The 107,610-nt window shown below is 40.4% G+C and overlaps 3 protein-coding genes across 10 annotated transcripts; 2 read left to right on the top strand and 1 right to left on the bottom strand.

Moving 5' to 3' along the window:
• Positions 1-7,870: 7,870 nt before the first annotated feature.
• syngap1a (synaptic Ras GTPase activating protein 1a) lies at positions 7,871-67,143 on the top strand. Of its 5 annotated transcripts, XM_026155790.2 has the most exons (20): positions 7,871-9,211; positions 14,602-14,708; positions 27,249-27,337; positions 27,510-27,631; positions 32,314-32,467; positions 34,063-34,161; positions 34,281-34,541; positions 34,638-34,973; positions 38,323-38,467; positions 39,277-39,421; positions 39,808-40,044; positions 43,311-43,512; positions 44,342-44,532; positions 46,597-46,801; positions 47,201-47,779; positions 51,147-51,665; positions 51,760-51,921; positions 54,416-54,627; positions 59,259-59,331; positions 61,998-67,143. In XM_026155790.2, the coding sequence occupies exons 2-20, from the start codon at positions 14,606-14,608 to the stop codon at positions 62,022-62,024; spliced, it is 3,861 nt and encodes a 1,286-aa protein (XP_026011575.1). In that variant the 5' UTR covers positions 7,871-9,211; positions 14,602-14,605; the 3' UTR covers positions 62,025-67,143. The 5 variants fall into 5 exon arrangements, with proteins under 5 accessions (XP_026011575.1, XP_026011578.1, XP_026011576.2 ...); XM_026155793.2 differs by lacking the exon at positions 14,602-14,708 and having other exon boundaries at positions 7,872-9,211; XM_026155791.2 differs by lacking the exon at positions 7,871-9,211 and having other exon boundaries at positions 14,224-14,708; positions 34,302-34,541.
• A 4,360-nt stretch (positions 67,144-71,503) lies between these two features.
• On the bottom strand, positions 71,504-75,775 carry LOC113014897 (relaxin-3 receptor 1-like). The gene is made up of 2 exons (XM_026156705.2): positions 75,685-75,775; positions 71,504-73,640 (listed from the first exon to the last, which is right to left on the bottom strand). The coding sequence occupies exon 2, from the start codon at positions 73,511-73,513 to the stop codon at positions 72,308-72,310; it is 1,206 nt and encodes a 401-aa protein (XP_026012490.1). The 5' UTR covers positions 73,514-73,640; positions 75,685-75,775; the 3' UTR covers positions 71,504-72,307.
• Positions 75,776-82,033: 6,258 nt separating this feature from the next.
• LOC113014806 (zinc finger protein 516-like) lies at positions 82,034-107,105 on the top strand. 4 transcript variants are annotated; one of them, XM_026156548.2, is made up of 6 exons: positions 82,034-83,167; positions 90,718-90,758; positions 98,674-100,186; positions 101,078-102,367; positions 102,748-102,812; positions 103,976-107,105. In XM_026156548.2, the coding sequence occupies exons 3-6, from the start codon at positions 98,878-98,880 to the stop codon at positions 104,024-104,026; spliced, it is 2,715 nt and encodes a 904-aa protein (XP_026012333.2). In that variant the 5' UTR covers positions 82,034-83,167; positions 90,718-90,758; positions 98,674-98,877; the 3' UTR covers positions 104,027-107,105. The 4 variants fall into 4 exon arrangements, with proteins under 4 accessions (XP_026012333.2, XP_026012331.2, XP_026012332.2 ...); XM_026156546.2 differs by lacking the exon at positions 90,718-90,758; XM_026156547.2 differs by lacking the exon at positions 90,718-90,758 and having other exon boundaries at positions 82,034-83,507.
• Positions 107,106-107,610: the final 505 nt, after the last annotated feature.

Here is a 107,610-nt window from a genome sequence, read left to right as displayed (position 1 = left end):
AAATTAGCTTTTCTATATTTATTCTCTGTGTGTAATCACAGAGAGACAGAGTAAGCCCTTAACACAGCTGAGTGCTTGACTAGTGTGAAACCTTTGACCCCTTCTACACCGAACTACTCCCCTGCACAATGTCCCATAGTCCCAGCACTCCTAAACCCCCCAAATACAATTAATTAAGTTTCAAGGCCTCAGATAATCAAAGGTTTCACATTTATTTTATTAGAAACAGCAATTTGTTTTGTTTTTTAGCTGTATCACAGGAGATTTACATTCAGCCTTCACCTGGGAGCAGAATCGATGACTGGTGAAGCCGTCTCTGATCTCGTTTGGAGTTTCAGGTTCAGGCAGATGCTTTGCCTTTGCAGGAAAACTTGTTTGTTTCAAGCAGATTCTTACCTGTGTTTCCAGTAAATGCCCTGATGATGTTGAGCACAGCATCTCTGAACAGTCTGTGTTCTGGTGCATAAGTAACCAGGCTTCTTTGTTTTCAGCTCATCTCAACTCTGCACAGCAGATATTACTGCATATTTGATTTGGCGTAGATTTTACACCAAATGCCCTTCACAAAGCTACACATCCATTTATCTGGGCTTGAAGCTGGCACTAGGAATACACTAGCGTCCTACCCCTTAGACTTGGTTTGTCTACTCCCAGTCTCAAGCTGTGGGTCATTTGTGTGTAAGTTTGAAAACCACTGACAACAAAACTCATTCATTTGCTTCTGTACTGACGCATTAGAGTAACCTGTGAACCTATGAGGTACTGATAGTTCAGAATGTGTAAATCTTTAATCGCCTGATGACATTCATTATAAAAATGTTTCAAAATTTTAATAATCTAAAAGCAGAACCTTAGTTATCTAGATAACGTGACAGAGCCAAATTCTACCACTGTAAGTATTAAATGCTGTGTTCTAATATTAGACACTCTAACAACACTTTATTTGGTACACATTGCCAGTGCTGGTTTGACCCCCACCACCATCCTGCCCCCCCTTTGCTTTAATTCTTTTTGGCATAGATTCAACAAGATGCTGGAAACATTCCTCAGAGATTTTGGTCCATGTTGACATGACAAAATCACACAGTTACTGCAGATTTGTTGGCTGCACATCTATGATGTGAATCTCCTGTTCCACTAAATCCCAAATGTTCTCTGTTGGACCGAGATCGGGTGACTTGTTAGAATTTGCTAAGCTGTGTGAATTCTAGCCTTAGTTTCCTGTTCTTTAGCTGAAAGAAATGGCAGCTAGTGTGGTCCTCTGCTGCCTCAGCGTGCATTCAGAGATGCTCTTCTGCATTCCTTGGATGTCACGAGTGGTTGTGAGTTACTGCTGCCTTCCTATTGATTCAAAAACAGTGTGACCATTCTGCTTTGACCTCTGGCGTCAACACGTGGATATTTTGTCCTTTTTGGACCACTCTCTAGAAATCCTAGACATGTCTGTCTACATGTCTAAATGCACTGGTTGGCTTATACTTGTAAACGAGCAGTTGAATAGATCTACATAATGAAGCTCAGCCTCCAAAAGAAGCTGCTTAGAGCTGGAAAAATGAAACACATTGAGGGAACAATAAATAAATAATTGGTTTATAAAGTGAACAAGAAGAAAAAGAGTGCCTATAAAAGTACATTGTGCATACTCATAAGTATGTATTGGAAATGAGAACAAGGATGTCACCTTTCCAAATATCCCCTCCCCCCCCTTGGATGTGTTAACTGATCGGAAACACTTGTGTAAACTGAGACCTTTTTAAAATTACCGTCACCTGATGAAAGATGGTGCATTTATTAAGGCAGTGATCTACTGAAGTGAATAATTCATTACTTAAATGTCATTTACATACACATGAATGCTGATTTAAAGTTGCCATTAAGACCAAAATGTCACATTTACAAAGAGAGGAGCGAAGAGAGTCAAGTCACCGTAGAAACGAGTCAAAAAAGATAAAAGCTCCTCCATTGTTCAGATGCTCTCAGTCGAGATGCAAACAATGTCGCATGCAAAGTGAGGAAGCAGAAGCAGATCAGCCATCTGTAAGTTCTCCCAGCAGGCCATCCGACAGCCAGGCTTACTCGCCCTGTGTTTGTCATATGCTGAGCTGACAGACTTACTGTACCTTGCATTAATCATGAGAGTAAACCAAAAAAAAAAGATCCCTCTAAACTGATGTGAGGAAACAACAAATTGATTCATGTTTTTCAGCTGTACTGCTTTGGGAGGTAACCAGCCAGTTTTGAGAAAACAAAATGAGTCCACAAGAGGGATATTCAGCAAGGCAGAGCGAGGATTCGGTGTATGAAGTAATGTCCCTAGTTATTTTCTGCTTAAACCCAAATCATAACCAAGCACACCATGTGTGTGCACGCTTTGTGCATTGTCATATTCGCATTGTTGCCACAAAGTTTTGCAGTAACACCCCGAGCCGAACTGCATTCAGCACTTTCTGAGGATGCAAATTTCAACGATGACGTTGCACGAAAAATGTCACTTCACATTAACACCAACAGCAGGAACCAACACAGTCGGGGAGACAGGAAAAAAAAATAAAGTCATTTTATTGTGCTTTTTCCAATTCTATCAACCTCAATGCTTGCTCTTTGAAAGCGGCGTCTGCCCACACACTGCCACTTACATTGGTGAAGAAAAGAAAAAAAACAACAACCTAACACATTTATTCAAGAATAACAAGTTATCCCTTAAAGCGACCATGATGATGAATTCAGTGTCGGGCTAAGCCAGCGTCTCTGGTGGATAGACCGATGTAATCTATGCAGTTAAGATTTTTAGCCTTTAGTGTTGTTGTTTCATATTTTATTTTACAGCGTCGCAGTTTAACACTTCTAACCGTTCCTCGTATTATCTGCAACAGCGCACGAGCGAAAGCTTTGTCTCCCACATACTGCACAGGGCATATGGTACCAATTGAACAGTTTTCAGAATAGGAAGAGAGGGAACTGCATTATCACTCGTTCTAGTGTGGTAGTTGCCATGGAGACGAGTGTAGGTGGTGTACTGTGCTGTACTCTGCTGTACTGCTTCTCTTGTCCTCTCCCCTCTTCTAATGCCCACCGCCTCTGTTCTGCTATCCGCAACATCCGAGTAACTTTCATTTGTTCGTGTTTACTCAGAAGGCTTCTGCTGTTTGTCGTGTATCGATGCTTTATGCCTCCCCCCCCCCCCATCTAAATCAAACACACAGTCTGAAATGGACAAGCTACTTAAATTATGTAATTATTATACATTACAGCTGGCCTAATTTTGTGTTTCCTTCCCATTTAATGAACCCTCTCTGCTTAGATCCTATAAAAGTTTCCCTTTTCCCCCCCCCCTACCTATAAATGTTTTTCACGCTGACCGCCCCAGTTCTAGTATATGTTATGCTTTGTCAGTCTTTTTGCACACCACCTATTCTTTTAACAGTTTCCATGGAGATGTGTTTGTGCATGTGAGTGATTGAGGAAGGGTTGAGAGTGAAAGAGTAAGGATGTGTCACTTCCACTTCGAAGGGCTTTTTTCCCCCCGGTTGTTGTTTTAGTGTAATTTGGAAGACGGTGTGTCCCGTCCGGTGTCCCGAGATAGACGTTCAGCAGCGTCAATGATTTTTGTTTCCTGCTTCTTGTACTTGTCTTGTGTTTGCTACAGATGCATTACACTTTAAATCCCAATAAAAATGTAGAGATATTTCACATAGTGCTGCTGTGCGAGTCTATGTTAACGCAAAGGTTTCATCATCTTTGTTGTCGTATTTGGAGCCGATCAAACTTTTGCTGATTCATTCAAACGTTAATTATGATTAGGAAAAATAATTGTTTTGTATTCCCAGTTTACCACCAGCCTCGTTCTTGTGGTGTAGAGAGGGGGGAAAAAAACCTAACTGGGTTAAAATTCTTTTTCAGGATTTATGTAACACAGTATTTATATATGCCCACGAAATGATCTATGACACATTCAGGATTTAACAATTAGCAATACATATTTATGTAACATGTTTACATCGCAGATTCAAAAGGAAAAAAATCCTAACAATTGTTGCCTCCACATGTCTGGACCTATATGGAGAGGTTTGATGGATTGGCTTTTTTCCCCTTTCCCAGTGATCAGAATAACACATTACAGGCTATTAAAATCCAAATGAGTCACATGCAGACATTGATTTTACTGTTGTTTGGACTACTGGTTACTGTGAAGGCAAACAAAACATCACGGTGGTCTTTACAGGGCAGTTTCACTTTTTTCTAAAATAAATGTCTGTCTTAAACATACAGGGAGTGCAGAATTATTAGGCAAATGAGTATTTTGTCCACATCATCCTCTTCATGCATGTTGTCTTACTCCAAGCTGTATAGGCTCGAAAGCCTACTACCAATTAAGCATATTAGGTGATGTGCATCTCTGTAATGAGAAGGGGTGTGGTCTAATGACATCAACACCCTATATCAGGTGTGCATAATTATTAGGCAACGTCCTTTCCTTTGGCAAAATGGGTCAAAAGAAGGACTTGACAGGCTCAGAAAAGTCAAAAATAGTGAGATATCTTGCAGAGGGATGCAGCAGTCTCAAAATTGCAAAGCTTCTGAAGCGTGATCATTGAACAATCAAGCGTTTCATTCAAAATAGTCAACAGGGTCGCAAGAAGCGTGTGGAAAAACCAAGGCGCAAAATAACTGCCCATGAACTGAGAAAAGTCAAGCGTGCAGCTGCCAAGATGCCACTTGCCACCAGTTTGGCCATATTTCAGAGCTGCAACATCACTGGAGTGCCCAAAAGCACAAGGTGTGCAATACTCAGAGACATGGCCAAGGTAAGAAAGGCTGAAAGACGACCACCACTGAACAAGACACACAAGCTGAAACGTCAAGACTGGGCCAAGAAATATCTCAAGACTGGTTTTTCTAAGGTTTTATGGACTGATGAAATGAGAGTGAGTCTTGATGGGCCAGATGGATGGGCCCGTGGCTGGATTGGTAAAGGGCAGAGAGCTCCAGTCCGACTCAGACGCCAGCAAGGTGGAGGTGGAGTACTGGTTTGGGCTGGTATCATCAAAGATGAGCTTGTAGGGCCTTTTCGGGTTGAGGATGGAGTCAAGCTCAACTCCCAGTCCTACTGCCAGTTTCTGGAAGACACCTTCAAGCAGTGGTACAGGAAGAAGTCTGCATCCTTCAAGAAAAACATGATTTCATGCAGGACAATGCTCCATCACACGCGTCCAAGTACTCCACAGCGTGGCTGGCAAGAAAGGGTGAAAAACTAATGACATGGCCTCCTTGTTCACCTGATCTGAACCCCATTGAGAACCTGTGGTCCATCATCAAATGTGAGATTTACAAGGAGGGAAAACAGTACACCTCTCTGAACAGTGTCTGGGAGGCTGTGGTTGCTGCTGCACGCAATGTTGATGGTGAACAGATCAAAACACTGACAGAATCCATGGATGGCAGGCTTTTGAGTGTCCTTACAAAGAAAGGTGGCTATATTGGTCGCTGATTTGTTTTTGTTTTGTTTTTGAATGTCAGCAATGTATATTTGTGAATGTGGAGATCTTATATTGGTTTCACTGGTAAAAATAAATAATTGAAATGGGTATATATTTGTTTTTTGTTAAGTTGCCTAATAATTATGCACAGTAATAGTCACCTGCACACACAGATATCCCCCTAAAATAGCTAAAACTAAAAAACTAAAAACTACTTCCAAAAACATTCAGCTTTGATATTAATGAGTTTTTTGGGTTCATTGAGAACATGGTTGTTGTTCAATAATAACATTATTCCTCAAAAATACAACTTGCCTAATAATTCTGCACTCCCTGTATACTGGTTACTTTATTTGTTACATCTTGCTAGTACTTTCCATGACACAGATCCAACAAGGTCCTGGAAACATTCCCCAGAGATTGTTCTCCATATCGATGTGACAGCATCACAAAGTTGCTGCGGAGTTGTTCATGATGTGAATTTTCTGTTCCATCGAGTCTGAAGGCTGCACTACTGAATATGGAGGCCATCTGAGTACAGTGAACTCATTGTCATGTTCAAGAAACCAGTTTGGGATAATCTGAGTTTTGAGACACGATGCGTTATCCTGCAGAACGTACCCATTGTGCTCATAAATTCGGATTCTACCATCTTAATGTAGCAACACAAATCAAGACTCATCAAACAATGAAGTGGTTTTCTAATCTTTGATTGTCCCGTTTTGAAGAGTTTGTGTGAACTGTAGCCTCAGTTTCATTTACCTAACTGGCACAAGTGGCTCCTGGTGCGAGCCGGGGTCTTCTGCTGCTGTAGCTCTCTTTAGAGACACTCTTCTGCTTAACTTGATAGTAACTGTTGCCTTACTATCATTTTGAAGCTGTCTGGCCATTCTCACGTGACCTATGGGTTCGACAAGGTATTTTCACCATGAAAACTGCCGCTCACCGGGTTTCTGATTTTCTCTGTGAGATGGCCTCCCTGTCTTGCACCAACAACTATGCCACATTCACAGTCATATAAATCACCTTTCTTCTTCATTCTGATGCTCAGTTTGAACTTCATCCTGACTATGTCTGTGTGCCTAATTGATTTGAATTGCTGCCATGTCATTGGCTTATTAGATGTTTGCTTTGACAAGCAGTTGAGTAGATGTAACTAATGAGTCTATATTGTAAGTTTCTGGATGTGAAACAAGTCAATACAAATTTAAGAAGCTGGGGACAAAATCAACAAACCTCACCCAGTCCCCATCTTTCTGCTGTCCAGTGGTTAGCAGTTAAACAGCCCAAATTTACACTCTCTGTACACGAAGAAGAAAAAAAAAGACTGAATTGAGTTGCTAAAACTCCTCTCCATTTCAGTGATGAACCATTGTCTGGACACTGAGCTACTAAAAAAAAAATCAAACACTGGAAAATACCACCTTTATTTGGCTAACTGAATCCTAAAATTTGGCATAAACAGGCACTGAGCTGCTCAGCTTATCTGTCCTGTGGAGTGCTACTCAGCCTGTGGAGGCTATTGCATAATTTGTTGAGACTATTTGTGAAGCTTTCCAATTTTGGGAAAATAATGCTGTAATCAGGATTCTCTACATTTTAGATTTTAGCCTGATGTCTTAACATCTTAACTCTGCATGTCCTCCTTCACTACATGAACATCCTTTGAGGTCTTCCTCTTTTCCTCCTGCCTGGCAGCTCCAGAGTGAACATCCTTTGACTAATATATCCACCATCCCTCCTCTGTATATGATCAAGTCATCTCAGCCTCGCCTCTCTAACTTTGTCCCTGAGCTGGCATGTGAGCATTGTTAAAGGCTTCTTAAAATTCAAACCTCTCCTTTTAATATGTTGCTTCTTTGAGCAGACACCTCCGTGCTATGTGAATCATCAGTAGCCAGATTAACACTGGGTTACAGGTTAATTTGGGAATGTGTTGTGTTTAATTGCTGTTCAATTACATCTTTTTGGGGGGTTTCTGTAAAGATTGGACACTAATGCACCAAATCATCTAGTCAGTTGTTGTAGTGCTTACGCCAGATGCCACAGGTGAAATTAAGTTACCACAAACCAATTTCCACAGTCCCTGAGGGCTCTCTCAGTCTTTTTGCCTTCTGAGCTGCACCGATTCAGTAAAATGTTTTTTTTACAGGACTCGTCACAGCAGCTATTAAAGCAAAAAATAAATAAATAAAATAAGTTCATTGAAATATTTTCAGATGCAAAAACTTGAAGTGCAGCATCCCTACTCTCGTGTGAGCCCCACTGCAAACACTAACTCTGCATATTCAAGAAGTAACTCCGCTGAACTTTCCAACTCGTACCGTTTTCGTCGATAACAGGCGGAACAGTGGGCTGCCGACCGTCATCGTTTCGTTGCGTTTTGTGGCGATTGCAAACTCCAGAGATAGTGCAGCGCAGGGCGGACTCTGCTGCCTCTGGAGGCGGTGGTTTCGCTGTATGCCTATCTTACGCTCTATCTCCGCCCTCTGGGGAGAGACTCCTCCGTTTACCGAGCACCTTTTTACGCGCACTGGCGTTAAATTACAATTAGGGGCTGACGGACTGCAGGAGCGCAAAGGACACCGCGTCAATTTGGTACCGGATTCCCCCTCATTTTTTCCTCCTCCTCCTCGTAATCAATTTCTGGATTATGGGGACGTCGCGGAGCCACGCAGGGTTATCTACAGACGCTTTCCAAGATTAGCTAGAAACATGGAGCACGCCAGAAACAATGTGCATGAATCAGACTTTGTTCCAGTGCTGCTACACATTTCAGTGATCTCGCCTGTAAATACGCCAGGATATTTATTTTAATGCTTCTGTGCGTTTCTTTTTCTTTTAGTGCGCGCAATGTGCAGCACCGTGGTTGTTGCTGCTGCTTAGAGTTGGCATAGCCCCACAGACATCAACCTTAATAATCATTCTTTTAAATGTAAGTGATGCGCAGACCTCCGTGGCTTTAACCGTAACCAATCCGCCGTTTTTAACGTAAATACAAGCGACAAATGATGAAATAATTGGCTGTGTTGATCGGTAGACACAAATGCGTTAACAGGAGTTCACGTTATCCACAGATTTGAAAAATAAAAAAAATAAAAAATTAAATAAAAGAAAAAACCGCGACGCAGGGGCTGTTTGGAGTCACATGCGCCCGGGACAAACAATTAAGATGACAAAAACGCTCCCCAGTAGAGATTGTCTTTATTGCCGAGGAAGCCGCATTCTTATCACATCACAGTTTCTGGATCGTAATAGAGTTGGAGGACAGGGAGCAGCAGAGGGAGAAGAGAGGGAGGAGAAGCAGATGAGAGCTGCCGAGCCGCACACCGGAGCCGCTGCTGAGGGGCAGGATTTGGCTTCAGTGGTGGACTGAGCTGAAGTTGAAGGGATCCCTATGACAGTCGGCTTCACGTTTCCCCCCGAAGCCTTCGCTCTGGACAGAAGCACGTATGGACACATTGCAGCACAGGTGAGGGACAAGAGGAGCTCTGCCAGTTGGCCTCATGATTAAAACACAACTCTCTCTCAAAGAGGACAGCATCGGGCTTTCATTTGGAAACCGTCTCTCAGGTCTGCACAAACTGATTCTACCTTCATCCCAAAAAGAAAGTAAACCTGCAACCTCAGCCTCCCGCTCCCCCACTCCCAAGTGCCCTGCAAAGCCCACCGGATACAGTCTGCATCCACAGATGTAACTAAGATTTCTTCTTAAGGAAGTCCTATAATTTTGGGTAAGTGTTATTCTCAAGTGTGGACAGATGGAAAATGTCATGTTGTGGAACTTAGGGATCTGTGTGAATGCACAGTATTTCATTGATCTCCCTGTGAAGTATTCACCTAGTGTTAGTGACAGCTGGTATGGTGATGCTAGCCCACCTCACAGCCTGCATATCTTCAGCAAAGACAGGAGGGTCTGCACCAGCTGTTCATACAGAAGTGAAACTCAGCAGACCTGCACACAGCAGGCAGGTGTCCTGGTTCAGCCTGTCTCACTGAACTCGTTTTTAAGGTCATGCTTTACAGGATGCGTGACCTGTGAAGGGTTCAGCCAAGGTGTGACATCACGCCTGATGTAAAACAGTTTTACACAAAACCTGGCGCTGTATATGTGTGTATTTTTGCTTTTTCAGTTTATTGTTAGAAATTCTTCTCAAAATATTAAAGCTGTTCAGGTGATTTTAAGTAAATGACTGTAAACTCCCCCCCCCCCCCCCCCCCCCCAAAAAAAAAAAAAAAAAAAAACGTGCCACCCTCACCCTCTGGTTTGGATTAGAGAAAATTTGCAGAAAATTTTCCTATTTGTGGATTTTTTTTCATAGAGCATATCTAAAATATTCGCCAATTATTTTCATTAAGACGATAGCTTAAGGTATGTTTGGTGTTTTTAAGTGTTTTTGAGGGGGGTCTCAAGTATTTGCGTATTTCAGGTATTCAATGGCAGTTGTGGTCCCTAACCGCTGGTATTCACAGCAGTTAGGGACTACTCAAAGTATAAGCTAAGGCTAAAGCGCTACATGTAGTACACCACCTTCTAAATTAGCAACATGCTGTCAGTATCCCTAGTACCCACTTATTGTGCCACCACAGACTGTATATAAAAGCTCAGTGTTGCCTCCTGGTTGTTAGTGATCTGTCGCGATGCCTGAGCATTTTTGCCATCACTACCCTGGTGGTATGAACACGAGGAGTGAGCGGTGGATCTGGCTGAGAAATTGGAGAAACGCTCCATGCTAATTTGGTAGCAACTTGTCATTCACAAGCCCTAAGGCATGCGCTGCTTTATCCTCCATTCTAATAGAGGCATTGTTTGGAGCAGAAGAACATCATGTTTATTCATTAATAGGTAAAAGTCTTAACTGAGCCAGTGTGCTCATTGGAAAAATATTTACTGTAGTCAAAGATCAAGAGAGACAAAAGGTTCTATTCCCATTGACTTCTATATAACCAGATGTTCTTGCTGAGTCTCCCCCTGCTGGCTTCACTTTACAGACCCAGAGACTGTGTCCATCTTTTGTATACAGTCTATGGTTTGCATGTACAAACTTATCAGTGTCTGCTATGTTGTTTTTAGGGAACAAGACTAAATATGACAGTAGTTTTGCCCAGGAAGCCTCCTGATTGGTAGAAAGAAAATCATTCATAACATGTAATGTAGAAAAAAAAAACTATTCATAAGTGTTTAAATGTCATAGCTCATGTTTTTAGAGATTTTCCCCAGAGGCACTTTTTTTTTTTCTTTTTGCAGTACTAATGCATCTCAGCTGCATTCAACACTTTGTGCCCCACGCTAAGAAAAACAAGATTCATTAATTTACTTTATTTTAAGGGGAACTTCCATCTTAATCAATGCACAAACCTGCTGCTCTCTCTTGGCAGTCAGCTACTTCAGAGTCAGCGAGACTTTGCTTGCACTAATTTCACTGACACCTGTAGTTTCTTAATGAGCTATCTGTGGGTGTTGCACATTGAACACCTGCATGGACTGTGGAGAGAATGCAGGTTATCCATAATGATAGTTTAAAGAGCTCAGTCTTTATTTTTTTAAAAGATAGAAAAAAACAAAATCATTTAACTGGGTTATTTTAGCCCTGTCAGGTAGTCAGTTTACTATGACAACAAGAACTTTGGCAAGGTTTCGTTTCGTTACATAACAGCACTGGTGTTAGTGAATATCTATTATTAGGCCAAAATGGCTTTTGCCAGCAAGTGTCCCAGTTTCACTGGACTTTGTACTGGGTTCAGTATGTGTAGTTGGGAGCAATAGATGATTTGCCAAACTACGCATGAGTGATTTCATTTATTGCTGGTATTCCTCCATCTCTACTGGCAACGGATTGATGTTGGGACAGTGAATGACCACCATCTTCATGGTCCATTATGTCACACCGTCTCTGCACTCAGTAGGCTCTTTTTAAACCGTTCCCCATCCTAACCAAAAAGCATACTGTAGTGGAGACAGCAGTGCTTCAGTTAATGAAATGTCTAAGGCTGCACACTTGATGGAACAAGATAAGTTTGGCTCAGTCTGACTCATTGTCCCTCGCAGGATTTCCTCATCCTCCTCCATATGAAATGGGTATCTTCATAAGAAACGCCTATCTCCTACATCTCCTCCAGAAATTATTTTGTTAGTTTAGCTGAAATAGAAAGGCGTGACTCACGGACGTCTATTAATCTTTCTCAATTTCTCATGAACTGTTGAGAATCTGGACTCCTTGCCACTCTGTCACAGTTGTCAGCTGGGAGCCCGGCAGCCGGCAAAGAGCTGATTCTGCTCCAGTACCAAGTTTCCGTCGTAATTCTGCAGTTCTTCAGCCATCTTCAATACAATGCACAGAGGGGGCTTCTTCTTGCTGCCAAGGACAGCAAGGCTTTGACAGTCTAGCTGAATGTTCTCTGAAAAAAAAAAAAAAAAGTTGGGAGTCTTGTCAATGAGATCCTGTCCTGCAATTTTCTCAAATTGTTTTCTTTTGCCTCAGGCCATGGATTTATTTCTCATCCTCTTCTTTTTTTCAGCCAGCTAACAGAAAAAAGTGGAGATATTTTTGTAGTTCTGGTAATTCTTTCCTATCCTGAGCCTCTCCTCCAACTTAACACAGTCTGACAACGTAATACCTTATAATACTCATCAGTTTGCTCTCGCAGAGCTGCCCCTCAACTCTGTCCCCACATTTTTCTCCTCTTAATCTCTTCTCTTACAGCCACTGGAGGCATGCTATAGTCACACTAGGGGAAACAGTAGTTGGAAACTGCGACACGACAACTTATTGCAACCGTGTGCAATCGCCTGCAATATTGTTGCCTTTGCAATGGTTGCTCTGAAGACGTTGACCAGTCTGCGACCAGTCTTCAAAGTGACTTTGTTACATCAAGGGTGGGAAGGAAATAGCAATGAGATGGACTCAGTCTGCTTTCAATTTGCAGTTGAATGAGGTCAAGTTGGCAATTAAATGCAATCTGTTTGTGATAATGGGGTAATTAACTTGGTGAAGATTTGAAACAGACATGTAGAAATTCATGTAGAAACACATAAAGTAGCTGTGAACTGACACAGGTGCTCAGCAACATTGTGTTCTGGATATATTCCTATATAAAAACAATCAGCTGGCAACCAGTTTTGTCCCCTATTGCACAGATGCTCATCGGCTCACACTGACTCACATTGATTGCAACACATTGCCAATCTATTCAAGTCATTTTTATTTATATAGCGCCAAATCACAACAGCAGTTGCCTTAAAGTGTTTTATATTGTGTGGTAGACCCTATAAATAGTACAGAGAAAACATAGAGAACCCCAACAATCATATGATCCCCTATAAACAAGCGCTTTGGCGACAGTGGGAAGGAAAAACTCCTTTTTAACAAGAAGAAAGCTCCAGCAGAACCAGGTTCAGGGAGCGGCGGCCATCTGCTGCGACCGGTTGGCGGTGAGGACATGCTGTGGAAGAGAGCCAGAGATCAATAATAACTGATAATTAAATGCAGAGAGGTGTATAAACACAGTGAGTGAGAAAGGTCTGTGCTTATAGATTAAACGGTGATTATCTGCAAACGTTTGACAATCTGAGAGTGATTGCAGTCAGATCAAAATTATTCAGAAACAGGTTGCCTCACCTTGCAATCCAACGTGGTCACCCAGGGATCGAGGTTGTTGCACGGTGGTCCGTTAGTAACTGCAACTGCATGCAACTGGGTGCCGAATGTAGAAAAAATGCAACGCAATCACTAAAGAACCAGAGATTTATTTTTGGTTGCCATTCTGTTTTTGCTCTAGTGTGACTAAAGCCATAACCCACCTCAGATTTCTGTGGGTAGTCTCCCTTGTTAGCATCTCATACAGCTGTATTTTACGAATCAGTCAGATGCCCTGATTAGGACTCTCCTGATGTCATAGAATATTTATTTAAAGCTTTCAAAATGACTGCAAAAATCTCACCTGTAATGTGAGTTTTATTTTAAGAACCAGGAATTTAAAAAAAAAATTAAAAAAAAGTGTGCTAACCCCATCCACTCACTTTTTTTTTTTTTAATCTCTTGGATGACAAACTGTCACTGTACAGAAAAGTGTAGCTTCAGGGCTTTTTTTCTTTCACATCCATCTGCTTAAGGTGGGTTCGGCTAAAATTGTGTGTTTAAGCTTCTTTCTCTGTGTAATTTGGAGGTCAACCCTGCTCCGGTAAGCATCTTAAATTGAGTATAATGCGAAAATCTGAAGCCTTCATTTGTTAAATACTGAAAATATGATGTGTAATATCAAGTATTTTTTAACCTTTTAAACAAAACAAAAAAGCACATTAGCATATTCATTGATACTTGATTTTTTTTTAAGAGGCAGCTACCGTAAATGTCCTTTTAGGGAATTTAAAAGCAGGAAATTGAACTTTTTGTTGGAGAAATCATATCACAAACAAATCATCATTCAAAGCAGGATATTTTTTATACTTCTTCCACCACACCTGGAGGGGATCCATGTCTGTAGGAACGCTTATCAATTAATCATGGAAGCTGCTTGTGGCTCTGCAGCATCGTGACATTTAGCTAGCAGATCTAAAAAAAAAGGGCAGATCTGATGGGGTGGATGAAGAAGAAGCTCATGCCGTGCTTTGCAGCCCAAAAACTGCTATCTTTTTAATGACATGGACAAGTTTGTGTGTTCGCATGCTCCACAGCAGCCCCAGATGGTACCTCTCATATTACTGCATTTGAGTCATACAGCTAAACATCTGTTTCTTTTCTTTTTTTCCTGAAAGATAATTTCCCGCTGCTGTTTGTCTACAGCAACATTTTATCAACAGAAACCTCAAAGACATTCATACCATGCAGATGAAGAACGATTCCACCTACTGCACAGTAAAAAGTCATTTCAACTCCACGTTCAGCGCTGTTTACTACTATCTATAAAATTACATTTCTCTTTCATTTGATTTGTACAGTTTGACACATTCTCTCTATTAATGTTGCTTTACCGTTATTTTCAGGCACAATAACAGGTTCACGTTTTTTCCTCTGGTTGTTTTTAAAACTTTTTGTCATTGTTGTGTTTTTGGGGGTTGGGGGATTGTTAGTTCACTGATGTCAAAAACTAAAGGGAAAACTCTACTTGTGTCTGTGCCATATAGCTGCATGGACACATCTTCAAAGACGTGGCTGCCCCATCAGAGTCAGTTTGGGTTGGTTGGTCAAGCGGAGGCTTGCTGTGGTGGTGGACCTGGAGTTTTAACCCCAAGTGAGTCAGTTTAGCCGAGACCCAGTCAAAGTCTCCTTTTTTTCTCCGTCGTCAGCTTTGCGTATTGTCATTTCTTAGCCTCTTCTCCAGTCTGTCATGGTCCAGTAAGGTTTTTATCTGTTATATATGTTTTTCTATGTCCCCCCTCCTCCCCCTTAGTCTTCTGTTCTTTCTGAAATGCATCAACACTGCTGTTGCTAGTGGTTAATGAAGGGTTTAACATGCACTAGCCTCAGATATGCCGCCCTGCTTTTTTTTTTTTCCTTTTCCCTCCTCTGCCATGGTTTCCCAATCCTTTTCAGCATTATAAAGATTTACAAAAGTACCTCAGCACATTGATGATTTCATTTTTTATTTTTTTAAACCACTCGATCCTCCACTGGAGCGTCACTCACCGTCAGAGCCGCGCTCCGAGTTTTATTTTGACATCCTCTAGGTTTGATAGCGCCATTTGCCTTTTTACTCGGCTTTGATTCATTCCTCCTTCCTCCTCACTGTGCTCCCTTTACCTCCCCAGATGAAAGCAGTCATTTCTTTTCCCTTCAGGGACGGGGAGAGAAATCATTTTATTAGTCGGCGCAGTGTGTAAAGCTGTTGTCTTTGCTTTCGACATTAAGGCCTACAAAAAAACATGTTAGAAACAAAACAAACAAGGGGCGGTCAGAGGCGACTGTAGGGGGGATGGTTTTTGAGAATCGCCTCATTTTTGATGTGTGCTTTCACGAAATAATATAATATCTTAGCGGGGTCGATATCAAGAGCGGTATCCACATTGCTTCTTGATCTTCGTTCTCAGCTCTTTAATTTGGATCTGCTCATCTACAAGCATAGCATTAGAGCTTCTAAATACATTAGCAAAAACGGAGGTAGTTGGATAGAGAGCAGTGCACAAGCTGCGAACATGTTCCTATGGTAACTAGGCCACACTTCCCCTGGCTAGTACGTGTACACACACACACACACACACACACACACACACACACACACACACACACACACACACACACACACACACACACACACACACACAGAGGGAGGAACAAGGCAGGAGAGAGACAGAAAACACACACGTGATGGAGAGCAACTTTAGATTGTTTATTCGGGTTACTGTTCTTGTGTCTTCCTCCGCTCAGAGGCCATTTTTATACAGTACTGTCTTGGCCTTCAGAAGTAGCGGTTACACTGCAGAATACTCAGTGTTTCTCCAGAAATATCTGCCAGTTTTCAAGCCGATCGCAGGTTCTTCCCCGTGGCTCCCTCGCTCCCATACTGCCCCTGCTTCCTCAACCCCTCCACCCACCTCTCCTCTCTCATCCTGCAGCTCTTCTGTGCGTTTTACTTCTCCTTGATTACAGTGCTGCTTCTAAACTTAGAAGCAGAGTGGCTCCGAAGAGTCAGAGGTGTCGCTTTTCTACTTAGAATAAAGCCAGCTGTCCACATTTTTGTGAGGCGTGTTGAATTTAAAGCATCTCGGTCTTTTGGGTGTATGTGCTGGGCTCATGAAACCGAGCTAGTAAGACCGTCATCTTTGGGTCCTCGCTCGAAAGGGTTTTTAAGTCTCCTAAACAGCCCTAATGTTTTCTCACTTCAAATTTAAATGCAGCGGGCACTTCAGGACTTTATACTTTATCTGATTCTCTAAATGCCAGCAGTTTATACCTCTCTGCGCTCGCCATCTCCCGTGTCATTCTGTGTTTGGTAAATCACTGCTCACACTTAAACCGTGTCAAACCTCCTGGGGCAAGGCTGCCGGGCTGTCAAAGAGCCACGGAGTTGATGCTGCGAGGTTTTGCTTCTGTCAGTCATGCAGGATGATTGTTTGGACAGCTTGCTGTAAATGAATGGCCTTAACTTTCTACACTCATTACACCGTCTGCGTTTGCTTTTCAGCACCTGTGACGCTGCTCGAATTCACAATGGTGGATGAACCATGGGTCGTACTTGGCGTTTAGATGTTAAACTCTGGCTCTGAAGAGTCAGTTCATACAAATGAACACAAAATAAATTAAAATACATTAAAATACATTTCTCACTTGCTTCTTGTGTTAATGAGCCGTGCAAGCAGTTTTCTTATATTTCTCTATTTCTTCTTATAGATTATAGTGAATGCCTTTATGCCCATGGCCTATTCAGTTGCCTATTTTTTCTGGAAAAAGCCATAAATACTACTGGATTAAACACTATAGTCTGACACTTGAAACAAGAGTGTAATGAAGTGATTAAAAAAAACAAAGTGAAGTTTTTCTGCCATCATGAACAAAGTTGCGTTTACTTTCATCATACGGGCGCAGAGAGAATCTCAGATACATCAACACTTTGACTCGTTCTTAAATTACACACTTTAATGAGGCTGCATGTTTCAAATGTGATTTTAATCCTTTTTAGTTTATATTTGACCAGTTTACTAGTTTAAACAAAAAAAATCGACATAATTGTATTAGAATGTTGTTTTCTCACTAGAATCACAAACCCTTGCCCTAAACTGTGATGTAGAGGGAGATGCATTTCACCAGTTGAACATTTGAATACACTTTTTAAAAAGTTTATTTTTAAAAACATCTCTAAAATCTTTCGTAACAAATTTCTAAGCGTTGTGGTATAAAGAACTTTTGTTCTGTTCTTAATCAAGATGGTCCCACACTGCTTCAATAATCCTGAGGTTCAGGCTCTGGGGAGATTTTGATCTGCATGTTGGATCAAAATCTGACAGCACTTTTTTGGGTGCCATCAATTTTAATAAGATCCCCAACACCGCTGGCTTAAATGCAGTCCCAAACCATGACAGAGCCTCCACCTTTTTACACAGGACTGTAGACACTCATTGTTGCGCCTTTTCTGAGCTCTTCTGTTTGTATTGATGTAGATTTGAACCACTCCATCAGACCTGTTCTCGTGGATTTTCAGTCCAGTTGCTGTCAAATTTGGCACACCTCAGCCTTTTTTCCTGGTTTCCCTTCTTTAAGAATGGATTCTTCACAGCCATCGTTTCACTGAGACCATGTCTGATGAGGCTTCGGTGAACAGTACATGGCTCAATTGGAAGGTCCAGATCTATGTCTCAGATCTGCTAAAGATTAGGGTTTTTTTTTTTTTTTTTTTTTTTAGGCCTGACAGTTCTTCTTTTGTCCTCTTTGTCCAGTTATCTGAATTGATTTATGGACACACTGCACACCATTCTGACACACACCAAGTTTTCAGATAATGGCTCTCTGAGAATCACCTTGTTGGTGAAAATTGATGCTTGTCAAACTTGACATTTTTCTTATATTCGCCTAAGACGTGTTTAAAAAGAAAAAAAAAGGCTAATTGTAACAAAGTGCGTAAAGATACAATTTAAAATAGGTTCTTTTAAGTTTGTTTCAACACAACACTGGTTCATTTCTTGAGTCAGATGCCTTCTAAACGCCAACAAAAAAATAATTAATCTGAAAATGGTCAGGTGTCAAAAGAGAAACTTTAAAAAAACTACGAGAAAGTTAAAATGTAAAGAAATGAGGGATGGCTCAAGACTTATGCACTGTACTGAATATGCTTGTATATGTGCAAATCTCACTGTAACCTGGATTAAAGGTTATCACTGATGTAGCTGGAAAATCCAATATGCATATAAATGTACGGGACATGCAACGACATCCAGACTGTTTCTTCCTTGGAGCCTGTCCCAGCTGTCATAGAGCCAGGATACTTCATGAAGGGCTAACTCAGAATGACAGGCAAGCGCACGCTCTCACATCCCCACCTACGGCCAGTACAGATTCACAAGTTCACCTGTCATGCACGTCTTAGGGAGGAGGCACCCACACAGGCGCAGGGAGAACATAGAAATGCCACACAGAAAGACCTCAGCCAATCAGCATGCTCACCCTGTAATAAAATACCAGCCAGCTGTTTCACTGAATTATGAAGTTGTGTATCATATTATAGACAATCTAAACCATTTCAGAGCTTATGATAGTGAAAGTCATGACCTGTCTAAAGGGTTAACTGTCAGACATTGTAAAACATATATTTGGTTATTATAAGTTATTAAATGTACAAAACTTCTATTCACTTGAACTTAATATCCAGTAGGGCTGCACGATTTTGCATAAAATGAGAATCACGATTTTTTTTGGCTTAGAATTGAGATCACGATTCTCTCACGATTTTCTTTTCCAGTATAAATATTTGTTGCACTTATTAACTGCACATCAACTTCGTAACAGTTGAGACTGAACATAAAAACAATAAATAAACATAAAAACAACAAATGTCTCACGTTTTGTGGTTGCCGCAAAATGTTGTACTGCTTGAAATTCCGTGTCCACCGTTGCTTGACGCTGCGTGTATAGAGCAGGTAGTGCAACAATAGAAAAATAGTTGTGGGACGGCACTGTGTAGCGTTTGTCTAGGGTATTGATCATTTTCCTAAATCCCTCTTTTTGCACAGTGTTGATGGGAGCCATATCTTTGGTCAGGTGATAAGTAATAGCCTCCGTAATTTCTTTGTGCCTGCGGGAGTTCGACGTGTATAGGGAAGCGCTGTATAAGGTTCCCGTTATTGATGTTTGGGTGGTTGACCGGGATGGATTTTCTCCTGTCACTTTCTCGTCATCCCTGACGTGCTCTCCGTTGTTTTTTCCTGCCAATTTTAGCATCACACGGCACAGCTTCTGTATCACGTGGTATAAGGCTCCGCCCTTGTCATTTGTCAAGCAGGAAGAGTGAGCGCTTGTTTTCATGCAGATTACGTCCCGGATCAAAATGCGGTGCAATCGTTGTCGTCGTCTTTTTTTTAAATCGTTGTCATTTGGAAATGAGATCGCACATAAGTATGAATCGAGATCGCGATTTTCTAACGATTAATCGTGCAGCCCGAATAGACAGTGATGAAATCTTAATCCATAGTTTGCTGAGCCTATTGTTACATTACCATTAGGGTAGGATTAACTGCCGCTACCTTGACAGTTTGTCTTACTTTATGGGTACTCGGAGCTGTCATAAAAAGAGCAACTTCCCATGGCATAATCACGGGTTGGTTGTTGACATGGCAGTATTTACTCGTTGGAATATGGCAATTACGGAGACTTCCATATGACATGAAAACAACATCTGCCCCAGCAGGCCTGGTCTGTGAGTCACCGGAGCCTCCTTGTTGTCATATGCTTCAGACCACACATAACGAGATTTGGTGCGTGTGAACTGGAAACACTGTCACTCCGGGACAAACCGGACGCCGACATCGTGGAAAGACGTAGGCCTCAAAGGCCGTCTAACATAGCAGCATGAATGTGGATTTTTATCCTGCTTGAAAATAGAGATGCAGTAACAAGAGAGAGAGAGCAACTCTCCCTGAAGGCCAAGAGCTATACTATTTTATGTTTTTATTACAGCATGCTCACCGTGGCCTGTTATGCTGATATTGTGACGATGTAGGGCGTCATATTGAAAAAATAAAAAGTGTGTTGCACAGCTCTCTCCAAGCCCTTCCATATGACATATTACTTGATATGGTTTCAAGAAATGCTTTTTTTCAAGGTGACCTTCATTGGGTGCTAACAATGAAGGTCAAGCTTAGCCAACCTAGGTACTTGTGTCCCCTAAGACCTGGTATATTGTTGTGAAGTTAAAAAATTGCGGGGACTGCTAACAAACAAACAAACAGAAGCGATTATGTACTGTACTATGTCAGAGGGAGAAACTATGGAAAGGTGTTAAAAGTAAAAGCACTTTAATTGTCTTAAACTGATTTTTAAAAACTTTTATAACAAAGAGGACGCCGTTTTATAAACCTATTGACTTTATTTAACCTACATAAATCGAGCACAATATGTTTTCTGCATTGTGTTTACATTCGACTAAATAACCCTGAAACCTACATTTTCCTCTGCTATGGTCTGTGGGAATTTGAGCCATACTTTTACTTGTTTATTTATTTCTTTTTGAGTCATAGTTGTGCGCTTCAGAGACACAAACTCTAAAATAACATTATGAGCGAATAAAACTGCGAGGGGCTATTAACAGCTTTTATAATATGTGTGAAAACCTGCTCACGTTGAGTCTTAGGACTGTCTTTTTTTTTCTTTTTTTGTTTGATTACAGCCAAAATCCAAGAACTAATTATGGTATTATTTTAGGTAAAGACTCAGTTTTTTGCTTGATACTGATTGAATACCTCATCTCAGGGTACCTGCAGATCTGATACCAGCCTTCAGCTAACATGCTAGCACTATGCCTCTCATTACACTGATTGCTGTGAAGATTTGAGCTCCACAGACTGTAATTCATGCAGCTGCCTTTGGTGATCCTCTGAATTTTCTTTTTTCTTCATCTAAGGGAAGTGACTACTAAACTCTGACAGTCCCCTAACTTTTCATGCAGGTATCATCATCAGAAATAGAAAGGTTTATGATCAAATACCTTTAAAACTAATGAGCTTCACTGTATATTGGAGTTAGCTCTAATTAGCAGCGAGTAAGTTGTGTGTGTGTCTGTGTGTATCCCATCCTCTATTTAGGCTAAAAGCAAGAAAACAGATTAAGTGAGGGGAAAACAGTTGTCTAGTGTCTAATTAGAGTTCTCATTATAGCTAATATTATCATCCTAGGATGCAAACATCTGACAAGATAGCATTGTCATTATGAGTGAAAGCGTGCTAATGTTAGTGTTTACCTCAAATCACCTTCTGTGGAGAATTAGAGGCTCTGGCATGGCTGCAGCCCCTCAGTCTTGTTGAGCACCAGTAATGCTACGGTCCAGTGTTTTTTGAAGTGTCCTATTATGTAAGGTGGCATGAGACGCAGGATTAGTGAGGTTGCCTGTTGTGACGGCATCATTGGTTCAGCTAATGCTTATTTGGTAGATTTGGTGAACTGGTGGGTTATTAGTGTTTTTTGTAGATTTCACAAGTGTGTTTTCTGGAATCAACAGAGTTTTGATCTTTTTTTTTTTTTTTTGTAGACATCTGCAGAAAAATCATAATTGTTAAATTGCTGTCGTGATCAGTCAGTTTCAAGGATAACTCATTATTATATACATCAGCTTTCGCACCTGATTGAGGATGGGGGGGGATTATTACCTGAAAATGATTTTATTCAAATGATTCTATAAAAGCAAAGTTTCCAGATATGTATTAATAGAGATATACATGCTAAAGGTTGAGTATGTTTCTCCAACACCCACTCACAGTCTTCCTCTTTCTGTTTTCTCTCTCTGTATCACAGTTAGCTAGAGGCTGTTGCCACCCACGCACTCAGTCCTGACAGCAATTTACATTCAGAATAGCCGATGCGAACGTATCCATGTGTTCTGATATGTCACGTTTCCTTAGATCACTGCATGCTGCAAGTGACTTTCTCAGTGGCAGGTGAAAATACAACCTAAATATTTGTCTGCTTGGTCATTTGATCCATTTGCTCTCGCGCTGAGACACGAGGCAGAGTTGGGATTCAGCCCCACAACGATCGAGGAAGATTTCCGCTCCCGCCCATCCCTCGTGGTCGGGCCGACAGGTCTGAGCATTTTTCTCACGCGTCTGTCGGGAGAAACAGATGCGTTGTGCTGCGTGTTGGTGTGTTTCATCATCTTTACTGTGCAGTTGTGTGCCCGTATCTTCTGCAGTTCAAGTAGGAGCCCTTGGAGTTGTTTCCATGGATACCAAACAATTAGCTGGGATTCAGAATAGAACCTGGAGAGTCGCCTATTTAGAGGCTTTGGGAGTGAGGAAATCATAGGATGACAGTGTCTTGATTCTGCATTGCAAAGGGAAGAAAAAAGGGCTCCCGTGGGTAATGGGTAACTTCTAAAGGAAAAATAAATAAATAAATAAAATGCTCCAGCAGATCAATCAGAGACAAAAATAGAACAGCAGAGCGACTGTGAACATGAAACACGATCACGTTTCCTTATGTGCTGTGAAACATATGGACGCTCTGAAGCTAGCTTAAAAGAATGCATGCATATAAAAGGGAATATGACCGTATTGCACAACCTGGGCTCACTTGCGGGCCGTATTGTAGCTTTTGACATGGCACATTCCCACTTGTGAAAGGCTGAACAGTGTGTAGCTGAAAATGTGATTGCTTTTTAAAAAATAAAACTTTTTTTAAGAAAAACCTTCATTCTTGGGGACATGAGGAAAGGCTAAATATAGATTGTGCTCCCATAGGTTTGCACATAAAGGTACACAAGCAGCCTATTATCTGAAGACTATATATATATAAAGTGATATCATATGTATAGGGTTGCCAACTCCCTGAAAAATAAATAAGGGACACCTCGTGGCCAGGGCCGGGCAACCCAGTTGTCTTCACCCTTCCCAGTGTGGTAGCTCTTTTTTTGTGTGTGTGAAATTATTTTTTAACCATTTGACTTGAATTTGATTTAAGCAGATGCATATTCTTTGTGATATGACCATATGGGAAACAAATGATCATTTAGCCATTTATTTTTAGCTCAAAATGACAACATTAACACAGTAAAACAGGTCTCTTTCTTAAACAGAAGCCTGTCATGCTTAACTTTTGAGAATATAAGTAAATCTTTCTTTAAAAGAACTCTGTCCTGCTTAACTTAAAATTATATAAATTAATAGAAAGCAATAGAACGAAAAATATTCTTGTAACATTGCACATATAGTGCATTTAGTACAATTGGCTTCAGTTGAGGTATTATTTCAGCTTTTCTAATGCTAATCAGCTGCTCCTGTTTGTAAACCCGCTTGTTCCCATGATTACGCACCTTAACTCATCATCATTATTCATCTATGTATTACTTTTATGTATTATTCATCTATTTGTTGTAATCATCCATCCTTGCAGTTGTTTATTACACAAAATAAATGATATTATCACACTTCTGGCCACATAGCGCTGATATTCACCGCACATGCCCATATTAACCTTAACCAGAGGGTTTAAACAACAAACCAGTGTTTACATACCATATCTGCTTCTGCCGTGGCCTGGTGGACAAAAAATTGGTTAAGGGTTCCCCGAGCTTTCACGCCCCTCATGTTCTTCTTGTGCCCACCACTAGAAGCATGCCTATGGAAAAAGTGCGCCGGCACACAGTGCAGTGCGCTTTATAGGTGTTATCGTGCACTTTCCCAGCCAGGTGTTTTCCTTTTCCCAGTCCTCCCTGTACTTTTGCAGCCTTTTTTCTTTTCTTTCTCTGAGGGGAACAAACATTGCTGCTCTAACGCTGGGCTTACACTGTGCGATTTTTGGCCCATTTTGAGCCGATTTTTGAGTCGTGCGACCGATTTGGTGATCGGCCCGATTTTGGCCTTCATCGTGCATCGTGTAGTATACGTGGGGTAACGAGAAGCGATTAACACCTCACGACCAGCTCCCGATCATCAATCGCTCGTGAGGGTGTCACCACAGCCGCTCACACTGCTCATGCGCAAACACGTAAACATCGGCGAAAAAGACGGCGCAGCACGGCTGTGCAGCGTGTGATCTGGACACAAGTGATGGAGGCACTTGTAGAACTTTGGAAAGCTCATCCGAGCCTTTTCGATGTGGCATCACAAAATTATCACGACCACAACAACCGTGAAAATAGTTGGATTTACACTGCTGCTCAATCACAGCTGCCTGATCATGTTTTTCATTAGCAATTTAGCAAAGTTGATGGTGGTGGTGTGTCTGTGTGAGGGAAAGACAGAGAGAGCGAGCGACAGATTTTCTGTTATAACCTTCATGTTATGTTGGCACAGTGTGAGCACTCAGGTCGCATCAGAGCATCGGGCCGTATAGTGTGAGACCTGCATCGTGACCTGCAAACTTCTAACCCTGCGAGTCAATCGTGCAGTTTGAGCAGGAGCTGAATAACGTGACTGAAAAAAATCGCAGTGTCTGCCCAGCTTTAGGTGTACTGTCATCCGAGACTTGCACCGCAGTGTCGGCGTTTGTTTCCCTGTTGGCCATGCTTGTTGTTGTGGTCATCTGTTGTCTTCCGGTATTTTCTCCGCAAGCGACCTTTCCTCGACCAATGAGATAATCTGAATTGTCATACTCGAATTGTCATAAGTGTGCTGTCAGCTCATTGGTCACAAAGCAGGAGAGGGGCTGGGAATTATGTTTTCAAACAAAGCGTTAATTCCATTAACATTTATAGACTACTTTTGATTCTCACTGTATTACGGGACAAAGTGCGTCCCTTATTAGCTCAATACGGGACGTGTACTTTTGTTTCTAAATACGGGACGATTCCGTTTTTTAAGGGACGGTTGGCAACCCTACATATGTATGATGTGATTGTTGCAATAGCCAGGTGGTGATTAGCATCTGCTTGACTCAGAGAGAGGGAAACATGCTAGCTTTATTCTGCCTTAAAATAGCTTTGAAGATGTTAGCGAAGTTGGCGAAGGTACATTTGGGATCAGATTAACAAAATATAGATTAAGTAATTTGTTTACATTTTAAAAACTGAATGTTGTGGTTTCTATTGATGTTTATGTTCCAGAGTATTTGCTAGCTATGGCCTGTAACCTTAGACTAGAGCGACCTTGTTTTATTTCTTTTAGCTAAAGCTAAACAGTTATAGGCCATTGCCTGATATTTACTTACAGATAGGGCAGTCAAGACATTAGATTTTCTATGTATGATTACAGTGGCCAATGGAATTAAAGATGGTGACATTATCATGTTAACTATAGAAAATGTGTTACAGGAACAGCTAGGTACTAGCTAGGTTAGCTAGATGTAATTTGATTGAGATTCTGCAGTCAGTAAAAGAAAGAGCAAATAGAGGAAATATTGGAAAGTCTGGTTGTTCTTCATTGCCTCATTGCTTGGCTGTTTTTGTGCACAGCTGGGATTCTCGATCTGTGTCCTTGACTGGCTTTTTTTTTTTTTTTTTAATGCTGCATCACATTTTATGGTGGGTGGTAAGGTGTTATATCATTAATTATAATCTCTGGAGAGAGTGCATTTATTTGTGGTGCTAAAACCAATATCATATAGCTCCATATAGTCCTAATGGTAAACTGGTATTAGTTGGACATAAGTAAAGGAAAAAGTTGACGCATCTTAATTTAACCAGTTTAATCTGACCGTGTCAGCAAACACAGAAACATTTTGGCCTTGCGGTCTGATGAAATCCAACAAACTGGTTATTGATTCTGTGTTATGTGAGTGTTATCGTGAGATCAGTGTTCCAGTTTTTCCCACAGTTACTATTTTAACTTGGTGTTTGAGGAACTTGAACAGTTAATGAATACCTCTCTTAGATTTCTGTCGTTCATATTCAAAGATGGGGATAATGTGGGATGGATATATTCGTACTCTGTGACCCTCACGCTCCTCTGCGCTGGAATTGCCTTCCAGGTCACCACATAGACACACACACACACACACACACTCGTGCAGAGAAAGTCTCAAAGATAGATCCATCACCATGTTTACTCAGTTGCTACTAGCCTAAAGTCAAACCAAGACCATGGGTTTCAAGATGACTCATCAGAGTGTGGGTCTTCCTCCGAATATAGTTCTCACATCAGGGTTTCTTTTTCTTTTTTTGCGTCATTTTCCACTGGCATTAGATATAAAAAGTTTTCCCTTCTGATGACGAATATCTGTTTGGGCATGCAGTTTTTTTCAGACACTGTGTTGTTTTTTGTGTTTTTCTCGGGGGGCTGTAGATGTATGTTCTTGTTGCTGGTGTTCTTCAGCTTGAACTTCTCTGTGCTGGTATCTGGCCTGCTAATAATGTGTGTTCTGTCAGTGTTTTCTGATGATGTTTTCCTTTCTTGATGGGACTGAAGTGGCAGCTGCAAGGTAATGACGCAAGCTATGAGTAGGAAGTTTGTTGTGAAAGCAGTAAAACATTTCTAACTAATGGAAAACTAACTGTATTGTGACCTCAGAGAGAATGAAACAAAATGTAACAATAAAAGAATAAAAATTAGTTTTAAGAAAGGACAAAAAAAATCATTAAAATCATAACTGCTTGATTGATTCAAGCATTATGCAGGATTTTACTGATGTTTTGTTGCGTTTTGTTTCTTTCTCATTATTACAGGATCAAAGTCATCATTCCTTTAGTTGCTTTCACGGCATCATGCTGATGCAGAATTTCACTATCGTGCTTGAGTACAGTAGTTTGCCAACACAGTTAATTTCCACTGAGATCTCTTAACACTTAGCAAATTTCCTCTATTTTGGCAGAGTTGATACATAAAATATTTAAGCCTGGAAAAAAGTAAAAATGTGATAATCCAACTCTTTATATCAGAGCTGGCTGCCAGATTGTACTAGCTGGAGTTGCCTTAACATTGGTTGACATAAATATTGAACTGAATGTGTATGTAAATACAACCCAATTTAAAGACACAATAAGTGATAAATTTAAATGGCTTGAACTAAGTAGATGTAAGTTTAAAATTACAAAATTCTTACTGGTTTCAATCCCTGATATCCCCACAAAGTCTCAGCGTTTAATAATTATTGTGTTCGAGTTATGCTCCTGCATTTTTGAAGGTTTCAGTCTTTTCCATTTCTTATTTGTTTAACTCTGTTATTCTTGCTGCTTTTGTTTGGCACTTTTTCTTCATAGACCAATCTCGCAGGGCAAGTTTTGCCTCTGCAAGACAGTCAAGCATGGAAACTCCTCCCAATACGACCCCACAGCCTTTCAGACAGCCGGTAAGTACAATAAAACCATACAATGCACGCTCAAGTATGTGATGTAAGCTTTATGCTTGTGTAGAAAACCCCATAGGGTAGCTAGCTCCTCTGTAAACTTCCCACTGTAAAACCATAACTTATTTTCCTCCTGTTTTTTTTTTTTTTTTTTTTTTTTTTTTTTAATTTTTAGAGCTTTCTCAATCGAAGGTTGAAGGGTTCCATCAAGAGGGCAAAAAGTCAGCCCAAACTTGACCGGACCAGCAGCTTCAGACAGATGATTTTGCCCCGGTTTCGTAGTGCTGACCAAGAAAGGTAAGTAATCATAATATATATTTCCAGTTTGTGATCTGTCCATTGCTCTCCATTCCAGATTTTAAATATTATTACCTCAGAGCGACGATGTGCTCACAGTTCATCCAATATTCATAATGAAAAGTCAGAGGAGGCCATGGCTGCAGTTTGAAAGAGAATTTTTGATATGGTAATGGTCTGTAATCCAGAGACAAAAGGCAACCTGGAAAGTTACTGCTTTGCCATTTCACTGATTTTATGACAAAAACAAAAGATAAAAAAAAAAGATTAGAGCATGAATTTGAATGCTGAAGGAAGTTAAAGTATGCAGAAGATACACAGACAAACCGCAACTGAATATAAAGAACCAGAGGCTGTAAACATTAACATTGTTTTCTGCTAGCTGATGTAAGCTGGAAAAATTAGACTGCAGATATCGCCAGCAGGTGTGGAATTAGTAACGTCCTGGTTATAACGAGCTCAATTGTATCATAGCCATCACTAAGATAGTGGATACAGTCCATTTATGCACCGAGCTTGGGAGCTAAACCATCAGCAATCAGAATCTGTTCTTTCTTGGGTGTCTGACAATCCTGTTTTTGTGCACTGTGTGTTATTTCAGTGGCTACTTCACATCACAATGGCAAAACCTCTTAACTTTTTTCCTGAAAGCCGTGAGGTTTTTTTCCCCTTCTTTTCGTTGAGTTGCTAATGTCAGTAGAGTAGAGAGGCAATCAGTTAAGATTGCCTGTTACAAGCCGACTGACAAGCTGATTCATTTCAGTAAACTCAGGGATTTTGTTGTTACAGCCCTACTTACTCTGGTATGAATGACCAGTTGCCAAAATGTTAGCAAGCTCTAACCAACAGAAAATACATTTTATTGTCAGGCGCCTGGTCCGAACACTCATCCAGAACCATTCGTCTGTAAATGATTAATCTATACGGACCTTTTTTGCAGCAAACATCTGACTTATCACAGCTGGAGAAGTCGGTGTTATTTCCAGTAAGATTAACTTTGACTCTTTTCTATTCAAGTGTGCCACTTATTAATTTTCATTTTTTTGTATTTGCACTTTTCCAGCTGTGATGTCTGCTGTGAAAAAGGCCTATGGAGGACAACAGATCAATAAAAGAAAAAAGTAACGGGTCTGCACGCTGGCTTTAAAGCTTCCAAATATAGCTTAGGCAACATGGGTAAAAAAGGGACTGTTTTAACTTTAATGGTGACAAAAAGTGTATAAACACTGAACTGGCTACATCAATGCTGACATCATTATTTGGCTATTCTATGATAGGTCTCTATGCATGATAATATTAAATCCATTATCACTGATTGAAATGCTCTTTTCTTCTCTTAGGGCGTTTCTTTAAACGGTGTCTTTAAATCAACCGTACCTGCGCTTCGGATTATTACTCACATGTCATGCTCACATGCAATCATTAAGATTTGTGTTACCGTGATTAGAGATATGCATTAATCCTTTCATCACAAATCTATTTTGTGCTTTTAAAGGGACACGTTTGTCCTCAAGTGGCTCAAGCAGAATGTGTATGAATCTCCGAGGAGCTCATGACAGCCTTCGCTCCCACTGTAGCTCCTTATCAGCCACAAAAGCAGAGCCCCGTTGAAAGAAGGACGCTGCCTTTAGCGATACCTTCACAGATGGTTTCAGCCAGTGACGAAAGATCTTCATTTGAGTGATATTAATAGAAGAGCAGTCTATCCAATCATTGCAACGATGCTCTCTGAGCTGCGATTTATTACAGATGAACAGAAAATAAATAGGGGGTGAAGGCTTGTATTATCACAACACGGAAAAGGTTTGTTACTTCAGTTTGTTTTATGTCTGCACAAAAAGATTAAACAATAGCAGCTTAATTAGATGCACATTTATTTAAATATGTACTCATACTCATGTATTTTTTATTGAGATGTCTGTATGAGAAGCCTGCTCATATATACAATTAGAATCACTGGTTTTCATCAGCACAAAGTCAGGAAAATAGAGCTGAAATGAGTGTAGTGTTGAAATCCGTTGGGCATTGCAGTGGAGACACTAGTGTGATTTTTCTTGTCGGGATGCAATAGCTTGCAGCTCTAGAGGCTTTCACCGCAGCTTTTTCTTGTTTTGCATTCTGAACTGAGGTCACATCCCGATGGATTCTCGCTTGCATTGTGATCAAAATTTTATGCAGTCCTCACACAATCCAGTCACGATGCACATATGGGAAGTACAAAGATGTAGAGAGGGAGAAGGTAAAAATCTAATGCTGACACTACACTTTGCCCTCACTACAGGAGATGCTGTAACAGACGCATTTAGGGCAGGTGTGGCTGACCGATCCTGGAAGTAATCAGTGTGTCATTTTTGCAAAGCGCGTAGAAATCCTCTGTTGTAAAATTCAGATTGCCGGTTCAGATGTTAAAGCAAGTTTTGCATTAACCCGAGGGTTTCTGTGGGGGCAGCAGTGAAGGAGGAGGAGGTGGTGGCGGGAGCTAAACGGCGATGGGGTTAAAGTCTGCCTTGGTCGATCTGCCTTTCCCCTCTAACCACAGCCGTTCACCGCTGCCTCAGACAGCTGCCTTCACAGCCTGCTCCGCGTTCTGCCCACACACGCTTAATTCACTCAGTAGTGTTAAGTTGACTTTGCAATAAACCCACAGCATTCAACTTCACACTCTAGCTTTCCAACGCAGCTGCTCGGCCTTTGCTGCCAAGTCGGTTTACCATGTCCTGCGTTCTGCGATGGCACCGTCAGCTCCCTTAACATGATGATTCACTCGTCTTCTGATCAGTATTAAAATGCAGCCTTAAATTTCTCTTCTCCTTTTACTGCATCATTATCCATTCAGTCAGGACCAGGATAGTCAGAAGATTGTTACTTCCTGTTGCAGTAATTTATATTTATAGCAGTGTGATTCTGCTCTGGGATCATCATAAGGGTATATAATGTGCATGGACCAGTTACTGCTACTCCAGGCATCAGTTACTACAGATATGACATTGATTAGGCCAGATACAACATGAAAGAAAAGCTGGGATGTAGGTGGGTTGTAAAGTGGCTTGCAGATGATGTGTAGTAACTGCAATAACAGCTATCAAATGAAATGTGTGTGACCTGCGTAACTGATGCTGCGCTAAGTATGTGCATTCAAAGCACCACTACATGCTGAGTCATACTTTTGGTGCAATTAGACCCCATATTCTTTTGCTAATCGTACTTTAAAGTTAATTTTGAAAAGCTTCCATTGTGAGAAATTTGCTTGATCACTTTCTGACCAAGGTTTGTTCACAAATACATTATTTTTCCCCATTCTTTTTTAAAAGATCCCTGTCTACATCAAAATGCAAATGCCACAACAACATACTTGATGTGGCGATATAACCTTAACCGTAAAGAAATGTTTATCAGTCAAAAGCCTACAAACAGTGACACAATACTACGATATCTAAGAGGAAAAAAAGGTGATAAAGGAACACACCTTTAAAAATCGCAAGACTAAATCTCAGTTTTCACTAGCTGGTTAACGTTGCTTTGGCTTGCAGGAACATCTAAAGCTCAAAAACATTCAAAATCACTGTATTTTTCTTATTTCTTGCATGGAGTATATAAAGGGTTAATGACCGAGCCTTCGAGGATTTTGTTTGTTAGGAGAACAGCTAGGTGTTTGCTTAATAAGATTTTATAAACACTGTATGTTCCTTTTTTTTCTTTCATTAAAGCCAGTTTTGGAAAACATTATAGGAATAGACTGACATTTTGGGTAATCTATTTCCATATCTTTGGAATCAGCCGTTAATTCCAGTTCTCGTCTAACTAGAAAGCGAGGAGTGTTATTTTTAATTACAGAATTTAAAAATAAAATTTTTAACCATTCAGTCTAAACTGAGCCTCCAGTCGTGACTATAGAGCAGCCCATAGCCCTCTACATCTCTAATGTCTGTCTGCCAGCAAATCAATTTAATGGTTCTCATTCAGTCTCTGTTTGCTGCAGCCTGAAAAGCTACAGTTAAACCAAAAGGACAGGCGCCCACTCACTAGTTGAGATGGTAACACACACAGCAAGTTAAACAATAGTTTATATTTAGGTTTCCTCCTTTTCCCATTACTGTGAGCAACAAAATCCCTTTCCTTGCTCCATTTTTTCCCAGTTCTGTTGCCTGTTAAAGACAGCTTCTTTCACATTTCTGCGTTCAGTTCCACCACTTTTTCTGTTCTTTGACAGAGCTGCCCTCTTCAAAGGTTATTCCATGATCAAGCCATAATCCTCCCTGCGTTTTTATACCTGCACTAGAGTGCACACTGCTGAGCTGCTTCTCAGCACTTGAATTTACATTACTAGACGGTAATATCGACCTTTAAATTCAGTTTTTGTTACTGTAGTTTAGTTAAAGGTATATTTGCATTTTCAGACGACACCACGAGCTGGGCTGGTATAGGCCGTTTCCTAATACACATTATGAGTCACATGAGCAAAGTCAATACACCAAACTGAAAACGCAAGAACTGAAAATCTGGTGTGGTTTACTTTTTCCATAAACTCATTATAAAAGGATCACATCTAAAATAATTGTGTTGAAATTGCAGGAGTGACACATGAGGATGTTTGAGCTACAGTGACTCATATTGTGTGAAAACACCACCATAATCACATCTGAATTCTGAAAGTAAGTCAATATCTTCCTCTTCTTCTCTAGGACTCGCTTGATGCAGAGCTTCAAAGAATCCCACTCCCATGAGTCCCTCCTTTCTCCTAGCAGTGCCGCAGAGGCTTTGGACCTAGTTTTGGATGAAGACGCCATAATCAAACCCGTCCATTCTAGCATTTTAGGACAAGAGTACTGCTTTGAGGTGCGTTGCGGTTGTTTAACCTTTTCCCTCTCCGTGGTTTCACCTCCCTGCTGCTGGATTTGTTTTATCTCACTGTATTTATGTTGCAATTCAGGTGCCACTACAAAGCCACTTCACACCTCACTTGAAAAATAAATGAGGTGACCCAGTGGTTTATGGAATTAGTGCTTTAATAATTGAGTTAATTATATAAAATTGGAAACTGAGAATTGATAGAGTTTGGTCTGTTCGGAGTTACCAAAAAGCACAAAAAAAAGAAGTAATTTGAAGACACAGGACCAGATTTACTAACTGGACTAAGTACCTCGAGGCTGCAAAAATGTGCCAATGGAGTGTAAGGTTCTGCAAGTGATCTATAAGCATGGGCAGCAAATACTTTTCACAAGTGACCCGATGCGATATATGATGTAAGAGCAGCACAAATTAGTGAGTCAGAAATGATCAGATCTGCGCAAGTTTTTCTCTCCATCAACAGCATGCCAGTTCAGCTGCAGGAGAATCGATATGTTTTGATACGAGGGCTAACTTTACTATTAGAAAGTGATGGAGACTGTGTAAGATGTAGCATCTGTTTATGGATAAATCAGACAGCCTAGATGTTAGACCTCAGCTTAGATAGCAGAACGTACTCAGAGAAAAGACTGCTTCATTATAGACGTATAAACCTGAAATCAGCATATAGCAGCTGACCTTCGTGTAGAACCTGAACACATATTATTTACCTTATGGTCTTGGCCACTCTAGATGTTTATAAAGCTGCTAATAATGTGCAAGTAAGACCATGTGGGGGTGCAGCTATGTATTAAAAAGCCAAATATAGGCAGTTTTTGCAAAATCCCAAATTAGAATTAGTGAAACCTGATTGACATAGTTGTCTTTATTTCAGTTTGTTATGTAATAAAACTGTTACTAGAGAGAAGTAAAAAAAAAAATAATATAAGAAAATGACACAAAAGTCCATTTGTGATGTTGCAGAGCTCAGTGTGTGCGCATGCAGAGACTTTTATGTACTTTGGGCTAATCTTAGTGTAGAAATGTGGCTAAAAACCTGAAACACTGAGAGGTAACTAGGCAGAACAACACAGCTGGCGTACTCAGGTGTCCCCTGTAGAGGTGGGATGCAGAGGAACTCTGGCCATGAGGTGAGCCACTTTTCTGAAGAGCATGAGGGGGATCAAGGACAGGCCTTCCAACAAGTTATCAAGTCACTCAGAGGCGACTGAGCAAAGCAGCAAAAGGCTTTGGAAGAAGAGGAAGGACTAACTGGGCTAAGAAATGTCTGCCATGGGGGGTAAAAGCAGAACGGGCATATACCTGGGGTGCCAGGTATTGCAGTTGAGCTTTCTGGTGGTGTCATGGCGCTGTCAGTGGAACACCAGTGAAAGAGGGTGCCCAACTGGTGGCCTTGACAATGTTTTTTGCCCCTTTCTCGATGACAAATACTGTTACAGATTCCAACAAAAAGTCCTATGAGCTGAACTAAGTTAATTGAAAAACACTAAAGATGATCAAAAATAAAAATCATTGTTAACTATAGTTTTCTAAGGAATCTTTCTTGATCATGAACGCAAAAAAGTGATATGTTTTATCCACAGGTAACGACTAGTTCAGGGACAAAATGTTTTGCCTGCCGTTCAGCTTCAGAAAGAGACAAATGGATCGAAAACCTGCAACGAGCTATCAAGCCCAACAAGGTAGATTCAGTAGAACAGATTATATTTCATCCTAGTATTACACTCTCACTGAAAAGGATCGACTACATTGCAACATTATGAGACAGTTTTAAGTAAGGACTGTTATAATGCAGTAACAGAACTCCTCGTTTCACTTCCAGGATAACAGCAGACGGGTGGATAATGTCCTCAAGTTGTGGATCATCGAAGCGCGAGACCTTCCAGCTAAGAAACGCTATTATTGTGAGCTGTGTCTGGATGACATGCTGTATGCACGCACCACCAGCAAGCCCCGCACCGACACCGTCTTCTGGGGCGAGCATTTTGAATTTAACAATTTGCCTACCATTCGTAGCCTTCGTTTGCACCTCTACAAGGAAACGGACAAAAAAAGACGCAAGGTAACGGAAGTGTCTCGTGAAGTCATTTTTAATGCTTTTCGCCTAAACATTTGCAATAAATACGTGAAATAAACATGTTTTTTCTTAAAAATCTAGGAAAAAAGCACATACATTGGCCTTGTTAGCATCCCCATATCCAGCATCACCGGCAGGCAGTTCGTCGAGCAGTGGTACCCGGTGATTCAGTCCAGTGTTCTGGCCAAAAGTGGCGGTGTTGGAAGTACCAAAGTTATCAACGCCTCACTACGCATCAAGTCTCGCTACCAGACAATGAACATCCTCCCGATGGAGCTGTACAAGGAGTTTGCGGAGTACATTACCAACAACTACCGAACACTGTGTGGGGTTCTGGAGCCTCTGTTGAGTGTGAAGAGCAAAGAGGAGGTGGCATTTGCACTGGTGCACATCCTTCAAAGCACGGGGAAGACAAAGGTAAAGAGAGGTCAAATTATGGCTTGTTGGTGTATCTTAAATAATTTATTTTCTTGTCTCCCTCTTTTCTGTTTGATTTGTGTTTTTTAATTTGCAAGAATTTTACAGAAGTACGGTTAGGTCCAAAGGTTTCTGGACAGTGGCACATTTTATTGTGTTTTTTCCTCTTTACAACAGCTCAGTGGATTTTAAATCAAGCAACAATCAAGACTGCAGACTTTGAGCTTTAATTCAAGGGATTTTATAAAAAAAAAAGATTTAAATGAACAATTTAGGAATTACAGATATTACAGTGTGTTTGTGTGTACAGTGTCTATTTATGTCTGTCTCCACGTTGGGTGAGTGCTGAGTAATTGCATATGAGAGCATGAGGGTGGGAATGGATGTTTGTATCTGTGTGTGCCTGTTGGTTTGTGTCTATGTGTTAGGTTGGGTATCAGACGCCACCTCTCTGGGGACATCTCAGGCCCTCCAAGGTATGGAGGCCTATCTCCCCCCACCACTTCCCCTGCCAGTTGCAGATGCCCTCAGACATCGGTGCATTGGTGGTTCTTTGTGTCCGGGGATGGGCGTCCAGGTACCCACCGGCTCACTCCTGGTGGCTGCTTGTCGGGGCCTGGAGCCTGGGGCTCGCTCTGGCTCCTTCGGGGGTGGGGTGCCCTCGGCCTCTCGGCCTGGGGCTCGGTCACTCTGGCACAGCTGGCTGCCGGCAGAGCTCACGGGCACGTCACTGCAACCCCCCCTGGCTTCTGCTCCGCGGTTGCTGAGCGACCCCTCATCTGGGGCTCTCCTCAGCTCTTTCCAGGATAGTGGCACGGTTGCCCCTCCCTTGGTCTCCTTTGCTCTTGGGGCCTCTGGATGTCTGGAGTCTTGATCTCCTCCATGCGTGCTTCATGCCCAGGAGGACGGGGCTGTGGCCCCCCACACCCTCTAGCAGATCATTACATGAAGGAACCTTTTAAATACAAGCGCGCTCATGCTCACAGGTGTACACACGGGTGCTCACACACACAAATTACACCCTTTTTGGCTCCTACCTCAAAGCACACTGTGCTTATTTACTTTAGTTGTTACGTGTGTTAGAAGCTCCAAAAATGAGCAAGCATAAGGATTTGAGCAAGTTTGACAAACTGTGGCCAAACTGTTTTGGCTAGATGAGTGGGTCAGAGCATTTCCAGAGCTGCAGCACTTGTGAGGTGTTCCTAGTCTGCAGTGGTCAATATCTACAGAAGTGGGCCAAGAAAGAACAGCGATGAACCAGCGGCAGGTTCATGGGCAGCCAAGGGTCAGTTATTTGTAATGTTAATGTTGATGTTGGTTCTGATAATACATTTCTAGGATACACTGTATAACCACAGACCAGTCAGGGTACCCATGCTGACCCCTGTCCACTGTTGAAACGCCAACAATGGGCATGTTAGCATCAGAACTCGACCACGGAGCAATGGAAGAGCGTGCCCTGGTCTGATGAGTCATGTGTTCTTTCACCTCATGTGTATGACCAGGTGCGTGTGGTCTTTTACCTGGCCAGCTGAAGCAATGTGATGCTTTAGGCCAGGGGTCAGCAACCAAAGAGCCATTTGGGCCCGGTTTCCACGCAAAACAAAACACTGGGAGCCGCAAATACTTTTTGACATCTAAAATGAAGATCCTGTATATATTGTTTTTTACCTTTATGCTTTGTGTGAACAAATAAAGAGTGTTGCTTATGAAATCTATGAAGTGCTAAAGAGAAAATTACATTTTATTTATGCAATGAACACATTTTGAACTCTTAAAGAAATATAATAAAAAGGAAAGACACCCAGCTGAACTAAAATGATCCATGTAGCAAAGAAAAACTTGTGTACTGCCACCCTTATATCGCCTTTGAGCTTTTGGAGCGTAGCAGAGCCTTGACCTCAATTAAAAAAATAATTGGTGTAAAGCACTCTGCTACTAAAAAATTGAAAAATAAATATTTGCAAAATTCTGCATAAATATTTATTTATTTACTTATATTTATTTTACATGGTAAATGTGTGTGGCGAGGCTTAGTTTGCAGTGCCGCTGCATGGGAGTCGGACGCACCTGAGCGGCACCCGCAATCACGCCTCGCCACCTTAAAGTCTGTGCTCTCTTTGCTGTTGTGTTGTTGGGCTGTGAGCTGAAAAGCTACAGCCGGCTTTATGCGTACAGCAACCGTGTGTGAAAAGTGGTCAATAAAGAGATGCTGAAAAGCATGTTCATGGAAACATCGTCGGGTCTGCCGTGATATGTTTACAATGGGACTTCTGCTCCTGAACCTCTGCGCACAGTGAAGTCACTTTCATCTTTACGCAGGACTGTAAGCTGTCATCTGTGAGGCGTGAGCGGTGTTTGTTTTTAACATAGTTCGCGGTGGAGCTGCTGACATAATGTGGATCCAAAGATCCATAATTGGCCTACCTGGGGTTGAAAGTCTCAGTAAATGCACAGCGTTTCGGCGGGTACACCGGCTTCCGCGAGTGTGACGCTTATTTTGAGCGACGAAAAATAATAAAATATAATTTTATTTTTATATTTCAGTATCACAATAATCTTCCAATTTAGAACTACAAGTTTAAAAAGAACTAATACAAAAAATACACTTCAGCTAAATACTTGTCATTTATTTTCCCAAACCACGCGGAGCCGCAGTATAAGGACTAAAGAGCCGCAGGTTGCCGACCCCTGCTTTAGGCAATGTTCTGGTGGAAAACCTTGGGTCGTCCCATCCACGTGGATGTACCGCCTACCTAAGCATTGTTGCAGACCATGTACACTCTTTCAAGGAAATGGTATTTCTTGATGGCTCTTTCAGTAGGATGTGCACCCTGCCACAAAGCAACAATGGTTCAGGAATGGTTTGAGGTGTTCACCTAGCCTCAAAAGATCCAAGATCTGTGGGTGTGTGCTGGAGAAATAAGGACAATCCATGGAGGCCCCATCTCGCTACCTAAAGGACTGAAAGGATCTGTTGCTAATATCTTGGTGCCAGATTTCACAGCACACCTTTAGGGGTCTAGCGAAATCTATGCTTCAATGGGTTAAGGCAGTTTTGACAGTAAAATGGGGACCAACACAATATTAGGCAGGTGGTCATAATGTTATGCCTGCTTGGCATATGAGGCATTTTCAGAGCCTAAAAAGTAATTAGATCATTAATTGACAAGCAATACTTTTGTTAAACTCCTTGAATTAAAGCTTAATTTTCAATGCATGCACAGTATGATTGTTTGATTTCAGATCTGCTGTGGTGGTGTACAGAGGCAAAACTACGAAACAAAAGTGTCTTATAGACTTAACTGTATGTGTACTCAGCTGCACTGTAAGTGTAATCTCTTCTCAGGAGTTCCTGTCAGACATGGCGATGTGTGAGGTGGATCGATTCATGGAGCGAGAGCACTTGATCTTTCGGGAAAACACACTCGCTACAAAGGCCGTGGAAGAGTACCTCAAACTGATAGGTCACAGATACCTCAAGGAGGCTATAGGTAAGGCTGCTTTATCAGTGCCCTGCTGACTGAATGAAGGTGTGTGTGCTTGAAGCTCTAAGTAAATACCTTTTTACTTCTTACTAAAATAGGCCAAGTTCATGCATAAGTAGCATCTGGCATTTAGTGTAACCGATTGTGCCATTGTTTGATGTTGTGCTTGTTTTTGTGACATGCACAATTACTCCCGTTTGTCGTGGCTCAATTTCAGAAATGCAGTCTCTATGAAAAATAGTCTGTCGCATCAGCAGAGACAAATTATATTTTAATAGGATTTCTGTGGCACAACATTAAATGCAAATGTATTTTTTGTTAGCTTACATCTCAAAATACAAATGAATGGGGTGTCCGGTGTAAGACAAGTGTAACTAATGCAAGTCTAGTTAGACTAGCTGATTTTCTTTTTATAAAAACTAGCTAAAATCAAACACATTTAGACATCTCCACTTTCATCCTATTTTTCATTATTTAAATGAAGAATGGTGAGAATTTAAGCTGTGCATCTCTGTGTGTGCGTGCAGCACCACTTTTATTAATCCTTGAAATACTCCTCTGCATTTATAAAACAATCTGTAAAGTAAAAACTATGCATATTTTATATTTATGTTTTTAAGATTCAGCCATTATTAAAGCAGTGTTATATTCACAGTTTTACATTTAAACTTTAGTTGCGCCATTTTCTAGGGAAAAGGAAACAAATGTACAGTATGTGCAGTTGTGTGCAGGTTCAGTTGTCATTGCAGCTTCTTTTTGTATATAGTTTTTTTTTTTCCTATAAAAGTAAAGACTACGTAATCTACATTTTGTAGGTGACTTTATTCGAGCCTTATATGAGTCTGAGGAGAACTGCGAGGTGGACCCCATGCGTGTCCCACCATCAGTCCTCGCTGACCATCAAGCCAACCTTCGAATGTGCTGCGAGCTCCTACTCTGCAAGATTATCAACTCTCTCTGGTCAGTCTTGTGCCCTCAGAAAGCTCTGTATGTGCAGAACTGTTCTCATTGCATATTAATTGGTGCCTGAAAGTAACAGAGGACTGAAACTTTCAGTCTGCCGTACATTTTGCCCAGACGAGTCATGTTCTCAATTTCCTTGAAAGCTGCAGAATTAAGTAGAAGTCAGTTAAAAAGGATATTAAACATTTTTTAAACTGAGGAAAAGAAACTGAATTATTAAAATAAACCCTGAACAAATACATTGTTTTGAGCAAGGAAAACTGCTCTTTTCTGTATGTTTTAAGTCTCCTGACCTTGAATTCCCAAGGGTTTCGCATAAGCTATAGCATTTTGTCTTGCTGTTCTCCCTGACAGTGGGAAATAAAATCATGTTCTTGTTTCAGCATATTTCCCCGGGAGCTGAAAGAAGTTTTTGCCTCATGGAGAGCCAGATGTGCTGAGCGCGGAAGAGAGGATCTCGCTGACAGCCTCATCAGCTCCTCTCTGTTTCTTCGCTTCATGTGCCCAGCCATCATGTCACCCTCCCTGTTCAACTTAATGCAGGAGTATCCCGCTGAACGCACGTCCCGCACACTCACGCTCATAGCCAAGGTGATGCAGAACCTGGCCAGCTTCAGCAAGTGAGTGTCTGTATTCACCTGCCCTCTTACGCCAGCTGTGACGTTACACTCATTTGATTCAGTTCAGTTTTAAATCTGCAGGCGTCTGACACTTGTGCTAGGTGGGATGGGTGTCACAGACTGACATCACGCAAATAGAGATTTGCAGTTTTGACTGCCAGGTTATAAGCTGTTACTCACCGACATTGAACTCTGAGCCACCGCTCTGCACTCAAAGAATTGTCTTGAACATCATAACGAATTCCCCTGGTGTAACTAGGCCCCTGTGATTAGGACATCAAAATCGCACACAGTGGTAATTTATTTGACGGCTTTAAAGAACTGTTTAGGATGTGCTCTCAAGGTCACACCTGTTATACCAAAAATAACTTTTAAGATGAAACTCAGGCTTATTCTTAATTATCCCTTCTAACAGTTACAGACCTGAAACAATTAACTGATTAAACTTAACCTTCTGGATGGGCACTTTTTTGTCAAACAAGTTACAGAAAAAAAATCAAAACAACACTCTGATAAAAGAGACTCACTTTGGTGACACTGAGATAATGAAAGTAATTTCTTCCAGTCATACTCTGAGTTTTTAATTCCACACGTACATATAATAAAACATCAAAAGTAGCCAATCACATTTTATATAAAAGAGTATCTTTGAAGAGACCTTAGTTATGAACTAATCCAGTACAAATATTTTCAGGTGAACTTGATCAGAAAATTGCAGGCCATTAATTTGGAGTGTCTTAAAGTGCACACTAGGATTCCTGTTATAAGTTTTTAAAGTGTGTGTGCAACATATTCATATAACAATAAAAATCCACCCTTTTCTCCTCACTTGCCTCCATAATTTTCTTCAAAACTGCTTTGATCCTTCGCTCATACCGAGAGTGCTAGCTTGTGGCTGCCTTAGCTAAAGCTAATGCTCTGGATAGCATTAGCTTTAGCTGCTTTGCCTTCATTAGTGTCTTTAAGATGTCTAAGTTCACCGGGGGTTTGATTAGGTGTGTAATTATGTTTGTTGTTTTGAACATTTTTATGATGATCCCTCGCTGTTTACTTGCTTACTGAACTTCTCGCTCAGAGTGAAGAACGTGCTAATGGCTACAGCCAAACTGTAACAACACCTGGCTGCTTATAGCGTGTGGCTGTGGGTGTGTGAGCGACTATTTGCCTGCTGTGCTTTGTTGTGCATCCATGAAACAGGCAGGCTCGTAATACGACATACGTAAGGCTGACCAGTCTGGACCGAGCGTACTGAAAATCAGGCGATCAAGCAGAATATCTTCAGTTCTTGTACTTATTAAAATTTGATGCCAGCAACATGGTTTAAACAAAGCTGGATCAGAACACTTTTGTAATAAGATACAAAGTAAAATCATTTAACAGTAGTGTTTGTTGAGTTAAAATAAGAATTTAGGTATTTAATATGTCTACTGTATAAAATGTTTTAAAAGGTTCAGAGAAACAAGGGAAATCTCCTTCTGTGAGCTTTAAGGTCACCAACTAATGCAACATTAAAAACTGTGATTCTGTCACTACACTCAACAACCAGGGATGTCAAATTCATTTTATATCGTGCGCCACATACAGCACACTTTCATTCAAGACCAGTAAAACTCCCCTTTCTGTCAGTGTAATGAAGTTTAACTACAGATTTAATCCCTGATATATCTTGATATAAGAACAAGCACTGCAATTTCAACAGCACATCTCAGTTTTTCTACACGATAACGAGATGCTGCTGTAGTAAATTAAAATAAATCAGTATGCTTGTTTGGGCTTAAAATGTAAGAAATAAATATGAAAAATTACAGAAAAAGCTTTAGTAGTTAATTCCCCAGACTGCCCTATAATTATGAAACAGAAAATTTAAAAATCACTTAAAAGAAAAAAAAGTGGACACACTGTAAAATACAAAATAAAACAAAAGACCTCCGGGAAATTTTTTATTTAAATTTTTGGACTTTTCTCTCATTTAATTTTTTACCTCTACTAAATCACTCTGAGACCCTGGGATGGTCTCTATCAGTGGATAAAGCTGTAAAACCTATTAAAATACATGTAAAAGTCCAAAATTTATGCTTTCCTTGACATTTTCCATCAGTGCCCAGTGGGCTGGATTTCAGCCTGTGCTGGGCCAATTCTGGCCCTCGGGCCTTATGTTTGATACCCCTGCTCTAAACATCTATGCATCCACAAACACATGTTAGCTCTTTCCCGCTTGGTTGCCTATTAAGGGTAACCCTTTTTTTTCTTTCCTGAAGGGAGGGGTTTCCGGCCCACTTCCAGAACTTCCAGTTTACTTACTGAAGCTACGCTCGGAAAAACTCGGAACCAATTGCAATGGTCGTTAAACCACATCTTTATTGATACACATGTTGAGGTGTCTTAATCCGTCATTAACTGCACCAATTAAAGGGAAAACATAAATGAGACAAAGAAGAAAACTGTCATGTGGTCTGATTAAAAACTTTTTTTTGGAAACTATGAAAGAAGCCAAAAGAGAGAGTCTTGGTTTTGGTATAAAGTTAAAAAGCCAGCATCCGTGATGGTATGGGGGTGAAATAGTACACTTCTGTAAAAGCTTCCTGAATGCTACATGCAGCTTTTGGGAGCAAACCCATGCTACCATTCAGATATAATCTTTTTAGGGAAGGTCTAGTTTTTGTTTGTTTGAATATTATTAATTTATTTTTTTTACAATAAGACAATGACAAAACACATTAAGCATGTATTAGAGCATTAGAGCAGCATGGCTCTGTAGTACAAGAATCCAATTGCAAAACCGGTGATTGCAGTCCAGACTCGTCACCCGCTGAGAACATTTGATGCATTTCAAAATGAAAAATGCTACAAAGGTGCTCTGACTTGCTGAGCAGCTGAATTCCTACATCAAGCAAGAATAGGAAAATGGTTAGCAAATGCTCACAGTGTGCCGTTATAAGAAAAAAGTGATGCAATGTAGTGGTAAACATACCCCTGTCCTGGCTCTTTTGACACATGTTGCAAACATAAAATACAACATTTGCATTTATTTAAACATTAGAGTTAAGTGATTTGCGCATTATTTGGTGCAGCGTGCTGTAACACACTCATAATATCAGAATTACAGAACAACAAGAAAGTCAACGAGCCTTTTGAGTGTATTTCATATAAAACTGTAACAGCTCAAACCCTACGCTTTAGATCCGCTAACAGAGCGCGCAGCGTGTTTCCAAATTCATCTCTTGTCTTCACGTGTCCTACAAATGTTGCCTGTGATGTGTGTGCAGATTTGGACCCAAGGAGGAATACATGTATTTCATGAATGAGTTCCTGGAAATGGAGTGGGGCTCCATGCAGCAGTTTCTCTATGAGATTTCCAATTTGGACACTGGAGGAAACGCAGGAGGGTTCGAGGGCTACATTGACCTCGGAAGAGAGTTATCCATGCTCCACAGCTTACTGTGGGAAGTCATGGGCCAGCTTAGCAAGGTAGGTGGAATAACTCGATGAGTTCAAATAAACATTTGGTGTCTGTTTGAAAGTTGTTGTTAGTGGAAAGTGAACCATAGTTTTCTGACAAACACAGGAGAGCAATCAGCTTTCTAAAAACTGAGATATAATTGGTTTTATAATTAAACTCCAACTTCCTCTCACAGTCCACAGACATGCATCGGGTTAAGTGAACTGGCCATATGTGTGAATATGAGCATGAATTGTTGTCTATCTTTGTGTGTTAGCCCTACAAGACTTGTCATCTGTCCACCTCTCGCCCTGTGGTGGCCCTCTGAATCCGTAAACATGTCAGGAATTGTGCAATGCTCAATTTCCTGATAGTTAGCTAGCTGAATGGAGCTGTCAATAAGACCCCTGAGTGAAAGGATGCAAGTTATAAATGAAAGCTGGAACACACGATTAAAAACCCCCAAAAGACTGATGTGATGTGTGGACTGGCTGCATGTTTAATAAAGTAGAATATGAGTCAGTTTCATTGAATCTCTAATAAATATTTATTATAGCTTTAAGATATTTGTATGGCAATTTCCTGTCTCTGCGCCCTTTTTTAAAATCACTCCCTGTCAAGCCTTCACCAGCAGTATAATGAATTAAAACCTAGCTCATCAATACACAAGATAATTCCTTTTACCTTTTTATCTCGTCTTTTTTCCGGTTGGATCTTTCTCCCAGTTGGCAGTGCTGCTAAAACATGGTCAATAAAATAGCCTGCAGCGGGAAAATAAAAAAGAGTGTGGGAACTGCTGTTTGCAACCATTTGAGCTTTTTGTCTATTCTTGATTTTGAAAACCTGTCCATTCTGCAGGATGCTATACTCAAACTTGGACCCCTGCCTCGACTGCTGAACGACATCAGCGTCGCTCTGAGGAACCCGCAGCTTCACATGCCGACAAATCACCAGCCGGACCGACCGAAGGACAGACTCTTCTCCCGCCCGTCCTTCAATCGTCTTATGTCCTCTGATTTCCAAAGTCTTATGATGCGTGACTTAAACAGGTACCTTCTTGTGTTTGTGTTTTTTCTTGCCAGCGATTCTGGACATGAAAATATATTTGCATACACCCAAAGGGAACAAAGCCACAGCAGGATCAGTCCCCGCTGTGACTCTATCAAGACAATATATATTATGCTCACTCAACCCACATAAAGACAGTTTCACAAGGGTGTAATTAGCGACAACACATAAAAAGGCCAAGAATACATAATAAGAGAGTTTTTATTAGCTCAGGACTACACGGGTGTATTTCTAAGAGCCTCTAATGCTAATGCTAATGCACCTCTTCAGGCTTTTAAAGTATTTTATCAATCAGTAAATGTGGGCACCATCTGTTCCCAGACTCTCCTGCCTAAGCTTTTTTCCCTGTGTGCTTTCATTCATGCTAGCGCTGTCAGATTGTCAAGAGACTGTTGTGCCATGACTGCCTGTCTAAATGGCCCTTTAACGTGAATAACAGTGATTACATTTTGTGGCGCATATTTTGTGTTTGTTAAACGCAAAGTGCAGTCATGTGAAAAGAACATTTGCACATGACTGTGCAATAAGTACACCCTTACTGCTTACACAGGAGGGTAAGTAGCAGTCAGCTGCTGCTAATCAAAGGTACCTGATTGACTGATTATCAGCAAGTGTGATCAGCTTTATGAAAGTTTGTTGGTCTGGAGCATTCAGGTGTGTGTTAAACGCAATGCTGGAAACTTATTTTTAGTTTCTCTGCACAAAGAACAAAACAAAAAGTTACATCTTAGTGTCTACAGGCCTCAGTTAGCATGTCAAATGTTAAAATTCATGACAGTACAATTAGAAAAAGATTGAGCAAGAACAAGAAAATGTCCTTTTGACTGATGAGACCAGAATGAGATGTTTAAATGTAATGCACAGCCCCACATTTGGAGAAAACCAAACACAGCATCTCTGCAAAAAGAACCTCATACCAACTGTTAAGCACGACAGTGGAGTGGTGATGATTTGGGTTTGTCCTGTGGACACATGTCCTGGGCACCTTGCAGTCAGTGAATCAACCATGAACTCGTCTGTATACCAAAATATTCTAGATTTGAAAACGAAATTGGGTCATGCAACATAACAATGAACACTAAGCAGAGCAGTGAATCTCTAAGAGAGTCCAGACCTTAATCAGACTGAAATGCTGTGATGAGACCTTAAAAGAGCCGTGCATGAAGAAATGCCTGCAAACTTCAAAAGAGTGGGCCCAAATTCCTCCACAATGACTGCAATTAAATTCACCTTACCAAACATTTTATTTGTTAGGGACGAGACCAGAACTAAAACTGTAAAAATTCATTTAAAATCTGCTCATTGCAAATTTAAGAGGACAGTGATGAAACACCTGGAAAGTCAACATCAGGAATGACACACCTGCCGGCGTTAACTCCAAGAGGTATCACACTGACAGAAATCATTCGTCGGATTAGATAATTGTTTTTTTTCTATAGTGTATACTGTACTCTCATAGTTGTAATGCATGACTTGCTACAAGGCCTCTAGTGTCTAGTAGGAAAATTAAATCTAATTAAAACTAAGACTTTTCCCATAAATACTCCCTACGTATACAGTTTTTATTTATTTATTTTTTTTGTACTTCAGATGGGGTGTGGAAATTATGGTTATAGAGTTCATTTTGTGTGTCACCCATTCTACCCTGCTGGATCACTCACTACTGAAAAACGCACTTTTATTTAGTTTCAAATGTGCGATTTCAAATTCGACTGCTACACTTTGGAAAAAATTTAAGCTATTTATCTGATTATTCAGATATATATATATATATATATATATATATATATATATATATATATATATATATATATATATATATATATATATATATATATATACAAGCAATAAACAGGGGTTACAATATTAAAATACCTCCTTTGTATCAAGGAAAAAAAATTGCCAGCTCTGCAGTTGCTGGACTGCTGAACTGCTCTACCACCTGAGCCAAAGCCACATGACAATCAAATGGGATAATCGAAGATAATGAGCAGAAATATCTTGATGGAGCTCTTTGGTAAGGTGTCTGTTTATTTTTTCTTTAGTTCAATAGACATCTCTCGCCTGCCGTCCCCCACTACTGGAGTGTCAGCTGTAGAATCCCTCACGTCTAACCTGAACATGAGGCGGCACGCTGAACGCGACCTTCGTTCGTCGAGGGAAGTGTTCTATGTGACCCGCCCACCCCTGGCTCGATCAAGCCCTGCGTACTGCACGAGCAGCTCGGACATCACAGAACCTGATCCGAAGGTACTGTGGGTCAGTCACCTTGCATGTGTGATAAATTTCAAAAATCTTTTTTTTCATGGATGCCAGACTGCCACACTTGTTCATACCACCCAGGATAAACAACAAACCACTAATGACTCTATTAGAAAGTCTGAGAAATTCAGACCCTGTTAACAGTCAGTGGCGTCCCATGTCGGACAACAAATTGGTTGGTTGTTCGTTATTTAAAAGGGACAGTCCACATTAGTAACCATATCTATGAGCTTCAGATTGGTCCCAGAGCTGTTTTTCCCATCTTGACAGATGGTCATCCTAAAAACAACATATAGGCATATATTTTCCTTGCCATGAGCCAAAAAAAGCTATTTATTAGTATCTATGCTTCTCTTTGGTGCTGTATTGTTTTCTTCTGTCTCTCAGGTCCACAGTGTAAACAAAAGTGTGTCTATGATGGACCTTCAGGACTCTCGTATGAACAGCATTTCCAACCTGAACTCTGTGGGAGACATGCTCACCTCCTCTCAGGCCTCCATCGCAGGTCTCGGCCACAGCTTTGGGAACCTCGGCGGTCCTCTTCGTATGGGCGGGCATTTGCCGAGTGGTTCAGCGGGCTCTGGTCTGAGAATAAGCCAGATGGGTCATGTAGGGGGCCCGACCGAATCCATCTCTCAGCAACAGCAGCAGGCAGCAGCAGCTATGCACTTCCCCCTGTCTTTCCAGAACCCACTATTCCATCTGGCCGCCCAGAACTCCCCGGCTCAGTCGGCCCAGCCTCCCCCTCCTCTTCTCCTCGCCCCTGAGCCTGAGAATGGCCATCACGACTACCCACCGGCCTTTGGCAACAGTGCTTTCTCTCGCAGCGAGGACTTGTCCGCCCTGCGGTCACAGAGCAGTCTGGTACAGCCGAGCATCGTCCACTCACACAGCTACAGTGATGATTTCACCCGGCAGAATCAGAGCAATGACTATGCCTGGCACCAGCTGTCGCTGCAGGTTCAGGTAGGAGTCTAATTTTTCCTGACACATAGAATAAGAAAGTTTGATGTTTCTTTGGGTTTCATAAATAACAGCAAAACATATACAGTTAGGCTCATATGTATAGGGACAGTGACTACATTTTTGCAGTTTGCTTCTGAAGACAGCTACAGTGGATTTTAAATTAAACAATCCATAATACGTGATTTAAGTCCAGAGTTTGGGCTTTAATTCAAGGGATTTAACAAATGTATGTCATTAACTGTTTAGGAATTTGCAGCCATTTCTATACATCAAAAAAATTAGACTGGAAAATTTTTAAATATGAGGATTTTTTTGAGTTTTCAAAAATTATATGGTGGCTCATCTGATGTTTTTTGATTTTTCTGATCTCATATGAAGCAAATCTCTTAGAGGACTTACTATTTAAGCTGCTTTAGCCTGACAACAGTTGTATCTGCAAGCCACTTTGCAACCTCCTCCTTTCATGCCATCTTTATCTGTTGTCATCAGTGTTTTCATTGTTTTACATGCATGTTTTGCGTCTGCTCTCCTTGGAGATGTCAGAGTAGATTTAAAGCATTAAATAGTACTGCACCCCTTTGTTTCTTAAAAGAATATATTAATTAAAAAAATTATATTATAAAAGTTATATAAACAATGCATTTATGCTGGCTATTTTTGTTAAAACGGGTATCATTTTGTGTTGTAATACAGCAATGTGCAAATGTCTGGAGTAACACTTTGTTTCTTTATATTTTTGCTTCCAAGGAGCCAGACTTTCATTTTTTTTTCACTTTTTCTCAAAAATGGTCTTGAACGGTACTTCATCAGGCTTTCTTTGGACTTTGAAAATGGTCAGGTACAAGGACTGAACTGAAAATGAGTGAAAAAGAAACCGGAGGAGTGTTTTGTTTGGTTTTTGTGATTCACTTAACTCTAAACTATGAATCATTAAGGCATAAAAAGGCACCTTACTCAAGGGATAAACCAGTGTTTTCTACACACAACATATAACTTAGCAAAAAAATAATTTAAATGTTATATTTTGCCATTTTGTTACTTTGTTTTTATAGACACATCATTTGTTCCCTGTATTTAAATCAGTGAAAAATGCCAAAGATAACGCAATTTGTCAGGCCCAAAAGCAAAATATTTTTGCAACAACAAGGTGATTCCCAAAGACTGATTAGCTGTAACCTTGGCATATCTTAGCTTGGTGTGCAGTGCGTCCTTAAAAAAAATCTGAGGAAACTGAACAAGAGGACAACAGAAAAAGAAGCGGTAGGCCTAAAAAATTATTTGCAAAAAATGAACAGTATCTGAAGAAACGGGGAAAATATCCAGCAGAGAGCTAACACAGGACCTGAAGGAAGTATCTGGGCCTTCAGTTTAACTACTGTTCATCAGAAATAGTTTCAGTGGAAGGGTGACTGTGAAGAAGCCATTATTAAAGAAAGGAAACATGGAAAAAAGACTTCGGTATGCCAGATTACACAACTGGACTGAAAATCAATGACAACAGGTCCGATTGAGTAAAAAATTTGTAATTTTTTGGTTCAAGTTATCGTCATTATATATGGACGAGCTCAGGGGAGTGACAACCATGAGGGTCTACAGTCATCTGTAAAACATGGTGGAGGCTCTGTCATGGTTTGAGGCTACATTTCTGCCACTGGTGTTGCAGATTTGGTTAAAATTGATAGACATGCAATGTTATCTGGGAACCAGCCTTATTTTTCAGCATGATCCCAAATGCACTGCCAATGCAGTAAAAGCATACCTGGATAGAAAAACTCACAATGGCACACTGTCAGTCATGGATCTTGGCATAAAACAGAATAAAAGGCAGCAGATATCCAAAAAGAGCCGTGAATGTCCATCAAGAAACCTGGAGAACTATTCATGCCGATTACTTAAAGAAATTATAATAAAGCTTTGTCAGTTAGTTAAGGCTGCATTGAAGAATAACCATGGTCATACCGAACACTGACTTTTAAGCTCATTAGAATTATATAGCAGTTTTTACCTCATATATTGCATTTCCATGTATTTCCATGTTTGAATAAATGCTTCGCCAATTTCCCACTTTCCTAGCAAATATAGAGCAACAGGAGGTGATTCAGAACAGTTGCACAAGTTTTTTTGTTTTTTTTTTTATTCCCTAAATATATGATTTAAAATATCACTACTGCGTCTTTTGCATGTTGTGATGAGGACGGCCACAGCCAAGCTCTGTTAAAAAAGATCTGTATTGTTTTGGTTGTTTTTTTTGTAATTCCCAGCCAAATTGCCTAACATACTTGCCATTTATTCTTAGTGTGAGTTTAACACCTCGACTGAGTCACTGAATTCAGATTAGCAGTTGGAGTCCATTAGGTCCTCCTTGCACTTTTGTTTTCGCTGTGTTGAGACTGGTTGTCAGATTGCATATAAAGCTCAAATGTTTTTTTGTTTTGTTTTTTTAAATGGCCCTTTCCTGAGCTGCATGATATGCAAATGCGACAGAAACCGAAGGGTACTTGACAGGCTACAGACAACGCACTGAAGTATCATTCACTCGCCTGCTCTGCTGAACTTTATAGAGCGCTTGACATCCATCACACACTGTGTCCTCATTTCGACGGAGCTGGATACTCGCGGTCGGTCAATAGGGCAGGAAAAAGTGTTGAAATGCAGATACTACGCGGGTAGTTATTAATCAGTCTGTGTCGTAAGATTGAAAACTTGAGTTAAAGCAATTAAGTTAAACTGCCATTTGTTTAATAGAGTTTAGAGATTCTCGCATTTTACAAAAAATGTAAATGAAACGGCTTGTAGTGAACTTTTTGGCTTTTTGGGGCTGTTGATCCATCACAGTGACAAGTTTACTATGACATCTGTGTAAAATGATAGCGTTTAATGACGGTGTCATGTAGTTGAGCTATTTCTGTCCTGATGCGTGGGCTTTAATGGAACAAACATCACAAGCCTCCTGCGTATTAATGCAGATGGTGTAATCAGGAGAGTGCTTTATGAATTCATTACCTTTCCATCTATCTGTTTATTCATATGCATACGTCTGATGTTTTAGCACTAAATGGCTATTCATGACCATCCACACCTCTCGGGTTAACTGGGGCGGGTGTGTTTATGTCTCCAGTGTCAGAACGAAACATCAGCTTTTGGTGGTTATATACTCACCTGAAGGCCGAACCCAGAAACCCTGGGTTTCAATTAATATGTGTGGCACTGAGGTAGTAGCCATTAAATACAGAGCAAAGTAAAGGTTAAAGACAGGCTGATGTCCAATCAGCTGCTTTTGTGTTTTCACATGCACCTCTGTTCAATAAGTCAGAAAGGTTGAGTGAGTATTATTAATTATTTGCCTTTAATTCTCCTCTTCTCTTAGGAGTCTCTTCAGCAGCAGCACCTGATGGGCGTCACATCTCAGACACCCACAGGCACAGGCACGCCTGCATCTTTGGCCACGCCTCCCACCACAGTCCATCCTGTCCGCCAGACATCCATCGCCGCCCAGCACCTCAAGTCCCAGCGGTCCATTAACACCCCGGCCACTTCCACGCCTCCAAAGGTCCGTCCTCAGAGCAGAAACCTCCTCCTTAACTCTTCTGAAACAAACTCGAGCGGCAGTCAGCCAAAATCCCGGCAGGCTCAGCAGCAGCCACAACAGCAGCAGCAGCAGACGCAGCAGCCGACAGTGCAGACGCAGCAGGACGGGCAGCTGTCGGTGACAGACAGTCCGGCTCCTGGGCTCCCGTACCAGACGAGCTCCGCCAAAGAGAACCAAGTCCCGCCGGCAGGCGCAGAGGAGGCAACGGACACGCCCACAAAAAGCACCAAGAAGCCTCAGCAGTCACAGCTGCAGCCGCCACAGCAGCATCTGCTCAAGCCAGTCGTCAATAAGCAGGTGAGTTTCAAAACAACAAAAATATACACAAGAATCACTGTTAAATGTCATGGGACAGAATCTAACTACTTAGACCAATACGTGCTTGTTTCAGGGTTCTCAGTCCACTTTGAACACCCCGTCCCTGAATGAGCGGACGGTTGCCTGGGTGTCCAACATGCCACATCTCTCTGCTGACATCGAGAGCCTGCGGCCGGACCGTGAGGGCCAACTCAAAGAGTACTCAAAGAGTATGGATGAGTCACGGCTGGAAAGGGTTAGCAATTTTTTCCCCCCCTACACCTCTTCAAATAATACACATAACGTTTGCACCTTTCGTCCACACGTAAACGGCGTTTTCGGTCACTGAAAACGGAGATTTTTAAAAACTCCGGCCAGGGTGGATATTTTTGAAAACTCAGTTTTTGCATTTACGTGTGGATGAGAAAAACAGAAAACGCAGCATCAAAGGTGTGCGCCTTTTTTGACGTCACACTGTGCGCCACGTTATTGTTTTGGTGAAATGAATTTCTACAATACTGTTACTGTTAATTGTACTCTCTGCAGTTTTTAAATGCTTACATATACACACAGTTACTGTCCCTCCACACATACCACTCGGTTCTGCTTCTATGCTCCATCCTTGTTTACTATTTCCCACCGAGGCTTCTAGACTTCTGATTGGCCAACATTTCTACACGGTTAGGAATATATCGCCACCTGTTGCTTTGGCATGTTCCTAGCAGCGTTTTCCTTCATTTCTGCGTTTACGTGTGGACGGGATTATTTTTTTAAAAAGAAAACGGAAAATCTCCGTTTTCAAAAATACCCGTGTACGTGTGGACGTAGCCTCAGTTAATGCAATGTGTTTAGGCTCTGTGGCTGCAAACCAGCACAAATTATCACCCTTCCACCACTTGACAGCTGGTATGAGGTGTTTTGTGCTGGTGTTTGGTTCCTGCAAAACGTGGTGCTGGTCATTATGGCCAGACATCTGCACTTTGGTCTGGTCTGTCCAAAGGGTTTTGTTGTGAAAGTATTTTGGTTTATTCTTTCTAGAGAAAACAGGCTTTCTTCTGGCAACCCTTCCAAACAAACCGTACTTGTTCAGTCGTTTTCAAATTTTATTGTCATAAACTTTAACATCTAACAGGATAACTGCGGCCTGTAAAGTCTGAGATGTATCTCTCGGATTTTTTGTCATTTCACTGAGCATTTTGCCATTTGACCTTGGGATGAAATAGCTGGGACGTCCACTCGGAGGAAGATTGTGGCATTGTGTTTACTAATACCTGAATGCCCCAGACCAGCAAACTGCCAGAACTTCTGCTTTTCTAGAAGAGCTCACAGTTGTTGAAGATCAGTTAATCAAGTGCATTTGATTAGCAGCACCTGCCTTCTGCTTACCCTCTTAGTTCCTATAGAAGCTTTAAAGATGTACTTAGTTTTTTATAGGGCTGTAAAGGTGTCATCCTTGTGTAGCCATGAATCACTTTGATCACTGCTGTCACATTCTGACCACTTGTGCATCTGCGATGTGTGTTGGATCTCCTTCATTGTGTCTGATCAGGATCCTTTAACTGAAGTTTAATTTAGAAGAAGCAGCTGTGCAGATTCAAATTTCTTATAAAGAAATTTTGGGGCGACCGTGGCTCAGGGGGTTGGGAAGCGCATCTGCAACCGGAAGGTCACCGGGCTCTCTGTCCTGGTCGTTGTGTCCTTGGGCAAGACGCTTTACCCTACTGCCTACTGGTGTTGGCCAGAGGGGCCGATGGCGCGATATGGCAGCCTCGCTTCTGTCAGTCTGCCCCAGGGCAGCTGTGGCTACAACCGTAGCTTGCCTCCACCAGTGTGTGAATGCGAGAGTGAATGAATAGTGGCATTGTAAAGCGCTTTGGGTGCCTTGAAAAGCGCTATCCAATCCATTATTATTATTATTATTATTATTATTATTATTATAAAGCATGGTGATGACTGAATATTGTGTTGCTGTGTTTAAAAAATAAAACAAACACAAAAAATGCAAATTCTTTTTTTTTTAAAGTCAATGAATGCGGGAGGACTGTCGTATGCTGGCATCTGTCACAGCTGAGGTCGTCAACCAAATGTTCTCCCTCAGATGCCTCATAATGTTTAGGATACTGCGTTGACAGATTGGCCCTGAGGGTACAAATTGTACAACACAGTAAAAATCAACAAAAAGACAAACTGGTGTGTGAGGATCTTTCATTTCTGTGTGGATCAGTTGAATCAGACTGATGCAGAATTTGATATTTGCTCTGTGCACAAGTTTGAGTTCCCTTGTGAAATCACACATATGCACAAATGGTCAGAACAGGACTTGTAAAAATAGCAGCCACGCTGGAAGCAGCCCAGAGGTGCACAAGGAGATGACCTCAAATGGAAGATTGGCTAAATATAAAAAGAGTGCAGTTGATTTTTATACATATGCATGCTTCTCTTGCCTCCAGATTGGAGCTTTAACACAATTATGCAGGGGTATTGGCAGAAAGCATTTTGTATAATGAATAACTCCCACACTTGCGCCTATTTTAGAAACAATGCAGTGCTTAAGAGATTGAAACTGGTGCACATTAAAGCCCAACACTACTCCACTTCACATTTATCCCACTTGTTGCTCAGCATAAAAGAGAACTGAACAACAAAGTGTCGTCTCCATGGATAAAATCACTCATCATTCAGGATTTTTTTTTTTTCGGAATACCAATAATGACATGAGTGAAGTGCAATTATTTCATTCATTCTTTCAGGTTAGAGAATACGAAGAAGAAATTCACTCGTTAAAGGAGCGACTGAAGATGTCTCATCGCAAACTTGAAGAATACGAGCAGCGACTTCTGTCGCAGGAACAACAGACCAACAAGATCCTGCAGCAGTATCAGAACCGCCTGGAAGACAGCGAGCGCCGCCTGAAGCAGCAGCAAATGGAGAAGGACTCTCAAATCAAAGGCATCATCAACAGGTGATTAGTGTGGCGTTCAAGCTCAGGCTGGTAGACGTGAGGCTGTGCCAGTTACTGCCGGGCTTCATCGTGCTAATGAGATTTATCACACTGATATACATTTTTTTTAGTTGGCTCGCACACCAAAACTTTAAGTCAACACTAAGTTTCAAAATAATGCCCAACATCACAATAAAATATCTAACTGTAAAGTGGAGTGCGATGAAACAGAAATGGTGCTTTTAGCATGGGTTACACTCAACACTCATGGGACCTGGTCAGATAAAGACTTCTGTCATTAGCAGTCCATTTTGTTTAAAAGCACTGCGAGCTGTAGACTGAAGCTCTAAAAGGTGGTTAAAAGATGGTCACCAGCTTCTCTAGGTTTCCAGAAATTGCCTCTAGCTGTTCTGAAGCTCAGAATAACACCGCTCGGCTGAGTGGAGGAAGCAGCATTAAATGCCATTCGAAACTAAACTCAAAGACCTTCACAAACTATGACTAAATATTAAGTACTGAAATGCAGCTTGCGTCATGCCACATGTATCATTGTTCAGCATTTTGGGAAACGTTCTCTTTCTTTCTTGCAGAGAGTTTAGAGAGAAGATTGGAGACAGTTAGCATTAGCTTAACCGTAGCGTTAGCATTAGTTTTTAGATTTCTGTTGTTTTTTTTTTTATAGGATTCAGAGGATTTCACTATGTATTTCTTACTTACTCACTTACTTTTGAAAACTCTTTACGCCAAGCTAAACGCCCCCTGCTTTGACTCTGTGGAATTTTTGTGTAAAATCAACTGATCGTCACCTTTTGTGTATTCATCCACCTATTTTTACGCATGTTACACAGCACATACAGTGGATACTGCACTGTGCAAATGTTTTGAGGCGCTGCTCATTTCTTTATATTTTGCCTGGAAAAATGGTAAATAGATGTAGCAATTAACAGAGTTAATATAATTTTAACCCCCCCGCCCCTTTATTCTTCAACACAGCCTGAACCCCTTGATGCAGCTTTCATGTCATTTCTTTAAGTAGTCTTCATGAATAGTTCTACAGTCTTCTTGAAGGACATTCAGAGCTCTTCTTTGGATGTTGGCTGCTTTTTTTGTTCTGTTTTCTGTCAACATGATCCCACACTGCTTTATAATGTTAAGGTCCAGGCTCTGGGGAGGCCCATCCATGACTGATAGCATTCCACTGTGTATTTTTCTATCCAGGTAGGCTTTTACTGCATTGGCAGTGTGTTTGGGATCATTGTCATGCTAATAAATGAAGCTGTTGCTGTTATGATGTCCAGATAGTATTGCATGGCACCTCAAAACTAATATTACCTATCTCAGTTTTCATGCGATCTCTAATAACGCTATCTTAAATTCTGAATATTTATAGATGACTGTAAACATTTATCTCAAATTTGAAATTTACATTCATCACTCCTTAAGACCTGTTGCCATACCTCAGCCTTTTCTTCCTGCTTACCTTCCTTAAGAATGGCTTCTTGACAGCCACTCTTCTATTCAGATTATTTATGATGAGGCTTGAGTGAACAAACAATAGACTGACCAAAGGTCCAGATGCATCTCTCACTTCCTGTGTCAGTTTTTTGCTGGATTTTTTTTCCCGTATGTCTTAAGGATGAGACTTTCAGATACTGTTCATCTGCTGTAGATGTTTTTTAGGCCTGACGTCTCTTTTTTTTTGTCAAGGAGATATCAAGGAGAGATTTTCCTCAAAGCTCTTTTAGGAATCACCATTGTGGTTCAACGATAATATTCTATGCCTCTCAAACGGTGCAATCTTTGGCATTTTTCATAAATTCAACAGAAAAAAATGAGAACACACTGCTAGTAACAACGTTCCTGAAGAAACCATTTCAAATTGGTTCTTTGATAAGTTGTCTATGATGTGTAGACACAACACTCATTCATCCCTTGAGTTTCTATGTTTCAGTTATGCTTGAATAAAGATCACTTTTTAAAAAATCAAGAAAGTCGGCCTCCTTCAAAGCGAAAGATAAAGAAATGAGGGTTCACTCAAGCCTTATGCACAGTATGGTATAATCACAAGTATTCTTCTTTTAGCTGCTCCCATTAGGATTAGCCACAGTGGATCATCTGCCTCCATCTCATCCCAGCACTCTGCATGTCCTCCTCAGCTACATCCATGAACTTCCTCTGTGGTCTTCCTCTTTTCCTCCTGCCTGGCATCTCCATAGTCAGCGTCTCTTATCCGATGGATCTACAATCCTCCCTCTGCACATGTCCAACCATGTCAGTCTTGCCTCTTTGGAAAGCTCAACCCGAGCTATCCTTCTGAAGTAGTCATTTCCAATCTTGTCCATTCTGGTCCTTTCCAATGAAAATCTTATCTTCAGCTGTTCCACCTCCACCACTTGTCTTATAGTTAGTGCCACCAACTCCAAGCCTCCTCTCAGCCTAGCTTCAACAACTCTTTCCCATATCTTCATGGTATGGCTCATGAGCTTTATTCCACCCCCTGTAGTTATTACATCTCTTCTCATTGCCCTTGTTCTTTAAAACTGGTTCTAGTGCATGTCTTCTACATTCCTTAGACATCTCATGTGCTAAAATCGAGTTAACCACTCTGGTCAATAAATGCTCTGCCCTCTCTCCTAGATATCTCCACATCAAATATGTCAACCACCTTTGTACTCTTCATCCAACACTGTGCAGGATTCTTCCTTCTTCAACTTCCATCACTTAATCTTTGTCTTTACTCACTTCCTCTTCTCGATTGTGTGTCAACCTACACACTGCCATCCGATGCTCCCCTGACACCACCTTGCAGAGTTGTATCTGTTTCACATTGCACCTTCTGCATAAGATGTAGTCCACCTATGTACACGCCACTCTTATACATACATGCTGTATATTCACAAGTATGCAAGGCTGAAATTTTGGGAGCACTGCATGAAACAAAATGCATTAAAGAACGAAGGAAACAGATTTATTATAGATGTGCCACTAGTGCATTAGACTAAAACATCCCATCTGTGCGAGTGGTTAGACTTTAATGGTCCGTTCCCACCTAATGTGTCATTCGTCACAAAAACTGCAGGAAAATTAAAAAAACTAACAGCGAGGGAGACCGTTCATATTGGCTGTGCATAACCTGTAATCGGAGGTTTATTCACCAATCAGCAGCTGGCTCTGTTTAATAAGTCCAAGAAAGGGTATGAAGAGTGTAGTGTAGTGTAGTACTTAAAAAAGAAAAAAATATATATGTAAAAATTACACACTTGTCCTGTGGGTGGCCTAGTATCTTTCAAGCTTTTATCCTCTACCAGAGGCCTGCGCAGTATCTTAGCTGTTCCTAGGACTGCGCTCTTCTGGACAGAGATCTCGGATGTTGTTCCTGGGATCTGCTGGAGCCACTCGCCCAGTTTGGGAGTCACTACACCGAGTGCGCCGATTACTACTAGGACCACTGTTACTTTCACCCTCCACATCTTCTCAAGCTCCTCTCTCAGCCCTTGGTATTTCTCAGGCTTCTCATGTTCCTTCTTCCTGATGTTGCTAACACTTAGTATGACTACATCTATCCGGCTGCTATATATCAGCAGTAAAAGACTGATGGGGTATTGGTGAATGCCATAACTACAGAACGAGGTGACATTAGAGTTTAAAACTGAAACCATAGGTGCATCTACTAAAACTCATTATTATTCTGAGTTTGATTCTCAGTGTTCTCAAATTTAAGGACAGAGGTCAAGTTTTCTAATAATCTTGTGAGTTTGATGAAGAAAAAGGTAGGATTTTGAAATTGATATCATAATTGCATCTACCAGGGGGCTGAGGAGAAGCACTGAGAGCTGCCAGTATTTTCTTTAATTTTGTTTTTGCAGTTTTCCACCATTTGAGATGTGACTCGCATACACAGCATCATTATTGTTCTTGTTTTATTTTTGTTTTTCTCCTTTCTCCACATTGGTTAAATGGCATCAGACTTTTGTTTCCACAGGGTACCGTTTACTTGCTGAGTAGAGTCGAGATAATCTCAAACCTTCAAACACAAAGCAAATTAGGCATAATTCCCAAATGTGGTACATTTAAATATAACTAATGCCAGAAACTTCACACCCATTAAACTAGAATATCAATGTAAACACTTCTGGTGTGGTTATGTGTCAAGTTATTTAACACTCATTGATTTTACTGTAGTAAGTATTAAAAGGAGGAGGAAACCAGGCCAGAATAACAAAGATGATAGCTTTGGGGCAAATACTACTTGGAATGAAGTTGAGTTTATAACTAATGAGATGCTGGTGTACCACAATAAATTCCTTTCTGAAAGCTACATTTTTACAAAATGCACAAAGCTAACATGTCATCTCATTGGGTTGAAACCATATGAAAAGATGGGTGTACACTTAACCGTCTTAAACACACTCATTTCACAAATTCTCTATCTCCGCAGTTGAATGTGAACTTCCTCAGTAGCTGAATCAGAGCCTCCGGAGGCTCTGATTCAGCTTCAGGCAGCTCTGAGGATGGCTGAATGTGCCCACAAACATGTCAAGACCTTAATATCATCATATGGCCGCATAATCCTACAGTAAAAATGAAGAACACCGGCTTCATTATTCTATTTTTGTCAACCGGTATGTTTGTTTCTATTTCCCTGTTGTCAGACTCATGGCTGTGGAAGATGAGCTGAGAGGGGGTGCCATTCCTGATATTAAGCCTCGAATCCTCACAGACCAGGTTTGTGCCTGTGTCTACCTCTTTTATCATCCCTATTCGCTAATCCAGTCATGTCCTAAAACACTTTTGCTTCATTCTTGCATCACATCCAGAGCATTTGCCGCAAAGCCAGTGCAGGGGAAAAGTTTGCAGCTGTCATACACGCCGCTTATCCCCATCTTTCAAAAGTACATATGTCACATCTGAAATCACATCTTACCATTTACTGCACACGCCTGAAGGGGGAATGGCGCTGATTCTCAAAATCAACACCTGGGGTTTATGTACTGAGTGTGTCTATGTGAAGGAATAGCACGTCTTCAACACAGAAACCGAATGTTATTTACCACAAAAACACGCATTCATCATTAGAAAACCTTGACTGTGACTCACCAGCAGCATCACAGTAATCCTTCAGGGCTTGGTTTCATGAATGCACCATGTGGGCTGAATGGTGACGCAGGTGAAGAGGCTGCGCGCGGCTGCTGAGTTAGTGCCGAAATGTGCTGTACTTAAAAATATACTGTCACCTTCTTTTGAAGCTCTCGGTGTCAGGAGCAAACAGTAAAAATAGCCTCTCGAAAATACAGACCACACATAGAAATCTTCAATGGGCCTGCTGTGAGATTGTAAATGTTTTTACACCAGACTTCTCAAACAAATGTGAGTGAGTGATGAGGAAAAACAATCAAACCTTGCAACCAAATTTAGACCCTAGTAAAACAGTTTCATTTGGGCTAAGCGCTAAGTAGGATTAGTCTTTTAGCTCAAAGTGCTGTCATGGGGTAAATACTCGCTGAAGAAGAATAAATGTGTTGAGAAATGTTATTCCTTCAGATCGGGGGAGTTGTGCTAATTACGATGAGCCTCCTCATGACCGAAACTGAAATTTAAACAATTGATGTATTAACAGCAGATTTGGATTAAAGCTAATATCAAACTAAAAAAAAATCTATGAAACTGAGCCTGCATTGTTTTGGTTTACTCTAGATTAAAAGTGAATAGTAGGTTATGTGTTGGTCTGGAACCTCTGCTGGTTGTTTTGCAATAGTTGCTTTCAGTCCAAACCTCTCTGGTGGCTACAGTCTTGTGCAAAATCTTGAGTCACCCCTCAGTTCTTTATGAGGTTTTTTTTGACATACACAATTTGTGCCAATTTCTTCAGTTAAATCTACAAAAAATGGCAATGAAAACACAGTTTGATGGGCATAAAACAGTATTTTTATACCAACAAGGTGATTGCAAAAGAGCTATTAGCTGAAATCTTGGCATGATGTGTAGTGTGGAGGGGGAAAAAACAAGTGTCAGGCCTAAAAAAAAAAACCTACCTACAGCAGATGAACAGTAAGTCATGTCTTGTAGAAACAGGAAAAATCCAGCAAAGACCTGACAAGACCTGAGAGATGCATCTGGCCCTTCAGCTGATTCATCAGGCATTTGAAGCCTTATTAGAAATGATGTCTATGGAAGGATGGCCACCCAAGAGGCCATTCTTAAGGAAGGGAAATGGGTAGAAAAGACTGAGGTATGACAAATTACACAAGAACTGGATTGAAAGTGATCATCAATGTTTACAGAGGCGGTCAGAAGAGAGGTACAACAGTCTGTGTCTACAGCTAGTTGTGTTGGGGATCTTTTCAAATTTGATGGAATCATTAGTGCAGAAAAATATTAATTTTGATCTACCGTGCAATATCATCTGGAAGTCATCTGATTGGCAGCGGCTTTATTTTTCAGCACTGCCAATGCAGTAAATTCATACCTGGATAGAACAACAATAAAACACCCTCAGTCACTGATTGGCCTCCACAGAGCTTGAACCTCAACATCATCTTGAAGATGAACAGAACAAAAGTCAGCCAACATCCCAAAAAGATCTTTGAATGTCCTTCACGCAGGCTGGAGAACAATTCCTGAAGACTACTTAAGAAACTACAAGATAGCTGACTACAAGAGTTCAGGCTGTGCTGAAAAATGAAGGTGGTCATTACCAAGTGTTGACTTTAAAGATCATTAGAACTGTACATTCTGTTTTTGGTTTATGTCCATTTAATAAGTTTAATAAGTTTGCACCTTTTCTCAATTTTTCTAGCAAAATATAAAGAAATGAATGGTGGCTCAAGATGTGTTTGCACAGTACTGCACCTGACTGTGACTGCCAACTGTGGAGTGCAACCTGTGAACTAAATAGCCTGGAAGTCTTTTTCCCTGTATTTGCATTCTCATCACTAATAGGAGGTCTGAAGTGCTGTATTGACCTGAGAGCAGCTGATACCATAACATAACCTCTTGTTATAGCAGATGGCCAGTAGCAAGTTAGGGGTAATTGCTAACCAACATTTTATATTTTGCTTTGGCAACTCTTGTGCATTAAATATAAGTACTTACTTTGTGTTAACGACCTAATAATAATCGAGTACACTGAGTTATAAAGACTGACAGTGACTCTGAAAAAGTCTCTGCACTGTGAAAGCACCTACTGCCTACCAGCTAACAGATTTTGACAGAACCACAGTAGCTGTTACCAGTCTTTGTGCTAAACAAAGCTAACCAGCTTTTTATATGCTATACAAACATGTGTGGTATCAGTTTTGTCATCTAACTCTCAGCTGGAAATCCTATTTCCCACCCTCATGAAGATTTAAATGAAGAAAAGTAGTAATTTGACCCTTTTTCTCTCCCTTTAGTCTATCAGCCAGGGATATGGATCCTGACTGCCAGTTCCAAAGTGACCAGAGTTCATGATGGTCACTTCAGTGTAAGAAGACTGACTCAGACCCTTCTCTAACAACCCCCATCAAGACAAAGCTCTGCAGTGGATCCAGCAGGACTACTGGAGGCGTCAACTCACATTCTTAAATAAATAATGACAAAAAAAAAAATATTGCACATATTCAAACTTAGCCTGTACCAGAACTTGACAATCAGCTTAGCACGAGGACCAATGTGGGAAGTGAATCTTCTTATGAGCCAGTGCCACAACAATGGCAATACTATACCTACTGAGTTTCTTTATTTAATCGGGAAAAAAGTAAGAAGAGGTGTGCAAAACTCTGGGGGATAAAGATGTGCTCACGGTGTTCCCTCCTACACGCAGCACGGTTTCTTCTCGCTAAGGTGGCTGCAGACAAAATGTAAAATAGGCTTTTTATAAGCACAATATCCCTTCATGGTGACGCCTGTGACGAGCGACAGGCGTCGAATCATTTGCCAGCTGTTATCCTCTGATGCAGGGCCCAAGCAAAGACATATTTTACTATTTGGCTCTGGTGAAATCATATAGTAAAATATTGTCATTGCAAAAGTATTTTCACTAAAAAAAGAAAAAGAAAAGGTGGTTATCATGATTTTTTGCATCCTTTTTAGTCCATGCATTCCATCTAAAAAGATGCCAAACAAGTCCTACAGTCACCTTAAGTGTTTAAGTACAATCTGAATCTTCTCGTTGGTTTACTTTGTCCTGGCACGCAGTGTAAAGCCTTGACTTTCAGTGTACAGAAAAATTATTTCGTAAAGCTACTAAAATCTTTGCAATAACGGCGAATACTTTACAAAAATAAGCTTAAATTAACTTTATAGTATTATTAATAGTGATAATTGTGATAAACTACAGTAAATCTAACATTTCAAAACAGTGCTACAAAGTGTTTCAACGCAGCATTAAAGAAAAATTATGGGAGAATGTAAACATTTGGTTTAAAGATGCACTTCACCAGTTTTATACAGTGTGAGAGAACTAGTTAGCCTTCTTGGTGTGGCTGATCAGAGAAAGTGATCCTGTCAGTGATGCCATCTGTGCTTCAACCAAGTCCTGTGCTACGGAGCAAGTTAAGCATACCCAGGATATCTGGCTTCACTTACCCTAACATTTGCAGTCAGGCTCAGCGGTCACATCAAGGTGGTTATCAACTTAATAAGTTCACCCAGAGTTTATCCGTCTAGCTACGTTTACGTTAAAGGGGTGGCATTAGCAGCCATGAGACCACTAGCAGCAGAGCGACTGATTTTACAAAAGTAAGCAAAACTATAATATTAGAAAAATATGAAGAGCTAAACACAATACAGATGTAAAGCAACAGAGCTGCAGACAAAACAGTAGAAAGGCGCTGTAGAGTAGTGTTAAAAGCAGTGCATGAATGTGTGTACGCTTTAAGTGCTTTTTTTAGTGAGGCTGGAAAGACCTGCTGTATTTAGAAAGTTGAACCTATCTGAAGCAGTATCAGTGCTCTGTCACTGAGTCACAGGGAAATCTGATAGATACGCCATTAAATCAATATTGTTGCTTACAGGATGGTTTTAGCTTTTATTCCTGCAGCTGGTGTTCAAGGGTCTAAGAGCAACAAATATTAAAATATAATTTGGTATAAAGTCCACAAGTACAAATAGGTGCTCTGAGGGATCTTCCAGGAATAGTGAATTGGTTGATACTTTACTGATTTTGTATTTGTTGATCTCTGATCTCAAAGATAACCTGCTCTGGACTGCAGGTCAGCAGCAGAAGTTGCCAAGGTGATGTACACGGGTTAAAAGTCTAGCGCCTTTTGTAATAATGAAATCCAGGGCAAAGCCTCAAGTTACCTGGATGAGGCTAAATCCTGCTTTGAAACACAGGTCTTTGAAGACTCCCAGGGTTTGTGCTACAAACTGGGACTGGGGACATGACAGTTTTTCCTTCCTAATAACTACCTAACTCCCCTGGCCAAGGCCGATGCCTTAGTTTAACATTTTAAAGAAAGTGATCTATAACTTAATGGTCCAAAGGTTAACCTCTCCCCACGTTTAATAAAGACGGAAACAGCCTAAAGGTCTGGGACGTTTGTTGTGCTAACTTCCAGCAGATCCTAAGTCATGTTACTACTTAATTTCTTGTTGTTTATGATATGTTTTCAGAAATGTCTTGAAAAGATAACACTAACACAGCTCGTCACAGTTTTCCTGACCTCATAGGAACTTAATTGCTTACCTTAATTGCCTGTGTGCTCTTTTCAAGTAGAACTGCAATAATGAGCAATTCAGTGAACTAACAAAATTAACCAGCAACCGTTTTCATGATGAGATTATCAAACAGTGTTAGGCTGATGCTTCTCTTACAAAGTAAACTGGATTTATTTTGGGTTTTTCTTTTTGCTCTTAGCGATGCAAAATGTCCATTTGAAAGCATCACCTTAGGCTTTAGGAATATTTCATTGAGCATAGTGGTTCTAACTTGGCCTAAACCAGCCTATCATGCCTGGTATTTTTTTTTTATGTGTATCTTTTTTTTAATGTGTTTTTTTTGTGTTGATTTTGCTGCTTGACACTTTGTAACCCTGGTTTGAAAAGTGAAATATAAATAAAGAAAATTTAACAAACATGGTCTTAAAACGAGACGTGCACCCGGACGCAAATCTTATATAACAAGTAGTGAGTTACTCATCTGTTGTGTTTAATGTCTCTGAAGCATAGGTGTGCAACAGTTCTGCATGTGCTTTTTAAATGCAAGGACGAGCAAGTCGGTTTGCTGTCAGATATACTGATGTACAAAAAACAAAATTTACAAAAAAAAGAAAACTACTTTGACACGGCTTTCTAATTGGAAGGCATCTTTTTTAATCCAACCTGCTGACTCTTCTGCTTTTTTCCAGAAGAGTGTGGCATTCAGCCTTTTGCATTATACAACATGGGAGTATAGTGAGAAATGGTCAGAAATCCGAGAAACGAGAGAGGACACAGTGAAACCAACTGAACAATAAGACGTTTACAAGCAGGGATATGTAGTATATGTGCATAGGATTTGACTGCCTTACAGTCTGTGCCACAGGGCCCAAAATAACAATGCCAATACAAAAAAGCTGTAAACTTTGTATATTAAATGTCTTTTTCTTTTTGTAGTCAGGTGATGAATTAATAAGCAGTGTGTTGGTTAACTCTGTATGTTAGAAACATTTACATTGCAAATTTCATGGTTGATATCATTTATCCTAACCTCTTTGCCTTTAAAAAGACATTTTATTTCAAGATAAATATCAATGATACAAAGTTAAATGTTTATGTTACCAGAACTGTATAAAATAGCTTCATGTATATCTATTCTTATATGTAAAATGTATTCGAATCAAGGGTAGGCCTTCAGGCATGTTGAAGTTGTGGTTTAAAAAAAGAATTTGATTCTTATATTATTCTAACTCTTAATGCTGCAATCCAGAAACTGCAGCGCTGCGGCTGCGTTCGTGGGACGACAGCTGATTAAGTTCATTTTTGCTCCAGATGAAATACGACAAGAAATTCGTCTTAATAGCTCGCCTACTTTGTGTAACCAAACTAGCAGTGGTGCTTTCAACAAATGCTGGATTGCAGTTTTAAGCAGTCTTCTTTTGGAAATATACGTTTATTTATCTGGCCTGCATTGCAATACAGTATTTTGAAATGTTATACTGCACTTCTGTTTTCACTTTACAAGAAGCTGCAATCCATAATCTGCGAAAAATGTTTTTAAAGAATATATATATATATATATATATATATATATATATATATATATATATATATATATATATATATATAAAAATGGTATACCCATGTATTATTGAAAACTTTCTCTGTATTAGCTGCAGTGGTACAGTGTGCTACCTCTGAAATCCTCCCCTCATCTCCCTTTGAAATTTAAGGTTGTTTTTCTGTTTCGTAACGTTACCTGAGAGGGTACTTTATTCCATTAAGCTAAAAATCCTCCTTTTATTTTAAAGCTACTGCTAACAAACTAGTTATAATTTTGCTTGTTTAATTGCTTAATTCTATTTTTGGATTTCCTGTATGAAACCGTTGCCATCGCAGGACCGTTTCTAAAGTCTGTCCTGTTTGCTATTGTATTTAAGTGCCATTAGCATTGCAGTCATACTAATGTTTTTTGAATCGTGGGATGAGATTGAGCGTGTTCCAGGTATTTGACTCTCAGGTGTTATGAGGAACACAGAGATTTGACGCACAGAATAGCGAACTACAAATTTCAACGCCGAAGCAACACAAAGTTCAAAGAGCGCATTAAATGAGGGGTTTGTGCTAACGCTAAAGCAACCGCTCTGCTTTTATCTGGGCTGGCTCTCTGCTCTCATCTCATTCTTACAAATAGTTTAATTTACACCTTCCCTTTTAGCGTTTGTTACATAAGAGGAAGAGGAGTTTATTTTCTTGGTCCAAATAAAAAAAATGTGACAAATGCCCCACTGTAACAAGACTTGATGAGGAATATTATATAAGATGCTACTGAAGAAGTGCTTTATCTTTACATAATCATGACATATTTTAGACGTCGTATGAACCTTTGTTGACCCAAGGGAGAATAACTGCTGCTTTGCTGCAGCTACACAAGATAATAAATGACAATAAATGAGATTATATATGTTGTATATTTTAAATAAGGGTACTTAACATCAACATATTTATGTTTCTAAAATGGATGTATAGCATTTTAGAATGAAGCAAAATATTTTTCTTGGCAGCTATTATTCTGCACAATTGACCTAATGTGTCACAAATATAGAGTCAGTGGGATTTCTGACTTGAATTAGGCCTAGTGGATGTAATACCTTAATTTACTTGACATTTCTTTTGAAATAAGCCATGCCCCATTGATAAGCCATACCCTCCAGTCCCCTGATGTTGTGTGGTGGATGTTTAATGTTGGTAGTTTTATTTATAATGGTAGTTATTGTAGGTATGATTGCGCTTGTAATTATTATTATTATTAGTGTAAGTATACTTGATTGATATGATTTGTTTTGTTTGAACAAAGGGAATGTATTCATTTTTCAGGTGATTTTTCTGAGTGATTTAAATAAATTATTAAATCCCTAATCAAGAATCTGTTATTTAAAGTACTTGAGTAAGTTACTTTTAAACTGAACTGTAACACGTTTGATCCCAACCATCTTAATGGGGAATCTTCTTAACACATGAAAGTTGCCCATGGAGTTCCACATGGTTCTATGCTGGGACCACTCCTTTTTACATTATGCATACATTCCTTAGGCAGTATTATCTGAAATGTTGCATATATTTTCTTTGCTAGCCAGATGATACCCAATTTTATTTATCTGTTAAGGCAGATAATGCAAATTGGTTAATTAAATTATGGTGTCTTGAAAATGTAAAGGCCTGGATGGCCACTAATTTCCTACTTCTAAATTTAGACAAAAACGAGGTTACGGTATTTGACCCTAAAAACTTCATAAACATGGTGGTTTATATACCACTGCTGCATGTCATTAAGCGGTATCTTCTCTGTGGATGTTTTATTCAGTCTCCCCGTGCTTTTTTTTTTCTCTTCTCTTTTCCCTGAAACTGGTTCTACCAGAAGTTTCTTTCTGTTGATGAGTTTTTCTTTCCCACCGTCACCAAGTGTTTCTCCTAGGAGATTGTCTGATTTTTGGGGTTTTCTCTCCAAAACTGCAGTTTTTACTTTAGAAAATTTATTGAAGCAACTGTTGTTGTTGTTTGGTGCTACATAAAAAACCCCGAATTCACATCTGATATGTATACTGAAATTGACTGTGCGCTCAGTTTGGAGAATTGTAAGATTCAATATCTAAGAACCATAAAAGCACATTTGAAAAGACAGAAAAGTCACTGTGAGACTTTTATGGGGACAGCCTGGGGTACCTTTTCTGAGCTTTTCAGTAAAGCAGTTGATTAAAAATCCACACGCACAGCCCCAGATCATTCTTAGTCTCCCACTCATTGTGGAGGAGGTGCCAGTCCTCTGTCTGAATCCATTTCTTGTCTTAAATAAGCAAAATTAAGATTCAGTAAATGAACTTGACAGCTGTACCAATCAATATTTCATAGTAAAAACAGTCGAAATGTCTAAGTGAAATGTGAAAGAGGTCATCCAGAAGGACAAACCCACAGAGAATATCAACCAATAGCTCTACTCTCTATTGAACAGCTTTACTGTTTTGGTTCACTCTCAGCAGCCGTGTTGCTTCTAAAAAGAGCCAAATATTTCACCAGGAGAGTCCAAACACAGAGTTACATGGAGAATTAATATAAACATAAGAAAAACGATATCAAACCCCTGATAATTTTGGATGCTGCTGAATGTGTGTGCTAAACATGTTTTTTGTGGCATCTTTAGAGGGCGATAAAATTCCAGATGGTTTCATCTTGTTTTGATGCCCTAAAGTAGTCAAGTAAGGAGCTAAACGAATAAACAAATGCTTCTCTTAAAGAAAAAGTGTTACAAATTAGGAAGCGCACTTATTCCGTTATTGGGAAAACTGGGTTCTCTTATACAACACAAAGACTGGTGGTGCCAGGCAATCAATGAAGTTCTAAAAAAATGAAAAATAGTATTGTACAAATGAATTTTTGTATGAATTAAACAAATATAACATATCAATTAGCTTTTCAGCTGAAGGAGGTACTAGGCAGACCCAGCTGCTGCTTTTTATTTTCAGTCTTTGTGCTAAGCCAACTGCCTGCAGCTGTGGTATGACACAGTATAAGATAATTACAATGAGAGTTCAGTGTTTTATTTGGTGCAATACCACAATAACAACATTTTAGTTTCGCATTCAGCAAAGTCATAAAATCTTCCAATGTTGACAAGCTTGGCCTCAAAGTCGATCTATATTTACTGATGCTACTCAAGCTGCTATAATACCTCCCAAATGTATACCTCTTAATGCTTTAAACTTTCAGATATACTGCCAGAAGCTTCGCCAGCTTCTTTGTCATTACAAAGGAATAAAGACCAAACAATTTTCAGTCAAAATGCACTACAACAGAACTTGTCCTCTGCAAACTCGCAGATTCCTTGTGTCACAACTAGGCTAATCATAATCCATCCCCTCAAGTAACAACCTGGCTTAGCATTTTCCCTTGTCATTTCAATGGCTGAGTGGGTAATGGGATGTCAGCTGCTCTCCATCAGAGATCTGCATGATGCCAAAGGACTGCAGATAACCAAATGTCTGGTACCCTGCAAGAAAATGAAGGTGAATCAGTTTCACAGCTTCTGCTGCTCTTTCGGTTTCCTCTCAGCAACTCCTTCACAAGTCCCGTTGGCTTGTAATATATTTATGCTAATTATTGCCACACTTATATGTCTGCAGAAGCCCACACCTTCATGGTGAATTGAGTCATGTTTTTCAATGTCAATAAAGCTCATTTAAATGTGAAAACACAGAGAGATCTCCTTTTTTTATGATGACTTCTCTATGCATCGTTAAAAACTGACAGAAATAATTCGTGCATAAGCTACTTATCGGGGTAAGTTGCTTTATAAAATACAATTAAAACCATGAGGATTTCTGAGGCCATTCTTGAGGATTATAGCTAAATGCAGAAGGTAATGGACTCAATGTAGCATCTTAAGGGAATAGCTCGATATTTCAGTATTCTCCTGCTTTCTTGTCCTTACATTAAAATCACTCTCGTGTCTGTGTGTTAAACGTAAATCAGGAGAAAGTGGACAATTAGGAGGAGGAGAAATGCAGCTAGCCAGGCTCAGTCTGAAAGAAATAAAATCCACACCTCTAATGCCTCAGTCACATTAAAGTAAAAACAAAAAAGGATGGTAACTTCCTCGCAACTGAGAGAAAAAATAAAGTGTTGGTTGCCTAGCGATTGCACATTTCACCTGGTGTCAGGCAACTTGTTTCCAAGGAATCGTGAAGTGAGGCCATGGTCCAACTCAGACTGACCAAAATCACTGTCAGACAGATTGACAAAGGTTTTCCAATAACTTCAATTCAGTTCAGTTTTATTTATATAGCACCAAATCCCAACAACAGTTGCCCCAAGGCACCTAAACAGGGTGCTCAACTCAGCTAGTTGCAGACTGGTGGTTTTCTGGTTATACTCCTATATAACAGCAAGGTTTCCCAGTGCCTATGCCATTTTGCTCTTAACTTGCCATCCTGTAACAACTAAGTCACTATTTGTGGAGGACATGTCTGTGCAGGTTCTCTGTCATCCAGGTCATAGTACTCTAAGGAGCTTGCGAAGACTTCTTTAACTTAAACAAGTCCAGTCACTTTCAATCCAAGCTCCCCCTTTGAGCTTGAAGGTCTGGCTCTGAGTGGCAGCAGTTAATGTGAATTTCTGTTAAAGGTAGATTTCGCTATGTAGACATCGACAGATGGCAACAGATTTCTGATTTTTGCAGATTTATCTCACTTAATCACCGCATTATCACAAACAGATTGCACGTAGATGCCAACTTGACCCCATTTGGCCCATTTAATTGCAAAGTGATATCAGACATGAATCGGTCTTACTACCCCCTTTATCAACATGTTGAACACCAAAGTTGCTTTAAAGAGCCAACTGTCTGCAACTGGTCATGCACCTAGTCCCCATCTTTGAAAGCAAGTACACTGCACATGGTTGCAAACATTGTTGTCATGCTGCATTGTTCAACTGCTGTCTTCCACAGAGTGACCGTAACACTATTACTGCATTATTCCTTACTTGTTTAATCAACACTTTTCTTCATTAGTAAAACAGGCCGTTACTTTTATTAAGCTAACCTGTTACATGTTAAAGAGACAAGACAGTAAATTAGCATATTTTCCTATCTTTGAAAAAAGTATTTTTTAAAAATACTAAATTTATATTTTCACTGGATAACAGCCTCCTCTGAAATGTGAATGTTAGTATGCTGTGAGTTTGGGCCTCATCTGGTTTTAAAGATAAAACAATAGTGCCATCTAGTGGCGTACTCCAGTGTCAGACTGCTTTATGACCACTAATCACATATATTCATTTTTATCCTTCTTTCGAGAGAGTGAGGAAGTGAGACACAGAAATCAGCCATATTTGACAGGTGAACTGAAAAACAAAAGAGCAAATTTCTCCTGGGATATACACATTTCACCCAGAAACAAAGCACAGAATGTGCAAAAATGGCCAAGATGATTGGCCTACAAATTCCCCCACACTACAGTCAGTAGTGTGTCAGTTTTTGAGTATAGGATGTGCTGGAAAAACAAGCCTGCTCCCATCACCTTACAAGATCTGCCATGTGTGATTTCTTTGCATGTGTGGAATGGATGGGTTGTTACTGACATCTGGTGTGAATTTGATGTAAATCTCATATTTAGAAATATATTAGAAAACCTAGAAAACTGGTGATGTGCTCAATATTTTGTTTCCCCACCTCATCATTTGGACCACTTGAGTGAAGAGCAAACACACAATACAAACTCACGAGTTTAAGATTAAGATGGATTTTATTTTTTATTTGTATTCAAACAAATGACTCGCACAGTGTAAAACCAACACAATCACAATTTTGACTAACTGTTCCAAATACATCTACACATAAGATTTAAACTATTGTATAGTGTTTTAAGAAATAGTACAAGCAACTGGAAGATGCAAGTGAAAAGAAATTGGACAAGACACTAGAAAGAGCCATTCTTAGAGCAATTACCGTGTGATTGCTGAAAGCTGTTGCAGGTGGCGGTTTTACATGCTAAAAAAGGGCAAGAGTTGCTTGACATTTTAAGCGTGGAATCACGTCTCAACCCTATATGAGAGTGTAGTTGCATATACAGCTGAGCAGTTTTCATTTTAGTAGATTAAGCAATCAACCTGGCAAAGCAATGTAGGCAGTGGAAGGATCTCCTCCCTTTTTGCCTTAATTACATAGTGATAGTTACATGACAGGAAAGTGGGGAGACAGTACACAGGTTACAGGCTGCAAATGGTCTGGTCTGGTGGCGGAAGCCGGGAAGGACCCAGCCCCCACACATGGGGCGTGCACTCTACCAGGACCTCTTTTAATTAGATTTATACTGAATTAGTGAATGCATTTTTACAAAGTGTTACAGACTAAAGCACAAAGCTTCATGCAGACACAAAAGCTTCGGTGCAGCTTTAGTATCACAGCATATCTCAAATATGTATCTTGCACAATCTTAGATGGGAAACCTTCGTATTGCACACTGAAACCTCGGAAAGCATCCATCCTTGTTCCATCGTGTTTCATAAAGGTGTAAGTGTTTCTGTGACCTCACAGCGTGGAGGTTACAGTTGGCAGTGTTGACAGAGGGACGTATCTCCTCGTGTCAGTTTGGGACGTGTGGCTGAAAATGCTGTTGACTGGAATACCCAGCTGGCCTGCTTGCCCTGACCCCGCCTCAGAATTTATACCATAGGGCACCTTGGACGTAATGGCTAAACTTAATTTGAAAAGCACATTAAGGAGAGCCGCACGGTACTCTTTTCTAACCAGGCAGTAGATGATGGGGTTGAAGCAGCTGCTGGTGAAAGCCAGACAGTTGGCCAGAGGGAAAAAGTACGCTTGAGCCGAGTAGAACGAGGGGCTGATATCAACCACGTCAAAATGAATCAGGGCTCTCCAAACCGTGAGGATGTTGTATGGGAACCAGCAGGCCCAGAAGGAGAACACCACCACTGCCACCGACTTTGAAATATCAGTCTTTCGCCGAGAGTTGCCGCCTTTCAGTTTATGCCGACAGAGGAAGCGCATCAGAAGCAGGTAGGAGAGGATGATAATGGTGTAGGGCAGCAGAAATCCCAGCACAACTCGCAGGAGGTGGTTTACTTCGAGCCATGTTGTAACAGGGAAACGGAGCAGGCATATTGTGTCGTTGCCAAGGCCCACATTTTTCAGTTCTGCAAACACAGCTCGGGGTACGGCCAAAATGAGCGCTCCGGCCCAAATAAAAGCTGTGGCCAGCGGGAAAGTCCAGGATCTGCTGCAGAAGGAAGCGCCTGGTTTGAGAGCAGTTGCCACATAGCAGTAACGAGTCAAACTCATAGCTGTGAGGAAAAAGCAACTAGCAAACACATTCAGCCCAGTGAATAAGGACACGGCCTTACATGTGCCCAAGCCAAAGGGCCAGCTATAGTCCAGCGCAGTATCAACAGCCCAAAATGGTAACGCCAGCGAAAACATTAGCTGAGCCACAGCTAAGTTAAAAACAAAGAAATTGATATTGCCTGTGGTGATGGTGTGAGTAGAGTAGAGGAGGAACATTACTAACAAGTTCCCCAGTATTCCAGCTGTAGCCACAATAAAGTAGACCACAGAGATGACAATCCTTAGCCAGTGGGGAGGATTAGGAAACTCCAGCCAGTTGTAAATACTCATATTTTGAAAAATCAGCTCAGAGTTGTTACAGAATGTGCCTGAACCGCAACTGCTCATGATGCTTTTGTAGAGCTCAAGTCTGTGCAAGTCAATGTTTGACATTTTGTCAAAGTGAAGGTGAAGTTTGTCCTGAAGATGGCGAGATGTGTCCGCTTGTCCTCTTTTTAACTACAATAAATTAAAAATGTAAGTCTTGGCAGTCTGTTTATTAGATGACAATCATCGGTCCCTGCAAGGAAAGAGGAAGTTATTACTGCATAATAGGCGCTGGAGTTTATGAGCAAATAAGTAGATTAGCTCTGTCAGATAAACAAATTACACTAAAAGAGTTCAGAAAAGCCCCAGAATTAGTTTGTAATGGCGCAGTTATTCTTGTATGAAATAAAAGTTCTTTTTGACAACAGCCAAATAGATTCACATTGCTTATATTCCCGATAAGTGCTCGATTTATTAGTAAATCACTTATCAGTTATCTTGGAGATAACAGATGTGTTGCAAGTGTTGCTTGATGAAGAAATATTCCTTTTGAATTTTACAAGTTTTAAGCTGCAGCATGAGATGACCTCAATATGTGAATATACTGGGACCCTGAGACGGTCAAAGCCGGAAAAGCCCCTCGGATGAACAAGGATTTCTTTTTAAACAAAAATAAGTTCTTATTTTTTTCAAGCGCAGTAATTTTTTTTCATTTCATTATGTAACAGATCAACAGATCTCCTGGAGACCTGTTATTTGTGAGCGAAAAGGAAAACATAAGAATCGAAATGTTTTTTTACATTAAAATACACTCCTGGATTTAATTTTTTGTTGTTGTTTAGTTTTAGAGTGAATTTCTTATCGCTTTAGAGGAATTAATTGTTCGAGTACTTTAATTACATAGACATATATACGAGTACATTATCATCTAAAAACATTTTCACTTGAAAAATCATGGCATCAACCTGCAGAGGTAAACTGTCTCGCATGCACAGGGGTTTTTTCCAAGTTCAGAAACGTATGTTCTGTGTAGCTTGATTTCACACTAATCTACAGGCTGTAGCATGTGATCTGTGTTGGCAAACATTACAGAGCATCGCTATCAGTGTTATACGGGGTAAAATAAATATTTTCACATTTGCATCTAAACATTTTAAAAACGTAAGTTTTTTTTTTTTTTAAGTTTTCTTGATAACCAGAACATTTTTCACCACAGGGGACTTTAAAAACAAAAACATCTGCCATCTTTTAAACGGTCCCATTTACAAGCTGCGGGGCGAACACAACGTGTTTCTATGCTTTTTAAAACATTATCCTTTTTTTGTAATGTGTGTATTGCTACACGACATCTCTTCATTCTCCTCTTTCCATTTTTTGTCTGCCAACACCTGATTTCCAATCTTTCTATGTGTTTCATTCGATCTAATATGTTATATCAGGGTAGATAATCATATTGGTAAATAGTGTGAAGAATTAATGAAAGTGTTCGCTATATATATATATATACAAAAAATTATTTTACTTACATTATAATCAACTTGGATTTGCTTTTTGTCGATTAAAATATGATCATTGAACTGTGAGTTTTAGTTGCTACAGTTTCTGTCGCCCTCTTGGCTAAATCTGTCTTTAAAAATAAACTTTTAATGTCAGTGAGACTTTTGATGGATACATAAATAATATCTAACAGCCACTTTGCCCAGAAAAAGCTTTCACTTTTTGATAGGAATGGTCCTTCTTGCTCAAAATGACACGACATCATTCATAAGAGATTTGTTTGAAAGATTTTCGTTCAATCAAGCGTTTAAATTCATTAAGTTTTGGGGGGAAATGCCGGGAAATACTTTTTGGCACAACACTGGAAGGTTGTCAAGTCGAAAACGAGGAAAAGTTAGTTACCTTACCGATAACTAACGTTTAACAGTGTGACTGTAGCTTCGGTCTTTCTCCATGAGCGTTGGTTTTACATGTGAACATAGCCGAAGCCACAGCACAGCCGTCCTTTAACGTGTGTGAACGGGGATTTGTAATCAGCTGGCTGATGTGAGTAAGCAGGAGAGAAGCAGACAGATGTAACGCGTTTCCCTGTTCTTGTGAGGACTTTACTTTTAAAGAAAAGTTAGAAACACTGGCACAGTGCCAAGCTTACATTTATATCCCACCTTGCAACTGAAAAGGGTATAATAAAACACAAAGACTGTGTCTTTGATTACGGTAATTATCCAGTTCAGCTTGTTATAAAGTTTTTTACCCACGACTTCATAAATAGAAATAAAATTTACATAATTATATCTTACCCGACTATCAAAAGGTGGCAGGTCTTCAGCAGGTTTTTGTAGCCTCTGTTGCATCGTGTCAGACAACAGCAAGAATGTCCATGCAACCCACTCTGAGTGCATGCAGCTCCACCCCATTCTGTCTTTCAGTTTGCATATTCAGAATCAGCTAAAAAGTTCGAAACACTAAGAAACGTCCCTTCCACGCGAAGTCACACTGCAGAAGCTCCACATATACCTAAATGGACATAAATGACCCTGATTCTAGGTGGAGCAAGGAATATTCTTTAAGATGATAGGATAAACCACTGAGTCTTCACCAACTTGCATATATATGCAAGTGTATCATAGTAGATACACTTACACTTTAGTATTTATAGTACTTACTTATTGAGTAATTGTTCTTTGACTGGTTTCAAAAGACATTGATTGTAAAGTAAAGAAGCAAGAACTGAGACATGCTTATAAACTTGAATTATTTTTTTCTTACACTGTCTTTTAATTTGTAAATTGATTTATTAATTTTACTACAAAAACTTCTGAATAACAGATTTTATAAAACATAAAATCCACATTTAGATTTCTTGAGAAAAAAAGTAATAACATTTCAATTATTCAGTTCTTGCTTTACTACATTTTAGCATTTAGACATTTCTTACTTGCTATTCTTTTCTAAAGCAACAGTATACAGACCATACGGTAGTTCTTGATTTAGCTCCAAAAGGCTACAGTTTTCCTGTAAATTTCTTCCACAGAATCCTATAACTTTGAATGATTAATCTTCCTCTAAGGATCTTTGCCAGGCAGCTACAGGTAACAATGTGTTTGACATATTGATTATGAGCACAAGATTATGAACACAAAAGTACAACAGCATTAATTTGTATTCTTGTTTTTTCTTCTATTTATATCCGAGTCATTGCTTGGAGATTAGATTGAGCAGCCGAGATGACTCTTTGTTACAAATTGTTGATAGTGGAAGGGACATCAGCAGTGACCTACGAAATGAGATTAGGTGGGAAAAAGCGGAAGAGTGGGGAAATTGATTTATGCTGCTCTGTCTAAGCTGAGGCATCGCCATAAACTGGCTGAACAAAACAAGCAGCTCTCAGTGTTCCTGTTTTTACTGCCAGCAACAGGTTTTCAGGAACTGCATGCTAGTTCCAGCCTGTGTACTTTCCTCAGTGACCGGTCTTTATCTTAATAGTGCGACAAAAGAAGAGGATTCTGAGCTGTGTGAGAACTTTGCAAACAATATTTTGAAAAAACTAAAATAGCAGATTAGTTATTGTCCAGGGCTTGTCTATAATAATCTCCAAAGCTGTGCAGTTATTATGTTCTGTGTTCTTATTAAACTGCATTAAACACAAATGTTGAAAACATTGGGTTATGGTTTTGTGAAAGATTATATGCTGTGCTATCATTTGAGCTTTAGCTGTTAGATGGTCTTTGTTAACATTTACCAGAGCCAGGCTAAAAGTTTCATCCTGTTTGCAGACATTGCACCAAGCTAAGCTTAAGCAATCCCCTGAAATTTCCGGATAATTTCCTGCAGATCTTGTATCATCGGAAGAATGTGAGTATTTCCAAATCTGAAAATATTTATCTAACTGAGTGTTTCAGGCGGGCCTCCAAAGCAGTAACTAAACATGGTAATAAATCACTCTTCCCAGTGTCAAACAAACAAAACAGATACCCAGATGTGATAAATACACTTAAATGTAGTTCAATGGGATTTACTTATTAATTCCCACAGTTGCCACAGTGGTGCCATAAATCTAGGACTATTTAAGTGTATGGATCCCACCTACACCACAATGGTGTGTCCATCTCTGAGCGTGCCAGCTGAGTTGCCTCAGGGAGCACAAAGGTCTGTGGGCAGAATGAGACATGGCTTTGTCGCCACCCTGTGTAAAAATGAGAAAACAGCAGATAACTTGAGTCTAAATGTAAATGAGAGCGTGATTGAGTGAGTCCCCTAGTGTCAAATGCCTGAGCCAGCAACATGCAGCCTGACCACATTTACTTTGAGGCTTCAATAGCCTGCAGATTTTGCAGATTATTACTTTTACTTGAGGTTGTTTTTCTATTTCTTTAGTATTTAATGAGATATAGTAATCCTATTGATGGCAATAAATGCAAAGTATACCAAGAAAAAAAAATCAAATTAAAAACGAAACTTGAGGTATTGTAGTGACCATAAAAAGTTGCTTTAGTGATCAGATAGTAGGATAAAAAAAAAGGAATAAAAAGCACCATGTAAGGTAAGTGCAGTTTATTAACATTCAAATTCAGTGATACTAAATCAATACGTTTGAAAATGAAAGCAATGGGCAGCTTGGAGATTCTTACATAATTAAAATGAAATGCACACGGTATTCACTAAATTGTTGCTGTTCTACTGGGACCAGTGCATGTGGCTAAAACCTACAAAACAACCCCAAAATAACTGCTTGTAAACAGTGGTGGTCCTATTTGGCGTCCTGGGCGAACACTCCCCTTTCCACGGGTTGTGTGTGAGACTTTAAATCATCAAACTTCTTATATATATTGTTTGTTTACTTGCACTGCTGTAACTGGAGCCTCGTCGTCTTGTCTCTATATACTGGACTGTATGTAGCGGAGATGACAATAAAGTTTACTTTGACTTCAGCAGCAAGCAGGCGCACCGAGGGCTCTCGCGCTCACTTTTCGTGTATAGAATTTCGAAAAAACATCGGTGCAAATTATAAGTCTGTATCACAATGTCTGGTGTTTTCGTGTTTGTTAGTTTGTTTTTATTTAGTTTTATTTTGGTTGGTTATAAGATGCTGCTCCAGCCGGTCTGAGAATCCACCGCCGCCCCGCCCTCTCCTCCCTGTGCCGCAAGCAGCAGGCGCACCTCGCAAACGGAGGGCGCCCTTACTCCCAGCAAATGGGCGGCAGAAAACCGATTGGTGCCTATACCATTCCCAATATGCGCTGGCAGGACATCGGGGCAGCATGGGTCCGAGCAATTTTTTTATTTTTCTTTTTTGCCGATGCACGTGATTCCGCCCCCCACCACGATGCCGCCCCGGGCAACCGCCCGTGTCGCCCGTATCAAACACCGCTACTGCTTGTAAAGTTATGTTTCTGTTAAAACTGTTTGAAAAAGAGAAATCGATTCACCTTTATAGTAATGTTTGCAGTTGTATGTTGTGGTGACTATAACTCAGATAGTCTAGCCTATCACTGGGGAGCCTAGACTATGAGAAATGCCTCTGATAGTGTGAACAAAGTCGTGGAAAGACACATTATAGCATAAAAAACAAACTGAATATTTTACACCTTCCCATAGCTTAAGTTTTCATTTTTCATGTCTGTCAGTCACTCATATGAGCCATCCATTAATAATCAATGCCTATGTTAACATATATAGATGTACATATACTGCATAGTAGATTTACACAATATGAAATAAGTAGCAGTAGTAGTACTTTAAGCAACTTGATGACTGGAAATAAAAGCAGTCTTTTTGCACCCCCAAGTGGCCAAATGAAATAAGGTTGGGATGAAAACATCAAGGAGTTACTGAAATATGTCCTCACTTTCAGTATGACAGATATGCTGCAGAATATGGCCTCTGAAAATATGCTTCACTGCCATAGATCCCAATACTGCTGGAACTGGCATGACAGAGAGTTTGTTTCTTACGTCATCTATTTAAAGGATTTCAAAAGGTAACTCATTTGTGAAAATCTCTGACATTTGGCCCACATGTTCTAAACAAGCTGCTGTGCTGTACAGTCAAGGCATGGTAAAAATTTAGCAGACTTTCACTAAACAGTATGTCTAAATAAACACATTACTGTTCAGCTTATGGATTTGTCACATTCGTCTAGCAGAATAAAGAAGAAAAACATGCAATAATAAAGTTTTTGCCCCCAAAGTAGCACCTGCATCAACTGTCTGCCTCTATTAATTAGTACTCTTAATTTTACAGTGATCAAAACACCTGGATAAGTAGTAGGAAAGTAACGTGGTATGTTTACTCAAGTCCTTCACTAAAGTAGAGGTTCAAATTACTTTTATGTTGTGCTTCTCTCTGCTTCCCCACTGACATTTGCATTAACTCTATCATTAGAAACAGATTGATGATTTCCGATTGATGTTTCTCTCACGTCTTTTCACTCTGTGAGTCTATACACCATTGCTGTATTTAATCAAACTCAAAAAGACTGCTAGCTGCTAAAATCTCCAGTTGTTCACAGATGGCTCCTCCTCTCTGAGCCTGGTTCCTGTTAAAAGTGAGTTTTTCCTTCCCACAGTTGCCAAGTGCTTGCTCATAGGGGTTCGTGTAATTGTTGGGGTTTCTTTCTGGTGTTGTAGGGTCTTTACCTTACAATATAAAGTACATTAAGGTGGCTCGTGTTCTAAATTGGTGCTATGTAAATAAAATGTAATAGAACGACTGTATATGCAAATATTAGCATTTAAAATCTATACCATTTATTTGAGGAAGTTTTTAATTTATATGCTTCTAATATACTTTAAATCAGGGGCGATTTTAGCCCATTTTTGGGGGTGCTTCAGCATCCCCAAAATGAATCAAAGCACCCCAAAGATTTCTTACTTTTTTTGACAATATTTGTTGTTTGTGTGACACACTGCTAAAAATATAAAAAGCATACAGTACTTGGTTGAGACATAACATTTTAACAACAAAAGTATAGAACCCCCCTCCCAAAATGGTTTGTTCCAGCTCGCCTCTCCCCTACTCTGGCTCTAGCACCGTTGCTGCCAGAGCGATGGTGGTTGAGACGCTGCGGAGCGGAGGTGTTAGTGCCTGGCTTAAAACAGGACATATTAGCTGCATTTAACCTTCAGTTACTCTTTATATAGTTAGGTAGGAGTCAGAACATGTTTCTTTTTAGCTGAAAAACATTACACCCAGGTAACCTGGGTGTAAAAAAACTTGTTTTCAGGCGATGTTTGCTACCCTACAACAAGTCCTACACTGTAGTAAAATCAGCGACATTTGACCGTCCTGTTGCTCCCATTGAAATGTATGCAGGCTATTTAAAACCTAAAACTTAAAATTGTCCGTAGCCTACTGTTTTTACCACTGTCCTGTTTTAAATGGATACTAACTAGCTAACTGACCGAATGCCCATTAACCTTAGAACTCCTGTTGTGTGTGAATGTGTGTGTGAATGGGTGGATGACTGGATGTGTATTTATATCTTTTATTAGATGTTCACGTGGTTTGGTTATTTTCCTTTTGGTTGAAAGTAAACTGAGAGAGGACTTTTTGTTAGTGATCTTAATAGTATTTTTTCATATTAATGTAATTTTTCATCTAATTGAATACAATCTATTTGTGTATGATTTTCAGTCCAAAGAGGGAGAGAGGAAAGAGATGAATGTGAGGAGAAAGTACAAGGTCAGGAAGAACCAGGTAAGAAAACAGACAGGGAACAGTGACAGGCAAAACAGAAACTATTAAAATGGCCTGTATTTATATAGCGCTTTAGTAGTCCCTAAGGACCCCAAAGCGCTTTACATATTCAGTCATCCACCCATTCACACACTGGTGATGGTAAGCTACATTGTAGCCACAGCCACCCTGGGGCGCACTGACAGAGGCGAGGTTGCCGGACACTGGCGCCACCGGGCCCTCTGACCACCACCAGTAGGCAACTGGTGAAGTGTCTTGCCCAAGGACACAACGACCGAGACTGTCCAAGCTGGGGCTCGAACCGGCAACCTTCCGATTACAAGGCGAACTGCCAACTCTTGAGCCACGATCTGCCATTGCAAACTGACAAAGAGAAAAAACCTTATTTTACTCATACAGTCTGGAAGTTGTGTTCTCCCTATATTAAAGCTGCTATACAGAATCTGCAAAACAAACTGGTTTGAAACATTTTTGACCCTCTTTAACAACATTCCAACATAACATTATAATTGATCGGGGAGATTAAAATTAATAATATATTTTTATGTGGTTCAGACACAACTCTACTAAAACCTCAGCCAGTAATGGGTAGACCAACTTTTGGACCGTCCAGTTGTCTGTATGACTGCCGCAGTACGTGCGCCACATTTGCACACTATCAGAAAGTGCCAAACGGTGCCCTGGTGGTGTGAGGAGCTGTAAAGAGAAGCAGAGTGCTCTGTTTATATTCTAAAAATGTTTCAAGCCAGCTTGTTTCAAAGATTCTGTACCGCAACTTTAAATGTTTTCCAAAAGCACACATACACTTATCAGTGTTTCTTAAACTTTTTACAGCGTGTACCACCTGATAAAAATGTCAAGCTCTCCCTAGTACCACTATGAAAGAATGAAACCCATAAATCTCACGACACAAAATTAGTATTATTAAATTAGTAAAATTAGTGTCTGCAGTAAAGATTTTTATTTGTAATAATTTATTCTGTTTTGGGAGTGTTTTTTTATGTATCTGTATTATATTATACATACACATTAAAAGTGAATCTCTGTCCAAAAAATGCACTCAGTTTGCTTTTTACTCACTATGTGCATAATTCATTATTCTCCCCCAGTAATTAAGGTTAGGATATGTATTTTTTTTTTATTTCAATCCATTCTTCTTTTGCAGCATTTAAATAACCTTTATCAGATTTGATGGTTTTGTTACAGACTTTTCAAAAAAAGTGTTTTGCTTTTCTTTCACAAATGTGGGGATTAAATTGTGTTAAAATGTACAAAACAGTGATGTCATGTTTTGAGACGAGGACCCAGGGACAGGGAGACTTGATGAATTTAAGAATTATATGATTTATCTTGCCTGGCTGGGCAGCTCTCTGGGTGCTCAGCACCCCCCAAAGCTCTAATCCTAGAATCGCCTCTGCTTTAAATCATATAACGTGTGAACTAATAAGCCATTAAAATAGGATTTAAAGTTTTTTGCTTATATGAAAAGTCTATATATTATTTATTTTATTATTATTATTATTGCAACTATTGTTGCAAAACATCGCAAAACAATAATCCAAACCGTAAACTCCTCGTTTCTACTCAAGGTGGCATTAGTGAAGTGGCGGTGTGGGCACACTTTTACCTCCATTTGGGCCGCAAACACGAGCTCGACCTCACTCAATGTTCCGCACGCGCGCGCACCGGTCACCTCTCAGCAGTCAGGCTCAGCTGCAGTGAATGGAAGCGAGGCGCGCGCACGCAGAGATCACTCGCCCTTGCTTGTTATTAACGTTAATAACGTTATCTCTCGCGTCACTCATGTCCCCGGCGACGACGACGGCCGCCGCAGCAGCCGAGGAGCGGAACGGGAACCGCGGTTCAGGTGCACCGCTGTGATTGAAATACACGGAAGTTTTGACGCCACCGAGCAGAAAGGAGATGAGCACACCGCTCAAAGGATAGCCCCCCTCCGCCTCCCTCCTCCTCCGCTCCCCTCCCTTCGGTTTGTGGACAAGTGTTTATCCGCTGCGAGGCGAGAGCTCGGTCCGTGATGGGATTCCTTCAGGAGCGACCTGCCGCCTATCGTTAACCCCTCTGGAGGTAAGGAGTGAAGCCAAACGACGGTTAACTAACAAAAGAGACCCGGTGGGGTGTCGGACGGGAGCAGCTTATACGAGAAGTGCTCCGTTTTGAGTTTGTGCTGGCGAAAGTTGACTACAACATCCCCGTCGGTTAGTTGGCAACTAAATATGGATGTCAGTTATTTGTAACGCACTCGGGAGAAGTCGTGTGTCCCGTGAAGCGAGGCTGTTTCCTACATGTAGCGACTTGACACCCCCTCCCTGCCAGCTCCACACATTATCGCTTCTTTAACCATTACCATCATCTCCGGTGCTGTTCGGGCACAGCTGTGAAGGCGGTCGACGCACGCAAACTTGTGGTGAGTAAGTGAGCGCAAACGGGACAGACAACAAGGCTGCCATTGTACCGGATCAGCGGCGGATTAACGGAATTCCTTTTCTCTGCTCTGCACTGTCTGAATGGCCTCCAGCCTCTCTCTCAGCCTGCCCGCCTGCCTTCGTGTCACAGTGGGTCTAACATCTTGATTTCTAACCACTCTCACCCCTTGCACTTAGAAACAGTGAGCTAAAACACCCACCGAGCCTCCACACCACAGAGGCCTCAGTGAAACATGTGGATGGGCCACTTAAACTGTATTGTTATCAGGAGAGGACTGATGAGTAGGGTCCAAAAGTCAAAAAAATGGTGTGTGTTTTGCTTCTTTTGTCTGACCATTAGTACCAAACAAAGCAAAAGAAACAAAAAATAGCGCATAATAATCTATAACAAAATATAATTGAAACTTTTAACCTTTTATAAAGATTGAGGCTGATTTAGCACTCAAACTGGATTTCAGCTGGGCTAAGCAGGAGGAGCGGTCCCAATTTTTGTCAGAAAGGGCTAGGAGGGTGTTGTTTGTCTACCCCTGCCTCAAAAAGCTCTTGTCTTATGACTGATCATGCACAGCATAGCACTGAATGATAAAGATTGTTATGTGGGTGCTTAAAAGTCTTATTTACATCCCACAGAGAGTAATATTGGTTTGTCTTTTATAGTACTCACAGGCAACAAACAAATCCAGGTCTAGATTTTAATTTTAATTTTTTAATATGTTTTACTCCCCCCCTCCCTCTTTGCACTTGCACATCATGGACCATCTCCAGCCCTCCCCTCCTCCCCTAGAGTAACCAGCCAACATGTGGGGAGGTAATCCCAGCTATTAGGGTAATCTCCTCAGCATGGCGATCAATAGGGGAGGGTGTGCGACAACTACCAGACAAGACTAGTGGGGGGGACAAAATTTGTGCTAAAGAAAAAATGATTTAATCATCTAGATTAGGTCAGGAGGCCGGGGGTCTGGACAGAGGCTTGTTGCTGGAAGGGGGAGGGGTGCAGACAGCGCAGGCAGGAGGATGTGAGGGGTCAGGCCATCTCCACTTTGGGCAGAACCCATTGTGATAGTGGGCTGAAAGTAGGGATGCAGTGATTGGGAAATTCTGTGTGGAAATTGTGTTGAAAATAAGACACTGCCCATGCTAATGTTTTTATGTAATAACCTGTTTTGTGGTTGCAAAACAAAGGCAATTGTTATTGTAAGTGAAAATAAGCACAAACACAAGTTTTAAAATGGGTGGTAATAATCATTTCAATTTCCTTTCTTTTTAGTGGGCAGCACTTTAATCTGGGGTGAATGTCAATGACCTCATCAAATGAAAATGAAGCTTCTTAGTCTTTAAATTATTTTTACAAACCTCAGTTTACAATAAAAAAAAATCCCTGAAACCATTAAACCGTTGTTCCCTGTGAATCCAGCATGAAGCAGTAAATACTCAGCATGTTTTCATGTTTCTGCTTTGTGTCTCAGTGACACCAAAAGAGAAATAAGATGACAACCTCCTCGAATCTACAAAAAAACAAACAACAAACTTCAGTTGTAGTTTTTGTTTGATTGTTTTTTTTTGCATTCAGCGACTGATTGAAGTGGCTGCGTTACCAGTTGGTCGCCCACAGGCTGAGTGTGCAACATCCTCAACCTCTGGGTGGCCACTTTCGATCATAAGGCTATTCCTGGAGACAGGCAACCCGTCTCCAATAATTTGCCGTCTAATTGCCAACACTGATGAGGGAAACTCCCATTCAACACGTGTCTTTGCAATAGGGCACCCGACGCAACTAGTTGTATTCAGGTTATAATTGTAATTTTTCAGATTGATCACAAACTGCCTACCTAACCCAGTCTTTGAAACAGCCATTTCAAAGGCAGTAAAATTCCAAGTTCACTGCACCTGGTCTCAGTACTTTTGGTCGTGCGGCAAACACTTCAACCAGTTTCCTGTAGCGTTGTTAAAAAAAAGTCATATTAACACAAATGGCCAAACATGAGCTGCAGTGCTGCTGTTGATCACAACCTCTGTTATCACTTACTGTTTTCATACAGACACTCTCCGCCCCAAATGTTTTAAGCAATCCAGATCATGCAGTCATGTAACTTTAAACCATCTTTGAAAGATTTCCTCGTCCCTGAGGGAAAAGTGGCTTTAGTCAATTTATTTCTCAGTGTAACATCTATAGTAGGTGTAACAATCTTTCAGTTATGTTTAACATACATGCAAATCACAGTGGAGTTAGTTTTTTCAGAATGAAACAACTAAAAACCCCTAAAAAAGAAAACAAGTTCTGAGTGGGTTAAACACAGGAAACTGAGCTTTACACTTAGACGTAAAAACATCTGCACTGTTCAGTGGGCCAAATGTCTGCAGCGGGTGAATCTGTGGCTAAAAGGCGTACGCGTTCTTGCTGAGTGTGCATCCTCTCTTTTGATGTGATTACCTAACAGCACATCATACAGATGGATCACATGCTGCATTCAGAGCATTTGGTGGTGGTCACATTACCTGGGCCTTATGTAAACAGATGAGAAACATCATCCTACAGAAAATCTTTAGGGACAAGCTTAAGCATTTAAAATTTAAGCAAGTAAATCTACTCAAATTGCTATTTTTTCCTAAACAAAAAAAGAGAATTATAAATGTAAAATATTTAAACATGCTTTTTCTTTTCTTTTCTAAAGTTCAAAGTTTTAACTTTTATAACGTGTTTGCTAATTTTTCGACACCAAATTAATTAATCAGGAAATTTGTCTTCTAATTACAAATGAAAAATATTCATATTTATGTTAAAAAAATTCTGAAAATGTAAATGTAAAACAAATTGAATTTTCTTTAGGAGCTTATTGTGATCAGTTCTTTGGGCAACACTAATTTAGCTACTGCGTCATTTTTTACAAAACCACAAAGCAGCGTTTCTTTATTTTAGCACAATTAAGAATTGAATGGGCGGAGAACATTTATAGTTTTTGATGATTCATATAGGTTCCTCAATAAAGAAAAGAAAGAAGAACATGGCCTTTAAGTCTCCGGTGGAGGAACTGGAGTGCAGACACTGGCAGATGGAAGATGGGAGGGATGAGTAAGGCGTTCACAGATCCCTTCTGTTTGGTCCCATTGAGACCAATGAGACGAGATTGGATGGGTCTGGAGGAATCAGGTTACTATCGGCTCATTCTATTCCAAAGAAGTGGTGGTGTAAAAGATGCAATACCCCTATGGGAAACCTAATCCAGACCCTCCTGCCAGCTGTCATTCTTTTGCTCCAGGGTAAAATCGCTAAGCAGGTATCCCCTTACGCTTTTTCAATCCTTACCTTAATCATCAGGAAACGGGAAATTACACACACATGTCGTTACAAATCATTATCTACTACGTAACTTGAGAATTATGATCTTTTACGCAGATAGAGATCAACATTAGATGTCAGGAAAAAGCAAAACCAAAGCAACTTAAAGTACGTTTGATTAGAAATATCAGCTTTAGCATTTTGTATTTATTTTAGTTAAAATTATGTCAAATTTCTTTCTGATTTGCAGGGGAGTGATTCAGCCTCCTCAGCCTCTGATGCACTTTTTGCATGCAGACATTAATTCTGACTGCAAACCTGTCATAAAAATAATATTTACTGTACAGTTAAAGTGGCTGTGTCCATTATTTGGGCTCAATCTTCATTAGTCTGAGGATCAACTCAAGCTAAAGTTTATCTCCAATTTAAGATGCATAAGATTACAGTGACAGCCTCCTTTTTGATGAACCTATTAGTCAGTCACCAGAAAAATAACTAGAAAATGATGATAATCATAAATAGGCTTAACAAAACAATAATACTTTTACATAATTTAAATCAACAAAACATTTTCTAATAAGTGTTCTGATTTACTGCTTCTCTTGGCCTTATTCTGTAGGCTTAATCTCCTTTAATCTGCTGTCATTTCTTTTACTTAGTGGCTTGACTCGCATTTAGGTGACAATGAAATCAGTGTCTTCGAATTTACACCTATGGACAGGAGGCCGAACGATGAGAGGAAGGCCGATAAAGTAAAACCAGAGTGATAGAGACATAAAGGGAGACAGTCGGAGTGAGTTTGAGTTGACCTTGCCATGATAATCTAATCCCTGTCGAGAGTGCTTTTTTTAGAGAGCAAGTTAATGCCAGCAGATTATACTCCAGTGTCTCCCACACTAGCCAATCCGAACCGAAAAGAGAGTGGGTACACAGTGGATCCTCAGGCCTACCATGGAGGATAAATCAACAGTAATAATAACCTATAGTAATTGAAAATAGCCCTAAAAATGACAACTCTTCATCTTTGCTTTTCTGCTCTTTAGTGGAGCTGCTCAGGTAGTTTCTGATGTCTGCATGAGACCACTGTGTATTTCTGCAGCAGGTAAAACCGCTGCCGTCTTTTCTCTGTCATGCCACGGATGCCCCCTTTTGTGCACAAAGGGGCATCCATGATAAAAGCCACTCATTGAGCAGCTCATCTCATGCAATGAAGAGTAATCCCTGTATATGTTGTGTAACCAAGTGGAGAGTTGCCTAAGGAGGGGGGATGGGCACGAATGTGCGCAAGTTTGTCCGTGCTTGTGACTGTTGAGCTCATGGCTGTCTAATCTTTTAGGTACATTAGGCTGGTCGCCCACAGCGCCTTGCGGCCTCACTGTTTTTGTGCAATTAAGTCATTCTAGGAACGCCATAGGCCCTGAATAATAACAGGAGTTGCTTGTGAGCTGTAAAAGGATAATCCAGCTGTGGTGGGATGGAGAGTTGTCTGGAAGGACTGAGCTGTGTACTTTTATCAATGTGTGTTGATCTTGTTTTGCCAGTTTTTTCAAGACTTCACTCTAATGAGGTTGTTCTGTGGTCACTAGGTTATTCTAAGACCTCTACTGCTGCATTCAGGCCACGCTGGCAGGATGGGAAGAAGCATGCCTGTATTACTCTGAGAAAGTCATTGTTAGCTCTGCAGTCACACCACGCAAGTGGAAAAATATCTTGACATTTAACATTTTTATGATGACACATATTTCTTTATATTTTTATAGAAGGTATTTGACTGAAGGATAGAAGGAAGGCTTTTTTTTTTAAAACACACTGATATTTCTTTTGTTAACTGGACGAGTTTGTATTCAAGGCAATATATCTGATGTCCAGTTGCTGACTTGTATTGTATAGTTGCTACACATGAAGTCATGCTTGCACCTGGAGTTTGTGTTGAGCCCACAAAACCTGTAAGAAATTATCTTAAACTAACCAGAGAAAAAAATGGTGAATTGACGAGTCTAAAAGACAGAAGACACCCTGACACAAAACTGACATACACCTGCTTGTTTCATACATCAGAGTACTGCACAACAGCACCGGTTAGCATGGCTATCATCTGTTTACTTGTTCCCCTTCTCAGAGAGCGAGAGAGAGAGAGAAACGGGTAGTGAACTGGGACCTGCTGTTGAACATTAATAAAATAAATAATACATTTAATCCACTAGTATTTCTGGCATTAACTTGGAAGGGCAGCAATATTTAAATGTCTACTCAACTATTTATTGTTTTTTAACATTGACATTCAAAGTAAAAAATTATTATATCAATTAACCAGAAGCTGGCCCTTTTTGCTTTGAAGAGTAGGTAATCATAAAAGATCGATAAAAGATGGGCGTAGCTGCTGTGACATCACCTGATCTAAAGCCTTGAGCGTTTCTGCTGTCGCTTTCTTGGTTGCAGAAACTAAGATGGCTCGAGAAGGGGCGGGTCTGACTGTGAGACCACATGCTCAATGACTTGTGATTGACAGCTGCGAGTGTGCGAGTGTGTGGTTTCATACTTCCATTTTGAACCATCGTATGATCAAGATCTACAAATTTTGTGAATTTGATTATTCAGTATATCCGACAGTGAATGACTTGAGTGCATAAAAAGGGCAGGAAATTGTCTACAGAGGTCAAGTAAGAAATCCCCTTTCACGTAGATTTCTATGGGATTGAAGGCCATTAATTAAAAGTAAAGTGAGTAAAGTAATTAATCTTTACAGATCATTGAGTTTCAGTTGTGCCTACTATAGATATATCTATGCCAGAAATGTAAATGGTAAATGGTAAATGGCCTGCATTTGTATAGCGCTTTTCTAGTCCATAGGACCCCAAAGCGCTTTACACTACATTCAGTCATCCACCCATTCACACACACATTCACACACTGGCGATGTAGAAGTCAGTAGCAATACCAGTAGAATTACATGATTCCCGATACCCAACTCCTTTATTAAAAAAAACACTTGAACATTACAAAATTACATTATCTGTAAATAAAAGCAGTACAGAACAAGAAATGTTAAGATTTTACTTTGATAACAGGAAATGGACTGAAATGTGAGTAGCTTAACTTTAAAAGGTAAAATTTGTTAAATCATTAGCCATTATAGTTAACTTCACAACAGCAGTTCTTGCTTTTAAAAACAAAATGGTAATATGTATTTCAGGAGAACATGATACTTTGCATATTTAAATGCTGAACTGAAACTCGGTCGCCTTTCATTCTGTGAACTGGTCTAGATGTCGGGCTTTTAGGTTCTTCTCTTAACTATTTTCTTGCTTGTTCTAAAAATCACAGTAGCATCATTGAACATTGGCTTTTGTGAATCCATAATCACTCCCTGATCATCCTCCTTGCAAATGCAAAGTATTTCCATATCTGACTCTTGCTGCCTTTCTTTGCCTTTCTTATCATCGGGTTGGGGTGCAGCTATTGCAGCAGCTGCACGAGTCACCATCTTCCACATGTAGTGTTTGCTATGCTTGTGGGCGTCCTCCTTCTTCTTCAGCATGTAAGAATAGAACATTTTGTAGGTTTAAACCGCCCCACACTTTCAGAATTTTCGTAATGAAAGATGTGATAATTATCAGTTCTGAGGATATCTCTGGTCCACTAGGACTTGATGTGGCAAGGTCGACTTTGCTTTTAATTTGTTGTGAAATATCCCTTGTGCAACACTGTATTTCCTGTAATCCGCTAACAACTGACACAAGATTAATCATACTGTCAGGAATGACTGATGGGCAGAAAGGTTTTTCTTAAATTTATTGTACTGTCCATCTGGATAAGTTAAAGATGGGAACAATATGATAGAAAATATCCTGAATATAGACTCAGACTATATTTGCAGCAAAGATAACGTGTAATATTTTCATTTGTGTTTGCAGTTGGTGGACAGGATTACTGGACACAAAACGGTAGATGCGAGGTGAGGCTTAGCGAGTCACTGTGGCTTTGAACACTAGCATAAGGACAGTCACATGCCATCTCCAGTCAGGGGTATGTTGGCACAGGTTTGTGGATGTGAATATTTGGATGACTTCAGCACATGCACACACACACACTTGCACTGTGTGCACATATGCATGGACACAGTCATGGGGTATACACACAGCAATGATTTTTCACATCTCTCACTAGTTTGCAAATACAGAAATGCGCAGACGTCAGCTGTTGTGGACACTTCTTTATTGCAAAAGGAAAAATTGGTATTTGAGGCTTTTTTAGGTGTTTTTAAAGATTAGATGGGAGACTTCCAGTCCACAGCAGCAACCGGGCACACAGTCAGTGCGCAAACATGCAACGCTGTGGATATTTTCATGCGAGTACACACGCACATCGCAGAACGCAGGCTCTCAGCATCAGTGCCCTGACCATAGGGAGTTTGTGCTGAGCTGGTTGGGACGTCAGGATGAATCAGTGTGCGGACAGCTGACTGGACGTGCCTATTCATCAGCCAGAGAAAAGAGAGTGAAAAATGGAGCGAGGGATTCTAAAAGAAATGAGTTAAGCCCCAGAGCAACATGTTTGGCTATCTGCATTACTTTACAGATCCTCCAATGGGCTTTGACTGTTGTATGGGATAAAGGCTGAAGAGGTGGAAAAGATAGCCGAGTACAGGAAGGAGAGGAGGGGGTAAGACAAGGGGAGTTTTCACGATTATTTTTGTTGTGTACACATGCAGTAGTAGGACACTGCAGATGCAAATATTAGCACTCACTAAGCAGATAGGCTGCTTTGACAAAGGCATAAGCTCATACTGTAGAGGCGGCTACCTCCTTTCTGATGGCCCGTTTATTCCCATCTGTTGCCCTCAGCTCTCTGACTTTATCCCCATTGTGTTAACTCATTACATTCGCCTTAACCATAACCCCTTAATTGCCACCTTCCAGTTTCTCTCCCATATCCTCCCCCCTCTTGGAGACAGTGTGCCACATTGCCCGTGCGTTAATCTGATAGCGTCTGCCTACCAAACACCTGCCATGTCCAGAAAAAACCCTCCTAAACTCCTCCAGATTCTGGGTTCAGCACCCATTGTAGCGTGAGCGGATCAGCACACATGATAGCAAGCAGGCAGGCACGCATTTAGACAGATGCAGATGCACATACAGCAGATAATTAGACGAACAACCTCACCTCCTGGAAATCATGCTGGAGTCAGTGTTTTTGCTTTAGCCTTTATGAGTATGTGTACCTATTTTTCCCCCTTGCATTCAAAGAAAGACGAGACAAACAAACGTTGTCTTTTGTCTCGCCTCTTCGCCCATTTGAAGACAGTGATGGGTAGGCCCAGGCCTCCTCGGTTTAACAATAACTCTCTCGACCCCCTAATGAGGGGTGGAGGGCCAGACATGAGGCGATGTGACAGTTCTGGTGCGGCTGACACAATAGCAGGTTTTTCTTTTGACTGCCTGGCTGAGCTAGAGTACCTTCTTTCATTAAAAACAGCCAAACAAATGGTCGTCGTTGCCTGAGGAACATGTTTAGCTACATCAGGCTGCCTCTGCCATGCACTGTTCGTTATGTAGAGCACCACAGCTGCTTGTATGTTTGTCATTTTTTGAGGTCTTGATAAGAAGTCTCTAAAGGAGCTTCTCACATCAAACTCATTTTCCTGGCAGACAAGATCATTTATCTCTAAAATGATGAAAGATTTATCGCTAGATTCCAATTTTCTTTAAGCAATTCTGATTTTTCTCTAAGCTTGACCTGCTGATAGAGACTTTTGTCAATTTGGTGTTTCTTTCTAAGAACTGTCAGCATATACAAGCAAAAACCTGGTTTTCTTCAATGTAGAATATCATATTTTGTAGTAAAATAAGACTGAATAAGGCTGAGAGGGAGCTAGCAGAGTTAAAGATGCACAAATTGCTTTTATAGGCAAAGTTAGAGAGGAAAGGTTGAGATGGTTTGAACTTGGGCATCCCCAAACCTCTCCAATAAACAACAGAAAGAGATACAAATAATTAAATGAGAATGAGTGGCTTTACAGGCACCTTTACCTGACATGTTTTACCCCACCAGCCAAAGCAGGTGCAGCAGATGTATATACAACAAAACAAATATCAGGTACATCATTTCCCAGTGTCTTTATAACTTCACCAGATGACACAAAAGGGCAGATGTCCTGTTTTTTTTACCCATCTCCATAATTTTCCTGGTAACTACTTTGATTCTTGCTTTGGTGAACTTGATGACTATGATGAAATATATTCGCCTACATGTGCATTATGGAAAAAAAACACTGAAGTTGTTCTAAAGTTTATGAGGTCAATTCATAGAACAACAAACTTATTTTTCCCCCAGTGTTTCCCTGGAAGTGATCATGTTTTGTTTTGGTTTTTTTTTTAAAAAAAAGGGGAGAATCTTGTATCTCACGAGTTGGTCGTTCAGATAAAAAAGAAAAAAACAGTTCCCTATATGAGTAGAAAAAGAAACATGTTGCGAACATGAGCAGCTGACCTGTTCAAGATGAGTCTCAAAGCATATATTGGACAGACTGTTCTAGAGCTGGGCGATATATCGAGTTTTTAAAAAATATCGATATATTTTTATACGAGATATAAGATGTGACAATATCCTTTATATCGATATAGTCTATGTTACGTTATAATTATACTTGTGGAGCCGCAAGTTTGCCTCTCTTTCGTCCACTTTTGTCTTTACGCAACGTTACTCGGCCTCGCCTCTCCTTCACTCAACACAACTCCCCCTCCTCCCCCATCGCTTCACCTGCAGGAAGCGACAAGATGGACACGGCAAATCTGCGTTAACGAGTTACTGCGCATCGCCCCGTGTGTGGGGCTGGACCGCGTCAACGTGTTAGCTAGCTAACCACGCTAACGAGCTAACCACGCTAACGCCATGCAGCCCAGAGGTGCTGCACGGCCTAAAACCCTTTCATTCTCTCAAAAGTTGACAGCGCGCCTTTTGTATGAATTCTGGTTGTGCTTGATGGCCGCGAACCGATTTTATGTGGAACACGGCGCTCAGCAATCTGTCAAAATGTTTTAGTACGACTTTGGTAAGCTACGGAGCTGCACCGCTTGATGGATTGTCGGAGCATTACGGCTGAGCCTCGTGGAGTGATACGTACTGTGCTTCAGCGTAATATTACCGTATTGTGTGTGTATAAGGACCATAAATGGCACCTGTTAAGAGACGTGGTTACGAAGCGGATTTCAAACTCCAGGCTATCAGTCACACAGGAGAAGTTGGGAACAGAGCAGCTGTGAAATCTGTCTATGTTATTATGCTCAGCGTCTTTTAGTTTACATTCTGACTGCACAATTGTGAGCTTTTTGTTATGCACAAAAACAACATTGTTTTCTTTTATTTATGGAACATTATTATTTAATAAATGCTCATAATTTATTTTTGAGTAAATTTTATGTACATCTGCTCTATGTTAATAAAAGTGCCTGTGTGACATCTGGGACACAGCTTTGACTAAGAACTCTCTTTTTGTTCTTACTTTATGGCTTTAAAAAAAAAAAATCGAGATATATATCTTATATCGCCATCCAGCTAAAAAATATCGAGATATGAAATTTGGGTCATATCTAGAGCTGGGCGATAGAACGATAACGATATGTATCGCGATATAACTTTTACTCGATAGAGAAATTAAGCTATCGCGATAGACCTCGCCGCTCTTGTCCTCTTAAAAAAAACAAAAAAAACAAAAAAAAAAAAGGTCAGCCAATCCAAATAAAGTAGCGCAGAGCCGAACCAATCACAGCCGCAGTGTCACGTCGCGTCACTTGTTACGTACAGCACAAGTGCCAAGCCGCACGTGTGTTTGTTTGGGAAGCAGCCAGCGGGTAATGGAGCCAGCGCATAATGGAGGAAATGAGTGTGCCGACTAGAAAAATCAACCGAGCGTGACCGAAGAGAAAACAGATGATGGTTCCAATGCCGGAGAGATTGTCGAACGGAAGAGCCATAGAAGTTCCGTAGTTTGAAGGTATTTCGGCTATTTCAAGTCTGACAAAAAACAGAGTAGCGTGCACTGTAAATGTGCCGAAAGCAAGTCTGGAAATACAATAAACTGGTGCATGCGTCACACTGCGCCACTTTATTGTTTCGGTGAAATGAATTTCTACAATACTGTTACTGTTAATTCTACTCTCTGCAGTGTTTAAATGCTTACACATACACACAGTTACTGTCTGTCCACACATACGACTCGGTTCTGCTTCTATGCCGCAGCTTTGTTTACTTTTTCCCACCGAGGCTTCTAGACTTCTGATTGGCCAACATTTCTGCACGGTTAGGAATCTAGCGCCACCTGCTGCTTTGGCATGTTCATAGCAGCGTTTTCCTTCATTTCTCCCTTTATGTGCGGACAGGATTATTTTTTAAAACGAAAACGGAAAATCTCCGTTTTCAAAAATACCCGTGTACGTGTGGACGTAGCCTCAGTCTCTGACTGGAAGCGCTAATTCGTCATTCGGCTTTTGTCAGACTAAAGTAACTGTTAAAACTGTTTGAAAAGCTAAGCTATACAACAAGGAGAGATTGAGAATTTCCTTTTAGTTCTCAGTTTATTTGATATTGACAAAAGTTAGTCAGTTTTGTCTGTTCTTCTGTAAAACAAACTAAGATTTATTTTTAGAATTAATACTTTGTTTCTAAGTGGAATTGACAATTTAGTCTGTTTCATTTGTTCTATTTTGAAACTTAAACGCTTTAGCGGCTGCCTTTTGTGTAGTTTGCAATATTTGCCTTTATTTATCTGAAAAAGTCTCATGTTCCTTAAGTACATCTACCCTGTTGAACTTATTATGGGAAATAAATATTTAAATAAAAACAAGCTGCTGATTATTTCACATTTTACTTGTGAGCAACAGCACATTTAAATCTTACAAATATAGTTATTTGGCTTATATCGTGATAGATATCGTTATCGCCTGAAATGAAAAAAACATATCGTGATATGAAAAAATCTCATATCGCCCAGCTCTAGTCATATCGCCCAGCCCTAGGCTGTTCCAAAAAAATGTGCTGCAAACATAAAAAGTTCAATTTTATGGTTATTTTATGTATTATATGATAATATTTAGCTAATGTGTTAAATTAACCCTTTTAAATACCATTTCCTATAACTTCACGGTCACCAACATTTCTATCTGCTACTGAATCTTGTTTGATTCACCACTAAATATATGATTATGAATCAGCATCGCAGGCCATGCAAAAATGACCCAGTATGTGCTGATTAGCCTTGCGTTTGTGTTGCCAAAGTTTTTTGGAGTTTTGATAAAACATTACTGTCCGAGGCAAGCTATTTTAAGATAAAAAATAAATAAATCATCATCCTTGAAAAAAAAAAAAAAAAAAAGCCAAAAATATAGGTATAAACCAGGTCAGGGATCTGGACAAATGCTACATCACTATACCTGCAGTCTCAACAATGATTTGTGTGTAAAACCTTAAAGATTTAGATTATTTTGATACTAAAAGTTACAAATATACATTCTTACCTTTTTACTTACAATCTTGCATCAGCACTCAGCCCAGAATCCGTGCTCTGTATGTGCGAGTAAGTGAGTTTCTAAAATGAAGTTTGTTGATAATGGATTATTGATCGTGAATTAGAGTGGATGGCCCCTGGGGGCTCATCCTGGCCGGCCAGGAATGAATACATCTCTTCATGCTTCACCTCACACACTCAATTTCGGCATAAGCAACCAAAGGTCTGACAGACACACGCATGTTGAGACACTGACCCGTGGTCTAATAGGTACAGACAGCCGTCGTTCATCCAGTAAAGGACAAAGGTTATTCCAAAATCTCCGTGATGCAAATTGCCTCAGTGAGCTCTCACCCTCTCTTAGCACAGAGTAAAACAACCTTAATGTGAATCAACAACTGCTTGATCTTAAACTGTTTTTAAACCAAAATATTATTCAGTTATTCAGTCATCAGTTTATTCTATTTAAAGATATGAAATTAAACCAGGGGTGTCTACTCGTGGCTCAAGAGTTGGGAGTTCGCCTTGTAATCGGAAGGTTGCCGGTTCGAGCCCCGGCTTGGACAGTCTCGGTCGTTGTGTCCTTGGGCAAGACACTTCACCAGTTGCCTACTGGTGGTGGTCAGAGGGCCCGGTGGCGCCAGTGTCCGGCAGCCTCGCCTCTGTCAGTGCGCCCCAGGGTGGCTGTGGCTACAATGTAGCTTACCATCACCAGTGTGTGGATGACAGGTTGTGTAAAGCGCTTTGGGGTCCTTAGGGACTAGAAAAGCGCTATACAAATACAGGCCATTTACCATTACCATTTTACTCTCACTGCAGTGTTTTTTTATATGTTGCAAATCTCTTGTTTGTATAGATTGTTATACAATCTGGTGTCACAGTCTGGCGAGGGCAGACTGTATGAATTGAAAAAGGACCCAAAATGCAGACTCCAAGGAACAGGGAACAAAACTTGAATGTTAACAAAAAGCGAGCCGTTTAATATGGCTGGGAAAAAAGGTACAAACAAAGGGCAAGGCAAACTGAAGCAAAATTAACACAAACCTAAACTGGGAAAAACTAAAGCACAAGGAGCCACAGGGAAAAATCACACAGCTATGATGGAGGACGCAACACTGACAAAGAGAAACATGGGGCTTAAATACACTGAGGGATAACGAGGGGGAATGAGCCACAGGAGGAGAGCACAGCTGAGAGTAATTAAGCAGGACGAGGCAAGGGAAGCAAAACTAGAAACATTAACATAGAACAGACTGTGAAAGTAAAACAGGAAACACACTGACGGAACTCAAGACATGTGGACTTAACAGACTGGGGGAGACAGAACATAGGGATCTGAAACATGGAACAGAAAGGCACAGTAGATCAACATGAACATAACAACGCCACAGGGGAAGAGTAAAACTGAACACGATGAACACAGAAACACCAGACCTCTTCACAATAAAACAGGAAACATAATGAGACGTAGACATGACAACCCAAACTTCACAATGTAAGACACAGACATGAAACACATGAAAAGCAGGGGAGATTTACCATAGTTGGAAACACGAGGGGGAAATAATAAGAACTAGAAACACTTAAGCATGATAACAAATGAACTTAGGAACCTGAAGGGCTTACATAAACTAAAACATCAAAATGAACTAAAACTCAAAACACTGGGTCATAAGACCCAGGATCGTGACATCTGGTTTATAAGATAGTGAGTCACAAATGCTGTGGCCACTGTCACATTCACTTTTAAGCTTTAATAGTTTTTCTGTGTGGCTTCTCAGTTCTGAAGAATTAAAGTTTTCCTTTTTTTCTTTTTGGACATCAGCTGCTTTTTCACTCATTTTCAGTCCTTGTACCTGACCATGTTTATTCATCTGTTAGGCCACTTAACACTGAGCTCACATAAAAACCAATGTTGTGTCAACTTGGACAAAAAAGCAACTATTGCATTAAATTGTATCTTTAGACACTTTGTTACCAGCAGCCTGTCATGGAATCATATGAAGTGTTCCTACTTCTTTAGTTGAATTTATGAAAAAAATACATAAAACGCTATTTTTGCACCATTTTGGTGATTTTGGAACGGCTATTACCCGAAAACCTGGCATGTCTCAGCATGCTGTGCAGTGCAGACCTCGAAAACTATCTACAGCAGAAGAATACTAAAGAATTAAGGTGGTCATACCAAGGATTAACTTTCAAGCTCGTTGTCTTTGTGCAATCTCTGTTTTTTCCTTAAATACTGTATTTTCATTTGTGTTTTCATATTTTAAAGCCATTTGGACAGACTTTTTTTAACTGGCTTTTTTCTGAATTTTGGTAGTTAATTTAATTATCATGGGACTCATTTCAGTTTCTTTTTTTCCAGGTATCATAAAAACAGCATGCCATTTGATGAAGGAACTTCTCTTCAGAGATCGGGATTGGATACTAAAGCTGTGATGTTTGGCAAGTTTTTGTTACCTGTGCTGAAAACTCAATAAGTTTTGGAAGAATAACTTTTCTAGAGTTTCAAAGAGGATTTATTAAACAGCTGTGGTGATTCTTGGTGACCGGTGGTCTTGGAAAAGTGATGGAGACAGAAGAAAGGGAGGATGTTTCACAAAAACACACAGCTAAAGTGGAGGCAGAGGATGAGGTAACCCCATGCCACACCTGCGGGGTGTGTGGTCGCAGTTTTCCACTTCTAAGCTCTCTATCTCAGCACATGAGAAGACACACTCGGGAGAAGCCTTACAAGTGTCCCTACTGTGAGCACAGGACAGCTCAGAAGGGCAGCCTAAAGGCCCATATTAGAAGCCATAAATTGGGCCTTTTGAGCCAAAACCTCAGTGACAGGGAGGGGGATGGAGATGAAGGGCAAAAAGAGGATGCTGATATAACTGACCCTCCTGAGCTCAGCAGCCCACCTGATAAAGCTCATAACATTAATGGAAAGGTCAAGAAGAAAACAACCAAGAAAAAGGTTAAAGATAGTGTCGAGGTTAGCGATGGAGGTGATGACGGACCTTTTTCCTGCACCATTTGTGGCCAGGTTTTCCCTCAGGTATTACTCCTCAAGTCCCACATGAAAAGGCACCGTGGCTCTCAGGATCACGGTTGCCGGATATGTGGACGACGCTTTCGCCAAGCGTGGTTCCTCCAAAGTCACATGCGCATTCATCGAGTGAAAGCCCAGCTAAGGGGCAGCAAAAGCAACGAACCGCCTGCCACCATCAACGGGGTTCCTCAGGACCCAGCATTACTGACGAATGAAGAGTGCCTCTATGAGCTCTGTGCAGGCTGCGGTAACTTCTTCAATGACCGCAGGACACTGCAGATACATGAAAAGTTGCATAAACTGAACCACACCCGCACTCAGATGCAGAATCCAACACAAGGAAATGTGGAGTCCTCCGAGGTGCAAGATGCTAAGAGGCAGTTTTTGGAAAGCCTGAACCTCATTTCTGCTGGACCCAGGGAAAGCCCTGCAGAAGTGAAGCCGGGCAGTCGAATTCCTGAGCTGGATCCAATTTGTAGTTACCAGTCATGGCAGTTAGCTACAAGAGGACGGCTAGTGGAGGCTACAGAAAAATGTCTGGGATGGGAGGAGAGATTAGCTGATGCGGAAGTGGCATATGACATAGAAAAAGGCGAGTATGTCCCCTTGAAGCAAGAGAAGAAGAGAAAGCCAAATGACACAGCCGGCTCCAATCTTAAGAAGAGGAAGGGTGATGCAGGCCTTGATCACAAAGGTGGTGACAAAAAGATTAGCCAGAAGGACTCTATTCTGCTGAATGGACTTGGTCAAGCATTTTATGAAGCACTACAGACTAAAAACGTTAAAGATGTTCACTCCTCATCTAAACAGACGAAGAACATCAAGAGCCTAGACCAGGAAGGTGAGCCGAATACACCACAACACACCATAATACATTATCCACGACAGAGCTTAGACAAGAGTTTATATTCGTTGATCAGACTTAGAACAGTTTTGTACTTTTACCATTTATAAGCATCAAAGCATCAATTAAGGGCTGTATTTTATACAAATTGATTTCTGAAAGGTAAATGAAACTACAACTCTAGTACAAAAATGAGTTAAATTGGCAATATATTGTGTAAAGGAGAGATCACTAGCGAATTTCTAAATGGATTACAGCAGCAGTAATTGCCCTTTTTTACACAAGAATGTCTGTAAACATACAAACGCAGTAAGGTTACCTTACCTAATATTTTTAAGGGACTCTTAATATATAAATCTCAGCATTAATAATTGTTTTATTGTCTTAACAAATCTTTAAAAAACTGTTTTGGTTGGATTTGTAGATTCAGATTTAGATTTATTAATTGTGTGTCAGGGGTGGGACAAAATATCAATATGGAAAATTTTATGTAACAGCTTCTATTTGTGTACAATATCTTTAGACTAATGACAAATTTCTTTATTACTATTAAAACGTGCTGATGCTATGTTCTACCAGTCTGACTTACCACAATGACTGTCAATACTCATCATGGCAGCACCAGTAATCATGAAATAAAGCTAATAGGGCCAATATTAGCTGTTTGCTAATATTTTGGCATCTGCATTTATAATGACCAATAAATAAACACAATTTACATTTAATAATAGCACAATACATAATTCTATCTTTTTGTCTAATTAGGGGTGTTTTTTCCTTCCTTAGCTAGATGTGTGATCCTTCTGTCTTTATTATACAGTCTTTTTGTATATGTAAAAAAAACTGACCTCATCTGTTATGAATGTCCCCTTCTGTTTTTACCTGCAGATAAAAAGAAATATTTCTGCGAGCACTGTGATTTCCACACTGTTGACACCGCGCTACTCAGGTCTCACCTGCACATGCAGCACCAGGACTTCCTGAGTTCCTACAGCAAACAGAGCACCAATTTGGACATAAGCAGAAGTGGTTCCAAAGCCTCAAGATACATGGACTACCTCAGAAGCAGGAGCATCCTGCTCAGTCAGCCATATTGGAATCCATATTCATGTTCTCCAAGCCAGGAGTTAGTAGAGTCAAACATTAAAATGGAAAAGACAAATGGCTCAGAGGTGAAAGAGCAGGGACATGCTACTGGCGATGCTAGCAGCCTCCTCAATCTTTCTTCTTTACCCATAACTGATGTTAGTTTTTCAGTAAAAACACAGGGCCTGGTGAGACATCAGTGCCCATACTGCTCCCACACCACCAACTACCCAGAAGTACTGTGGATCCATCAGCGTGTTGCCCACAGGGTGGATGGCAGCAGTACCATGGCACCCAAGTGGGCACCTAGCATTAATAGTCTCAAGAGTTTAAAGGCAGGTGCTTCTCAGTGGAGACGCACAGGGCCGCCACCCTTCCTCGAAGGCAAGGACTGTCCAGCTTTGCCTACTCCAAGAACGCAGCGCACACAGCCTCCCGGGGTCACAAACCATGGCAGCAGCAGCAGCAGCAATAAGCAGTCGTCCCACAAGAATCAATCAAGCACCCTGAAGTCCAAGCATCAGTCAAAGGACTCACGACCTTCAGATGCGACACAGTCTAGTGGCAAGGTTGGACTCCAAAATCAAAAGAAGGAGCATAACCGAACAGTGGGGGGTGGATCTAAAGGCTCCAGCACCCAAACTACTTCGTCAAACAGCATTGTGAACAGCATTGTGAACAGCAAGAGTCTCCAGAGCTTGCAGCCTACCAGCAGCCCAAAACAAAGAGGCAACAGAGCCACTGTGGAGGGGAACTTCCCACAGGAGGGTTTGGGTTTTATGCTGGCAAGAAATCGCAGTGGGAATTCTTCTTCTTCCTCTAACACAGATAAGCTCCACTCTCGCAGGCATTCAAGTGACTTTTCTTCAGGTCCCAAAGGTTCTGATCTCTGGGCTGCCATGAATATGTGGGGGCTACACGGAAGCAAAGCATATTTAGATACACTCCGAATATCTCAGGGAAAGAGTGAATCAACAGGAGAAACGCCAACGGACATCGATATTTTAAGTATCCTGAAAAACTACAGTCCACATGATCTGGCAGCTCTCTATCAGCACTGGGGCTTTGTTGATCCCAGGCTTGTTTCACAGGGTAAGGAGGAAGCTTTGCTTTCTGCTTTATATGCTGTAAATGATCAAAGAACTGAGTACTGTTTAGATCAGGGGTGGGGAGCTCCAGGCCTCAAGGGCCGGTGTCCTGCAGGTTTTAGATGTGTCCTTGATCCAACAGAGATAATTTAAATGGTTAAATTACCTCCTCAGTATGTCTTCATGTTCTCCAGAGGCCTGGTAATGAACTAATGATATCTAAAACCTGCAGGACACTGGCCCTTGAGGCCTGGAGTTCCCCCACCCCTGGTTTAGATGGAGGCCTAACGTTTTAGGAAATAGGATTTCTATTATAAAAATCTACTGCTTTCAGAATGAGAAACAGATGTTTCAATGCTCTTTCACTACTTTCTACTTTCACAGCAACGATGCAGTTAAATGGAAACTTTGGAAATGAAGTCCATTCCTCGTCTGAAGCTTCCAAACAGGTATGTTTTTGATTTTACTGATAATTTCTAGATTTGTATTTCAGGCAAAAAGAATTGTGAATTAAAATAATCTTTGCATCTTTCATTTTAAAATCTTTAAGACTTTTCGAATCATTGATGAGTTAACCGTAGATCAGTTATCTCACTTTCCAGAGTGAAGTACAGCATAAAGTCCCTGCTCACCCCGTGTACAGTATGTCTTTACCAACTGCGTGTTCCTGCTCTGTGTCTGTACTTCGTCTGTGTCTGAGCACAGTCTGTCATTTCTGCGCACACGTGCGTCTGCGTATTGTCTTGTATCTACGTGCGTGGCTGTCAGCTCCCACAACCTGGCTGTCTCTTCCTTCTCGTTTCCGTAACAGAAGCTGACAGGGATGAGGCAAACAAATAATAAAAAAACATTGTTGTCCCCCTCAGGGTAAAATTCGCACAGCATCTCCATATGGTGTGTCATCAGCCTGTCAGTCAGGCCTACCCTGATGCTACCTACAACTGTTCTTGCTTTCTCCTATTCCCCCTAGAGTAATGTGTGGGCAACTTTTTGAACACGAGTGATGGGCACTGTCTGTCTTCAGGGTTGAGGATTTCTAAGCCAGACAACAGTTGTATGTGAGGTGTAAAACAATACTGGAGAAACATGACTTTGTGAAAGATTTTTAAAAATTTCTATTTCTCCATATCTTATACAGCGTTTGTGCATCGCTCATTTCCATCTTTGTGAGGACACTCATAGACCTTTGTCTTAACTAAAGGGCTAAAGCCGACCCACCGGTTCTCAAACTGTGGGTAAAGCTACTGCAGGGGTGAGGGGTGTGGGCAGAATTTAATGAAAATGAAGTTGAGATAATGAATGATTTATTGCAGGGACTATGGACTGGTTCCTATATAAAGCTTTTCTACTCTACCTGAGCATTTAAAGTGCTTTATACAACTTGCTTCATTCATTCAGGCACTTTTTTCCATGCTTAAGTGCTTTTTTACTAACATTCACACACATTCATACTCCATTGGAGGCATCAGAGTAACTTGGACCAGTCGCACCACCAACCTTCTGATCAGTAGTTGACCTGCTCTACCTCCTGAGCTACAGCCACCCTCAAAAACAAACCAGTTGAAAACCTGTGCCAGTGCTAACTAGTGTTACTCACACTTGTCTTCTGCAGATGAACAGCCACTCCACTTCATCCTCAGGGTCTCTGCATAAAGGAACGTAACGAAACATTGTGCTTCTCTTGGCTGCAAAGTTCTAACTGCTGAAAAAAGAGAGGCCTGCTGTTCTTCAAAGGAACTAGCCATAACTCCTGGAGAGCACAGAGGCTCTGGAATCTGCACAATATATGCAAAGCAATGCGGTGGACTTGTTTGATTTTGTATTATGACTGTTTGATTTGAAGTGTTAAGCATGTTACGAGTGTAGATATGATAGTTAAATAAACACATATGATGTGTTTTTGATTATTTTATTTGGTGAAAATGAGGCAAATGTTCAGGATTATTGTACAAAACAACAGGAAAGCATTGTAGAAGTACCACAGCCAGGTGGAAATTAAATGTAGAGCCACAACTATGTGGCTAAACAGATGTTCTCTTGGCTTTAGGCCCAGATATCTGCTTGTTTTTGGTTACAAAAAGTAGATCCTTGCAGAGCAATACAACATACCAAATCTTACAACTCTTAATTCCACTAAAACAGCTGTGATGCAAATACATGTTTTTAACTGCTGTATATCAGTGTCGAGTTTAAGTTTGTTGTTTTGTTTCATGTACAAATGTCTTCTTTTTTAAGTTTTTAATTTTCTTGGTTGAGTATGTGATTTTTGTTGCAGATAACATGGTGTCACTTGTGTTTTCAGCCCACAATTTAAATAATAATAATAATAATAATAATAATAATTTAAAAACCGCAAACAGCTTTTGAGTCAACGTTTTGAGTTTGCCAGTTTTCATTTGGTCAAAAGTTATTTGTCACTATGCACCATCTCAAGAGTAGTCTGGGCAAATTCAAAGGACTCTCCTTTAAAATGCAAGTGTTGACCCAAGGCCTTAGTCACACAGGCCTAGAGACCCCTTTGCAAACCCCTGGCAGACTTTTGGTACCCTAACAGCTGGTGAGTCGTTCCTGGAGGTTGCTGAGTGAGATGTGTCGCGAGGAGGGTGCTGCACCAAAAATCTTCTTGTCATTGCTTTGGTCATTAGCATATTAATGCTATCACTCATTGTTTACACTGGAAATGTTGATTTGTATGCTAGCACTTGTCAACTTGTCACTTTAACCAAGACATTTCAGAAGGCACAACTCTTACTTTAAAGGTAAATGTTCTACATTGTCCAGTTTGCACTTTTTCCACTTCTCTTTTTAAAATATTTTTTGGCCTTTTTACAGCTTTCTTTGAAAGGGTACAGTGAAGAATGACAGGAAAGCAGAGGAGCGAGAGCAGGGAAGGCACAGGCCACAGGTCAGATTCAAACCCAGGCTGGCTGCTCTCAGCCATGCGGCATATGGGCACCTCACTACTCCCACTTTTCATTGTTTGACTGACACTCGACACAAGTAGTTGGCGACTGTTTGCAACATCTTCTGTATAAACTGCAGGGGATCACAGCAATCGAGAGACCAAAGCAATAACAAGGTTTTTGTTGCGGCACCTTTTTGATGACCAATATCAACAAGCAGCCACCCGCCTGGTGATGTGGACGCCAGTAAATGCGATACCTCGAGAATGAGGAGACGTAGGAGCTTCAAATTAATAACACACAGGTGTCTCTACTAAAAATCTCTGACAGGGTTAATCACTGCCTGGTCTTTAAGGCTCTGCTATTTTAATATATATGATTTTTTTTTTTCAGTGTTCAAAACTTTATATTTTGAACCCTACCCAAACCTTTTCTCCAGTTTTACACATTCCTCATGTAGTTTCACCAGTCCAGTCCACTTAAAATCAAAGTGGGCTGTATGTGGCCCACAGTCTAAAAAGACTTTGACATCCCTGCTCTAAGGTTTTAGCAGATGTTTTCACAGAACAACAAGCAACCCATTTTTCCCTAGCAACTGATGGTTGAAAGGTGGTTGCCAAACGGTCGCTATCCCTGTGTGACCAGGGCCTAAGACAGAAATAGTGCTTTTTTTTCCTGTCAGTTTGGAATCAGTATTTCTCCTAAGGTCAGATATGTAATTCAGTTGCTTCAGGCACAGCAATGCCATCGAGTCCTCTAGCTCTGCTTCAGGTTAACAAACTGCTCCGTTGTAGTTTACAGTAACTTCAGCAGACCAGTGAAACAGCACAACCAGAAACGGTGCCCTAGTGTTTATCTTGTATTTTGTTAATGAAAAGTCGTTGGCCATTTTCCAAACTTTAGGTCCAGGATTGATGTGAAAAATGAGCACTCGCGCTCGTCATTGAAGCCAGTCTTCAAAAAGGGTCTCAGAACAACCAGTGAACAATGAAAAGTGCTGCCATGTTTTTATTTTTATTTTAAATCCAAGTTTAAAATTTAAATGCAACAATTTGCTCTTATGTTTTCAATTAGAGCGCAGACATCTGCACTTCTTTTGGCATTATTCTAGTGATGTAGCCATTTAATGCTGTGATTTATTTCTTTTAGAAGTAGAACTTTTAGCAATGAGCATTTCTACTGATCCAAAACTCACCTCAGTCTCCAGTTGTTTTCATGTGTTTCATTGTTTGCAGATTTTAGTATGTTTACATTTCAATTCCTCCTTCTCAGTGTATTCATATCCCATAGAGACGTAGTCTATGCATTTAACTAAAAGCCATCAACTTATGGATTCTTGGGCGATCTTAAGAATCCATAATTATGAAAGCACTGACTGTGTGGAGAGATTTTTCTTCTTTTTGATAAATATTGTAAATGATAGTTTTATTTAATGGTCTTTGTTTGTTTGCTATGAGTCGGATTTCAACAATTAAAAGTATTTGATATTTGTAGTAGCAGAACATGTTAAAAACATGTTGAATTTTCGTCACCTTTGAGGTCAGGGTCAGCGGGGTGTGATGCTCCCACAGCAGGTATCACTGAGCCTGTGTTTTGCAACGACCCTGTAACTGTAACTCCTGTTTGGCATAAAGAGGCAGGAAGCACTGAGAGAGGGATATTTACGCAAGTCTGAACTCTTATGCAAACCTCCAGCTTACAGTTGAGCTCTCGCTGGGTTCATTTTTGTGACTATGTAAACATGTTTCATAGTTATTATGTTGGTTCAGAATTTATATTTTCGACAGATCAACAATTTTTGTCTGACTGTAAAATTCAAATAAAGTTGGTTGATGCCGATCTGCGATGGCGTTGGATTTTTTTTCTCCATCACACATCATCTTCATTCAGAAGCCTCACGTCACTGTTTCACGTTCCTTCTCAGCAGTTTAACAGACTCAGCTCTCTTCTTCTAGTTTGCACAATATATATTCGAATAAAGTACAAAGCATTTCTTCTGCTCTAATAAACAAAATGACAAAACTAAATAAAAATTGGGGTCATTCTTGCTGCAGTGTATCACTTCTACCAGCAGGTGGCAGACAATGTCAACAAATGAAGGAGTTGAAAGCCGCTTTTGTTTACTCATGGCTCTTGGATAAGTGGCTTTATACCTTATTTCTTCTACACTGTTTAACAAGTAACTCTTTCTCCTATTTGCAGTGAGACTTCCTTTATATGCTGTCTGTGTGTACAACTCACAGCAAAGAAATCACGACGACCGCTGATGAATTAAACCTTTCTCCCCATCATCCACCTTTGTGGTCTTATAAAAACACAGTTACAGCAGATCTTTTAGATTTAA

The sequence above is a fragment of the Astatotilapia calliptera genome, chromosome 22 (assembly GCF_964374335.1).
Source record: "Astatotilapia calliptera chromosome 22, fAstCal68.1, whole genome shotgun sequence".
In the NCBI taxonomy this organism is placed as follows: domain Eukaryota; kingdom Metazoa; phylum Chordata; class Actinopteri; order Cichliformes; family Cichlidae; genus Astatotilapia; species Astatotilapia calliptera.
The sequence above is the reverse complement of the archived record's forward strand: the minus strand, read 5'-3'. Positions and strand labels throughout refer to the sequence as shown.

Coding starts and splice junctions, on each gene's coding strand:
- LOC113014897 (XM_026156705.2), bottom strand. CDS start 73,513: ATGTCAAACATTGACTTGCACAGACTTGAGCTCTACAAAAGCATCATG.
- LOC113014806 (XM_026156546.2), top strand. CDS start 98,878: ATGGAGACAGAAGAAAGGGAGGATGTTTCACAAAAACACACAGCTAAA. Junction 100,187..101,077: donor CAAGAGCCTAGACCAGGAAG/GTGAGCCGAATA, acceptor TTTTACCTGCAG/ATAAAAAGAAATATTTCTGC. Junction 102,813..103,975: donor CGTCTGAAGCTTCCAAACAG/GTATGTTTTTGA, acceptor TGTCTTCTGCAG/ATGAACAGCCACTCCACTTC.
- syngap1a (XM_080296570.1), top strand. CDS start 14,555: ATGTCAAAAACTAAAGGGAAAACTCTACTTGTGTCTGTGCCATATAGC. Junction 34,974..38,322: donor AAAGCACGGGGAAGACAAAG/GTAAAGAGAGGT, acceptor ATCTCTTCTCAG/GAGTTCCTGTCAGACATGGC. Junction 38,468..39,276: donor ATACCTCAAGGAGGCTATAG/GTAAGGCTGCTT, acceptor TACATTTTGTAG/GTGACTTTATTCGAGCCTTA.